Source organism: Equus caballus, chromosome 14 (genome assembly GCF_041296265.1).
Source record: "Equus caballus isolate H_3958 breed thoroughbred chromosome 14, TB-T2T, whole genome shotgun sequence".
Taxonomy (NCBI): domain Eukaryota; kingdom Metazoa; phylum Chordata; class Mammalia; order Perissodactyla; family Equidae; genus Equus; species Equus caballus.
In genome coordinates this window covers 107,370,782-107,492,677 of record NC_091697.1, presented here as the reverse complement: position 1 = coordinate 107,492,677, position 121,896 = coordinate 107,370,782, and the positions used below count along the sequence as shown (strand labels likewise).

The following is a 121,896-nucleotide window of genomic DNA, read 5'->3' as shown; positions in this document are numbered from 1 at the left end:
GGAAAAGCTTCACGTCCTGGTTCTGCTAATTATTGACTGTGAGACTGCAACCCGGATGGATCACCTTCTTCAGAGGTGCTCACTTGCGTTTACTTTTTCAAAATATGTGAAAGCCTGTAGGCTTCTGTGTCAGTCACTTCATAGGTACTCAATAAAAATTTATTGATTTATAGCATATATCAGTTATATCAGATCACTTCAGCTTCAAGAAACGACACCCATCTTTGTTTTCGTAAAACAAATTCCGGCCCCAACATCCCACCTGGGAGGGTCAACATCAGCCCAATATCAGCCCAGTATCTGCCATTTCTCATGTTCTCTCTTTCCTTTGGCTTGCACCTAGACAGCAGCTCTTTATAGATGTCTCCAAAGGTGTGTGTGTGTGTAGGGGACAGAAAAGGCATCTGGTTATCACTTCATACTGGTCACCCTGCACTTCACTGTGCCTTTTGCTGCACACTGCTCTGGCAGCTGGCTGGCCCCTGTTGGTGGGTGAGGCCGCTCTAGACTGGTTCAGCACATCCCCGCCTTTACTAGTGGTCTGGACATAAGGCCCTGCTCTGCTATGAGGGCCAGCTGAGTCATCTGGCATCTGGCCTCTGCAGGCCTCTCCCAGCTCTTGCAGGTTGGACCCTGCCCCATGAGAACCTAGCCTACCTCTCTCCTGGTATCCTGAAAACCAGCGACCCTGGTAAGAAACACTCTCCTCCTTTATCTTCAAAACCCCAAAGGCTTTCTCCGTATAGGGTGATCCCCAGCCCTTTGAAAATAATGCCTTCTTTGGGGTTGTCGGCCAGTGTCTGCAGCTCCCCATCCCTCTCTCTCTCTTCTTCTGTGTGTGTGTGTGTGTGTGAAAAAAAACAAATGAAAAGGCCACAATTAATATAACAATAATTCATCCTGTTACATCTTAATTCATTCCAGACTCAGAATCAGGTCACATCTGGATTCCAAAGCTGAAATAAACATGAGCCAAAAGAAAAGAGTGAACTAGCTGATCTGGTGGCATAGTGGTCAAGTTTGCACGCTCCACTTCAGAGGCCCAGCGTTTGCAGGTTCAGATCCTGGGCCCAGACCTACACACCGCTCATCAAGCCAGGCTGTGAAGGCATCCCACATACAAAATAGAGGAAGACTGGCACAGATGTTAGCTCAGCGACAATCTTCCTCAAGCAAAAAGAGGAAGATTGGCAACAGGTGTTAGCTCAGGGCCAATTTTCCTCAACAACAACAACAAAAAGTATTAAAAGAAAAGAAGGAGGCAGTAGTGGGAAAGAGCATTCATGCTAACAGAAATAAGAGGAGGAGGCAGGCCTACGGCTTGTCTAAATGCCCAGAGATCTGGACTCTTAGATTCTAAAAGGCAGAAGGAATCATTGAAACTGACCTCCCTCCCGATTTAGATATCTGTTTCCCGATACCCCTTGCAGATGACGACCTCATCTCAGACTCCATGCGAACAGTGGGAGAGAGCTGCTTCTTTGGGAGGTGGCTCCTTCCATCGCCAAGTTCTTCTTTATCTTAAATCAAAACCACTCTATGTTTCACCCTGTAGACTTGGTTTTGCTTTTTTGGAGCGACATGGAAGCGGGTGGCAATTGGTAGACCAATTGTCACCCTCACTCACCTGGCTCCCTGCATCCCCATTTCCACAGCTGGAACCACTCACCCTTCACTCACTGCGGGCAGCCAGGGACCCAGGTGAAAGCAGCTTGACTTCAAACCCCCGTGCTTGCCCATCAACAGTATGCCAGGTGGTTCTACTTCACCTGAACACCCTAGTTCTAACGACTCAGGAGCGATGTCAGCTGACGCCCGTGTGCAGAGTCACCATTCGAAGCACTTTGCAAATGTGTTATGTGTGATTTAGTCCTGGAAACCACCCTATGAGGTAGGAACTATTTTTATCCCCATTTTACAGACGAGGAAATGGAGATCACACAGCTGGTTACCCACAGAGCTGGGCCTTAAACCCAGGCGTTCTGGCTCTCAAGACCACGTGCCTACTCACTAAACTTGAGCACGCATTAGAGTCGCAGAGGGCCTGTCCAAACATAGATTGCTGGGCGTTTCTAATGCAGGAGGCCTGGAGCGAGCCTGAGAATCTGCGCTTCCGACTGATGCCTAGTTGACGCTGGTGCTGCTGGTCTGAGACCCACATTCAGAGAACCGCAAGTTGGTGCTAACTGAATCCTTCTCCTGACCCCCATTATTGAGTTGCTTCCTTTGTTGCCTGCCTGGTACCCCAAGTCCTCAGGAACTGGACAGCTCCATCTCAGTACCAGAATATGGCTGGGTCCCCCTCTCTGCTCTCAGATGCCGCTGATGCCACTTGCTCTTCTGGACTTCTGCCTATTGTCATCACAAGACATTCTTGTTCTCCATCCACCTTCCTGGACTTCTAGATGCTAGAAACTTCCCCAATCATAGCCACTCTGTGGTCGATTTATCTGGTCTGTGGATTCTACTCTGTCCTGGCCCACTACTGACTGAGCTCTGGCCAGGACAGGTGTCATCTCTTAAGCCTTCCCTGACCTAGAACAATGAACCTAGCTCCCATGTTGTCAGGTGACATGGTCTTCAAATCTGTCTCTGTTCAGATGACCCTCTTCTGACCTCTCTCTAGGTCATCAATGCCCTGCTTAGTATCTGGAGTACAGAACTAGAGACAGTGCTCCTATGGGATCCCACCATAATTCATTGGAACCATCACTTCCCTTCTCCCAGACTTTTATATCCTGTTAATACTGCTTGTGTTGCATTCATCTACCCATATTGACTTTGAGCCTGAGGCTTCCAAATATTTTTCAAATAAACTGTTCTCAGACCCAGCTTTCCTCCATTTTATGCTTATGTAAAAATTTTTTTACCTTGGCACAGGACTTTAGTTTTTCTTGTTAACTTTCATCTGGTTTGTTTTTGTATTGTTCCAGCCAATGGAATTTTTTCTTTTTAAAAAGTCTCTTTATTATTTTTTCTTATTATGAAAGGAATGCTTGTTCATTACCAAAAAAGTCATAAAATATAAACAAAAAGAACATTAAAAATTTTATTATGCCGTCCACTGAGTTAATCATGAATACCTTGATGCATATCTTTCCAGAAGCTTAATAAACATCTCTCCAAATTATCCAAACATTTCTCTACCTAAATGACCCACAGAGATCACCTGTAGACTCGTTCTTATATCCAATATATTCAGCATTCCTCCTAGCTCTCAGGCAACCACAAAGTGGCTTCTGTGTTTTTGTATAAATTGTTGAAAAAATACTTTGTAGGATGGGTAAGAATAGAATCCTCTAGCATAGCCCATGATGCTGCCCTGCAGACAGCTACTGATCATCATTCGACATTTATTGGACAGCAGCTTTCAACCAGTTAGAAACCCACGTGTTAGGACTCTCAGCCAGTCCAACTTTCCATCTTATGCTGACGGACGGCTGGGGCGCTTCACCTGTGTCAGCTGTGATTGTCACTGCACAGCCCACAGATGTGATCCAAGTCTTGCAATGTCTAAATAACCAGCCTTCACATTAAACTATTTGTAGACTCCAAAACCCAGTATTGTAGTAAATTCATCTGTCCATTTCCAATTTTCAGGCAGCTTTCCATTTTTCTTTGATTTTCCAAAAATCACCGAGAGTAATTGTACAATTACTGCAGTTAGCGCTCTCAGCACCTTGGGTAGAATTCATCCAGGTCTGAAGAGTGAAGTCTGTTACAGAGCCTTGCTCTTCTCTTACTGTCTCGGCTCCTATCTTGGACTTCAGTGACCTCTTAGCCATATTTATTCCACACCTTCAGGTTTGAAGATCTTCCATTTTCATGGAGAAGATGGAAATAAAATAAGGGTTGTGAAGAAGTTCTATTTCTATCCTGTCACCCATCAGCCTTAGAGTGTCAGCCTCAGTGCACGGCCTGGCCATTTTTGCTCTGGTCACACGCAAGAAAAGCCCATTTTGATGCCTCCAGGTTTTCCTATGACCTTTGATTCATTTTTTTTTTCTTGGATTCAGCCTTTCAGAAACGATTTTTACTCTTTTACACCAATATTTGTTTTTCCCCTTAGTAATGGCCTGTGCTCTGATCTTGTGTGGGCATGTGTGTATGGGCGTGTGTGTGTGCGGTGTTTTACAATATGATTTCACTGAAGTGACCCTTTAGCCACTCATTTGCCTCCTCCCATTCCTCTCTCTTTTCCTTCACACTGAGATCATTTCTAAAAATCACATTTTCTGATACATTTTCTGGTAGAGTCTTACGCCTCTTCCCCCTTTATGGGATCTAGCTGTATCAGCAAAACCATCTGTTCTCTGAGTTTTGGAAATATCAGATGGCTGCCTCATTTATGCCCTCTGTTTTCCTCTGGGCTGTCACGGGATGATATGGAGTGTTGTGGTCAACAAAGAATGTAGAGATGTCGTGTTCCACACGGTTATTAGGTTAGTAGCAGCAGAAACAGACTGTGGCTAAATTAAACAAAAATGGAATTTGCTGGGAGGGTTATCAGGAAGCTCACAGACTGATGAGAGGAGTTGGCTCCAGGCTCTGAGCAGACAGAGCCAGGCTGGCTCCAGGGCTCACTGGGCAGGAATTATCCTGTCCCCATGTCAATCTATGTAAGATTAAGAGTCCTAGGAGAGGCAGTGTGTCCGAGTGGCCTGCCTAAGTCTGACCCCCATCCTTCAGCTAGGGAAGGCAAGAAACCTGGATTTACAGGCCCAACAAAACTGCATGCAACGTAGGGGAGAGAATCACTCCAGAAGGGATCGGGGTGCAATTACCCATAATGGGGTGACTACATGACGGAATGCTGAAGAAAAACCAATGTCCACTAGCTACTGTCTCCCAAGGTTCCCCTCTCTCCAACTTTACCAATAGGATTACCTTTATGTCCTCAGAATTAAGCACTGGTCAGCGTTGCCTTTATGGATCCGTCTTCTTCTAAAGAAAGACATTGCTAGCAGGGGGTTAGGAATTTATGAGATGCTCTGTTTCTGGCAGGTGAGTTTCCCACAGGTGTCTGAACAGTGGAAGTCTCAGGAATACCAGGAACCTCTGTGCAAAATTTAACAAGACCACTCAGATTCTACTTACCTTGTGGTCCCAAATCTTTCAGAAAGGAGTGTCAACAAACACACGCGTTTACTTGGTATTAAAATATTGAATTACTTTAATAATCGTAGTTTGGGCTTATTATATAGACATTGGGAATCATAAATGTTGTTCCTGAATCTTTCCCATCATTTTCTCCTGAAAATTATCAATTGCTCACTCAAGAACAACAATAACTCCTTCCATGTGGGCGCTGGCTATGGACCTTCTCATATTCTGTTCTGTCTTTCTTTCATACCTGGTAACCTTCACAATATTTGATGTTACAGTTTTTCTTAAACTTTTTCTCCCTCTCCATCATTTAGAGAATATCATTTATCCTTATCCTATTAAATGTGTTCTTCCAAGCCTTTGTAAGTAGCCCTTGGCTTTTGCCAGGAGCTTATGGCAGCCATGTAGCCAGCTGCTCATTTCTCATAAACATCTTCCTCTAAAGACAGAAAAAAAATAAGTGTGATGCCTAGTTCTTCAATTTCCTATCTAGAATCAGAGATATGTAAGTTTCTTCTAATTTTACCATTTGTTCCGATGTGGTAGTTGACTCAAGGCAGGCTCTGCTTTTCAAACATCTCCAAAAAGATACCTCAGTTCCAAATTGACCAGGACAGGTTAGCTACAGTCCTCTCCTTATCCCTCACTACGAGAAGCTCCACAAAACACACCTTCCACCTGGAAAATCATTGAGCACATGGATATTGGAGGAGTAAGAGCAACCCTCCTAGAATCACTGATTCAAAGACAAAAGTCTCAGGAGGGGGTGACAGCAGTTGGCAGGATGAGATTAAGGGAGCTACGTGCTAATAGAAAAGAACAAGATTCCTTGGTAAGTTTTTCTGTAAATGAGTTGTCTCATGTCATCCTGGATGTCACCCCAGCCTAACAAATCAGAAGGACAGTAGAATGGGGAGACCATTGTTTAAAACCTGCTGACCTGCAGGGACCGTATTTGAAACGGAAGCAGGACACACGCATAGCACATAGCAAATGTTGTTCGCAGGTGTCAGCAACCCCAGAAAGGCTTGGACTTTGTTAGAGAACTTGGTGATTTGAGAAACCACAACTGCCAAGCTCATCTCAAGATGAACAGAGAGCTCAATCAGGAGTTTACGTTGGACTCCGTCATCGGGATGCCCTTTCAGTTTCAGAGACATGCTAATCTGGAAATTTGAAACTTGCCCATGACTCAGTTTTCCTTTCCTTTCTACCGTCTTTAATGAAGTCACAAGATCTGACAATGGCCCAGCAAACAGCCACGGATGGCTCCCAGGCTCTGGCACTTACTGGGCGAAGCGGTTGTCTGGGTACTTGGATGTGCAGGAAGCCGAGGCTGAAACAGCATCCGTCTAAGAGTCAAAGGGGGGAAGTCAAGTCCATGGTCCAGGGATTCAAGAACAACACAAGAAGAGAGGAGAAAAGGCAGGAAAAGGGAAGGCCATTCCGCCCTGAGTGGGGCTGGGAGACCGGAGTTCTCTCTGGTGTACAACTGACTCCCTGGGGCCTGGGTAGGGCTGCCTGTTTAAAGGCGCCGGGCAGACGGAACAAGAACCACTGTTTTCAAAGAAAGAAACATCCTTCGTTCTCTTAACGTGGCAGCAAAGTAAAAATCAAGAGGCTTTCTCCTAGGATGCCAGTCAGCAGCTCCCCTTCGTGAGTAGAAGCTGAAAAATCAAAGGGTTGGTTTGTGGGACAGTGTACCCAAAGCTGTAGCTGCTCCTGAACACCTACGTGGGACAGCCTCCGGGAAGACAGCACTGTTGGGAGAAGAGGCCGGGGGCTCAACAGAAGCTGGATTTAGTTAGGGTACATGTTTATATGGGCGGCAGCTCTAAGGTTGGTGGAGATGGGCGCTGATGGCTATGGAGAGACCTCAGACCACCTCCTGGCACGGTTCCCTCTCACAACCGAATTTGTTTATTCCACCGATGATTCAAGGTGTGAAAGATGCAGAGAAGAACTGTTGGAAAGATGTTTTAGGAAAGCCGTGATGGTGGTAGAAGACAAGACACACAGAGATACCGCTGGACCCCAATAATTTAACATCTACGATGATTGCAGGGGAATACAGTTCAGACTTCAAGCCTATATTTCCATTTTTATCCATGCAAATAGGAAAACAGTAGTGAAGGGGAAAGATACAGTAGGAATGAGATTCTTCAGCTTTATCAAGGAAAAGGGAGAGAAAGCATTCATCGCTGTCCAGTCTAACGGGGACATTGAGTAAATAATGACGAGCATATATTCTCTACGCCTGGGGTAGACACAACACAAGAAAACAGACTGTAGCCACAGCCAGAGGGGACACGGGTGTGGGTACCAGAATTCTCTTAGGAGGCCTGTAGAACAGGGATGGTCTTGTTCCAATACGGCCGTGCAGCCCCGAACCTCACCGTGTTCCCACTGCCTTGGGCACAGCCGGCACAGCCGGTCACCTTGACCTAACACACCCACACTGCAGTCTGGCCTGGTGTGGAGGAGACAGACCAGCCGACAGCTTGACCGCAACCTCGAGAGAGACCACAAGCTGGAACAAGCCGGATCTGCCGTTGCTGAATTGCTGACCTACAGGATAGTAACGCTTATTGTTGTCGTAAGCTGCTAAGTTTCGGCTGATCCGTTACACAGCAATCAATAACCCACACAACCACCCACAGAGCAGAAGGGGAGGAATGGTTTGGGCAAGGGAGCAGTTGAGCCACGAGAACTCTGCTGACCCTGGGAGAGCTTCTGGAGCTGGGACGACTCTCTGGTCACAGTTACTCTTTATTTAAACTATAGCAATTTAAATTTTTTGCCCTACTGATCATCCCATATCAGTAGTATACAAATGGCTTCCTTATTCTTTTCCACAGCTATACAGTACTCCACTGCGTGGAGGAAGGTGTCATTATTTACGCAATCTCCTGTTGAGGGACATTTAGATGATCGTGATGTCTCCAAACATGCTTCAGGGCGCCTGGGTGTGTGATCCTGCTGTGCCCCAGGGCAGGGAAGCACGGAGCAAAGGCCCGGAACTGGCCCTGCTGACACCAGCCTTCCTGCTCCTGGGCTAGCTCTGCTGGAGGAGACACCTGCTCCTCAGGCTTCATGCGCCGCCCCCTCGGGGCTCCCACCAACGTGCTGGGACCTCCCCCTGCTGGGAACTGCCTGGAGACCCCCCTGCACGCGTCACACAGGGGCACTTCATGTGAGCTCACAGAAAATGCCTCAACACCTTATGGTGAGTCACATAAAGACATTCAAAGAGAACGGTCTCGACAAGTCCCCCGCTGTGTCCTGCACAGACTTCCAGGCCAGAGGGAAGTTCTCAAGCACCTAGCATGGTAAGACTCTGTGAGGGGCTAAAAGAAATGATAGGACACTTGGTCCTTACTCTCTAGGAGCTGGAAGTCAAGTCTACCCACAGTTGGGACCCAGAAGAGGTGAATCCAGTCCACTGGCTCTTCTCCCTCCCTGATAGAGCTCCAGTTCCAGGGGAGACACTGCCCGAAGGTCACTGAGGACACCGTCACACTCTGGTGGTCTCCTTCCGCTCCCTCCTCCCTCTCTGTCTCTTTCTCTCTCTCTCTCTCTCTCTCTCTCTCTCTCTCTCTCTCTCTCGCTCACACACACACATTTTGTGATAAAGTAAAATTACACCATTATGAACAGAAGACTCTGGCTGAATGACCTGGGTTTCATTATCTCCATGTAATTCTTTAATCTGGAGTGAGTGTTTTCGTTTGTTTTGATACAATGCACACATGTATTTCCATACATCTAGTATTTCAGTGGTTTTCAAACTATTTTGACCATAACCAACAATAAGAAAAACATTTACCTTACAATCCATCCAACCATCCATCCATCTATATACATCTATATACATCTAAAAAAAAGTATTGCCAGAAGCCTTTAGCCTTATTAGGCATAACCCTCTTGAATATTTTCTATTCTATTTCATTTTATAAAAATGCTGGTCTTGGGGCTGGCCTGCTGGCATAGCGGTTAAGTTTGCATGCTCTGCTTCAATGGGCTGGGGTTCGCTGGTCCGGATCCTGGGTGTGGACATACGCACCGCTCATCAAGCCGCGCTGTGACAGGCATCTCCCATATACAAAATAGAGGAAGATGGGCATGAACGTTAGTTCAGGGTCAATCTTCCTCAGCAAAAAGAGGAGGATTGGCAGCAGATATTACTCAGGGCTACTGCTGGTGATTGGCATCTGAAGTGGGGGTGGGGGCAGTCTTGTGGACCTGAGCCCTTAACCTGTGGGATCTGATGCTGACTCCAGTAGACAGTGTCAGCATTGAGTTGAATTGTAGGACATCCACCTGGTGTCAAGAGAATTGTAGGAAAACCCCCACATCTGGTGTCTGAAGTGTCGTGAGTGGGGTAGTCATGGGAAAGTAAAGGAGAAACCCAGGAGGAGGCTGCTACTGAGAAACCCGCATTCTAGTGTTGACTCGACACGTTTGCCAGGGGAGGGGGTTGAGGGGTGGGTCTCAGATGAATCCTCCCGTCTCTTCCGACAAATGTAAGTTCTTGGACATTTCCCAGCTTCCCAGTGAGCAAACCCAAAACGGGTGAGGGCTTCGAACATTTTCAGTCCAGTATAAACGTAAGACTTGACTCTCCAGAATCCTTCTTAAACCACGTGCCTTATGAGAGAAATGTTACCCTTCGCTGCTTAGATAATAGAAAGAAACCACTGGAGGGCACGACCCGTGTTGCAGGGTTCTTAGAATACGCAGCACTCAAGACCTTCTGCGAGGTTACCTGGTAAAGCCCGGAAGAGGAACTTCCAGTGCCAGGGAGACACTTAAAATTTGGGGGAGGCATCTGGGTTGGCAACCTCGGCTAGTACCACTGAAAGCATTTGGGTGTTGTTTGAATAGCTGTTAATATCGTCCATAGCTAATTTACATGAGTAGGAGTCTAGAATCACGGCCTCAGCAGGAACTGAATTATTCTGCTTACAGTTTGGGAACTTCCTATGTAACTGATGTGTTGTTGCTTATTAGGGAGTCATATTAACGACCTCAAGGTCATCTGGGACAGTGACCATGTCTGTGTCTCCAGAGCTCCCAGCACAGGGCCTGTCTCAGAGCATGTGCTCAACAAACAGTCCTTGAATCAGTAGATGAAGTTGTGGATTCCCCGTTTTTATTGCAAAGAGGAAAATAATGGCTGGCAAATACCACAGACAAATTTTTAACTTTGAGAGTAAGCATTGAGGTTTTGAGGAATGAACAGTACTCCACAGTTTTAGAAGGTCAGTCCAGGCTCTGATCACAAATCAACTTGTGTCAGGACTAAGTCAACCACATTGGCTTTTTATCTACAGACAAACCAACAAACGTCTCATAGAGGTTTAGTGGGTTTTTGTTTGTTTGTTTGGAAGTTTTTACAGTTTACCGTTTGCAACCTTGGACAAAGAGATAGACAGTTCCTGGCAGCGTGAATCCTGGTCGGACATACGCTTTGCCACCTGCATGAGCACGCGTGTTGCCATCGCCCACCCACCCACATGGAAGACACAGGGCTCGCCTACCATTCACAGACAAGTCCCAGGAAAGAGTAAGATCAGAGGCCAAGAGAAGAAAACGGACAGCGTAAACAGAATAAAACAATTGGAGTAAAGACTTCCATTTAAAATCAAGCAGGGTCCTTGTCCTTTGAAGGGTAGGAGGCGCAAAACAACAGCAAGACGGCAGGAATAAACCCACGCAGATCCCCGGGGCATCCAGTTTCCATTCACAAGGAAAAAGCTCTGGTCCATCTTTTATTTTCTCTTTTGATATTCATGAGAAAAAAAAACAGGGGGATTGTAAAACTAAATATGGATCTCAGCATTAACAGTAAAGAAATTTAAATGTTTTATCTTAAAAATTACAATCACAATGAGATAACACTTCACATGCATGAGGATAGCTATTGTCCAAGAAATGGGAAATTGAAAGCATTGGTGAGGATACGGAGAAATTGGAACCTCTGCGCATTGCTGATGGGAATGCAAAATGTGGAAAACAGTTTGGCAGTCCCTCCAAAAGTTAAACCTAATATCACCATAAGACCTAGCAATGCCACTTTTAGGTATACACCCAAAAGAATTGAAAACAGGGACTCAGACAGATATTTCTACAGCCATGTTCACAGCAGCATTATTCACAATAGCCAAAAGGTGGAAACAACCCAAGTAACTGTTCATTACAAGACAGATGAGTGGATAAACAAAATGTGGTGTAGACATACGATGGAATATCACTCAGTCGTAAAAAGGAAGGAAGTACTGATACACCTTACAGCAAGGAAGAACTTTGAAAACATTATGCTGAGTACAGTAAGCCAGACACACAAACAGCACGATTCCACTTCCATGAAGTTATCCAGGGCAGTCAAACTCACGGGGACAGAGAGTAGAACCTAGGTTACTGGGGGCTGGGGAAGGGGAGGGCAGGGAGCTGGTGTCTAGTGGGTGCAGAGTTTCTATTTGGGACGGTGAAAAATCTGTGGAAATGGATAGTGGTGATGGTTATACAACATTCTGAATGTACTTAATGCTGCTGAATTGCATACGTAAAAATGATTAAAATGGTGATTTTATGTTACGTATATTTTACCACAATAAAAAAAGAATATATTGCAAAACCTGTGAACGTGCCAATTACACTCACAATGTGTACAAACAGCACCACCAGCCGCTCCCCCAGAGCAGATCTGCCTTAGCGCAGAGTGAGGGGAAATGCGATCCGCCCGTGTTCACCCGCTGCTCAGCTGGTGGGCTCAGCTGGCCCGGAATAGCTTTGCTACACCAGGAACTGCGGGAGATGGGAGCTGCCACTTGGTTTCCAAACCCAGTGGACTAGCTCTTCCACCACACAGGGCTGTGGGGGAAGCCGGGGCTGCGTTCACCAGCTGCCCACTCACTCAGCTCCTCTTTACTGAGCAGGGGTTTAGGGTGGAGGAACTGGTTCCGCTGCCTGGCTGCCCACCCAGAAGAGGTCATCTGCACGGAGCTGCCACTTGGCTGTCGTGCCCACTGGAATGATCTTCCCCAACATGGATCTGGGTAGGTGGGATGGATACAACCACACCTTCCACTGTTCTAAGGAGTTTATATAGATTTTGTTGAATAACTATTTCTTAAATTGTTGTAAGCCCTTTGGTCAGTCTCTGGAGATTTCGAATGATTGTCTTTGCCGATTTTTACCAGTTTAGTAGATGTCTCTCTGGGGGTGAGAGTTCACTGGAATCCTCACACCACCATTCTGGACGCCCCCTCCTTCTTCGCAGGGTCTTAATGCACCTTAATGGGAAGATGCATATTTTTGAAGAGCAGCATTTTGTACAGGTCCCCTTGAAGGATCTTCCTGGTAAGTTAGTGTATCAATCTTATGCCCTCTCACAGTATCACCAGGAAAAGAGGGGAGAGTGGCCGCAGCCAGTCTCAGGTCTGTGTAAAAACTTGCTGGAGATGGTGCAGTGGTGGCCAAGCCCTTTCTCGGGGATCGAGCAGTCTGAATAAGGTGAAGCATGCGATCAGAGGAACCTGAGATCAAAGGCGTCTCCACAGGAGGGTAAGTGGATTAACAGCGGGGAGGGCACAGAACTTTGGAAAGACAAGCCCTTTGAAATCCACAAAGTCACCTGTGTCTTCAGGTCGGGGCTTCGAGTGACTTCTAGGGGATTAGAGCCGTCAGCAGAGCTAGCTCACAGAGAAGCACCATGCCACTCAACGAACGTTTATCGAATGTCCCCTGGGAGGTGGACACTGGCATTATCTGTTTCTAAGACCCTGCATAACCCTCCTTTGATGTTTGCTTTTTCTTCCTGTAAAGACTTTGCTGTTGCTGGGGATTTCATATTTCTTTTATTTTCAATTGGTTTTTAAAGAGTGAGAAGCGGCGACTGACTTGATGTTGTACGGACAGAGTCTGCGAAACTAGAGCTGAGGACTTTAAAAGTTATTCTGACTCGGATAACCTGCCCCTCTGAGTGAGCTGTTTTCTTCTCTAGACTTGCCGAAGGTGGGGCAGGAAGCCGTCCTTCAACAGTGACAAACAACACCGCTATCGTCTCTGCAAACCCAGAATGATTAATAGGTTTACCTCATTCATCCCCTCATCTGACACAGGTTAGAGACCAGTTTCATTATTACTACTTTCTAGAAGAAACTAAACTATTTGCCAGCGTGCTTAGTATGATGAATTGCTAAACTGAAAGAAGTATTTCATAATCCTTTGCGATGTCTCTTAATGTCTCTCTCGATTTTCCCTCCAAAGATCATTTGCTTATTAAGATCTGCCCTGGGAAAAGCTCGCAGTGCCTATTTCAAATGTCAGCTTAAGATGACTGTTCAGTTGTGATCCAGAACTTTAACGGCCCCTGCACATTGCCTCTCATCTCTGTGTTGTCCTTGAGCTCACCCTCCCTGCCCACGTGCATTCTGAACAGCAAGGATTTCTGGCTGGACTTGTTGTTTGGGTCAAGTTCAGAGAGTGTTCTTGGTTTCTTTCATCATCTAATAAAGACGAGGGCGGAGGTCGGGGGAAGCACGTCTTAGAGATGAAGGGCAAATTGAGATCTTTGGTTCAAAGACTGTGGCTCCATCACTTTCTCTGACTTAGAAATCGTATTCATCCCGCGCTTCCTACTGCAAATCACTCTGGTGCGACGTGACAATGCAGCAGATGCACCAGGACTTTTCCCACATCACACTACAAACACAGCCACCCTCTCTGGGGAACCTAAGAGAAACTTTTGGGCTTCCACTTCCCCTCCATTTGTTTGAAGGATCAAGAGAACACAGTTCCATTTTCAACAAAAATTAAAAAGGAAAATCATGAAAAGAGCCAACCTCCTTTTTTTTCCTCTCTTGATATATTGTTGCACCCAGAGAAGAGGAAACAGTGAGCGCCACTGATACTGGGTCCCCAGAGATCCCATAAGGGTCACTCCCCAGCTGTCACATGAGCGTGCTCTTCCTCCACTTGCAGAGCAGATTCGTAACGGGACTGGAAGTTACTCTTGGCTCAGCTCTGCGGCGTAAAGAAATGAAAAGCCACAATGCTTCAGGGACCTGGGCTGTGCCCACACCTGGGGTTTCACAGGCAGGACAGTTTTCAGCTTTAAGGCTTTGGAGGTTTGGAGAAAGGAGATTTGAAAAACTGAGAGCGATGTTCCTGCTGTCCTCCATAGGCCTGCTAAGAGCTGTGAGCTCCAAAGGGCGGGGACGAACTCCTTCCACACGTTTTTGTTTTTATTTCTTCTTGAGGAGCTGTCTACGGGGCCATAGGCCAATTCACTTGAGGACTCAACATGTGACAGCATGTCGTTTCTTCTGCACTGTTGCAAAATGACATGTGCCCTGAATAAAATTTTCCAGATTACTGGACTGTCCCCCTTTGTGAACCGAATAGCTTAAAATGAAAATGTAGTTGGAGTGCACGTAGTGAATAAGTGTGGCAGAGACGATTAACTGCTCTTTGAGCATGCGACGTCATTATCATGAACATGTATTATTTTCCTGGCTGGATGGAGACGTCCTCAGGGTCTATGGAGATGAAAAGGACTCTTTGCAGCCTCACCTTATGGTCTCGAAGTCCTGGCCTCCTTCCATTGGTTTTCTGATTTCTAACTCTGCGCTCACTTGTCTTCAGTATGCCATTTCTTCCCAGGATCTGTGTCTGAGAAGGTTCATTGTCTTTTCAGTCTCGACTACTTACTTCTTCACCAAGTATCACTCAGAACAAAACTGAGAGAAGCCAGATGGACTTAATTCCACATACATTACTTGGTCAATATGCTCTCTTGCCAGCCGAGTAAGGAGCAGGAGTTTTATGATAGCTGTAAAAATCTAATTTATCCCTTCTGTCATTATGTGAGGAGGTGGACTTCATGGCTCCTCATTTATTTTGTACTTAGAAAAATATGCATTTATCTTATTATTAAAATTTGCCTTCGGTAGAACAAGTTGGTTGGACCTCCAAAACAGAATGTGACCCATCCATTTCTAACTTGTTTGCTGCCTCCTTAACCCGGGCCAATATCATCTCTCACAGACTATTGAAACTGCCTCTTAATGGTCTCCCAGCATCATCCTGGGTTCCTTCCAACCCCTCCTCCACACTCAAGTCAGAACGAGCTTTAGAAAGTGTGAATCTCTTGTTCCACCCATGCTCAGTGGCCTTCCACGTCAGCCACACCTTGCACCACTCCCTCTCCTGCGGCGTTCTGCCGAGTTGTTTTCTCTCCTTGGCCACACTCCCATGGACATCTCTGCCCAGTGTGGCACAACTCTGATGGGCAAACCTTGCCCCCTCAGCTGCCCGTCACGTTGGGTGAGGCGTGGTCAGGCCTGCGTCACAGTTCTGCACCAATCTTCCTTCATCCCCCTTCTCTTCGCTGGCACTAATCCCTAATAAACACCTCACACCTGAATCTGTCTCAGCACCTCCTTCCAGAGAACCCAACCCGCTACAGCCTATACGCTTTGAAGGCACGGGAGGAACTTGCCAGCCAGGTCACTGGAGCAAGTTAGTTCACTCTCCTGAACTCCACTTCCTTGTCAGTGAACAGAGATGAGATTTGCTTCTCAGGGCTGTGTGAGGCTTGACTGGGATCAAGTGTGTACATCGCCTGGCACAGAGCTTGGCATGTAGCAGTGTATCATGTTTAAAAGGAAGCCCCCACAGAAATGGACAATTTCCCACATGGACAGTTTTGTGAGTTCTCTGTTGAGGATAGAGAGCTGAGTGTTCAGTTTTCTGGCCACTTTGTTGATGATAATAACGGCTAATTCATACACAGCATCAACTGTGAGCCAGGCGCATAGGCGTCTTGCATATATTAACTCATTTAACCCACAAACCAATCTGGTGAGGGAGGTACTACTCCTGGTCCCATTTTACAGATGAGGAAACTGAGGCACAGAGAGGTTCACAAACTGGTTTCAGATCCCAAAGATTGGATTTGGGAGAGCTGGACTTTGAATCCAGGACTCTGGCTCCAGGCTCTGTGCTCTTGCCCATGGAGCACACTGCCTCTTGGTGGAACTTTATTCCACGAAGAAGTTGATGCAGAGAAAGGCAGTCCTGCCTCTAACCTCCCACTTCCCCGGGATGCCCTCCCAGAATGAATTTTTCTGAACAGGAAAGAAGAGGATGAGGAAGCTGTCACCTGCCTGGAGGTGGGCTGAGGTCACTAATCCTTTCTGAAGCCTTGAGGGAGGGCCACTCCAACACCTGTGTCTCTCTGCGGCCGAGGCCCAGCTGACGGGAACCACCCGCAGAGGGCGGGAGGGCAGAGTGAGACATGACAAGGGCAGCTGCCTCGCAAAATGCCAGGTGTTTGCAAATAATTAACTCAGCTTTTTCAACGTGTCTTTATTTGCTTAAATTAACAAAATATAGGTTACATGCTCTTTTCAGGTAAACAGGTTTTTCATAGAAGCAGAAAGCAATATTCACAACTTGGGTTGCTACACACTTGGAGTTTTAGTTTTTAAATAGCAAGCCAGAATTCTGTACAAGATCAACATTTGGTGTCACGTTGTCCAAATATGCGAGGATTTTAAATGTTAGCTCTGTTACATTTTGTTCCAGCAAAGCAGACCAAGATCCTAATTCCAATGATGTTAATATTTTATTAAATGCTCTCAGGGCTTAATAAATACAGTATGCACATTGGGCTTCCTCATGCAACCCTGCATATGCAAACGCACCACTACCTTTGCTGAGTCCTGAAAGGCCAGCCTCAGTCTCCTGGCCCGGGGGTGGGGGGTGGGGGGGTCAAACTTTTAAAAAGAGAGAATGAGTTGAAAGGCAACAAGCAGGGATAACCATAGGCCTGAATAAAAAGGATAAAAGAAAAATATGCCACCTGGCCGGTCAGTTGGCTGGTTCAAAGTGACAGTGCTCCAAGGCCTGGAAAGCCTTTGGCAGTGGCCTATTTTCAGAGTGTCACACTGCGATGAACGTCATGCTGTCCTGGCCCTTGGAGTGTGGGCAGCCTTGGATGGCTTCATCCCTCGCTCTCCGAGGATGGCCCCATGGGCCTCCTCCAGCCTTGCATCCTGCTCGTTAGCTCACAGGCAAGGTTGGCCAACCCTCCCCTTAGCTCTGCACGCACGCAGAGCGTGCCATACAACTTATCACCCAAACTGGGACACTTTTGAGAGTTAAAGTGACACTATTGATAATTACCCTGGGACAACAAGTATAAGCCACAGTTGTCCCAGGCAAACCAGGATGTTGGTCACATACGAAACCAAGGTGTTAGCCTCGGCCCTCAGAAGGTCGGTGTATGTCAACCATCAGGTTAGATCTAATTAAGTCTCTCATACCCAGAGTCAAGAAGTAAAAACAGAGTTTCGAACCGCTCCGTAACAGCTTTTTATCACTTTTCCTCGACCTTTTATCCTCCCTCCAAGTGAAATCTTACGTGGAAGGCTAACATACAACACAGATGAAGTGTGGGCTGCTTGGAGTAGAGTGGACATGAGGGCTGGGGGTCTCTCCTTCCCCTGCTGCGCTGGAGGGGCCTACAAGGGCCCTCTGGCCTCTCAACACACAATTGGAAAACCACCTTTCTAGACCATACTCTCTCCATCTCAACGTTAACTTGTTCCTCAAACAGCGTCACGTGATTTGTCTGGGCTGGAAAAGACTAGGGCCTGCTATTCTAGATGTCCTGGTTGCTATTCCAGCGAGGCACACCCAGAACAAACTGGAAGCCTGCAGCCTTGTAGTGGGTCCCGAACACATGGCTCCTGCAGGAATGACTATGTAACGGGACCCCACGAGCTGGCGGCCTCGCAGGCCACTCTGCCAGCTGCCTGGGCCGTTTCATCAGAGGCACTGAGGAGCTTTATTAAGAATGAATTAAGAAGAGTGAGGGGAAGGCAGGCAAGTTGTCCTTCTGAGGACTTGGAGCAGGGTCTTGGCTCAGAGTTGTGCTTGTAACTGCAGGAACCCGCAGTATTGCCTTCCGCATCTGCTCTGCTTGCCCTGACCTCAGGACGGCGTGGCTGCAGGAAACGCACGCAGCCTTGTGCTTTGTGGTGGTGCTGAGGCTGAAAGAGGGCACTTCAGGCCAGGTGGCAGGAGACGTGTGTCAGGACCGACCAAGCGCACGGGGGCACGAGGACAGTGCAGTGAGCTGAGGGAGGAAGCGCGTTGGCCCAGAGAGAAAGCCAGCGTCCAACAGTCAGGGACAGGCCAGGTCTTCCAAAGAAACCCATCGGGCACTCCGGGAGGAGAGGAAGGCAGACAATGAAGAGGCAAGAATTGAAACCACCAACCGAAGGGCAGGTTTTACGTAAACACAAGCACAGAACCAGAGGTGACTGAGTGTGGTCACTCTGTCAACACCGCTTTACTAGGAAGCCGGCCCGCTGGGCTCCCCCACCCACGTCGGTCATCCTCACCCTGGAATCCGGCCGCAAGCACCCAGGAAGACATCGCTAGGAACTGCAGGCAGGCGGTGTATTGTTACACATTCAGGGACCATCCACACCACAGGCATCATCTTCTAGTCCAGCAGATGTGTGTCTACACAATGTGTGTGTGTGTGCACGCGTGTGTGTGTCGTCTCGTGAGGCTTCACAGGACAGGTCCGAGGGCCCAGGTCAGCAGCATGCTTTGAGGTCTCCTGCTCTTTGTCTTAATGAGTCTGAAGCCAGAAACAGAAATATGGACGGAGTCTCCGGGAGGGGTCCTGGAGCCTCTGTCTTAGCTCAGTCTGTTGTTCGCACCCTGGTTGCGTGTAAGAATCATCGGGGGCACTCTGGAAAATGCCAGCGCTGGGGCTCCCCTGCAGACCAATGAAATTGGCGTCTCAGGGCTGAGGCCCGGCACTGCTATTTGTAAAAGGTTCCCCGAGATGATTCTAACGTGCAGGCAGCGTTGAGAACAGGGCCCCGTCCCCCTCCTAGTGACTGGCTGGTGGTTACTCCCATACCCAAAGGAAGTCCCAGCTTAGATTTCAGGGAGCGCTCCTTCCCCACCCCCACTCTTGGGGACACGCTTCCTGCAGCTGCTTCCCCGGGGGCCGGGGGGCCTCAGGGCAAGGTGTCCAGGAGGGAGGTTGCTGGCCTGCAGCCGCAGCACCATCGGGCGGCCGTCTGAAAATCCCCTCCCTGTGCCGCAGCTGATGAAGGCGGCCAAGCGGCCGGAGCAGGACAAGGCAGCCTCAGGTGGGAACCTAAATGTTGCTGGAGTTTCCTTAGTCAAAATCATTCATAGTCTCCCGCAATTTCATCCTGTATCTCTAGCAACTACATGAGAGCATCCTTCTCAATAACTCCCCCTCCTGTGTCATTTCTGGTATTTTTGACCATTTAATAAAGGCAATTGTTATCCATACAACTACTAATATTTTCATCTATCTGGAAAAATATTATAACTTTCGCACATTCAACTAAATAGTCATTAATAAGGTAACATGTCAAGCACCATGTTTTTGCCATGAGAAAGGAATTGACCATGTATGGCATATGAGTCAAAGGAAAACAGGCTTTCTCAGCACCCTCTGCATCAGCTTGCAATTCCAGATCTAGAAGGTTATATACAGTGTATTACGCTGGAAATCCTCAGAACAGTGCTAAAGACACCCCTGCACGTGTGGGGTAAACATCCAGGGCCCAAGGAAGGACCTGAGAGGCATCTGCATCTCTGAAGACAGTCCCTGCTCGGTTAGTTGGAGCCATTTGGGAAGATCAGTGCCCTTCACAGGGCTCCAGCAAATGGCAGCTCAGGCAGAAGGCTACATTTGCACAGCCTGGTTCTCATTTTCCAAATGGAGTTTTAAAACTGTCCTTAGATGCCTAAAAGCACGGCTGGTTTTTCCATTTTCCTCTCCAGTAATTCTTTTAGACTCTCATCTCTGTGCTTGAAGTCCAAGTAATCAGAGAAGGAGGAGCCCCGCCGGGAGCTGAACAGAGCCCCGCGGCTAGGACCCTCCGCCATGAGGCTGCCCCTGCCCATCCCCGGAGGAGTCCCCATGGGCTTGGCCTCCTGCTCCCCGAGGGCCTCCTCCCGCGCCCCGGGGTCTGGCTCGGCCTGGGAGGGCTCCTGGGATGCGCAGCGCCGCCGGCTGCGGGGGGCCAGGCCCGGGCTGCCCCGCTCCCCCTCGAAGCAGGGGTCCTCGTCCTCCTCCTCGTGGCAGGAGCTGCCTCTGGCGCTCTCCCCGTCCGACTGGAACGCCGGCGCCTTGGCCCCGCGCTTCTGGGACAGGTCGAAGGGCTCCTCCTGCTCCAGAGCCCTCAGCATCCCCGCCGTCTGCGCGAGCGCCATCCGGCCCCTGCTGAAACCTGCAGGGGGACAAAGAAGCCGTGAAAAGGGGTCCCCGGGGCCGGGTGGCACAGTGTGAGTCACCTTTTAAACACAGATACATTCCCGAAAGGCTGTGGGGAGATGGACCTTGTCACAGGTGGGGTCACATCAGCACTGCCCCTTCACGGTGGGTTTGGCATTGTGGGCCAAAGCTCAAAGTCAGCCTGTGTCTGACTCAGCACTTACACCACTGAGAACTTGAACGGGAAAACAGGCAGGTAGGTGCCCAAAGTGCAGTGTGAGGATGCTCAGCCCCACATTTTTATACTGGAACTGTGAAAACAGTGTATCTATTTAACGACAGAGGTTTGGTTAAATCAACAATAGTAGATCCACACAAGGAAATACGTGTAAAAGATGCAGAGACACTAATGATCATGAAAGGGTATTCTCTCTACATCTTAAATAAAAAACATATATATTCATAGTGTAGGCCTAGTTTTAGCTATCTATCTCCCTATCTCCCTACCTGTCTCTATCGAAAAATGTCTAGGAGGACGTATGTCAAAATCTCAAGAGTGAGGTGGTCTTGACATTTTTCTTTCCACTTCCAGTGTATTTCTTCTTTTATTATCTTCAATAGCATATACTTTACCATAAGAAAGAATAAAACAATAATAAAGGTATTTTCATCTTGAGAAAAACCCCAAGATTTCATTTGACGCCAAGGAGGTCACCCCATAACCAGGCTCCCTAGGCAGAGGTGGAGTGGGGAGGGCACAGAGGTCCTCTGAGAGGCTCCGACGCCCCTGTGTGTGTCTGTCCCACCACAGGAGTCCCTGTTGTCGGGCACAGAGATGCGAGAGGGTCTCAGTTTTAGTTTCAGTTTGAGGGCCCTGTGGGGACAGGCCTTTGGGCAGCCAGCAGACACGTGGTAGCTTTCTACCTGACATGATCTTGAAGGCCTCTGCCCGTGGTGGGCATGCAGTCAGGCCCTGAGGAACAGGTGGGGGTGACCGAAGAGGAGAAGGAGGAGGGAGGGGTCGGGGCGCAGCCAGAGCCCAGGGCGCTGCAGCAGAACCGGGCTCCTGGGGTGGAGCCGCACGCAGGAAGCTGCTGTCCAGCTCCGCCTGCATTGCTGAAGCCACCTGGAGCTTTGACCTTGTCAGGGGCTCAGGATGGATCTTTTTAATCTGGGTCATGATTTTTGAGCCACTTCAAAAACTAGAGTGAAAAAATGCTAACACCCTTTGCAGGTGAAAACATTAGAATTGCTGAAAGTGTGTTAAAAGCTTTCAAAGCACCTCTCTGATAAATTGTAATGTTCTTTATTTTTCTAGAAGAATGACAGAGTTGTGGTGACCGGGTTAGGCTTTCCGAGGGAGGACTGTCTCCTCATTGCCTTCTAAGTCTCCAGCCCCAGTGACAGAGCAAACTTCATCTATTCTGGAAAAATCCAAGCCTGGCTTGGGAAGCGGCTCAGATAACTCAAGACAGAAAAGAATAATTCAGGGAGAAAATGCTGTCAAGAAAAAACAATTCTTTTGCTTTTTAAACAGAAATTTTCCAGGGCTTTGACACCACTTCCAGGCCTTGTTTTCTGATGACCGCCATTCTCTGTCACCCAGGAGTCACCACAAACTCAGCGAGTGTTGTGAGGAACCCGATCATGCTGCTCCACGCTGTGCCTGCACGTGTGCGTCCTGTTTAGGAATGTGTCTGCCTGTCTCGCCACCACGTTCGTAAAGGGTGGGAGAAGCAGCAAGCGGAAACGAAGCCCGTTTCCCCTAGCGGAGTGAGCACTTGATTTGGAAAGTCTTGAGTTAGAATGCCCGTTCTCCCTTCAGCCCTGCTGTCCGAGCTTGAGCAGTCTGTGTAACACCTCTGGGCCTCGGGCCCCTCTTAAATAAATGAGACTAATCCAGTCTACTGTGTAGAATTGGGGGGTGAACAACAACGCCTCTGAAGTGCCTAGCCCTGTGCTTTGATCGTACTCATGATGAGAGAACAGGAGCTTTTGGACTCACTGCCCTCGAATTGGCCCGGCGCGTGGCGCTGCGTCGGACAGAGCGCACTGACGCCTATTTGTTGAGGGGCGGCTTGCTCAGGTGCCTAAGGAGCAACCTGCTGAATTCAGTGGATCGGGAACAGAAACTCTCATTGCTAAGAGAAGAGAAAGGCGACAAGAAGCTTTCATCAGTTCAGTTAGGACTCAGAGGGGGAGATGGAAGCCTGTGCTCTGCACGCGGGCCCATCAGCCCTACCCAGCAGGAAAATGGTCCTCGGGCGTGTCTGGTGGTGAACGGGAAGAGGAGACTAGGCTGCTACAGACTTGCTTGCTGACAGTGGCGCCTGCAGATCTGTTGTTCAGAAAGGAAAGGACAGTCGCACACCCTTTACCAGCGGGGGGATGAAGTGGATACGATACTGGCTTTAGAGTCAGGAAGGTCTGTGTTCAGATCCTGACTCTGCCACTTTTCAGTTGAGCAACTTTAGACAAATCATATCCCGAAGGCACCCCCAGCGGCTTCCCAGCTGTAACCTAGGCTAACAGCAGTTACTCCAGCCTGGAGATGCTGTGAAGAGGTGAGGAGGCAAGGCCCCCGATGCCGCGTCTGGAACAAAGAGCTAACGATGGTACCAGCTGGCGTCGCTAGCATGTTCCAATTCACTCTCTGTAACTCACCTTCTTACTATCTTCAGGTGTCAGCCTCATATTTGTTATGGTAACATTGTCAGCCTGCACCTGCTACTCTGCTGGGGTCTTGAAAATTATGCTCCCTTTTTCAATAATAAGAATGACTCTCCAAAGTTAAGCCCCTAAAAACAAGTTCAGCTCCCACTTGTTGTCCACTGGCCTCGGCAGCCTGGGGGGCTTCCTGGAAGAGGGATTACCTTGAGAATGGAGGCCCCGCTCCATGACCCCGTGCTTGACCTTCATGTGGCGCGTCAGGTTCCCCTTCAGGGTGAACTTGCTCGGGCAGTAAAGGCACTTGAAGGGTTTGCTGTCGGAGTGCAGGTGCATGTGGCCCATCAGGTTGTGCATGCGGTTGAATTCCTTCCCACACAGCTGCCGGAGAGGGGAGAAGGAGAGCACAGGTTACTGGCGGGTGGGGAACCCGCCCAGGTGGACCCCATCCCGCTGCGTGAGGACAGAAGAGCTGCCACCCACATTGCTTCTGCTTTGTCTGGATCTTGGCATTTCAAGCTGCTTCTGAGGAACGTGTCCCCATGGAAGCCAGGGAGGGGCTGGCCTGTGCCCAGGCTCAGAGGGGGAGCAGGCGTGGATCCTGTCATTCAGGGATTTTAAACTCAAGGTAAAAATTGCAAGGCTTTAAGAAAAGCTTCTTTTGATGCAACCTTTGGAAAAGAACGGAAGCTGATCTGAAAAGCAACTGTTCAAAGTGTGCTTCACTTTAATAATAAGGATACAATGCTTGTTTAATATTTACGGAGCATTTCCACTATGGAAGGTGCTGTCCTACGTCTGCCATGGAACATCTTATTTAATTCCCATACCAGTCCTATGCGATGAGAGTTGTCATCACCCCCATTCTACAGATGGACAAACTGAGGGTTTAAGGCACTTGGCCAGGGCACAGCGAGTGGGTGCTGGAGCTAGGATGACAAACTCAGGTCATCGACACCACACAGTCCGCCACCACACTATACTGTGTCCCCCCAGTGTAACTCTGCTGTCAGACTATGCCAGGCAATGCTTTTCTAATTTTCCACTTTGCTAATTATTAGGATGGATTTCAAAGGTAAAAGGAGCAAAGAGACATGTAAAGGAAGGAGTGTCTTTTCTCTGGGTAGAGATTTAAAGTACTGAAAATACTAGCTTAGGTATACGAAAAGGAAACATGTTTTTCTCATTTCTTTTCATTTCTGTTTCCACCAAAGTGCAAATACACGACGGACCACAACAGCGGTTCTCCAACATCTTTCGGAAGAGTAGAACGGCCTTTTCAAAGGCAATGTGTGCAGATGCAGACGGCATAGAGCAGAAACAGCTGCCCTGGGCACTCACTTGTCCCCACACCTTAGCTGAGCGGGCGGCGGGAAGCCCAGCCCATACTTGGCTGTGCTGGGAGGAGCGCAGAGAAGGATTTTGTGCCTGTGCTTGGATCAGAGTGCAGGGGAGGAACCTTCTCCTTCCTGCCCTACCTCAGAGGCCCACGTCGTGAGGCCCGCGACATGGAGGGAGAGAGACGTGGGGCACGGCATCCTCTGAAGCTGACACCAGTCTTCCTTTCTCACTGAGAGATGTTTTCAGGGCCAGTGTCGGCGATGCTTGGTTGCACCTTTATTCGTGAAAGCCACATCTTCTGCAGGTGGCTGTGGAGGTGGGAGTTGAGCTGGCCTTGGAGGAATGGGTGGACCTAACACACGGTGACCTTGGGAGATGAGCCTGAAAGAAGGCTGGGCTGTAAGAGGAAGCCAGCCTGGGTTTGCAGTCTTCTCACGGATAATGCACGCATGGATCATGAATGGTTGGTTCTGTATTTCTGAATGATTCATATTTGGGGGTTTTAAGTGCTTTTTCCCTCTTTACTTCCCTACCAGCGAGAATGAATTTGGCACACTGGTGTCCCACACTCAGTGCTCAGAGCACCCACACATCACATTCATTTGGAAAAGGTGACCCAAGAGGAAAAAGGCTGAGGGAGTTGGTCTAATTTCAGGAGCAAGCCTCCGTGTGGGACGGCTGCTTGCTTTCTTTTTAGTCTCAACAGAGACAGTCCACTGAGCTCTAGCGACCTGCGCCCGGTTCCGCAGGTGTGGGGAGTTCTGGCAGAGCCCTGCCTCTTGGCTCAGTTTGTCCAGTTCTCCATCTCAGCCAAGGAAAAGAGCTTTGAAGCTCGAGACCCTACACTAGGTATTTCCAGCCGCGGTCATTTCAGGCCAGGTCTTTCACTCTCGTGTGTGGGACGGTCCCTGATTCTCTGCTGTGAGAATTGCTGAGTATGATGAGCTCTTCAGTCAGTATTTGTTTGAGACGTGTTCTCGCTCAGTAGCCGGCAACATCTCTGAAGGCTCTGCCTGCCTGTCTGTCATAATCCCTGCCGGGTACCCAGCTCCACACCCAGTGGGTCCTCAGGGAGCATTTGCTGAGTGAGTGAAGGGGTGGGCACATTGCAGCAGCAGATCTGAAAGCAGCAAAGCTATGGGCAGTTAAGTAGAAGACAAGTAAGAGGAGAGGTTGGAGGCTGGAAGCTCAGTGAGGCTACTGCACTCATCCAAGCCCAGGTGGGTCTCATGGTCCTCTGGGCCCGACAGAGAGAATGGAAGGAAGAAATGGGTGCCTTCTGCTCTTGGCTCCCAGGAAGGGCCTGGGAAGATTCCACTCTTGGTTATTATCTGTGATTGCTGGAGTGTCAGATGCCAGCTGGTCTGAAGGATTCCATGAAGCAGATGGAATTTTAGCCTGGCCTTGAAGTGTGCGGACAGCACCCTTTGCTTTTGTTTTGACACAAGAAGAAAGTCTCTTCATTGACTATTTTCAGACGCTTCAATCAACCATAAACTAGAGGCAAGTAACGAGCACTGCTGTGACCACGACAGCTGCTTGTTGCTGCTGTGACTTTGGGCTTAGAGCAGGTCCCGAGATTCACCTGCCCAGGCTGCCACCACCCCATCCCACCCAAGACACACAGCGGGGTGCACACGTCATGATGGCCGCTGCTGGGGATCCTCCAGATTCTTCCTCGGCCCACAAAAGCAATCTTTTACTATCCTTATCACAGCCCAGTGTCTGCTTTTCTCCTCTAGTGTTTTTCTGGATCAAATCATTCAGTACTGAGCTTCCAGGGACATTTTAGAGGTACGTGGGGACATTAGGACATTAAAACGATATTGTTCCCTGAAGTCAAGGCCTATGGCCTCAGGGAAGGTCGTCTGTGGGACATGACTGGTCAGCTATATTATCTGATGTGTGATTGTGAAAGGAGACTGATTTTTGTGCTGTGGATAAAATTTAATTTTTATATACTAGAGCTATCCTTCGTGGTTTGTGGTAGCCTACTGGTGGCCAGTGGAGAGCTTTCCAAGCCCTGAGTAAAGGTGTGTCAACTCCAAAAAATGTTTGGGACACTGCAAGGTGTCCCAGGCAGTCTTCGGAAATGCAAGGACCTCCTTCTTTTTCTTCGTGGCCAACCTCAGCATCAAACACAGGGTTACACACGTCGTAACACTTGATGACTATCTAGGTATTTGGGTTGGGAGAATAAACAAACAAGTCAGGAAAATATCACTACCCCATGAAAAATCTAAAAGAGTATCTAAAAGAGTTGCCATCACCAACTCTCTTCATTTCCCCCATTAAACCTATACAGGCTCATTTGCAAACTCAACTCCTCAGTGGCAGAAGGATAGAGACAATTAACTCAGGACCTAAAGGACTTGGACATCATTCACGTCTCAGTGGGAGGTGCACTTAGCATCTTCTTCGCAGCCTCTGACGTTCCACAAAATCCTTTGGTCCTAATCCAGAACACGTGGCCTCTTCATCTTCCTCAGAAGATTGTCCTCACAGACAATACACAAGTGTGTAGAGATATTTTGTGTCTGTGAGATTGGGAGGGGGCCCTCTCAGTCACTGTTAGGGAGGAGAGGCCGGAGAAAGAGGACTGGATCAATTGCAGATGGTGCCCTGGGGGATTTGAAATGTGAGCTCCAAGCAGAATCACTGTGGTAGAGAAAGGGAGTTGAACTGGACGGAAGAAGAGGGTTGGGAGGGAGCACGAAACTCTAGCTTCTCTTGGGAAGAGCAGCCATCTAAAAGGCCCCCTTTAATCATGAGATGTGAGGCTAGGAGTTTGCTCAAGTCAAGATTTGCTGGATCATCTCCTGCCAAGGTCTGTGGAGATTAAAATAGGGACGGGTGCTGGTCCAGGAAGCTGCTGGAGTGGTGAGGACTCAGGCGTTATCTTGCAGGTGCTCATCTCAACCAGCCCCACCCCGGGCCCCACCGTGAACTCTCAGATGCTCGATGCATGCGATTACAGGATTAGTGTGCCTCTGACATGAAATCTCAGCTTTCCATCCACACCCACGTCCCTACCTACTTTTAAGAGGAAGGTGGACCTCAAAATGTTATAGAAAATTGGAAGAAATGCTTAAATGGGCTGCAAGGATTATTAGGCTTGGAGATGGCAGAGCAGAGGGTGACGGTGAGACCCCGGAGGGATGGAGAGCTTGCTTCCTTTTCTCTTCAGTAAAACATCGATGATAATCATAGTCTCCTATGAAGGTTGTTGTAAGGATCAGATGAGATAATTCAGGTGAATGGCTTGGCAAATAGTAAGAGCTCAAGAAATACTAACTCTTTTTACTGTTATTCTCATGTCCATAGTCGACTGCTTTACATTCCAGAAATAGAAAGATCTTTGAAGATGAGGGTGCTGTCTTTTTTAAACCAAATTATTTGGAGATGATATTAAAGGATGGACCAAGTGAGGAATCCTTTGGGTAAATAAATACCTGCCAGGTTCCTTGAGGCGCACTAGAAATGGAGACAGGCGTGCCTGATGCAGCACCGGGAGTGTGCATGGAAAGAGAGGATTCGCCCCCAATTGCAGGCTTTGCAAGAGCCCGTTATCTGGCTCCCTGATCATCAGTCAGCCCTTTAAACAGCTGGCAGATGCCCGGTTCCCTCATTCCACAGGAGCTCCTAATTCTGTCCTCCTGGCCCTGCTTCCATCCCTGGTCCACAGCCTAGAGCTGCCCCAGGCAACTTCCCGTGAGCCCCAGCGACCATGCTGACAGCCAGAGTCCTGGAGAAGTCACTGTGTGCTGACAGGGTGATGGCAGTGGGCAGCGGCTGGGCTGGGGCCAGAGGCCCACGAAGCCATGAAGAGGCACGCTACTTCATGCCAACGGGCCAGCTCTGAGCCTGAGGACTGAGATGCACCCGGAAGCCTGCACTTGCCTATTCAGAGGGAAAAGGTCAAAGAGCTGCAGCCCAGCCGAGGAGAATGGCCTTCGCTCAGCCGCCCTTCCCTTCCATTCTTCTCTCTCTCTCTTTTAATAAGAAGGGTGTTCCTTTCCTCAAAGGGAGAGAGAGGGAGGGAGGGAGGGAGGGAGAGAGAGACTGTAAACTGTCCAAAAGGACCGTGAGAAAACAGGAAGCTTTGAAAAGTACAAGAGAAAGCAAGATGAAATCTATTTGCAGGCGGGCCCCTGGGGACATGTGAGGCATTGTTAAGAGGCCGCTCATACAGCTATATCCTTCCTTCTGCTGAGGAGGCTTTGCTGCCAAGAGGCTGCTATCTGGTCACTGCCTTAACCCCCTCAATGCCTGCCAGCCCAAGAGCCCAGATCCCAAGCACTGGGCCCCTAAAAGTCCCCACCTGGTTTCTCCCCTGATAGAGCATCCAGGAGCTGGAGGGGAAAATGGAGCCAGTTTGGCCAAGGTGGGGACCCTTTTCAGGGAGACCTCATCCTCTTCTGTCAGCTCTCCCCTTGGCCCTCGGCCCTCTGCTCAGACCAGGCTGCAGATGACCTGGTGATTCATAACTTAGGCAGCTCCCGGCTTCACCCATCTCAAAGGAGAGTTTGTCCCGGAAATTCTGGATGGCTGCTTTTCCTGGACAGGTTTCCCAAAGACGGCAGCTGGTTCTTTGCTTTTATGGAGTGTGGCCACTACAAGGATATCATCCAAGTCAACCCCCGTGTGCTTACGCAGAATCTGGGAAGCGCACTTCTGAAACCCGGCTTAAGTCTACAGGCACAGGGCTCTGGAGAAACTCCAGCTGGCTCCAAGGAGCAAAGAGCCCAAAGGCGAGCCAACAGCAAAGAGCCCAGAAGGGGAGGAATTTTTTCATACGAATAAAAAAACAGAAACATAGAATGGAAACCTTTCCTCCCCTCTAATTTTCCATCCTATTGTTAAAGTTTGATCCCACAGTGAGCGAACGTTTCTGCCTGCTGTGGACAGCTGTCTCTGCCAAGCACAGAGCCCAGAGAACCAGTTCACGTCACCACAGGGAGCAATGTATGTTAGGAAGGATTTTCAGTGGAGAATCCCAAGAAATTAGAATCTGTTACTGAAAGAATCCCCCTTTTTCACAAGTTTTTGGGTAAAGGAGACAGAGCTAATCCTTGGAGGATGGCTGCAGCGAGGCCTGTCTCTTTTTTCCAGCCACATCAATCACGTGAAGAGAATGACTCTCCCGTTACCACGGTGAAGCTCGGGTTTAGCTGTCCGGTCCTGCTCCCCAGCATCGCCGTGCAGCCAGCCGCCTCTTGTCTCAGGGCTACGAACTGCACAGTGATGAGCAATGGTCCTCCATTCCTCTCCCGACTCCCAAACCCCCAACAACCTCTGCCCAGGGCCAGCTTCCCACGAATCCAGCACAACAGGGATGGGAAGCAAGGTGCACAGGACACCATCTCGAGATGGCCCATCTCACCGTGCAATCTGGAGCGGGTTTACAAAAACCCAGAGCCCCATCACATAATCTGTAAACTCAGATGAGCTCTGAAATTCTTTGTAATGAAGAAGGGTGATGGTACAAAGATGACACCATGTAGGATGACATTTTGCAGGGAGACGGGACAAGTTGAGGAAGAACCTGCTGGTATGCTTCTGGCACTTTCCAGGAGACAGAGAGCTCCTGATGGAGATGGCTGACACCTGTTCTTGTTTCAGAAATGTCTAAGAATGGAGAAGGGCCACCTCAGTTTGACACAAATCCTCTTCAACAGCCAATTCTTTCCATTCTAATGACAGATACACTCTCCTGGGCAGCCCCCTGACCTGTAGTGTGGTCTCCTAGGAGCACCTCCCATCAGGAGGAAGCAGCCTTGCAGGTGACCATCGCAGTTCCTGTGCCAGGCTCGTCTCCCACGGGAGAGTGTAAACTAAGCATCATTTCTAAGCTGACATTCCATGCTATAAGCCCCTCTCGTCAGGGTTCCGTTGGTGTGGACCACACATCCAGAGCCCAATCCACCCTCAGGAAGAAGTCACCTTGAGTTTCTGAACCGTGATGGTGACCGTCAGACACCCTCTGGAGCATGGATGGCACCCTATCGGCAGGATGGTGGAAGAGAGGGAGTCCTGAGACTTCACGCTGGGCTGGCTCACCGCATCGGCGGGCCCAGGCCGCAGTGCTTTGTGCAGTGTTTGCACGCTGGGACTAGAGGGAGCCCTCAAAATCCTCAGATACCACCTGGTCCAAGAAACCCTCCATGTCCCCTGAGGCCTTGGAGGGTGGAGAAGCGGAACTGCCTCTGTGCCCCGAGATCACACCCAGCCTGCAAGCCCCTTCTTGTGTTGGCTCTGCCCCCTGACACATCCCTCCATCTCAGGGACGTTTTCTGCCTGATTTCACCACAACTGCTGGACCTGAACTGACGAGGGAGAGGTCAAGTTGGGTGGATCGGACAGGCATGCATTTTGGGGGGACTGTGAACTCTGCCAATGGCTCCCTTCGTATTCTAACAACCTTATGCGCTCTGCCTCCAGTGTTGACAAGGCAAAAAATACAGTTCGTGCTCAATGCCCAAGAGTAAACTCAACACGAGGAATGAAGACGGTAAAGGGTCCTCGTGCACACCTCCATTACGGGAAACAGCAAACCCCTGGCAGGAGGGAACAGCTCGGTTAAAGGGAAGGGTTCCAGGGTTCAGTGAAGCAGGAAGGAAATCAAAGACGTGCCTAAAGAGAGAGAAGAGGTGGGCCGGGGGGCCCAGGGGCTCACGCAGCCAGGGCTGGCTTTCCAGGGGTGCCATCTGTGCTGTCCCCCAGGGCCCCAGACTAGGAAGGTCTTGAACTTGTTGTAATGCTCTCCTCTCACAGTCTTGAAATTCTTAATAACGTTTGAACAAGGGGCCCCGCATTTTCCTTTTGCACCAGGCCCCGTGAATTATGTAGCCGGTCCTGCACGCAGCTTCCTCCCTGCTTCAGCTCGGAAGACTCAAGATGGACACACAGTGACTTTCGAACCACTGGGAACTTGAAGGAAAGGAGGGGAAACACAAGTGGGCGGCAGGAAAAGGGCTGGAGGGAGGGGGCTCCCTCCCCCGCCTCCGGAGGGGCCCGCACAGGTCGAGGGAAGCTCTGGCTCCTGACCCCTCTCACCCCGTCCAGGAGTGGCCAACACAGGAAAGAAGTCAGCTTCGCAGGGGGTTCCTCCAAGTGGGGACATGCAGCAGAGGGTTACAGCAGGAACGGCCCCGGGGCGCAGGGACCGTCCTATAGAGATGGGGCGGATGGAGCCCATCATTTGGACCCCACGGGACAGGCAGCACCAGACAGAGGGAGACCTTCCATTCCAAGCAGAATCGAGCGACGTGGTTTCCCTCATCTTCCCCTCAGCCCTCTCTTCGTGACCATGACCGGGATGACACTTGCCGGTACATTCCTTGAATTAAATCACCCAATCCTGAGCCAGATTCCTTCTCATTTTAGAAGTGGAGAAGAGAAGGGAAACAAGGCGGGGAGGGGTCAGGAGGGGGCCAGCGTGGGGAGCCAGAGCATTTCTGGGTAAAACCAGTCAGCGCCTTGAGCTTTACAAATCTCCAGCTCCAACGTGATTCCTGGGGACGAAATAAGAGCCCAAACCTTGTGCCCCATGGTACTCAGGAATAAAGAGAAGCACTCAGTTCTGTGCGCTCAGTTCTTCCTCGGCCCAAGCAAGCATGTCTGAGGTTCTCTGAGGGGCTAGTCTCGGAATCTCTTTCATTATCTCTGGGAAACCTGCCCTCGAATTACACTGCTCAGCCCAAGCATCTGGAGGGCAGCTGGGAGCAGAGGAAAGGGCGAGGCACAATGCTGGAAGCTTCTCTGACTGCTCTCTGTGTTCTCCTCATTGGCTTGTGAGGGGAAGAGGAGACGCCCCATGGCTCCCTTCTAGAGCGGGGGCTCCCCACATCACCTTCATCCTTCAGCGGCCTTGCTCCCCAAATGGGCCTCCCCGCTCATACTTCCCACCACCGGCTACCTCACCCCCTGGGCTCTGATTCCACAGTGAGACAAACAGGGCAGCTGCTCAGGGCCGAGCCGAGGGCCGGTGTGAGCACTGGTGTGCATGGGTGTGGTGGAAAGGACAGAGCAGCAGATGGGCCTGGGGTTGGCCGTGAACCCACTCTGAGCCTCAGTGGTCCCATTGGTGAAACACAGTCGAAGGCTCCCCAGAGACCCGGCCCCATGTGGCATTTGCACCACCCCGTGAGCCCTCTCTTTCGGGACTCCTCCCGGGGCCCCTCGCCCACCTTGCATTTGAAAGGCTTCACGTCAGAGTGGACTATCATGTGTGCCTTGAGGGTCTGCTTCTGCACAAAACTCTTGTAACACAGGTGACACTGGTAGGCCCGGATGTTGGTGTGGATCAGCACGTGTCTCTTCATGTTGGCCAGCAGGGTGAACTCCCGCCCGCAGATCCCGCATTTGTGCTCCTTCACGCCCTGGAAGGAGGCGAGATTCAAAAAGCCATGGTTAACAAGTAACACGCTCTCAGCAGGAGTGCAGTCTCCGTGTTTCTCGCCACAGAGGTCCACGGAGAGCTTGGGGATAGATGTTGAGTTCCAAATGGTGTGGCTCTGGCCTTGTTAAATTGCAATTTTCTTGAAAAGTGTTGATTAGACAATCTGTTTTTCCTTCTGAAAACCACTAACTAGCCAGACCTTTAGAGGAAAAGAAAGCCATTGCTTTCGTTGTCCCTGCTGCTGGTGGGGTGAATTCTACAGTGACATTTCTGGGCATTAATAGGATTTTGGTAAGAGCACTGAGGAATGATATGCAAAATGCGCCTGTAATTCGGCTTTCATGATGATGAAAAAATAAAACCTCCTAAACTGATATCACCATTTCCCATATGAAAACCAACGTTCTCTTCAGTTCTCATTAATGGACTTGGAAATCCCAGAAGAACAACTCTTATCCACACTTCAGTAAATCGCAACTTGACAATCACCTCTTGAGATGGCCCCGCCCACCGGGCTCCAACCGGCCACGGTGACCTCTGTGATGGGCCGTGGAGCCTCCTTGAGGCCGGCTTCTGAGAAATTTGGCACAAGAGAGCTCTCTGAATTAGAAAACAGGACAGAAGGAGATTTTCTAGTTTCCTGCTATTTGTGGGGAGTGTTTTGAGTCCTCAAGCCTCGAGGCCTCACCTGACAGCCCGTCCAGGACTCGCAGGAGGAGCAGAGCATTGCCAACCCTCACTCCCCATGCTTCCCCGCCAAGGCCTGTGCCAGAGATCTTGACCCAGAATGACTTTTTGGAAGGAAAACTTAGAGAACTATGGCATTAAAACTAAGGTTATTACAAGTTTAGAACAGCAGCTAAGCTAACAATTGTACCTTAAAAACCCCATATAAGTACCTTCTGTTGCCTGGTGTCCACAGCGATGACCTAAGGTGGGAGGGGGTCCAGGCTGACTCTCTCTGCCTACCTTTCCACTTCTTTAATTTGGGACATGGTGAGAAAGCACCACTCCTCGGTCTGGGCGAGCCCATGGCACCAAAGGGTGAGTTCAGGTCCCTCCCAGCCATTTACTGGCTGCATCACGTCAGACAAGTCGGGTGGCCCCTCCTGGGGAGGGCTCCCTCACCTCAAGATGAAGTGGGCACAGGTCAGGAGGACCTGGGGACCCTCCCCAGCTGGAATACTCTCTAGGCTGGGTGATTGCAGAGGAGCACGGATTTATGCTAAGGAAGAGATCTAAATCGTAATGTCCTCCTAAGAAGACGAGTCTTTAAAATGTGCTGTGTATTCAAACAGTGAGTCTAAAATTATGAAAACAATTTTCTTGATGGGTTTTAAAATTTACTTTAGCATCTTTCTTCTCAAGACTGTCCCTATACTTGGCTATGATTCAGTTGTGCTGGGACCAAGGAGAAGAATCTCCTTTCACTGTTTAGGGAATTCTCTAAAGAGAATTCTGCATCCAAAGCAAAATTCACATGTGGGCTGGCCTAGAACCCAAGTGCATGGGAGCCTGGACACAGCTTTGGGGAACCAAGGAAGCTGCTACGTCTCTAATAGGGTCAGTGAGGTCAGGGAGAGGGAGCCTGCAGGGTTGCTGGGGTGAGGGCAGGAAGGGGGTGCGGAAGGGGAAGTCTTGACAACAGGGTTTGAGCTCAGGCGCTAGAGTCAGAGATTCTGGGTGACACCCCCATGCCTCGGTGTCTTTACCTGCAAATCTGGAGTCAGGATAGCCTAGGCAGCCCTAGAGATGCTGAAGAGGATTCAGTGAGGAGTCAAGCTCCTGGCACACAGCAGGTGTTCGTAAATCCTGCCCCTCTCTGTTTGACTAAATGCATCTTGTTTCCTAATTCAATTGAGGCATTTCAGATACCAGCTGTCTTTCCCATTTTGACTTCATTATCTACTATCTTACAGAATTTTTATAGGCTCCTTTGATTCCACACATGTAGGAGTCCCTGAAACCAGACAACGCTCCCCTTTGTGGCTGAAACTCGGTCTGGGTTCCTCGTGGATGGCTCCTGCACCGGGCAGCTGCCTCCTCCCTGGACGGTCTCTACGGCGCCTTCAGTGGGGCAGGAGCTGTTTGTGCGAGCCCACAAGGCAGCTACACCTTTCATCTCTGCTGCCAGAAGACGCCCCATGTTTTGTCCTAACCTATCAGATGAAACCCACTATGACAGAGCAGAAATGTTACCTTGGCTGGACCAAGTCCTCCACTGACCTTTCAGAATTAAAGCGTGTTTAGAAATTCTGGCTTGCCGGAAGTTTCTCCCGACAAGAAAACCACCTGAGGGGCCAGCCTGGTGGCCCAGTGGTTAAGTTTGCACATTCTGCTTTGGCGGCCCAGGGTTCGCTGGTTCGAATACTGGATACGGACCTACACACCGTTTGTCAGGCCATGCTGTGGCAGGCGTCCCACATAAAATAGAGGAAGATGGGCATGGCTGTTGGCTTAGGGCCAGTCTTCCTCAAAAGAAAAAAAAAATTGAGAAAAAAGAAAAAGAAACAAAAAAAGAGAGAGAGAGAGAAAAGAAAACCACCTGAAGTCAAGGGTGTGAGGGTAGAGGTCAGTGGCGTGAACCTCGCCTTCAGAAGCTCAAAGCTGATCCAAGTCAGCTCGGCTGGGTATGACTGCACGGACACCACCGGGGCCTTGTTTTAGTTCATTCTGAATGACTCCAGGGCTGTGGCTGAACTTAGACCCTGGGCCTGTGTCTCTCCTTGAAGACTTGAGGGCAGGGAAGATCAAACATACCAGAGAAAGATGCTCTCTCGTGCCTCCTACAATACAAACTATGGGGCACTGCGCCCAGCGAGGCAGGGGCTCCCCCAGGGAAGCACAGACCCCCTGGACCCACCCGGGCAGCCTCTGCTCCCCCAGAGCCACCTGCACATGAAGCAGGTCTCACAGGTGAAAAAGGGAGCAAACAACCTAAAAGTCAGCCACTGCTTCAGCAGCAAAAGACAAGGGAATCCTCTAGATTTTTCTAGAAGGCTCTGATTAGTATATCCCAGACACAGAGCTGGTCTTGGGTACGCAGGGCCTGACGACACGTTCGTGCTAGTGCCCTGGATGAAGTTTCCGGAAACGGAATTTTAGGGATCCTAGGAGGCGAAGAAGCCACAGCACAAGGCCAGCTGCTTCCTTCATCCTTGCTGGCCCTCCGCTGCAACCTGTCCGCATCCCTCAGGTCTAGGCCCGCCTTGGACTCCGGACGGCCGGACGGGAAAGGACTCCCCACGCTCCCCGCTTCCGGGGGAGGAAGGACATCAGGGCTCGGGTAAGGGGATCCCCCAGCCGGGTCAGAGGCGGGGAGCAGCGCGGGCGCCGGCCCAGCCCCGGGCCCCGCCCCGTTCCCGCCCGCCCGGAGCAGGGGGCGCCGTACCTTGTGCGTGAGCGAGTGCTGCTTGAGGTGGTGCGGCTGCACGAACTCCATGCCGCACTCGGAGCAGATGTAGGGCCGGATGTCCTTGTGCTTCATCATGTGGTTCTGCAGCTGGCTCGGGTACTGGAAGGTCTTGTCGCACTCGGAGCAGCTGTACTGCACGGGCCCGCGGTGCGTGGTGAGGTGCCGCTTGAGCTGGGCCAGCGTGGGGAAGTCGAGGCCGCACTCCACGCAGATGTTGTCCCGCCCGCTGGCGTGCTTGGCCTCGTGGGCCTTGAGCTCGCTGGGGTAGGCGAAGCCGCGGCCGCACACGCGGCAGTTGTGCGGCTTCACCTCGCTGTGCTGCATCATGTGGCGCTTCAGGTGGCTGGTCTGCGTGAAGGCCTTGTGGCACACCTGGCACTTGTGGGGCCGCGTGCCCTGGTGCGTGAGCATGTGCGTGTGCAGGTGGCTGAGCTGCTTGAAGAGCTTCCCGCAGCGCGTGCACGCGTGCGGCTTGATGCCGCTGTGGCCCAGGATGTGCGTCACCAGGTTGTACTTGGACGTGTAGGACTTGTCGCAGGTGGGGCACTGCCAGCGCTTCTGCGCCCCGCCCACGGCCACGTAGTAGCTGTCGTCCACCTGCACGTTCACGTCCACCCTCTCCACCTTCTGCCGGGCCTCCTCGGGCCCCGGGGGCTCGGCCTTGCGGGGCAGCAGCGGCGCGGGGGGCGGCTTGGGCAGGAAGGCGTGCCGGCCGAAGGGGAAGGGGGCAGCGGAGGGCAGGAAGAAGGGCAGCAGCAGCCCCGGGGGCACCTTGGGGTAGCAGGGGTAGGGCGCGGGCAGGAACGGGGGCGCGGCGGGCTGGGGCCACACGGCGCTCGGCTTCAAGGGCTCCTGCTTCACGGGCCGGCCCCCCAGGGGCTCCAGAGCGCGGTAGAGCTGGAAGCCCACGTTGCACAGGTCGATCATCTGCGAGTCCCGCGCGGGCCGCGGGGGCTGCGCGAACAGCAGCGGGAGGCCCTGGGCGCCGCGGGCCTTGCTCTCCTCGGGGGGCAGCGCCGGGGCCAAGGCGTCCGCCGGCTGGTTGGAGGGCATCTTGGTGGGCATGCTCTTCCGTTTCCGAGACCCTCCTCCTTCAAAGACCCCCGGAAACCCGTCTAGGTCTCCCGGAGGAGGTTCATACCGAAACTGGGGGAAGGGCCCCCGGAGAGCTTCCGGGAAGAGGTGTCTTGGGGGAGCTTTCTCCCGGGAAACCACGGGCTGCAGGCAGTGGGGGAAGGAGGCGGCCCTCTTCACGCCCAAACCGAAATGCACATCCTCATCTTTGATCCTCTTCATTTCCTTCTGCATCCTTGGCGATTCTCCTTTGAAGAGAAGGAAATTGGTTGTTTAAAGAAAAAAATCCCTTCTTCCCTTAAGGGCTTTGGCTAGATGTCAGTACTAATGTATGAAGAGCAATGCTTGTTTAATACTGACGCTCCTTTATCCTAGGACTGTTCAGAATATGTCGTTTCCCCTTGCAAACCCAGTTACTCATGTGGAAAGCAGTGGCCTCCTGGAGCCGGACCTTAGGGCTCCAGTGTAAATCCTCAGCCACAGACCCGTAGCAGTGGGGACAGGAGCGTGGGAGTGCACTAGATTGAGAAGAAACCTGACCACTCATCGGCCATTGTCCCCACTTACGATGAGGGTACGAAGGCCCAGAGAGATGAAATGACAAGCTCAAGTCCCACAGCTACACAGTGCAGGAGCCAGAACTGGGACGCACTCTGCTGCGACTTTGCAGCCCGAGATGGAACTGCATCTGCTAATGTGGCTTAAATGTGTCTTTTAGAGTCGTTTCTTCTCTGAGAGAACCAGTGATTTCCACTGCCTCTTCCTGTCTGGGGGCCTTTGCTGCTGGAGGAATGGGGACAGTGAAAGCTACACAGGAGAAGCGACTTTAATACTTAACTCAGTTCTCAGATTTTCTGGGCATCCATGGGGTTGGGGCTTAGGAATTAAGAGGGAGGGGGAGGTCGCGTGTCCTCCGGTGAAAGGGGGGCCCAGCTGTGTCCCATCCTTTCCCTTCTTCCTAAAATTCCTACTGAAAGGCTAGTCTGCCGCTGCTGCCTCGAGGAGCAGACCCATGTAGGAGATGATGAGAGCAGGGGGACAATGAAATGTGCAGCTTTGTGAGCCTGGGAGGTGTGTGGGAAGAGTACGAAAATGAGGGCGGTGGTGCTGCCGCTGAGGAAGGACCAGGATGCGGATGGAGAGGGTAGAGGCTGAAGGGTGGTCTTTCACGTGTACTGGATCATGTCTTGGCTTGCAATTCAGCAGGTCCTGAGCCCTAAATTCACATGGAGTTATAGAAGGTGTGGCCCTGCTCCAAGAATTTGTTACATCTGTAAAGATAATTGGCTTTCAGACAAGGCTGAGGTGTCCTATCAAAATAGAGGAAAAACAAATGGCAGCTCCTTTCTCTGGAATTTCATTTTGACCACAGTTGGTTTTATACCCCTTTTGGAGCAAAAACGCTGCTCCGACTGGAGAGACCTCTTCCAGGCTCTAAGTGACAAGGGCAAACCACAGCTGAGCCCGTCCAGACAAAACTGGTTCTGTCTGCTTTATTCTGATCTGGTTAAGACTCAGTGACTCCTACTTCAGTTAAAGAGCTTGACTGGAGAATGAGTAAAAAAGAGATGTGTCAGAGCATGGGCCAGAACTTACTGAGTTTTTTGTGTATTTTATTGTTAAGAAAATATTTGAAAATGCACAGCTGATGACATCTGGTGCCTTTATACTGTGTGCTGTATCTTAGACTTACGTGGAAAGGAGTTATCACTAATTTTGAATCGGAAGGTGTTTTGGTTTATACGCATTCTTATTGCCTTTGCTCGATACTTTTGTTTTCAGTTGTGACGTAGTCTCCTAGTTGACTCATTTTAGCATATTAGGAGTGGCATTTCTAATATAATGCTAATTTCAAAAATATATTTCTTTTCAGTGTTTGCAGTTTTATTTTGTCTCTACTGACCTAGTAAAGCAAAGAAACATTACTGAACGGAGGCAATGTGTTTTTTAACATAAATGGCAGAATTATGTACCCCAAATGCACTTACATATGTACATTTTAATTTCCTCCCTCTTTTAATATGATACAAATTTTCCCCCAGTTTCTGACTTCTGCATATATACACTGTACCCCTAAAATAGTAGTCTGCTTGCTCTGGAATAAAATCAGTAACTCAGGAGGTTTAAAACAGCATTGTGATCCATCCATGGACATTTTTTCCAGATCTTTGAAACAGCAGTCTCCTTCTGCGTAAAGATCTGAAGGAGCACTGCCTTTCTCTACAGAGGTCAAGGAGAGCTTGGATCTACTTCCTCTCACCCTTCTCGAGAGAGAAATCAGCTGTAGCTGCTGCTAGTTATTAATATCCCTGTCTTTTGAGCACAGGGTGCTAAGAAGAGGCCCCAGGGGGTAAAAGAAAAACACGCGGAAAATAAATCCATCCCAGGGACGGGTGTGTGGAATGGAGGAGCAGGGAAAAGATGTCTTCCTTGGGAGATCATTTGTCTTGAAATGAGCCAACTTAAAACTCTGAGCAGCCTCTGCAAAAATATTAATAGACTCCTGGAAAACCTCACTGTGTGCCACCCATGAGCTCCTCTCTGTTTCTAAAATAGGTCCACAGGCATCCGTAACAGATACGAGATTCCTATGCAGGAGGTGAGAGAGGCTTGGAGGCAGCGAAAATCTACTCAGCCAAGGCAGGGCAGGGGGCGGGGAGCTGCAGGCCCTCCCCTGGTCAGCAAGCTGCGGCAGCTCCCAGAAAACCAGGAGGTTGTAAGATCGTTGCCCACCAGGACATGCTGAAACAATAAGCAGAAAGAAAGAAGAACTGAAATTGTAGAAGTACACAGCTAGGGGATAGTGGAAAGATCTTTGGTCTGGAGCCTGAGGATCTGGGTTTGAATGCTGGCTTTGTTAGCAGCTGTGGGAAATTGAGCAAGTTAATTTGGGGGTTTGATTTTTCTCATCCGTGAAATGGGGGTTGGGATATCCCCGTAGGGTTGTTGGTGACTTAAAATAGAGTGTGTATGTGAAAGTCTGTTAAACACTAGACAATGTGGTACCCCTGAGGGTTAAGAAAGACCGGACAGGAGAGGAGGGCTGGGGTGGTGACCAATGGATTGATGCCGACTGACATCATCTGTTCTCCAAGCTGAAGATCTTGGTCACCATTGACTGGCATCTGGAGCTCTGCTTTGCAAGTTCAAAACCAAGACTACCCATTTACCCTGAGTTGGTCTTGTTGCGGTGGTGAATGGGGACCACACTCAAAGAGGCCAATAGGTAAGGCCAGGATGAGTTCATTCATTCAGTGTGATGAAGCTTGTAGTTTAAGAATACTCCCCCATCCTTCCTCTATGGCCCTCTTCCTGCTGTGGAGATATCTTCCGACCTACGTTAACAACATGGCGTTGGTGAGTGGGGGCCCAGGGATTGGGTGTCTCGTGAACTATGGGCAGCCAGAGAATTGCCCCAGTCTAACATCAGAGGTCACCTTCCTAGAGACAAGAGGACCTGTTTGTGAAACCCAAAGTCTCAGACCCTGGGACAGTGCTGGGTCAAAACAAGCTCTCGCAATTCCTGCTAGACTGCAGGGGCAAGGACTGGGTCTGTCCACTCACGGCTGCATTTCTACTCCCCAGCATGGCGTTTGGCACGAGGTGGATCCTCAGTGAACTGCTGTGGGGTGAGAGAACGAATGAATCCTTCTTGTTTTTAAAGTCTCCACACAGAACTTTAAAATGTGTAATTTTACGGGCTGGCCCAGTGGTGCAGCAGTTAAGTTCACATGTTCAGCTTTGGAGGCCGGGGGTTTGCCAGTTTGGATCCTGGGTGTGGACCTACATGCCGCTTGGCAAGCCATGCTGTGGCAGCGTCCCACATATGAAGTAGAGGAAGATGGGCACGGATGTTAGCTCAGGGCCAGTCTTCCTCAACAAAAAGAGGAGGATTGGTGGCAGATGTTAGCTCAGGGCCAGTCTTCCTCAGGAAAAAGAGGAGGATTGGCAGTGGATGTTAGCTCAGGGCTAATCTTCCTCAAAAAAAAAAAAAGTGTAATTTTATCTGACATTATTTAGACTGCAGGTGACTTTTGGGTACGTCCCTAATCAGATCATGAGCACACTCATAAACACTCGGGTGGTTATGGGAAGAACTCGATATACACACGTGTGTGTGCTGTTGCTTACCCCCCTCACTGTCCAAGGGCACCTCACTGTCCACCGTTCTCTGAACTGACCCTCACGTTCCAGGTAAGCCCTAAATCCTGGCTACACTGGTGCCAGGGAGCCATCCTTAGAGTGCCACCAGGTTGTGCAACCCAGTCAGAAAACAGATGCACAGAAAGTCCAGCGGGCAGTAGGAGGTAGAAAGAAAGAGCTCTGAACAGAGAATGTGAGCCGGAAACCAAGCGTGGGTGGTCACCCTGCACGCTCCCACCCAAAGGAAAAGTTTGGGAAGTCAGTGGCAGTCCACCCTTTGTACTAATGTGGGGGTGGGGAAGGAGAGGCCTTAGAATAATGGTGCATGCTCATTACTGTGGTCAGAAAATGTTCTAAGCTCCTGGCTTTCTTCCACATAAACTCAAACACCAAACTCAATAGGCTATAAAGCAAATCGTTTGAGGAGGAAAATATTGGGTTGATCTGTGTTAGGGGACTCTGGGACTCGGGATGTGTCTCTAACAGGTATCATCCATGAGAGTTAGTTACGAGGAAATGGGGAATGAATGGATTTTAAAAACAAAAACAAAGTCTCCTTTTTGAACCATGAAGACCAATGAGAAATGCAAGGCCCATCCAAGATGAAACTACATTTAGTTTGGGGGAAAAAAATGCTTCTAATAATGCCCTTTAATTGGGAATTCACCTACTGCACCAAAATATAAATATTCCCCAGATAAAATTACTGGTATTTTGTGGTTCTCATTCGAATCGAAGGTCATTCCAGTAAATGCTATCAGGAGAGTCATGATGAGTCAGCATGCCCAGGGCAGAGCTGTTCGTCTCCACTGCACAACACGGATTCCTCTCCATCCTGGAACTCAGGAAAGAATATACTCTCACATTCTTTGCTCCTTGAAGACTTCCGGTGTTTCATTGGAAAATGTTCCCTTTTACTCTTGGGGACACTGGCTTCCCTTTTGATGTGAGAGAGTGGCGCTTGACTTGCATGGTCTATCCTGGGGCTGTGCTCTCAAGAGAGGGAAGCAGGGCAGAGGGGAGGGTTGCGGAAGAGTCTAAGAATAAGAAACAAAGGGTGGGGGTTGCGGGAGGAAGGCAGGCTGGGACAGAGGTGGACTGACTCTGCCCGCTCTCTGTCCATACAAAGGGATCTTGTTAGCAGGCTCCTCCAAAGTGGGACTTGATTGGATCTCCTGGTTCCTTCTGAATTTGTGATAACAAAAGGAGACTTTTTGCATCTTAGAATTAAATGTTCTAATGACTCAACATAATTGTCTTAATATATGTGGTTGTACATGCTGAGTTCTTCAAGCAATGATCCAGCCCTGCGGGGTGGCAGGGCGGTGATTGGCAGAAACGTACCTATCTGGCCGAGAGAGCGATGCGTTCTCAAAGAAGTGAACGGTCTGCCTTGTCGCTCCCTGGGTTAGTGGTAGAGTGAAGAACTGGTGACCAGATGTCTGGGAGCCAGACCCCAGGCCCTTCTGGATACCCTTCTGGCCCCCATCTAATTTATACACCCAAATTCCTCCGATTTTGTTGTAAAAAGTAACCTGTCAGTCTCTGGCATGGGCTGAGGCCCCTGGGTGGTCTGGAAATATTGATTGGTGATGAGACCTGTTCACGTGTGAAATAGTCAACAGAACTCACATATTTTTTAAAAGTTCCTAAATAGCACCAAGACATAACATAAAGTCAAGTTTAGTTTTCCATTGTTCAAATTGTTCATAATGAGCATGCATATATATTGTTTATATATATGTATATAATATATATATATATATAGGTGGTTGTTTTCAAGAGCCCTTATGAAAACAGCAACAATCGAGCTCCTACCTTGCACAGGTTAAATGGAATGGGGTTTTGTTTAGGAAAGTGCTTATGCCTAGGGCTAGTTTCTGGAAAGCAGGAAAGAATGTACTTTCTTGAGCACTAGAACAGCTGCTCGCGTGTTGGGGTTATCTCTGTCCGCGTGACCCATTTAAAGGAAGGAAACGAATTGGAGATATGACTTAGCAGTTCTCCTTCCCAACCCTCAGAGCTAATGTGCCTCGTGTGGATGGAGCTCCAACTGGAATGTTAGAATTTTTCTGCAACTTTCTTTGGGGGAAATGTCCTTAGAATACATGTCAATTTTGGGTTTTATGTTCATCGTTCAAGAAAACTTGATATCCTCACTCCTAGCTGAGCAAATCTACATCTGCGTGTCAGAAAGCTTCAGTTTGTCCATCTCTGAGAATGGCAGCATATTTGGTCTGGTGGACCTCAGAATTGGTAGATATTGCCAGAAAATATGGCCCTTGCAAGCAAAAGCGATAATTTGAATTAACACTTTTAGTGTTGAATATTTGGGAAATATTCACCAACAGCCAAGGTGACCAGACTTCACCTTCTAATCAACTCACATCCGGGGCATCACCTGGTAATATGCATACATATATAAAGAGGGGAGCTGAGTCATAAGAATTTGATGATATCGATTCCTGCACTTCCTGCTTCCCCAACCAGCGCCTCAGCCGTCTTTGTCAGTGTGTTCTGTACAACAAAGGAAGACTTTGGGGACTTGCCAAGTGGGGCTGACCTTTGACTAACTGCATTAAGAAAGTCAGGTGTATGTAAGTCGAAAATAAACTACATCCGACCTTGAAAGTAAGGATAAAGATGAATCTGATTTGAAGATTCACAGTCATTACGGAATTGCCCACTGCAAATATGACTGATGCCGCTTCTCCCCTCTACCCATCCCTGAGTTTCTCCTTGGCTCCTTCCCAATGCTGAGAAGGAACTCTGGGGTGCTAAGGAGGAGACTCTTGGGTTTTGAGCAATGTCAGGTTCTCCCCCAGGGCCCAAAGGTAGTTAAGTTGCTTCAAAGCTCCTTTCAGGCTAAAATAAACGTTCATTCCTGTTTATGCCGCCGCAGAGTCATAAACTGTCAAAGCACAGAGCGTGCCCCAGCCCTCGGATAGAGTGAGTCCCTCCTTCCTCTCAGCTCCCAGAGTCTGCACCCGCACCCTGAGGCTGCTTCCTCCTGGAGCGTTGCAGAGATCTGCTGCCCACAACGCTGACCCCCTGGAGGTCAGGACCAATTCCGGAACTTTCCTGCGTCTTCACTGCCTTGGACAATGGCTGGTACTTACTAACATTTTTAAGTGATAAATTTTCAAGTTGCAATAATTTTCCAGTCTTAAAATGATTTTATTCTGTTTTTAAACAATAGCTAGTAGATAAAACTACCAAAAAAATCTGTGGAATTCTTTCCTTATACTCTTCCCTTTCTGCTCCCCTTCTAACAAATAGGAGAATGCTTTTTTGGTTTAGGATTAGTCATCAAAAGGGCTATAATTAGTTTTAAGATCTGGTTCAACTTGCTTGTTAAGCGCAAATGTGTCCTACAGGCTATTCTAACGGTCCGCTATGTGTGGTGTTTAGAGATCGGCCCTGGAAGGCAGGGTTCCCATTCCCAAGAAAGAGCACATTCCTTTTAGAATCCTAACTTTGAACCTAACTCATCCCTTTTCTACACCTCAGGTGCTTATTACCTTAAAATGTAATAGCATGGAGCTGGCCCCACGGCCGAGTGGTTAAGTTCGAGTGCTCTGCTTTGGCGGCCCAGGGTTTCGCTGGTTCGGATCCTGGGCATTGCTCATCAGGCCACACTGAGGTGGCGTCCCACATAGCAGAGCCCGAGGCACTCACAACTAGAGTATACAACTATGTACTGGGGGCTTTGGGGAGGAGAAGAAGAAGGAAGAGGGGGAGAGGAAGGGGGAGGGGGAGGAGGAGGAGAAAAAGAAGAATAAGAAAAAGAAAAGATTGGCAACAGATGTTGGCTCAGATGCCAGTCTTTAAAAACAGAAAAAAATGTAGTAGTTCCTCAGGATTTGTTATTCCCTCAACGTGTCTGATTCTGGGAGTTTTCTTTATCAATTTCTCCTTGCTAATAAATTCTCTCCCATCCATCCCAAATGTTAACTTTATGCATAGAAAAAAAATTAAAGGACCAAGAAGTCGTTAGCCAACATCTTGCACCCTGACCATTCATTGTTGGCTGGTTGTGACAAAATCTTGCTCACTCCTCCTTGGAGATGACCGTTAGCTTCTCTCCTTCTTTCCATTTCCAGGTCTAGGACTCTGGTCCAGCGGCCTACCACTTCACTCCTAGATTACTTTGGACACTTTCCATCGCTCTTCCAGACCATTTTTCTCCTCCTTTCCAAATCCCTTGACCTCCAATGCCAAGTCCATCTTCTAAAAAGTCATCACTGTTTCTAAGACAACTCTCTGTTCAGAAACCTACAACGGTAGGGTGTAGAGCTTGCTCCTTGCTGCTCCAATAGCCGTTCTCACTTCTTCCTTAAGCAACAGACTCCTGGTTTTGCTTGTGGCGACAATGTGCCTAGCAAGAACACTAGCCTTCCCAGACGTCCTTTCAGTTAGGGGTCGCCTTGTGCCACGGTTCTGGCCAGTGAGATGGAAGCAGGAGGCTGCGAGGGATTTCTGAGAAATGCAGAAACCACCTCCTGTATCCTCTCGTGTCTTTCTTCTTTCTGCCTGGAATATGGATATGAGACTGGAGGTGGAACAGTCACACTGAAACCGTGAAGCAACAGGGTTAACGGCAATGCTTCCCGCAAAGTGTGGTAGAGGGGAGGGGCGGGGCATCGGTGTGAAACTCCCGTACCTGCCTGGCGCTGCTCTTCTTGTTTTTGAGAAAATGAATCCTTCACTTGGTTAAGAAGATGTGTTCAGAGTTCTGTGGCTTGTAGCTAAACACAACCCCCACCTGATACACAGTGCAAATCGAATGTAAACTCTCTCCCTGACTTTCAAAGTCCGATTCAATTTCCTCTCTCTTAAATCCTCTCAACCCCAGGCAACCGTCTTCTCTGCATGGTGCAATCTCATTCTGACTGTTTTGCCTAGGTTTAGACTGCTCAGCCACCCAGGAATACTCTTTCCATTTATCCCTCCCATTCTTCCAGGCTGATGTTGAGTTCAGCTTCTTCCAGAAGCCTTTCCTCCCTACTCTCAAGGCCAGTGTCTCTCCTTCCTTTCAAATCCAATAGTGTCATCCCGCAGCGTGCTGGGAAAAGCAGGGTTTTCACTGCATTACACTCTGATGATTTCATGGTTACATGTTGTTTTCCCAGCCAGTGCCTGCCTGGGCCCCTTCAGCCTGGGATGTACACACTCTGACTCCCACTGCACTTTGTGTGGTACTGATGGCCAAGAAGATGCCCAGTAGGGTCGTTGTCTGGTTGGGATTCTCTTACTGTGCTTTGCTACATCTGCTTTTTAAAACAGATTTGTCTGTGGCTTTAAGAACAGATGTGCATTTAGGTTGTATTTCCATCCTGTAAGTTAATGTTAGCATTGGCTGCCAGTTCAGAATCAGTATGAGTGAACTTGCCACGTGGAGAATTTGCAGCAGCAAGCAGTGTCACTGTGGGTTCTTTATCGCTGTGAGCATTAGTTGGATTCAAAGGTTGATGGAGCATTTCTTGGGACTGGAGATCAACCTCAGCCCCTTAAATCTACGTTTTCGGCATCCAGAGGATGTGAGATTAGGACTCTTTGGCACCATTTCTCCCTGTCTCAGAAGGACCACAAATGCCACTTAAAAGGCTCGGCTTGGGCATGGGACCACAAATCTGCTCTCAGGCTCCTGCCCTGAGCTGGGGCCAGGTGGCTGCAGCGGGCAGACCCAGCGCAAGGCCCCTTGAATGACAGCGCTCCTCTGTCAGATGCAAAGGAAGAAAGGAGAGGAAAGGGGGAACACGCCACGGTTGATTAAACCTCTGAGGGTTTCATTACTCTTCTAGAAACTGAAATAATCACAGACTTATATCCTAGACAGTGTTGTGTTCTTCCCTTGTCACTTCAACTGTGAAGATCAAAAAGGACATCGGCACAGGGAGGAGGTGTCCAAATTCGGAATGAAAGTGTTGTAACTTCTCAGTTTTTTACATTAATTTGTCTTCAGTGAGCTATCAATTCATTCACATCCTTGCTTTCTTCCTCCCTGCCTCAAACACACACACACATGCACACACATTCACAAGTGTTGCTACATTCTTTGTGTGTGCGTGTAATATAATAATAAAATAGGGGTGCAGATACTGTGGAAAACAGAATGGAGGTTCCTCAAGAAATTAAAAATAGAACTACCACAGGATCCAGAAATCCCACTTCTGGGTCCATATTCAAAGGAATTGAAACTATTATCTCAAAGAGATATCTTCGCTCCCATTTTCATTGCAGCATTATTCACAATAGCCAAGGGATGGAAACATGCTAAGTCTCGGTCAGCGGGTGACCGGATAAAGGAAATGCAGTATATACACAATGGAATATTATTCAGCCTTAAAAAAGAAGAAAATCCTGCCATTTGTGACAACATGGATGGATTTGAGGGCGTTACGCTTGGGGCTGGCCCAGTGGTGCAGTGGTTATCTGCACACGTTCCACTTCTTGGTGGCCCAGGGTTCACCAGTTCAGATCCTGGGTGTGGACATGGCACCACCTGGCACGCCATGCTGTGGTAGGCGTCCCACATATAAAGTAGAGGAAGATGGGCATGGATGTTAGCTCAGGGCCAGGCTTCCTCAGCGGAAAAAAAAAAAAAAGAGGAGGACTGGCTGTAGTTAGCTGAGGGCTAATCTTCCTCAAAAAAAAAAAATAGAGGGGCGCTGCCCCCGTGGCTGAGTGGTTAAGTTCGCGTGCTCCGCTGCAGGCGGCCCAGTGTTTCGTTGGTTTGAATCCTGGGCGCGGACATGGCACTGCTCATCAAACCACGCTGAGGCAGCGTCCCACATGCCACAACTAGAAGGACCCACAACAAAGAATATACAACTATGTACCGGGGGGCTTTGGAGAGAAAAAGGAAAAAATAAAATCTTTAAAAAAAAAAAAAAAAGAATGGAAATTTTGTTTAAAAAAAAAAAATAGAGGGCATTACGCTAAGTGAAATAAGTCAGACAGCAAAAGACAAACGTTCTATGATCTCTCTTACATGTGGAATCTAAAAAAGCTGAACTCAGAGAACAGAGTAGAATGGTGGTTACCATGGGTTGGGAGTGAGGGAAATGGGGAGACATTGGTAAAAGGTACAACCTTTCAGCTCTAAGATGAATAAGATCTGAGGATCTAACGTAGAACATGGTGACTATAGTTGTAACCCTGTATTGTATAACTGAAATTTGCTAAGAGAGTAGAACTTAAATGTTCTCATCAAAAAAAAAAGTGTAAATATGTGGGGTGATGGATGTGTTAATTAACTAGATGAGGGAATCCTTTCACAATGTATATGTGTATCAAATCATCTCGTTGTACACTTTAAATGTCTCACAATTTTGTTTGTCAATTATACCTCAATAAAGCTGAAAAATAAAGGAGATTCTCTTCAAAGATACAGTTCTCCTAATGCCTTAAGATATCAGCACAAGTCTTCCTTATGAATAATGATCCCTAGTCTAGGAATTGCAGTGACTTTGTTATTTGGTGTTTTTTTTTTTTTTTTTTTAAAGATTTTATTTTTTGCTTTTTCTCCCCAAAGCCCCCCGGTACATAGTTGTGCATTCTTCGTTGTGGGTTCTTCTAGTTGTGGCATGTGGGACGCTGCCTCAGCGTGGTCTGATGAGCAGTGCCATGTCCGCGCCCAGGATTCGAACTAACGAAACACTGGGCCGCCTGCAGCGGAGCGCGTGAACTTAACCACTCGGCCACGGGGCCAGCCCCTGTTATTTGGTGTTTTAATCTCAGTTTTAAAAAATTTAATTAGCAAAACAAAAAGCAAAGGGAGCATAAAATAGTAGTTTCTTTTGGATTTTCCATGGGCCAGACCTTGGGGTGAATGCCCACAGGACCCATTTACAAATGTCTTAGCTGTTTTGGGTCCTCTGAGGCGTCTCAGTGTTGCATGGGGAGGAGTCCACCGGGCAGCCCCGAGGGGATGGATGGAGTCTGAGCTTATGATCAGCAACGCTGCGGCCTGCAGACCCGGAAGCTTCCCCGAGCGACGAGGCCAGGCTGCCCCCACAGATTGATCTCTGGTGTATTTATGGGCCACCGCAAGCAAGGCCCGTGGGGAGTGGGAGAGAAGGGACTCTCCTGCAAAGACGTGTTTGATGCAATGCCTTTCCTCAGGGAGCCTGCCCCCTGGTTGAGGAAACGAGCTGGAGATCACAGGACCACAGATTCTCCGAGGTGGCAGGAGTCTAAAGGGTCTGAAGAGGTGAGCCACATGCTGAGTCTCTTCGCCGTTCACCGCCTTGGTTTCCACGCGTGTGAAACGTGGCTGACAACGCCTGCCTTAGCGGGGGGTCGCGGGAGCTAGCCTGTCTTGCAGAGTGCCTACACATGGGAAGTGTGTCCAATCTGCTTTTAGTATTATCATTATTACAGATCAGCAACCTGGGTTCAGTAAATGGTGCTGATGACAGGACATCGCTTCAGAATGGGGTGGCCCACTAACAGTAGGTGAAAGGGAAAGAGGTCGGGCACATTCTGGAAGTAGCCCATGAGGATAAGGCGTGCGCTCTGAAGCGGCTGTCGCATCCATGTCTCCCACTGTCCCTCAGCCTAGAAACTGGGCTCACAGTGACGCCAACTGTCCTAACCAAGGAGCAGACGTCTGTCCACAGCCCTGTCGCTAGCCCTGTGTGCTAACAGAGCTTCCAAGCAAAGAAGCAAAGTAGGACCCCACACGGTGCTGCCCTGACCACTCTACCTGCAGTTGGGTGACCTGAAATTACAAACCTCTTCATGCTCCAGCTCGTTCCTTCACAGCCCCGAGTTTTATTTCCTGGTAGCACTATCAGAAAATATCTTGGCCATTCATTTACAGGTCCTCGGTCTTGCCCCCCCAGACTGCAAGCTCCATGAGACAAGGTGGCTTGCCTATACTATTCACTGTTGTACCCACCTAGAAGACTGCCTGGCACATAGTAGGTTGGCACATTAGAATCATTTGGCACGTTTTAAATATACAGTACGCCCCATGCCTAAAAAAAGGCAATGCCTACACCCCTTCTCAGACCTAAATTACATCAGGATCTCTGGGGGTGGGGCCCAGGTGCTGGTGTATTTTAAGAGCTCTGTAAGTGATTCTTATGACCACCCACAACGTTAAGAACTACTTTAGGGAGGTGCTCCATAAATGGCAGAGTCTATACAAGAACGGAAGGGGGAGTGGACATGGGGTGGTAGCAGAGGGATCCTGATGGAAAAAGCCTTGTGATTTGCAGTCATCCCTGCCTTTCCACCACCCACCCAGGCTACTAGTGATGGAGTGTCGGGGGGAGGAGGAGACTCTCCTGCATGCCAAGGCTGAGCTGATGAAGGACAGCCTATGGCAATGGCCATTTTGGGGTCCAGGTAATCCACAAAGGGAAGCATCCTGGACAAGTCATGCTGTACTGGGGGGTGGTGAGGTACCAGCAATGCACCATTTGTGTGCATATGAGTCTCAGACCGGAGAACCCTCCCCACCCCTTTCCCTCCTCCCAGGTCTCCACCCCACCCAAAGAACCTGCCCAGCCATCTGGTAAGAAGCTGGACTGGAGATTTTGCTCTCCATGGGGATGGCGGTTCTTGGCTCTTTTAACGTACAAATCTTGACAATGAGGAAGAGAGTACAAGAAGGTTTTCTCGCTACATGACTATGATACTTCTGAAAGGTTGAGCTGTGGGATTTTTTTTTTTTTTCACTTCTCTCTTGGAAATCACCTCCATATGCTGATTGGGCTATAGGATAAGACTTCTTCTTTACATTGAGAAAGCATTTCCCGCTATATTTAGGAGGCAAAGTGGGGCTGCTGTTTTTTCAGCTTCCTTAATGGCTTTCAATGCCATTGTCAAAGTTGGTCTTCTTTAAAAAATATATATATATATATATATATATATATATTTATTTATTTATTTATTTTCTAACAATAAGCAACTAAATGTAAAATCGTCCCATGTACTTTGATTGATGGTTCACACCTTGTGGAATATCTAGCTCATATTTTTAGAAAGAGGCAGCTGGTACTCTCGACATTTAATTCCAACCAAACTCCTCCTTCAATTCCTCCTCTCCCAGATAGGGCACACAGACTACTGGAGAATGTCCAATGACACTGATCCAAATGTCTGTGTCAGGGGTGGAGGGAAGGTAGAGCTTGCTTTTAACATCCTGGAGGCTGAGTAATGGCATTGAAATGGCAGATCTTAAGAAAACATGATCGTGGCAGCAAAGAGTGACTGTTTCAGCTGCTGTTGGTACCTGCAGGGAGGACCTTAGAAACTGGGGTGGACAATCAGAGTTTTGTTTCTGGGTCAGAATGAGTGTTTTACCCCACTGTAATCTGTCCCCCACTGGTTTTCTGTAATCAATGGGATGAGCGGTAATACAACAGCTGGCGTTAAGTGAGGACTCACCATGTGCAAGGCCATTACATGGATTGTCTAGTTCAATCTCTATTATTTGTCTTCCTATTTTATAGATAAGGAATTTGAGGCACAATGAGTCTAAATGATTGGTCTAAGATCACATAGCCTAGAAGCAGCTGTTCTTAGCCAGGAGTTGGCAAACTTTGACTGTAAAGGGCCAGAGAGTAAATATTTTGGTTTTGTGAGCCCCACAGTCCCTGTTACAACTACTCACCCTGCTGTTGTGATGAAAACAGCCATACTCATCATGTAAACAAATGGGAGTGGCTGTGTTCCAATAAAACTTTATTTACAAAAACAGGTGGTGGGCTGGATTTGGCCTTGGGGTGTGATTTGCTAACTCCTGCTGTTAGCCATGATGCTAAGCTCTCTCTCGAGCCTGTTGATGGACTGTTTTATTTCAATAACCCTCTTTCAAGATCTCTTACATTCACACGTGAGCTATTGCAAACACTTATCCAGCCGTCTTGTACCACGGCCTATCGGCAAATAATTGAGTTTTTAATGAACCTTCTTCCTCCATGCCAGCAACACTCCAAATGTCATGATGGGAAAGGGCTTTTGGGTGAGTGGGATGATAAACCACACGAGGACCCTTCAGAGGAAAGGCTCCAAGTGCATCTCAGCTTCCGGGAGTTTGTAGGCTGGCATGTTGGAAGAGGACTTGGTCTTGCAGTATCCTCTTTGTGCCAGGCCCTGTGCAGGGGCCCTGCATGCTCTCCCATTTCTTCAGAGTGTCTTTATATAGCACTCCTTCCATGGAAGTTTCAAGGTGGCTCTCAAAAACACACAACAGCACCAAGATCAAAGAATCAAAGAAAATGGATCACTATATGGTTTAGTCCCTGCATCAAAGCTACAAGACAGGCACCATTATTCCATTTTATAGATGAGAAATAGAAGCTCAGAAGGGAAGTTACTTGGCTGAGGTCAAAGAGCACATAAGTGGCTGAGCTGGCGTTTCATCCTGGATGTGCCCAACTCCTTTGCCTGTGCAGCTTCTGTTAGGCCCTTTCTACTGGACTGTGCGCTCACTTGCTTCATAACTCAACTGCTAAGTGAGTTTTGAAAGTCAGTTAAAGTTGAATTTCTGTGTACTTTTTCTCTGCCAAAAGGAGCATAGGAAACCCTGGTGTACCCTGCTTGCTTCACATTGTTGCTATGAGAATCTAACAAGGTGGAGGGTGTGAAAGCTCCTTGCAGGGAGTAAAACGCCCTGCAGATGTGCAGTGGTGGTATGTGTCAGGAACTGGCTGTAGTTGTGGTGAGGCATGCCCTTCCACCTCCTCACCACATCACTGCCCACTGAAAGGGGTACCCTGCGCCCAGGGGCTCCCGTCCACTGAATCATTCGGATCGCCCAAGTCTGGGAAGGAATTGGCCCCCAAAACTCCCCTGAAATCAGCCCAAAGCTCAGGAAAAGGTTACGGAATAGTCATCCAATTTCTAGTCACATAATGACTCTCATAAACACATACACAAGTGTCATCACCATCCCTCCCCACGCCGCCTTCCTCCCGAGAGACTCCTCCTGCTTCTCTTCCTCTAGTTTCAGAGCGGGCTCTTTCTCCTCTGGATGAGCGTGAAGCCATCCCTTCCTCCCAGAGCCGCCCCTGCCCAGGTTTTGACAATGTGGGAGAGAACAAGGCACCCACTTCACTGAAAGCCCGAGGCTCCAGCCCGTGGGTGAGAGGGCTTTCCTGTGCCTTTGCCTTAAACCTGTGACCTTTCAACACCCTTGGCTAAAAGTTAGAATTTAGAAAAGTTGAACAGCTTGATTACATAAAGGAAAAAAAAATTCCTGTATGTCAAAAATCACAAAAAATTAAAAAGGAAATGGCAAACTGGAAAAATATTTGCAACATATGACAAAGAAATAGTATCGTCGGATATCTAAGAGCTTCTACAAATCAATCACAAAAGTGACTGCTTAGAGTGGAAAGTTGGGCAAAACCCATCAAAGGCAACGCCCAAAAACCGCTCTAGAGACAAATGTTAAAAGCCTGTTTTAGCTGGTTTCACCTAACCCCAGACACCCAACTCTCATGGAATCACCGGTAATGGCAACGTTTTACAGAACATCCAGGATCCCGTCTGGCATGTTCAAGTCGTGGATGTGTGCACGGTGTGTGTAATCTCTGTAAACCTGCATCTCTGAGACAGTTTAGATGGCTGGAAAGAGTGACGCTGGGGACAGGGACTGGACTGAATTTCCCACTCAAAATTTATGAAAACAACATATACCAATATAAGCAAGATTTCAACGCTGGGAATTTGTACTAAGGGAGAAAGAAATACATACATATATTTAGGGAGAAGATGGAAGCAGCCTCACAAACTCTGCTTTTGCAACAGGGTCTGAAATGGGGCACACAAGGCCTGGGGCTCACCCAACACAAAGTCACAAAGGGGAGAAATCACCCACTTTCGACAACTGATGCAAATGACAGTTCATGAGCAGAGACCGGAACCAAACATGAAGGACATTTTCCAAATCAGTGTAAAAGCATGCAGAGATAGCTGGATCTAAACTGAACAAGAATTGTGTGATAAATTGATGAGGTGGTGAGGAAGAGCCAGTTAGGGTCCTGACAGGCCTGCTCCGAGTATGAATACTACAAGACTGAATCTAGAAGTTTCCAGGCAAAGAATATTTCCTTGGAATGGTTAGCAGAAGAGTTCTTCTAAGGGCTTTCCCATGTTCTATTTTCTGTTTCTTGGAGCTTTTGACTTTGAGTGGTTGGGAATGGCTTGGTTTGGGTCGATCTCAATCTTTCTCTCTCCCCCATCCCCCAATCTCTTACCAGCAACAGGCTTGTTCTGTCAGATTATTAACCTTCTCTGGCTTTCTTATAAAAAGGGCACATTTGATAACATCATTTAATGGGGCACTTGGGAAATGCTCCCTTCAAGTTTTCATCTTCATTTGTGCTGATTGAAGAAACAGTGAGAGTAACTTAAGATAGAACGAATTTGAATGAGTAAATAATAGAGTGAATAAATGACAGAACACCTTTCGACTGAGCATCTCACTCGGTGAGAGGTAACTCACTTGGATCCATTCATAATAACAAAATATGAGCAAATTCAATCTAGCGTTTAGGGAATTGTCTATAATTTCTAAAACCTTTGGGTTTTCAGAGTAAACAGCTATTCTGTAGGGATTAATGGGAAATTCAACATCAGTGGAGAATGCTCCTGCCTGAGAACTTCTTAAGGAGAATCAAGCAACCACACTTTAAGAATGTTGCTTGGTATGTTTTTATTCTAGAGGAAAGGAGCCCCGGACCAATTCAAGTCTCCTGAACCTCACGTGAAGAAAGAATGTGTGGGATATTCAAGGAAGGAATGAGCACCATATGTGGACGCCCTAAAATTGACAAGTGACTCAGCCATCTGGGTGCCATCTAGGCTGCTGGCAAATGGCAGGCATCACATAAAGCCCACACAGTGTCGTGTTAGCAGAAGAAAGTCGTGAAAGCAGTTGAGATAAACTGGCTATTCATCAAGATGGATTAAAAGGCAGAATGAATTGGCACCAGAATTAGATTAAGGTGAGCAACTCTACACAACTTATTTTTGATGACCTTTAAATAATACAAATTCATTACCATTGTAAAATTTAATACTGAGAGAATTATTTTTTGATTTTGTTGTAACTTACACTGAGATAATTCTCAACTTTTTCAAAAACTTTCATACCCATTATTACATTTAGTCCCCACCCAAAACCCACGAGACGAAGAGAATTCATTGTAGAACGCTTCAAGCGTTGGGGAGGAGCTCAGGCATCATCTTGTTCGGGTTTTATTCATGTCTCCATCTGACCGAGGAACAGCGAGGATCTGAGAGTTGTACTCCTAGAGCCCAGGCGTCTAGAAACTCAGTTCATATGTTACCTGCCCACTGGATGACCTTGACTCTGGGCCGTGTAAGGCTTTGTGTCATTCCCAATTTCTTCCTCCTCCTGCACTGTTTTATCAATCCAGCAGGAAGTATCCCATTCGATCGCTCCGTGTCACAGGGTTTTGCAAATCACTGGAAATCTGGACTCAGACTCATAAGCAGAGACAGAGCAATCTTGAAATGAGCACTTTATCTGTGATGACCTAGAAAAGAGCCCCCCCCCCCCCCAAGAGCCTGTGGATGACAGTGAGCCAGTGGAGTTGAGTGAGTCAGGTCTGAACTTGGGATGAACTTGATAAACTGAAGCGGTCAAGGGAAACTTAGTAAGAACAAGTCTAGGGCTCCAGGCTCAACATGTTTGCTACCAGCCTGTTCTGATCTGGAGGACGGCTGAATGCTGGGGTATGCCGAGACATGGGGGAATTGTACCCACTGGATAATTCTCACCTGCTCATGTGACTTAGGTAGCATAGGTAAGTTCTATCAACACACAGGAGGAATCCTCAAGGAAAACTGTCACGGCTCCTTCCACCCCAAAGAATTGGATATTCTTTGCAGATTCTCCTTTAATTAATGCACTATGGGATTACAGTATCCTGCCTAGAAGCTAAAACAGTGTTCTGCTGATGTTTCACGGTCAACCAAAGGTTCACCACAGCCTCTGGTCAGCTGTTGCCTCGCTTTCCCCCGGGGGTCAAATTTTATTTTATTTAGAAACATCTCAGCAGCATTTCCATTTATTTTGTGTGTGTGTAATTTTAAATTTGGAGAACCCATTTCTTAAAATGCCTGACATTTAAGAAAATCTGGCACAGTATTGCCACGTGTCACGTGTGTAGAAAGTAGCATGGTTAGCATGTTGAGTGTGCCAGATTTTCCTTAAAATTAACATTGGTGCCATATGTTGGTGCCCTAAACTCAGTATTCCTCTGGCTGTTGGAAATGCAAAAGGAAAACTTTCTCAGACTGAGTCCTGTTCTCTTTCTTTGGAGACACTGTCTGCTGTAGACATTAGCACTATCTTCCTTTGGGAGCGGAAATGAGCACATGCTCTGCAATTTTTGGTGAGAGGTCAGGCACCCAGAGGTGTGGAAGCTCGAAGATCTGAGCTTGTCAGGCAAGGGCGCCTGAAGGAATCGGGCCTGCACGGTGGCCCTGTGTCCTCAGTTTACTATTCAGCTCCTCACAGTGCCTTGGGCAGGAACTTGCCCCCAGCCTCCTCGTCCCCCATCATGACGTTTGAAAGGGCAGGTGGACAGGAGGTGGCCAGAAATCTCGTGCTGCATTTAGGGAGAGCATTACACCAGAAGTTTAGAGAATGCCTGGGCAACCCAGGGCGACAGGCAACCTATGCTCATATGGCCCCCTGGTAGGTCCCTAGCTTTTGAGATCACATCCCCTCTGAGTCCCTTCCTCTGCTCCCACCTGTCTTTGTCGCCTGTAGCCTCTGTGCTGAGAGGAAGAAGGAGCTTCTGTGTGTATGGGCCGAGCGCCTGCACCGTTCTGGTTTGCAAGGTGCTTCGTCTGTATGACCCGTCACCATGCTCCCTCGGCCCCTGGGGGGGCTCGTGCAGAGTGTGGGGTTCTCCCTGCCGCAGAGGGCACAGTCTTCTTCTGGTAAATATTGATCCTAAATCTGAACCAAGGAGTAGCGCAAGAGGGCAAAGCCGCGTCACCTCTCAAGTCACCAGAGATTCAAATTACGATGGAACTTTGCGCCCAGGGCTTTGTTCCATGGCAGCATCAAACGAGAATCATGTGCTCTCCACGCGCAGGTGGCTTTTTCATCTGTACCACGAAGCATACGCGGGATTTAAGGGGAACGTTTGAAAAACCTGCCTGTCGTAGAACCTAAGAAAGTTTGGAAATCTACCTTTTTAAGAAACTTTTTATTCTAGAAAAGTTCAAACTATGAAAGTAGAGAGAATGATACAATGAATCCTCATGTCTCACCCCAAGTTTTGATTATGACCAATCTTACTTCATCTGTACCCACCCACTCCCTTTCCTCCCAGTTAGGATGACTTCCAAGTAGGCCCACGACAGCATATTATTTCATCTATAATTTCTGGATGTATCTCTTAAACACAAGGATTTTTTCTTAAAACATAGCAACAATACTATATGTAATAGTGTAATATATGCCTTAATCATTAAATATCCACTCAGTGTTCAAAATTCCCTAGAAAATCCAACGTTTTTGCCTTGGAATGAAAACCGTGGCTGGAATTTTGTCAGTTTACTGTTGAACTAGCCAATTTTCCACCTTTCAGATTTCATAGAAAAGTCTAGAAGGTCGGAAGGAAAGATCTCTTTCTGATAATGAAGATAAAGAGAAGAGAAAACTATCTGAGCTTCCTTAACCTGGACTCGGTGGCTGCTCAGACTGCAGAGGCTGTCTACACTTCCAGCCCCAGCACGCTTCCTTTTTGTAAGCTGAGGCACGGAGGAGAGAACCGACTTCCCGGAATCCACGCAGCTAACTAATGACAAAGAGCTCAATTTTGAAGTTTAAGAGGCTGTATTTAAGATACTGCTTATCTTTTAAACTGCCACAGAGGGACCTATAGTCCAGTGCTTCAGACGTGGACTCAGACCTGTGCGGCTGCTCTGGGCGTTTAGAGCCCTGCTCTCCAGGTCAGTATTCACCAGCCACGTGCAGCTTTTGAGCGCATGAAATTGGGCCAGTCTGAACTGAGACATGGTGTACGTGTGAAAAGCACACTAGATTTCAAAAATTTAGTTTCAAAAAACCCTTAGAATACTTTATTAACAATTATTCTGTTTATGACATTTAAATAATATTTTTATTTATTGGGTTAAGTAAAATAGATTAATTCAAATTAATTTCACCTGCTTCTTTTTTACTTTTTTACCATAGCTACTAGAAAATATCAAATCACATCTGTGGCCTGTATTATATTATATTTCTATTGGACAATGCCGGTTTAGACATGGTGTTTTAAATGCAGGATTCCTCAATTATACAGCCTGGCCGGGGAGCTGGAGAGCGCTGGGAGGGCATCTATCCCACGCCTCTCTTCTCGGTAAGGCTGGACACTAGCTAAACCATCCTACGGTAAACCTTATTTTTAAAGATTTGCAGAAAAAATAAACTTTCAAACTTCCCCTGTGGCTTGGTCTAATCTAAGCAGATGAGTTCTGCAAGTAGGAGAGTTAACATCCACTTGTACGAGCCTTTTAAACAAAGCCCTAGGAATTACTTTTGAACTCTGCCTCTCCATCAACCCTCACTGTCAATCCAAACCCTTTCTAAAGAGCCCTCAGACCTCTACATTTATCCTCACTGTGATCTCCACCACCAGCTCCCTGGTCCACCCCCCGCCCCCTCTCACCTGAGCTGCCGCATTTGTTCCCTAGGCGCTCGTCCGCATCACTCCTTCTCCGCTCCTGTGGTCCCTTCTCCATGAAGCAGCCGTAGTGGGCTTCTCAACAAGCACGTACGACCATGTCATTCGCCCACGTGAAGGCCTCCAGTAGCCTCCCGCTAACTTCAGGATGAAGTTCAAAATCTGAGCATGGCCTGAAAGCCCCACATAGTCCGACCCCTGTCCTTCCTCCGGCTGCCTCTCGCCCGTGCTCCCCCAGCGGTCTGCGTTTTACTTATGTTGGCCTCCTCTCACTTCCTCATCCACACCATGGCCTCTCCTTCAGAACCTCTGAACATCGCCTCGGAACACGCCCTTCCCATTGCCAGGATCACTGTCGCCCTCCAACTCCCCTGTCTGGTTGACACATATTTATTCAGCTCCCAGCTCAAGCGTCCTTTCCTCCTGACCGCCTGCCCAGGGCAGACACACCAGTTTCGGCGCTCAGCGCACATCAGAGTGGTCATTTTACATTCTGTGTGCGATTATTCACTGAAGGTCTGACTCCGCAGACTGTCTGCTGCAGGAGGGCCGCGAGCCCCTCGGTTCACCGCCACTGCGTGTCCTCGCACACTGCCTGGCACACCGCGGGCCATCAGTTCACAGGAAGAAGGCGAGGTGGGTACCATCGAGACTCCTGCCTCTTCTTCCTCACTGCTCTTGAGTGAGAGGGAGCCCCCTCATGACCATTCCTTCCCAGCTCACCAACGTGCTCCGGACAGACCACCTGAGACCCCAGTGGAAGGACCAGCAAATTCTGTGGCCTAAAACTCTCTAGCCATCTTCTATTCCAGAGTAAAAGCCAAGCACACCCTAGGGCCCACAGGCTCCCCACGATTAGTTACCCTCTGCTCTCACACCCACATGCTCTCCCTTGCTTCCTCCACTCCAGCCCCCCTGGCTTCTGCTTGCCCAGGCCATCTCCCACCTCAGGGCCTTTGCACATGCTGCTCTTCCCACCTGGGTAGCTCTTCCTCAGACACCAACATGGCCTCTCTTTTGCTGCCTTCAAGTTTTCGTTCACTGACCCCTTTTAAGTGTGGCCACCCTAACGCTGCCCCAGTGCCCCCATTCTCTCTCCTTCCCTGCTTTGTGTGTCCTCACACCTTCTTACATAATATATAGCTGATTTATGGTATTCACTGTCCATCTCCCTCTACCGGAAGGCCAGCCCCATGAGCACAGGGTGTTTGTCTTCTGTTCCCTGACTCATCCCCAGTGCCTAAAACAGTGTCTGCCAGGAGGTTGTTGCTCGACAAATGTTCATTGGATGAAAGACTAAGGCTCAGCCTGTGCAGCTACGAAATAGGCGGGCTTGAGCAGCCACCCGCGTGATTGTGCAGAGCTGGCCCATGTTGTCAGCCGACACACTTCAGGGTTGTGACTGGAGACCCGGGCACTCCCTAAGCCCAGAGCAGCTGCCCGATCTCCTGGCTCGGTCCTGGTAAGCGTCTGGGAGGCCCGAGGAAGCAGTTTGGTTTCAGAGAGCACCTACGTGGCTCCTGCCAACATCCCCGCACCCCACACCCCACCACACACAAACATACCACACAACCCTCTCCCTTCCCAAGGACACAACTCATGCTATTTCTAAAATAGAGATTCTGGTCCAAAACAGTAGCCAACACATAGTGCATCTCCATGTGCACAGGAAAAGAGAGGGGCCCTCTGAGCAATTTCCTGGCCCTCTATTTTTCCATTCCAGTAAATGAGGCCTCCTTTAGCTCAGGAACCTCTCTCTGAACCAAGCCAATGCCTTAACGGTGCATGCCATTTGTTGCTGCTGGGCTCGTTTCTTTGTTCTTTTATTTTCCATTTTAAGTGATCCATGCCTGGGTCCCTTATGTCATAAAATTGTTGACAACCAGCTCTACCAGGTGTTGACTACTAGTTAAGGCGCAGACAGTGCTAATGGAGAGTTCCCTTCCTAAACAGGCATTTTATTTAGTCATGCATAATACTTAAATTGTACTGTCTGCCTTCAAAGGGTTTTGCAAACTTTACACTCTGTTAGGCCGGGCAGTGCATGTGTCCACGCTTTACGGCTGGAAAGGCAGCACAGATAAACAATTTGCCTAAGGCAATAGCTAGCTCTGCTTCAGACAAAGGACTTTGTCTTTTTTAATAGATAAGGAAAATGTGACCAATAAAAAATATAGTTCTTCAGATTAGCGGTTACCAGTGGGGAAGGGGGTTGAGGGGTGGGCACAAGGGGTAAAGGGGCACATTTACATGATGACTGACAAATAATAATGTACCACTGAAATGTCACAATGTTATAAACTATTATGACTTCAATAAAATAATAATTAAAAATGTAGTTCTTTCTCAGCTGTCTTCGTCCGTAAATTGCAGAAGTTCTGCGTTCTGTCTGTGTGCTTTTCAGGCCACGTGTGTGACTGGCTCCCTTGGCTATCCTGGCCCCTCCTTGTCTCTCACACCACTTCGCAGTCCTCCTCTCTCCCCTCCCCCTCCGGTCCTCGCCTTTATCCTCTCCTGGTTTCTGGGGTACTCCAGCTGCAGGGGGAACCTGAGGGTAACTCTTATCTCTGTCCCTCTGGGACGCACTTCAGGTGATAAGCATTTGTTGCTGATGGATGGGGAAAGCTTGAGGTCAAGTTCCTGGGTGGGGAGAACACCATGGACTGAGTCAGTGTATCTTCCTGGACTATCAATTCTATGTAGTAGTGAGTAATGTAAAACATTTTAAATGAAAATAAATATGGATATGTTATGGGACAGAATGCAAAAAATCAGGACAGGTTAAAGTCTGAAATTCCACCTGTGGCAGACTACTTAAGATTTCCTTTCTAGATTTTTCTCTCCCATTAGGGGTACTTGGACTGCACAAGTCTGAGAAGAACTGACATAACACAGCATTTCCTCTGGGCTCCAGGGAGATGAGGCATTGGGATTGGTTTTCTAAGGGCTAGGAGAATCAGTCTTGCTACTTTAGTTTTCCTTTGAGCAAGGATTTTTTTTTTTTTTTTTTTTTTTTTGGTGAGACCATCTTGGAATTAATGGAGGGAATCTGGGGCATCCTTTCCCCTGGACCTTGAATGTCCACCAGGCAGCAGCCTTTCCAAGCGAAGAAAGAGTGGCCCTTCTCTCAATGTTTAGTAAATAAAAGCAATAAGCAAGGAGACCTATGGCACTTGAGACTACGATTAAAAAGAAAACCTGGAGGGGCTGGCCCCGTGGCCGAGTGGTTAAGTTCGCGCGCTCCGCTGCAGGCGGCCCAGTGTTTCGTCGGTTCGAATCCTGGGCGCGGACATGGCACTGCTCGTCAGACCACGCTGAGGCAGCGTCCCACATGCCACAACTAGAGGAACTCACAGCGAAGAATACACAACTATGTACCGGGGGGCTTTGGGGAGAAAAAGGAAAAAATAAAATCTTTAAAAAAAAAAAAAGAAAACCTGGAAAGATGAAATTTCTAGTACATAATGATTTTACACTGAATGTGTTGAAGACCTTTAAAGAGAACAGAGAAGAGTAAAATAAAATAAAGGCTGAGTGTGGTACCCTTGTTCTGGCTGTCACCCGCCCACCCCCGGGGGCGAGGGCAGACCTCCTTGAGCCCTGAGACACTTTAGCCAGCGTGGCCTTTGGAGAAAGGATGCGAGCATGTAGCCTGCTTGTAGAACGCAGCCGCGATAGGAGCGCAAGGAGCTCAGGAGAGGGAGTCAGAGGGCCTGGCGTTGCATCCTGGCTCCCCACCTGCTGACTGTCCTCAGCCTGTTTTCTCCGCTGTAATCACAGTGTTCATCAATATTTCTAGCCCTCCTGGGGACACAGGTGGATTGCATGTCCCTGTTCCCTTTATATGGAGGCATGGCCATGAGACTTGCTCTGGCCAACAGAAGGGGAGTACAAGTGACATGTGTCATTTCCTTGTGGAATCTTTGAGAAGTCATCCATGATTCCACATAATTTTCTTTCCCTTTGCCATAGCAACCTGAGACATTTCCAATAATAGCTGTTGGGTCAGCCTGGGGCCCAAAGTCGAGATGACCTAGGTCAAAGGTACAGTTGATCCATGTAATGGATATGCAATGGAGGGGAGACACAAACCCTTGTTTTCTTTCTTTCTTTTTTAATTTTTCAATCCTTGGCAATTTGGAGGTTGTTCATTATTAAAGCCAAACCTGGTCTGTCCTGATGGATACACTACTTCACGGATCTGGAGAACGATTAGAAGGAGAGGCTGCGTAGGCAACTGCCCGGCCCACAGCGGGGGCTGTGCGTGCTGCTTCTTCCTCCCCCACCAAGCTCTCCGCTCTGCGCTCCTCCCTGGCCCTTCCTTACCAGTCCTGAGCTATTCTACTCTTCAGAGAGTTGTTTTCAGTACCAGAAGAAGGAAAATGAACTTCAAGACTTAAAATGTTTCCTAATACCCGTTAAAAAAGTGAGAGAGCCCCTGAGCAGAGCAGAGTTGGGAATTCCCATGAAGGGAAGAGAATCTTCTCTCTCCAATTTACAAAAGAGAAAGGAGCCAAGGGTCTTATCAAGGAAATCAGCCAGAAAGTAGAACCAATAAACTTTGAAAATTTCCAACCACAGAGAACTCTCCGCCCTCCAGCCTAATGCTGCTCTCATGGAGCTGGGGTCAGGGCACAGACGTCTCCTGAGGATCCAGTTCAGACTGTCCTTTAACAGGTCATCTGTCCTGGAGAGAGGTGGAGTCCTTGACCTACTTAGTGCCAGCTTTCCTGACATTGCAGCGAGAATGATGAAGATGGTCGGACCTCGAGCTTTTAGCTTTTTCCTCACTGGCTCCCTAAGACGCCTTGCCCCTCCTCCACTGGATCCAGGCTGGAGCTCCATGGGCCTCGGAGGGGAACCCAGCAGGGCCACTGCTGCTGGTTTGGCCAAATCACTTAATCACTTAACAACTCATTCCACTAGGCCATCAAGCTAATCCCTTCTTAGGATGTATAAATCCACTTTGCAGGAAAAAAAGTTCCTACCTGAGATTATTCTACAAGGCCATGTCTTTGAGCTTTATTCAAAGAGTAAATCATAATCGATCAATTTAAATGGCATTCATTAGGGCTGTGAGTCTCCAAATGGTTGAAAATTTTGAGAGGAGGGGAAGGAAATAGGAGGAGAACATAGATGAGACAGCGCTGTTTAAGGCCTCCACCTTGGAAGTCACTTCCAGAAATTAGAAGCGAGCAGGACAGCTCTCTTTCAGAACCTCCAGTGGGAGAAGAGACTTGCAGAGAAATGGGAAAGGCGACAAAGAGAAGCATTCATTCAGAAGATTTGTATTAAGCATCTATGGAGGGACAGGTACTGTGCTGGGCTTGGAGGGACAATGGTGAGAAGACAGTCATGGCCCCATCCTTCTCAAGAGTAGTGGGCGCTACTGCTATTTTGTGTGCGTTCATTGCAGAACTTTAATATCTCTGCCCACCCCCAACCACTAGATGCTAATAGTGCCCCCTAGTCATTCTGATAACCAGAAGGCACCCTCCCTGTTTCCAAATGCCTCCATGGGCGACTGGACTGCCCCCAGTAGAGAACTCCTGAACTGAGTGTGATGGCTGCTGAAGATGATACAATAGAGAGCTCTCAAAGGAACCCCAGTGAGGATGGAAGGCGCCAAGGAGAAGCCCACCCTGAGACCCCCTTCCTCTCCCTGAGATGGCACTTGCTGTCTACATTTTGCCCTAACCTGTGGACTTGGAGGTCCAAAGGGGCAGGACCAGGTCTGAGATGCTGTGGAGCTCTCAACAGACACTGATTTTAATTGGATGGTTTGAGGAGTGAATAGAATTATTTGAAGAAAGAGGAGGAAGCTATAAGGGGTGAGGATTGGTTAGAAGGAACCCCTATACATCCCCTGATGGTCAACCCATCTGCCTAGGAGATATTAGCAGGGGCTCTTTAGACCTGACCACTGCCCCAGGGAAGGGGCTTAGAACACGTCAGAATTCATGCTGTGTGACCACCTCCAGGGTCTGGCACATACTTTTGGCAGCTCAGAGGCCCCTTTCTCGTTTTCAGGTTGAGCGTGATTCCTTGGAGGAAGGGGGAGGAGGCTAAGAGAAAGAGAAACGAGCAGTCATGGGCCCCAGCATGGCCGGCAGAGCACTAGGAACATTCAGGGGAGCGACAGCACGTGGAAGCCGAGTGATGCATGAGCGGGAGCAGGAGCTGGGAAGGTAGGCAGCCCAGAGTTTGAAGTCTAGGCCTCCCACTTACCGACTGTGACAAGTTACTTAATCTCTGAGCCTCAGCTTCCTCATATGGAAAATGGTGATAAAAAAAAGTAATAACCCACTTCACGGGGCTATTATGTGATTTCAATAAAATAAAAAATATAAGCAGCTGATACCAAAAAAAAAAAAAAAAAGCATTCAATAATAGTAACTCTACTAGTATTTGGGCTTCCTAATAGCACTGGTAAGAAGATATCCTCCTGGTTGTGAAGTTGTAAAGAGGAAGGAGGAAGACTGGAGATTACGGCTGGGAGCAAGGAAAACAACAAGGCAAATCGAGAATTCTCACCGCCAGCTCTTTGTTGTCACTCAGGCCCCTTATCTGCACCTTCAGAGGGAGAATCCTGGAAAGGGGCCTCTGATAGCCCAGCTCTAATGTGCACCAGCCAAACAACTGGGACGGGCAGAGAGGGGACATTCTGGGTCCAACCTGACGGATGGGGACAGACCAGAGAGGAAGCAGAAGCCTGCTGGTAAGGAGATGAAACCAGAACCTACTGAGACGGCGGGAGGACCTGGCCTGTTCTGGAGGAGGTGTAAGGGAGACCTGTGGCCTTGAGAGCTTGTGTTTAAATGCTTCAAAGAGCTGACATTAGAAGGACTGGGTTTGTTTCATGTGACCCCAGTGGGCAGAAACAGGGCCAATGGATGGAGGTGACATGGCATAACCATTAATTCACTGGAAACTTCCGGAAGGCTCAACTGGATCCTATTCACTTTAGCGTCCATAGCACCAGCACAGAGCCTCGCCCACATGGGACAGCCAAGGAGCAGCAGCCGCTGGGACTGTTCCTGGCTGGTCTTGGAAAAAGCAGCCGATCCTGAGAAGCTGATTATCTCTGCATTGGCCCGTCTGCTTGAGACCTTGGTTAAAAAAACAGTGCTGTCAGCCAACACTGAAACTCAGGGCAGCTCATCCTTCCAAGTCCAGAAACAGGTTCTTTTCTCCTACCTTCAACCCCTCACTTTGCAAACACTAAAAAAATGAAAAACTGTTTCTTTTAGGCTCAAAGGTTGGGTACGTTTTAAGCTAAATAGCTCTGCATGGGATGATCTGGAAGTGAAATTTGAAGCTGGATAAAAGCTGAGCCTGCTACGAAAGTTCACTCTGACTTCCGCTGACCCTCTCCTAACTGTGGCCCTCAGCATTTTGGTTTGTGGCAAGAAAGCGTTGCTTCTCTCCTCTCCCTGGATGGTCTGCTGGTCTTGTTTCCTCTTACACTTCTCAATGAGGAATCAAGCCTCTGCTTCACTTCAGGTCCATGCCCAAACTCCTGCCACCTGACCGCTTAGACGCGAGTCTTCACGCATCTAACACAGAAAGCCGATAGACTGCTGGTCCAGAAGATGGAGAAACATCATCCTCTCTGGAGCCTGAGCTCACTAAAGCAAGTCCGCTCAAATGCAGCATCTGCACAAAGCCGCTGTCCCCCTGCCTGCCTGTGACTAAGGAATCGGAGGGGAGGAATTGTGTATCTCGACTTGCCCTCGGCTGCTTTTCCCAAGACCAGCCAGGAACAGTCCCAGGGGCTGCTGCTCCTTGGCTGTCCCATGTGGGCGAGGCTCTGTGCTGGTGCTATGGACACTAAAGTGAATAAGGTCCAGTTGAGCCTTCCAGAAGTTTCCAGTGAATTAATGGTTATGCCATGTCACCTCCTATTTCACATTTCCCTTTATTCATTAATTCACTACAAAAATGTCTATCAAGTTCCAAATGTGTGTCAAAAGCAGTGGCATGTGGGGGCCGGCCTGGTGGCACAGTGGTTGGGTTCGCGTGTTCCGCTTCGACGGCCTGGGGTTCGCCGGTTTGGGTCCCAGGTGCAGACATGGCACTGCTTGGCAGTCTGTGCTGTGGTAGGCGTCCCACATATAGAGTGGAGGAAGATGGGCATGGATGTTAGCTCAGGGCCACTCTTCCTCAGCAAAAAGAGCAGGATTGGTGGCAGATGTTAGTTCAGGGCTGATCTTCCTCAAAAAAAAAGCAGTGGCATGTGGTGCCTAACACAACAGCCTGTGCTGAGTGCTTCCTATGTGACAGGAGTGTGTCAAAGACACCACCTGCACTGACTCACGTGACCATCACAACGTCCTATGAGGCAGGGCTAGTCTTTCCCTCATTTTGCCAATGAGGAAACTAGGACACAAATAGGTTAAGCAATTGCCCAAGGTCACATGGATAAAGGAAGGAACCAGGAGCTTTTTTGGAGATAGTTGTTAGATGAAGGAAGACATTAAACAGTAATGATGGACGCTTCCAGACACTTTCTAGACGTCTATCAAATACACAGACTACAGGCAGCAGTTCAAGAATGGAACAGCTCATTGCCACCGGAAGACCCAGACTATTCCAAGCAGCTCTCCACAATTGATCAGCGGAACCCGGCTTTGCTCTCCTGCAGTGTGTCCAGGCTTCTCAGCATGAGGACGCCCTTTGTAAACTGAAAAACTAAACCCATTTTGCAAATCTTCAGTGGGTTAGGAAAAATATAAAATAACCAAAAGCTGTTTTGAATTCAGTAACATCTTTAAATTAATTTATATATTTTTAATGCCCACAGTATAACCAGATTTGAAAAGCAGAGGTACATATACTTTCAAAACATGACTTAGTTTGCAAATATTAGGCACATGACATCTCAGTACGGACTCCCCAACCCCTCGAAATGACTCCACAGACCCTGAGATCCACAAAGCTTTGTAATTTTAGACGAATCGTTTTCTTCTCTGAGCCTCAGTTTCCTCAGCTTTTTCAAAGGATCTCCGAGAGAATTAACATGAGGCCAGCAAGAATTTAGAGGGCTGTAGTCCTAGGGAGTACAAAAATGGTTAAAAACACAGTTCCTGACAAATATGGCTCTAGTGTAGTTAGGAGACCAGACACACAGGAGAGAATTAGTAAGCAGAACGTTCTTCTTCTAGAATGTGATCTGGTAATGCACAAGGCAGGGAGTGAGTGCACAAGGGGTTCCCTCTCGCGTTACATACACACATGGGAAGTCGGTTCTTTATAAGCTGTCACAGGGACCCACGGGCTGCCCCCGCTCAGACATGCTCCTCACTGCGCTGCACTGAGACTGAAGTTGGGGAAATGGGCCGGTGCACATCACGGTGATGGAAGATTTGGGGTTGGGTTGGGTTGCGTTTGGTTTGAAGCTGCAACTCAATTTATTGAATGACTACCATGGAGAGGAGGTTATACAGTGGCCCTGATGTTAATATTTAATGATATTTTGATCCAGGTGTAATTTAAGGCACATTTATCAGGCAAACTGAAACTTGCTGTTTAGCTTAACTAACTCAACCCCCCGCATAATGTCACAATCTTGCAATTTCACAGCCTGCATTCATCACATTTTCAGGATATAACTGACTCCAGGGGATGGAACCTTGGAAGAGGCTTCCCTCAATAAGACTGGCTTGAGAGCAGCAGCAATTACTCCAGTCTCTCCCTTTGGGATGTTGGATTGAAAACACAAACCCCATCCCCCAGCACCCTCAGTTCATGGTGCTGAGCACACAGCTTGATAACTCCGATACCTCTTTCTCCCCCCTCAGGAAAGCTCCAGGTCCCATGAACAGGGCGAGTTCAGATTAATAATGAAAAGGGCTAACTTTTATTGAAACTGACTATGAGGTTGGCACTGTGCTAAGCACTTACATGAAATATCACTCTTAATGGTCACAAGAAACCACAAGGGGGTGGTGCTACTTTATACCTGTCACTCAAGTGAAGACCTCCCGTGGTCACACCACTGGCAAGCAACAGGGCTGGACCTGACCTCTAGCTGCTGCCCCTAGGACATGGTTGTAACCTGGCCTCAGTACCATTTTGCACTCACCCCACACATACACTGGCTTCCTGGGCGGCCTCCTCACCCCGGTCGATACCCATATTTTACATGTTTCCAAAAGGACGGGGACCCAATAATCTGACAGGCAACTGAGTGAGAAAGGACAAAGCTTTTGGTTGTGGCTTTATATGTGGCAATTGGTGACATGCTGGCAGGGAAATGACAAGAGGACTATAGACAGGTGTGATATGATCATCCTTAAAGAAATTCTCAGAACACAGAACTTAAACTCAGAAGCATCCTTAGAGATCAACTGGTCCAAGCCCTTCATTTCACATATGAGGAAACAGCGGTTCAGACGGTTGCCCACGATCACAGAACTGGTGTGGGATTCAAACCTCCTCTCTCTCTCTCTCCCTCTCCCTCGCTCCTCTTATTATTTCTGATTGAGTACAGAAGGATAGACAGTGAAATTTTTCCCTTACACCGCTTTCCCCCACGCCAGCCACCCCACTCACCTGCCGAAGGCAAATTCTATTAGAGGGTCTATTGTATCTTGTAGAGGCATTTGATGCATACCAAAAATATGAACTCCGCGTGTGTGTGTCTGTGTGTTTTATACAAAAATGATAACATTCTAGACACTGGCAGAACCTTGCTGGTTTTACTTAACAATGCAGGTTGGAGATTGCTCCATTATCAGAACATACAGAACTGCCTCATTTTTTTCCCCCCGTTTTTACCAGCTTTATTGAGATGCACCTTACCTAATATAAAATTCATGCATTTTTAAGTGTCAGTGTGATGGGTTTCAGAAAATTTATACAGTTGTGCAATTCCAAAAGCCAATTTTGGAATAATTTCACCACCCCCAAAAAAGGTCCATTATGCTCATTTGCAGTCACTCCAAGCTTCCGCCTCCAGCCGCAGGCAACTGCTAATCTACTTGCTGTCTCTATAGCTTCGTGCTTTTCAAAATTTCACATAAATGAAATCATCCAATATTTACTGTGTAGCTGGATCCTTAAATAATATTTCATCTGGCTTCTTTCACTCAGCGTGGTGTTTCTGAGATTCACTCACACTGTTGCATACAGCACTAGTTCCTTTTCATTGCTGAGTAGTATTCCATTGTGTACACACACACACACACACACACACACACACACACACCCCATCTTCTGTTTATTTACTCACCAACTGATGAACCTTTGATCATTTCCAGTTTGGGGCTATTAGGAATAACGCTGCCGTGAACATTTGTGTACAGTCTTTATGTGGACATCTGATGTCATTTTTAGAAGTCAGAAGTAGAGTTACCGGGTTGCACGGTAAGTATATATTTAACTATCTAAGAAACTGCCATCCTGTTTTCCAAAGTGGCAGTACCCTTCCACATTCCCACCAGCCATGTGCTACAGCCCGTTTCTCCAAATCCTCGCCAACAATTGGTATTTTCAGTCTTTCTGACTTTAGTAGTTTTCACGGTTGTGTAGTGGTATCTCATCATGGTTTTAGTTTGCATTTTCCTAATCTGTTGATATTATGTATCCTTTCATGTGCTTATTTGCCATTTGTCTATCTTCTTTGATTAAGTATCTATAAAATTTTTGCCCAGTTTTTAATTGGGTAGTTTGTCTTATTATTGAGTTGTTAAGAGTTCTTTATATATTCTGGAAATAATTCTTTTATCAAGTCTGTTTTGCAAATATTTTCTCATTTGTGGCTTGTCTTTTCATTTTTATAACGGTGTCCTTTCTTGAAGAGTGGAAGTTTTTAATTCTGATGAAGTTCAATTTATCAATTTTTCCTCTTATTGCTTGTGCCTTTTGCGTCATAACTAAGATACTGCTGACTAACCCAAGATTACAAAAATTTTCTCCTGTTTCTCCTACGTGTTCTCCTATGTTAGAAATTTTATAATTCTAACTCTCACATTTAAGTCTATGTGTACTCCAAGTAAATTTACATGCATGGTGTGAAGTAAGAGCCTAAGTTCATTTTTCCTTTTGCATATAGATATTCAATTGTTCCAATGCCATTTGTTTCAAGGACTTTCCTTCCCTCGTTGCATTACCTGAGAAGCTTTGTCAAAATCGGTTAAGCGTCTACCTCAAGTCCATTCCTGGATTCTGGTCTATTCCTTCACTTCTTTCTCAGGGCTGCCTAATATTCCATTGTATAGACTTACTGTACTTGATTTAACCTATCCCTTATTGATGGACAATTATGCTATTTCTACTCTGGTTTTTTTTTTTTTCCTGTTTCAAATAGTGCTGTGGCAAATATATTGCATTGTAGGTATATCTTTTGGCATCTTATATTTGTAGGATAAATTCCAAGAGGAGTCAATTTTACATTTTGATAGACATTCACAAAACACTCTCTAAAGTTTTATTAATTCACTATTACACAGCAGTGTATAACAGTACTCTCCAGATCCCCAGAAACAAATATGCTAACAAATGTTTCATCTTTTGTTTCATCACGTAAGTAAAAAATGCTAAGAGTTCCAATTTGCATTTTTTATTATGAAGTAGGATGAGTATCTTTTTCCACGTTTAAGAGCCAACTATATTTCATTTTATGAGAAATGGGTTTCATGTCATTTGCCCATTTTCTGATAAGTTTTTTGTGATCCACACTACTTACATTTCTCTCAGTTTTTTGTCTGTCTTTTGATCTTGTTTATTGAGTTTTGGCCTGGTAGAAGCTTTTATTTTAATGTAATGAATGTATAATGAATGTTAAGGCTTCTGGGTAAAACTAGAAAGACTATCCCTACACTGAGATCTAAAAAAGTAAATCTCCCATTTGTTCTAGTATTTTTATGTTTCCATTTTTAACATTTAAGATTTTTGATCTATATGGAATTTATTTTAACTTAAGAAATAAAGTAGGGATATGTTTATTTTTTTCCCAAATAGCTACCTAGTTATCCCAACATCATTCACTACATAATCCAACTTTCTGTTCTGATATGCAATGCTATCTTTATCACTACTCAATTCCCACGTGCACTGGGTTTGCTAATGTGCCATCGATTCATGTGTCAGTAAGCACACTCAAACCTCTATGCTGACTCCAAGCTCAGCCCTCTCTTCTGGTTACTTACATTCTCAAAGCAACATGCAATGAATGAAGCACTTTATGAACTGCGTGCAACAACACCTGGATCTTCTCTCACCTTCTACTCCACTGCCACTAGCTAACACAATTCAAACTCTGTCTAACGTCCGTAAGAACAATGTAATTAGGACAGCAAACCTGTCTGGAAGTACAGATCAGATACTACATTCTTGAGTCAAATAAACAATTTGGTGCTAACCACGATTTCCTTCCAGAAGAGCCAATGAATTTGGACAGGCTGTGTCTGTGTATTTCTACACACGTGTGAAAGGCACATGTGCCACGTACAGATGAGAGAGCACTTTACTAAGTAAACCAACTCCCCCTGCCAATAATCTCATATTAGTTGAACAGCAAACAAATCAGGCACTTTATGTTGTCATCCTTCTGGGGTGGGATTTGCTCTCGGTCCGACGTCCTCCCCAGCTTCACACGTTAGACATGTGACGCCGAAATCCTGTCCTAGGCGGCTCAGAGGGGCGCAGGGAGCCAAGGCAGGCCACAGGGGAGAGGGGGCTGTCGGCACTCAGAGGTGGGGGAGGCACATCACAGGGGACTGTCCTCTGCAGAGCGAAGTGGCATCGGTTGAGCCCTCCACTCCTCCTCCAGCTCCGGGGTCAGACCGGGGCCCAGGCTGCGGCCCGGAGACCCCTGGGGACCCTGAGGCAGGGACGGGGGACCGCGGGCTGGAGGGGCCGCGTGCTGGGCGAGGCGCGGACGTCCCGAGCGTCCAGAGACGACGCTGGGAAGGGCCGGGTGCCCAGTCCCTGCAGAGGCTGGTGAGCTCCGGACACCAACACCGCGCGCACCTTCCCCGCTCCCGCCTGCTCCAGAGCCCGGCGGTGCAGGCTCCCTGTCTTCACGAACCCCGTCCTCAGCACCTTAAACGCGTTCAGCAAGCACAGGTCTCAGGCGGATGCTGGAAGGCCGCTCTTCGCACCTTCTGCTACTGAGAAGGTCCCTGGGCGGGCCGAGGGCAGGCGGCCCACGGCGCGGGCAGGAAACTGCGAGGATCGCGCGGGCCGCTCCCCGGCACAGGGACCACGCCAGGCCCCCGCTGCTCGCCCTCCCCCGCAAGCAGCCGCGCGTAGGCGCAGAAGCCCCACTCCGTCCACCCAGGCCCGGCTGGGCCCGGCTGGGCCCGGCTGGAGCCGACAAGAGGCCCTTCCGGTCCTCTCTCGCTCTCTTCCGGTCGTCCCTCGCTCTCTTCCGGTCCGGCTTCCTTTCCCCGCCCGTCCAACAATAGCCCCCTGTCGATTTCTGTTCCAAGAGAGAACAGCGCGTCCCCGCGCAGGCTCCTGTGCGGGAGGCGGCGATGCGATGCTGGGGACCCGGGCCCTCCCCTCTCCCCGCGGGAGACGCAGGCCGGCAGCGCTCCAGGCTTCGGAGGACAAGCCAGTCCAGTCCCTCTTCTCCCCCGGAGGACTCTGCGGCGCTCTCCCGCGCTGTTGTTTTTACATAGTTTCTCAAGCTGCTGAAAAAGCTGAATACCTTTTTGGGGTGGTGTTACCAAAATACTTGTCACGCCCTTCTTCCTACCGACTTCCTTACCGGGGCCTGAATCTTGTGTGATAGGCAGAGCCTCTGCCCCTCCCCAGATTCGTGGGACCCGGGGAGTCTGATGGTTGTGCTCAGCACACACTTGAAAAACGGTACCCGGACCTTGCCTCTCAGACATCACCAGGATCCCTTGGGATGGAGCTAACTTGCTGCCTGAGACCACCAAATTCATGCCTAATGATGCTCAGAGATGAGTAGAATTGAGACTTGTCCATCACACCACTGCCTCAGAGGGAGTTGTGTTGTCTCGGACAAAGTCAGAGTTAATAAACGGCTTTGTAACTCCTTGGATCAGGGACCTGCACTCTGACATCCATCTGTAGCCAACAGGTCAAAACCTTAAGGCAGCACTGCTCACACTGAACGTGCACCTGAACCATGTGCAGATCTTGTGACAAGGCTGATTCTGACTCAGGAGGTCGGCGGCTCCTGCATTTCTAACAGCTGCATTTCTAACAGCTCCCAGTGATGCTGTGCTCTTGGCTCTTGGACTGCATTTGGGAACAGTGCCTTAAGGGTTACTTAATTTTTAAAAAATGGTCAACTACAGATGACTCTTCCTCCTTAATGAGAAACCTAAAAACAAGCCACATCAATTTAACAACCTTGAGCAAATCACTTACTTTCTCTAGTTTACCTGTTAAACAAGGTGTTTGCCTTTCTTTATTTTAAAATGGGGGGAATAAAGCACCCACTTCTTAGAATGGGATGGTTAAGTGAAATAATGCATTTAAAGTTCTTAGCCAGTCCCAACCATGGTAATGACTCCTCCGTAAGTATTACCATTGGTGATGGCAGTGCTCTTGTGTTATCTCATTCTCCAATTTAATATCAATGGCCACTATGGAATGGGGTCAAAGTGGGTCTCTAAAATATCAAAAGAAAATAGGAAAATGGGTCAAAATTGCCTCTGCGTGCCCTGGCACTCGGCACGAAAAAGAGGGACTTTATCAACGTGAACAGAGAGAGCTTTTTCAGTTTCTACCACAAATAACAGAAACCTTGGACCCCAATGTTGTTAATAAGCGTCATCTAATCCCAACTTGTTATTATATTTACATTTATATTTACCACTTTAAATTGGTCAAATAAGTGCAAAACTGCCTTGATCTAGTATTTGTTCATTTTGGCTGTCTCCGTCGCCTCATTCTGTAAAGGAAAGTGTATTGTGCTCCACAGGGATAACACATTTCCCCCCTGAATTCACCAGTGGTGTTTGTGTAAACTCAGCCCGAGTGGCATCTCTTTAACTTGGATTTACAGCCCTGCCCATAAAAAACCAGAGAGCACGCAGCGTTTCCTACAAGGCTGAATCCTGGCTCACAGCTCTTTTAGTCAGGGAAAAACAAATGACCGTTCTCTCTCTCGCCAAAAACAATTTGCTAACCTATCATCTGCCCAGAAAACAAATGGAAAATAAAATGCAACCAACAGTCTTTTCTGTATATTTGATAAACGTTTATCGCCTACGAGCAAGTGGGTGGGGTCCTTGCCAAGATGACAGGTTGATATACAGGTAGCAGCCCCAAGCACATACCAGTGGAACAAGCGCGTAATTCCAGTAAATTCAGGGGGATAGGGTAGCAAATATGTTAAGCTGGCAGTTTGGCATCGTCCCCCAAAATTTTGACTAACTTTTTTACTTATAACTTCAGCATTTGGCAATATATAAAGATAACATATTTAACTCTACAGCCCACTTGCTTATTGTCATCTGTCTAACACATAGTTATTGCACACCTTTTATATGCCACGTGCTATTCTACGCCCTGGGCATATAGCAGTGAACAAAACAAAGTCCCCGTCCTCGTGGGGCTTACTCTCTAGTGAGCTTGTATATGACACGTAACTTCTGAGGAGGACATATTCCTTTATCTAACTGTCATTGCTTTATCTAAATGTGTTCGGTATTTGAATAGTCTGAAAGAACAGGCTTCATTAGACTAGCTGTTTCTGGGAGTGCACGTCAAAATGGTCGTTTCTCTGCTCCTGTTAGCTGGGAACCTATGTCCATTGCTGCTCGGCTTCATCAGCCATATAAACAGATGAGAGAAGAATGGAATGATGTAGGTAGAAACTAAATCGGGAAAATCAGAGCAACTTTTTCTACAAGTTACACATCTTTCCTTTAATGAAGGCAGATTTAACACATCTTGTGAGTGCTGGATTTTCAAACACTGTGATCAATCTTCTGCCTTTCTGTGCCACCATTAACTTAGGACAAGGCTCTAACTTCTAAAATAGGCTCAGCACAGCACACGTTGTAAAAAGGTCAAACCAAAACAAACCCAAAAATCCTCAGGAGGTTAAATCTACCAATATTTTTTAAAAAGGAACAGAAAAATTTAGTATCTGTGTTCTCCTCGAGTAAAGAAAGAATGTGTGCTTACTATAAGACACAAATAAGTTAGAAATGCGGAAATCAGAAAGTACTATTTATACAGAATTATAATATTTATAGATCTAAGTTATCTATCTTTCTATGATTTATATACGGTTATAGAACATTGATCAGACACCTCGGCTTGCTTGCCTGGCTAGCATATGCCTTTCTCCATAACACTAATAGCTTCTAGAAGAACAATTTCAATATTCAAAACTAATTTCTAGAAAGAACATCCAATGCTGAGTGAGAATTCCACTTAAAAGCATGGTTGGTAGAACATGCATTTATATTTAATGTCAATGCAATCCTAAAGAAGACAGAGCAGGATACTGGCCATCCATTTGAGAGAGTCACACGCTGTCAGCATCAGAATCTCACCGATTATCTGGTGCAGTGGGCAGGCCGGACAGTGTAAGCCAGCCCTCAGGTGAATTGTGAGACACACACAGACCACCTTGAGGATCATTGATTTCGTCCAAGCCCATTCTTTACAGACGAGAAAACTGAGGTCCAAGCAAGTAAAGAAACCTATCAAGTCACACAAAGAGGGTGGCAGAGGTTGGACCGGCGCAGAACAGAAGTGCTGTGACTCCCCGTCTGGTCTTGTTCTCCCGCACTAAGCCACGTTAGAAGACAGCTTTCACACATTCGTGTAGAACAACTCCGCTTCAGTTTGCTCTCCGAAGGTGAAGTTGTCCAGATGAGTCTCTACTGTGTCAGAGCCTCTCGTTCTAACAAAAGAACCTCAAAGCTTTGGGTTACTAGGAGCAGATTTTTGGTTGTTGTTGCAGTTGTGTTTTGCTTTTGGAACGTGGAGAGGGAAGTTTACCAAAGACCTAAATTAAACTGTCATTATTACTTGACAAACTAACCAGTATGTAGGTTTCAAAGTTTAGGATGAGAGAAAACTAGCTGTAAGATCAGCCACACACACACCCCCACACACACTCCCCCACACACGGGGTAGTAATGGTGTTCCCATTCTCCGTGTGAGGGTGAGTGGCTCGCTACTAAACTGTTTGAGGCGAGGGATCCCTGAGTGCACTCAGCCCTCGGTGAGGGGAGAACATGTCACTTCAAGTTCTTTTCTGTCTGGCTGAGTCATGGAACTGCCACAATGGTCTCCAAAAAAAGTGTCCCCAGCCCTCCATGGCCAGGGAAAAGGTCACCAAAGCACAGAGCTGAGAGCTGGGGGAAGTGGGTGAGGGGGAAGGGAGCGTGTGCATTGTGACTGCAGTCTCTTTCCTCCTTCATCCAAGTTTGACCTGCTGTCCCCAGGCAAACTTTCCCCGGCATCGGGCTCCACTGGACACCGCTGGCACTGTAATGAGGCTGAATCTGGTGTGTCTGCCATCAGCAGAGATGAACATTGAAACATCAAACTCTACCTTCCTTTATTTTGCAAGAATTTGGGGTTCAGGACATCTTCACTCAACGTGTGCCCAACTCTAAAGCTATGAGGAATAATTTTGTTCTGATAAACCTTTGGCATGGTACTGATCAAGACTACTGGCACAAGTTATGGGAGATGTATTCTGTTCTCTACATTCAAAAAACACATTACCCTTACGTATTAATACAGGACTCAAAAAAATTACAACTGACATTTTTGGCTCCTACTACTTGCCACACATTACGTTAATGGCTTTTCATAAATAATCTTTAATCCGCACAACAACTCCATGATATTGATGCAATTTTACATCTGGGGAAACTGAGGCTTAGAAAAGTTAATCTCCTGGTCTGTGGAATTAGTCAGGAGTAACAAAGCTGAAATTCAACCCAAATTTGTATTACAACAAAGCCTGTGCTTTTGCCGCTCTGCCTGCCCGAACTTGATTCCCGTCCCGGCACATGGACCTCCAGGACATAGCCCCACAGAATTTAACGTTTACACAACAAATTTGTAATTTCGTTATACGTACAGTTTCCGTACAAATTAATTCATGACATCTGTGTGTCAAATTCTGGATCATTCCAAGCTGGAGTTCCCCTGATGATATCACGAAAGAATCTCTGATGACCCCAAAGAAAAATCACGCCCTGGAAGTTTCCACAAATGCCAACTCACTCCTTGGAGTTGAGCGAAGACAGATGGGCAGCAACTGGACTAACCTCGTCAGTGGCTTTGTCTTTAGGTAGCTGACATTTTTTTCCCCAGTATCCAGCAAATATTCTCATGGCCATGACTTAAAAACCTCAGTGGAAATATTGAATATATATTTTTTCTTCTCAAGGAAAGCATGTCTCCGGGCCCCGAATCTCGGGCTGTGGTGAGCACGCTCGCTAGAAGTGGGGGTGTTGGTGCTATGAGCGCACCCACCTTCACCTCACTCGTCCTTCCTCAGTGTGACTCTTCTGTCGTCTGTTCATATTGTGCTGCATCTGATGCTTTTACCAATAACCAAAACTAGAGAGCGTTCTATGATGTCTTAATCGGGCACAAAATTAAAAACATTTTCAAGGAAAAATGAAACTGAAAGAAGCGAGTCAAATCTCAGCCCTAAGTTTTCTGCTGGGGTCACAATTGCTGATAAAAGATGCGAATGCCCAAGTTGGTCAGCCCAGCTACCTTTTGGCTAAGATCTATGGAATGGGGTGCAAGGGGAGGTGGTGGGGAGGTGGGAACCACTGTTAGCTGTTGTTAGAATAATTTTGCATCCTCAAGCAAGCAAACACTCATAACACCTCTTTTACGTTGCTCATTTTATACTGCTCCTAAGGAAGGTCTCTTGAAAAGAGGAGAAGAAAAAAGAAGTCTAACTAATGGAACAAAACCTATGTAATAGTCCAGTTCTATCATACTTTCTCACTCTTATTAAGATGACGGCTCAGTTTTGAATAAACAGTAATTACTTGATTGTGGTTAATACATAGTCTGGCCAAATTAATTTGTAAATGAGAGCCTAGCTATTTTTATCACACTCTTCACATCCCAGGTGACTTCAGTCAGTAACTTTCATACAAAAGAATATTTAAAAAACTGTATCATTGATGTCTATCACCTATTCCATGCATCTCTGAATTAAACTATTAATATTAGTAAATATACACAGTCTTTCCGGGCGACTTTGCTGGCCTATTTTTGACAATGTTCTTTGCTCCCTCGTGGCTTGCCGTGACGAGTTCCTGGTAACATTATCCTTTTTGACAAATCTGAAGCAAGGCAGACTTTTAAAAACTAGTCATGATGTGTGCAAGCTCAAGTAGTTGGCTGTGTTCTATTTGGTGCTTGGAAACCCAGCACCATGTGAAGATTTTTCGGTTGCACTTATAACTAAGTTTTTCACTCCTACTGACACAAGCGATCAGCCTCAATTGTCCCCTTCTAGTCAAATGTTGTCTTCCAAAACCAAGGCCATATGGCCCAAAATCTTTGCCTTCTTTTGTGTGTCAGATGACATCTTCCACCGACAGTGGATAATAAATTTACATTCAACCCACATGTGGAACCTGAACACCTAAGCACCCCCACACAGAGCGATTCAAACGAGAGTCCCTTCTTTTTCTCCTCCTACCTCAGTGATGCAGAATAACAGTCATCAATTAACATCACTCTTTTGGGGGTGCTGAATGGAAAGAAAAGAACAAGAGAAGGGCACCTCAATCTAGGCAGCGCGTAACAAAAACCCCGGAGCAAACCGCAGTTCTCAGCAGACACCCTGCGAAGGTTCCCAGGACACAGCACTGAGGAGGAGAGAGCTCTCCGGCGAGACACATCACACACTCCAGTGGCTCCTGGCTAACCTGGCCACGTCATCTGTGCCAAAATTCAGACTTAACACAATGTCCTCCTTAGCCCCAACACAATTCTATTTCCAGTTATGCCAGCCTCGGCTCTGCAAAGCCTCGGTATTCTCTTTAAGAAGAAAAAAATGTATAAGCTTAAATTGTGGGCCATCCATCAGTCGTACCCTTTGGTTAAGGAGTACGCCCAGTTAAGTCTTTTCTGTTGAAGATGCCCACGACAGTATCCATCCCGGGGACACTGAAATGGAAGTAGAAACGATTGCGTGGTAACTTACCAGCTCCTGAGTCTGAGTGGCTGCAGCAGCCCAGTGCTTTACCTGGTCCCCTGCTCTCTCTGTCTCTCCCTCTCTCTCCCTCTTTCTCTTGGGTACAGATTGCAGGGAACTTAAAGAACTCGCAGGGACAGTGTTTCAAATGACTTAAGAAAGAGAACAGGAACAATACTTCGTTCTCTTTTTCTCAGATGAGTACCTTCGGGAAGAAGGAAGGAAGGGAGGGGAGAGGGAGGAAGTCAACAACCCTTTGCTTTCCTGAAAAAAAATAAGGAAACAGAAGATAGACATCTCATTTTCTCTTAAACAAAATGTTGGAAGGGGCAAAAAAAAAAAAAAAATCTTTGAAAAGAGAATTCTTCAAATATGCTCTCTGGCCTGGGAGCTCTAAGGAGAGAAAAAGGCTTACTGGCCTGTCCTGTCCAAACAAATAGTGCTCAGAAAGGCTCTCCTGAGCTTGCGGCCTCCGGTATCTGGTTTGCAGAACTGACGCAGCCAAAAGGGAACAAATCATGTCACGTCGATTCTGAGCAAAGGAAAGTGTGTCTGCTGTGCTAACTGAGGCAGACCTGCAGCCTGGGAGCCGTTGGCGCAGCCGGCCGGGACCTCAGGCTCTGCCAGGCTCTCTGACCCGAGTGTAGCTGCCAGTCCCCAGCCTGAGTCTAGAGCCTTGGTTCTCCCAGGATCCAACAGCAGACTCACGTCCTGGTCACTGAGCTTTACGCAATGGACCGTGTCCAGCTTCCATCTTTGCTGAGGGATGAAAATGAAGAAAAAGCGACTTGTCACACTGCTGCTGGACATAGCTGTCTGAGAACTGTTGTTTTTGTTGTCTTCTCCCTGCACATTCCTAATCCTTCTTGGATTTAGTCACCTCTGGAAAAACTGGAAGGCGATTTCTAAGTTGTTTTCAAAATACTGTGAAGCAGCATAGGTCTTAGATAAGCGAGCCACAGTTTCTGAAAAGGGATGGGGAGGCTGAGCAGAAGGAGAGAGAAGATAGGGCCATCTCCTTTACCGGGCTGGGGGCTGGGAGCTCATGGGCAGGCGTGCACTCCATTCGGGTCAGTTGCACTTAGGAATAAACCTGGTTTCAAATTCTCTGGCTTGTGCTGTGTGTCTTGTGTCCTTCATCCACCTGGTTAAGACCATTTTCACCACGAACAGGAACCAACAGTTATGTGGACCTTTGTGGCAGCAAAAGAGAAACCAGCCTTAAGGTACTTCCTTATTTCACCCAATAGTGAAAAATGGGGTGGAGAGTTACACCTGATCACAAGGAGCAATTAAAGAGAATTCGGGGCAAGAGTGGTTCTGACTCAGTTCTCTGTAGGACTGCCACTGGGTCCTGGGGTCTGTAAGGTGCTTCTTTAATCCCAAACAGTTTTCTTCCCTCAGTGTTATCTATCATCTGTCTATCTACCATCTATCTGAATATGTGCGTGTGTGCTCAGAGGGAGCGTAAAGACGTCGTCATCCAGTAGGTTTGCAAGAGCCAGGGCAGAGTCTTATTCTTGGCGCTCCCATTGACACCAATACCAGCACAGCACGCAGGCTCCTGGCGTGGGAGACCTCACCCCGTCTACAGGTGAGACAACTGATGCTCATGAAGAGTCTGAGTGGTTTGCCCAAAGTCACACATCTCAGTGGCAAAACCCAAGTGCTCCTCTGTCTCCAGATTCAGCTCCAGGGCTCTTTGCCCTCTGCTGGCCTCCTCCATATCCTGCCTTTGTAGAAATGGGGAGGAAAATCTAAGAAAGCAAGAGAGGAGCCTGAGAGAATGGAATGGGGGAGGAATAGCAACTCTTTTAAAGGGGCAGCAATTTGGGGGCGCCCCTTTGAGTGGCTGTGAGGTTGAGGAAGCACCCTGCCGAAATGCACAATGAGGAGTGGAAGCAGGTGGGAGGGGGGAGGGGAAAGGAACGGCTGGGCTGGGCTTCTGTGGCATGAGTGGGCACGGGCAACAGGGGAGGCGAAGGGACAGAGCAGCTCAGGCTGCAGAGTCCTGGCAGGACTGCAAGGGTCCCTGCTCACCCGAAGAACCAGTGGCAGCCACATGCTGGCCTTTCCATGTTTTCACTTCCTCCTACAGCCTCAGGGCCAGGCCAGGGCTGAGCCCCAGGAGCCCAGGCAGAATCCAAAGGATTTCCCTTTTAAGTCCGCAGAATGTGGGGACTGTCACGTTGAGCCCCTTTGTTTTCTCCGGGCGGTGGACCCGCCCACAGGCAGCCTGCACGGGGACATGTGCCATCCGAGCTGCCGGCTTTGATGTGATGGAGTGGCATCCACTGGGGACCTGCCCACATCACCTCTGGAAAAACTAGAAGGCAATTTCTAATGTTTTCAAATTGCTGTGGAGCAGCGCGGGTCTTAGCGGTGTCAGCCCAGTTTTCACAGGGGATTCACGGCCTGGCCTGTCACAGGCCTCGTTGTGACCTGCCTGTGAGACTCATAGCGCAGGCAGCGGCCTCTCTCCGCTCTGCCAATCATAGGAAAAGTCTCCTCTACGACTTGTAGAATACCCCCCACCCCGGGCGTCTAGAAGCCGACACTCCTGAGTCCTCCATTAGGTTCCTGGGAGCGGTTTCCCGTCAGGCTGCTCAGGCGGTGGAGCTGGCTCTCCACCTGTCCCCTGGCTGATTCGGGTCTGACTGGAGGTGAGGGAATGGACGTTTGTGCTGTGGACACCTGAGGAAGCGCGTGCGTGGAAGTGGAGTAGGGCATGCCTCTGACCCCGCAGGTGAGCCCCGCATTGGATATTATGAGGATCATTTGAGCAGAGAGAGAGGGCTGCAAGACCCTGGGCTGGTTCAGGGACAAGGAGAACAACCAAGGTGTAAACTTCGGTGAGACCAAAGGAGTGACCCAAAACTCAGAACCAGCACCACAGAAATATGAGCTCCACTCAACCTGGCCTTCTGAAGCCTCCTGATGGACACTTCTCCAGCTTCTGATTATCCAGAACTCCAGGGCTATCTGTTCACCCCAGGACTAACTTGACCCCTGATTGTGAGGGGTGGGCAAGGGAGGGGTGGATTGAAATATCACACATGTTCTGAACAGTGCACAAAAATATAAGTGTACTCCTCAGTGAACTTTGGCAAAATGAACACAGCTGAGTAACAGAAACACAACGGAAGACCCGCTGTGGCCCTCCAGCTAGCACCTCCCCTCCACACGTTGTGTGACACCTGACATAGACACGGAGTTTACACCACAAACGGCATCAGGTTGTACTTCTTGTTTGGGGTTTCTTTGCCTCGGCAGCGTTGTATTTGTGAGGTCCACCCCTATTGTCGAGCGTGGTGGTGGCGCCTTGCCCCTCCTTGCTGGGACCCGACCTCCACGTGGAGATCTGCGTTACTGAAGATGGGCATTGGGGTTGTTTCTAGTTCTGGGGCGTTTTGCATGGGCTGCCAGGTATATTCGTGTCCCCGCCAGATGTCTTTTTAAAAGTCTGATGCAGGACTCACCTCTCTCCAACAAGACTGTCCACTCCAGCAACTCACAAGCCTTGTGTTCGGTTTCTTTTGGCACCAGCATTCTCGCACATGGGACGTCTGGCACAGATCTGTTTAATTCAAATGGATGTCATCTGAGGAGTCGGCGATGCCCTTGAAGAGTTCCGGAGGAGCTTCGGAACAGCTTGGGATCCATGGTTCCCGCTTCCTGCCACAACCCGGAGATGCTGGGCCCCCCGCTCTGAGTCGTGCCCCATCGGCTCTCCTCTCCCTCCAGAGTCTGTGGAAATCGGGCCTCTCCTCCCACCTCTGGGCTTCTCACGGACAGGCTCAGTGTCATCATGCTGCCGTGCGGAATCGATGGCCGAGTCCTGGGCCTGGAACTCTGAAACTTTCTCTGTTTCTTTGATTTATTCCCGTCATCTTGCCAAGCCCCATTGTCCCCCAAGTCCCCACTCTCAAAACATGAGAACATTCATTTCTTTCTTCCTTTTCAGTTTTTTAAGTATAAAAAGATGACACGAAGTATTTATTTAAACAACATATTAAAGAAAGTCTGTTTCGTGCATCTAGTTTCCTCATTTGACAGGTGGGGATAAGACCATAACACTATTTTTCATAGGATTAGGAGTGAAGGAGAAGAGTGACGTCTTTGAAATACTCATCACGCACAGGCCCTCTTCTTGAGACTCTAGTGTCATGACCCACTAAACCGGCACAGTGGCCCCGTGAAGTCATTGCTATGACTATCCTTTACCTCCTCCTCTTTTGATATAGATGGGGAAACTGAGGCACAGAGAAATCATAGTACTTCCCCAATACCATGTGACTAGTAAGATTCCAAACCCAGGGAATTTGGGCTCAGATCCCTCATTTTTAACCATGAAGCTAACCTGCCCTGCCGTTTAAACAAACACTGGCTGTCACATAATCAGAACTCAATGAATGCTCCCTAAAAGTGGAGAACAACACGTGTTATAACGTAAGAGCTAACCACGTATGGCCCAGAGGCTCGTCCTGCCAGCATTTCATGACCATGTGACCGTGTCTTACAGGCGTGGTTAATGTGCTCTGGATTTTTCTGCCTGGGCAAGGAGACACATTGACCAAGCCAAACCCGAAGGTCTAAACAATAACAGCTTCGGCCAGTGCTCTGAAGAGGAAATCTGGGAGTTAGGAGAGCTTGCAGTCAGGTACCAAATCTGCGCACAAGGTCAGGGAAGGTCTTCCTAAGAAAATGAGTCCTGAAGAAGGCGCAGGCAGGCGCCGGGCAAAGATGGGCAGGCGGCAGCCCAAACAAGGGGCAGCCTGGCGGGTCTGAGTTGGGATTCTGAACTTGATCCTAAGATGGACGGGAAATCATTCAAGACTTTACACAGGGAGGGACACGATCAGACTGGAGTTATCAGAAAGCCTATTTTGGTCAGTGCACAAAGAATGGATTGTGGAGGGGCCAGCGTAGAAGCAACGAAGAGCTGTAAAGTCTGGTCTAAATTTGGTCATGCCAGTGGGGCTCTGGGGAGGTGCAGGTGGACGTGTCAGTGCTGCAGAGGCCATGGGATGATAAGGTTCGAGAGCTGCACTGATATGTTGTATGACAAAGGTCTGTTGGAGAATGAACACAGTGCCTGGCACACAAACAGCTGGCTTATGAGATTCTTACTTTTGAATGGCAACACCTTCCACCATGTCCCTACCCCCATCTCCACCTCCAGAGCCTCCAAAGGTGAGGACTTACCTGCCTTTGCTCCACTCCCCCCTCCTGGCCTGCTTGTCTTGCTGTCACTGTCCTAAGGTGCATCCCCATGCCTAAATCTCTTAACATGCACCCTACAGAGTTCCCCTTCCTCCAGCACACTCCCCGGGCTGTTACTGAAAGGCTGGCGGCATCCTCAAAGCTGGCTCAGGGGTAGATAAGGGATGGAGCAGGACTCAGCATTTGAACTCCTAGCACTGGAGAATGTACTCCAGGCATCACCTGAGAACCCAGGCTGACAGTTTGCTAAGGCAAGTCAGCTAGACTTGGTGGATTGGTGGTGGTATCATTTAGTTACAGCATATCGTGGGTCTTAAGGACAGGCCTGTGGACATAATGACTTAGGAACTTGTTGTTTCTACAGGAAAATACATTCTGAGCTCCAAATATCTGATATAAGCAGGTGGGCATTTTCGAGGTGAGGGATGTCAAAAGTTATATTAAAAAGCAACTGTAGATTTATGATCAGACCAGAGGTGAGTGGGCATTCTCCTCCAGGTTCACTTGCGTAATTCAGTAGAGCTCGTCTCTTCATGGTCTTCCTCCAGAGTGGCATAAAGCCCTTCTCTTCTGCTTACAGGCTCTCTCCGTGCATCCTAACATCATGTGTGTCTGTAGCACAAGGGACAAGAAACAACTTTTATTTTAATACATTAAATTAAATGTGATTAGAGTCTCTCGTCCTTGACAAAGTTGGCTAATAGTTCCATATCATTTTTTTTTTCATGGCTCTCACATCCATTCTTAGGTTATACCAGACCCAGGACTAACACAATCCTGGGCAAACAGCACTGAGCCTTGATCTGTGGTGGCTGGTTCATGGTCCCCTCAGAGGCAACCTCGTGAGAGAGCCTGAGCCAAACCCCCCAGCTAAGCTGTTCTGACCTGTTGACCTACAGAAACTGGGAAATAATAAATACCATTTTTTTAAGCCACTAAGTTTTGGGGTAATTTGTTATACGCCAAAAGATAATTAATGCACGTAGCACTGTGGAAGCTGCTAAATTATGACTTTTGGCTTTAACTTTCCAAACCAAAAATCCCAGGTGGGAATACTTGCAGGTGGCAATCAAAGTTCGACTCTGAAACTCAGCAAGGCTGCTAACTGCTCCACCCACCCCCACCCTCCGCCAAGCAAGAGGGTCAGCTTTAGAGTGTTCACAACACCTGTCCCAGCCTCTACAGGACACCCACAAGGAGAATGTGCTGGTGCCCCCGGTGTGGTTGTAACACTGTAAGAGTTCAGCTCGCCATCTATACCATCGGTTTGTTTCTCTCCCACCTTTGTCAGCGAGTGGAGGTGATGCTGTCCGGAAAAGTTCTCTTCGTGGGTGTCTTTTCTTGACAGATTTTAAATGACCAGGCGTTGGAAGATCAGCAGCTAAGCGGCTTTGTGTAGTGGCAAAGTCTCCACTTGGTGTGTGTGCTTGAGGAGTACCAGTTAATGCTTCAAAAGCTAGGTATTGGAAAGATTTTACTGTTTTAAAAATGAAAAGGTGTTACCAGAACCCTTTTACCAAAAAATAGTCTTACTTGGGAACTAATACGGAGCACAGAACATAATTTTCAGGGGAACCCCAACTTCGCCTGTTTGTGGTGGTCTCGCCAGTGTCTGGAGGTCACCTTGCAAGTTACTCAACACACGTTGTTGGATGAACAGGTGAACGAATGAGACCGAAAAGAAGAGGCCCCATCTGGGGGGTGGAGTTCCATCCACGGAACATCCTCTTTCCCCTTCCCTTCCCTTCCCTTTGCCCTCTCAACTGTCACCATCGCCGAGGCACCTTTGAGGAGGCTGACTCCTTGAGAAAAACAGTTTTAAATGCAAGGATGAGGGAGACCCTCTTCAGACTACACACGGGCAGACCTGGCCCCTGTCCTTCCACTTCCTGCTCACATGGCCCTGGGAGTAGACAGTAGGCTCCTCTTTGTCCTGATTTCTTCTGCGAAATGAGATATAGCCTGAATTCCAGAGGTGTCACGAGTCTCGCTAGGCTTTGCCTTCCTTTGACACCCACCCTGAGGGAGGCAAGGCCCCACTTGTGAGGTGCTTTGAAGCCGACAAACCAGAGGCCTCAGAGTGATGTGAGCAGAGGCGCGCAGCTGGGCGGATGAGCTGAGTGACTGGCGTTCGAAGCAGCTGTCAGTGCCGAGAAGGCGGCCTGCACAGAAGGGCCAGCCAAAAATAATGAGGGAGGGGAAAGAACAAAGAGAAGAAAAGAAAAGAAAGAAAAACCAGGCAGGGCAGGGCCAGGGTCACTTGGGTTTCCTCTGGTCTCACCTCCTCCCACTCCTCCTCCACCCAGTCCTCAAACAACCCTCTCCTGCCTCCTCCAAAAGAAAAGTTAAAAGCTTTCTTTTGGAAAGACTACTTTGCTTAGACTGCCACTGTTTACCTTTGGTAGGACAGCCATTGGTGGCGAGTTCAAACACAGGAAAAGGCCTCTGGTTACAGGAAGAGCTGCAGACGCCGGGAGACTTGCTGCGATGCTGCTGGGGTGGCACCGTCCCTTCCCGGTGTGCAGCCCTGGCCTACGACGTGGTGCGGCCCTCGCCTCCAGCCTCCAGCCGCTTCTTGGACCGTGCCTCTGCTCCATCCCTCAGGCCACTGATCCTGAAGCACAAAGGTGGGGAGGGCTGGGGTGGGTGGGCAGGGAAGGGGAACAAAAAGAGGAAAAGGGGCTTACCTCACAAACAAAAACACCAGAACCTTATTTCCAGTCTAGTGTGGAAAATATAATTACAACAAGCCGCAAACTTTGGGTTTATATGTGGGGCTGAGTGGGGAGGGTTCTTATTTGTTTCCAATCATTAAAAGCAGCCTCCGTGAACTACAGAGGCCACATTTGCCAAAATGAGGCCACAACTCTGCTCTGGAAAGCTGCTTTTTCTACAGCTCTCTCCAGCACGGGGTATTTGTGAGAGGGAAGGGAAGAATCATCTTCTTGCTTTTCAAAGCACTCGCTCAGGAGACCTGCCTGCCCTGAGAAGACGCTGGCTGAACCGGGAGAGAAAGGAAGAAAATCATGCCCGGGAAACAAATGCTGTCAAACAACCAGCATCTTCTGGGTCTTCCCCATCCCCCCAATTCCTTTCCTCTAATTCCACTTCAGAAATTCCCCTGGCTTCAAGCAGCGCTCCGCTCTCTGGTCTGGCTGTTCTCAAGTTTACCATGAGCATCTCACTTCTCTCTTTCCCTGATTCTAGGGTTATTTGTGTCAAAATCTTTCTGTCTTCCAGAGAGCCCAGAGCATCCTGTCTCCTCCAGACTCTTGCCCAACCAAAATGGAAATGGGGAGCCGCTAATCTCCTCTCCAGCCACCGGGGCCATCTTACCTGACACTCGCCGTCCGTGAGCTCCTTGACACGGGATGTGCCACGTGGTGAAAAGCTGTGATTTCTTCTCCAGTGAAAATTTCCCCCCAGAACTTGAAGTTCAGCAAATTTTGGCTGCAGTATTTTAGTTGGTGTGGAACAAATCTGTGGCACAACCTTTGGGTTCTTTCAAGATTTTTTTCCTTAACTTTGGTTGTTAGCAGTTTGACTCTGACATGCCTAGGAGTGCATGTGTGTGTGTGTGTGTGTGTGTGTGTGTGTGTGTGTGTTTAAATCTGCTCTGTGTGAAGTTTACTCTGCTTCCTAAATGTGTATATTTATCCCTTTCTCCAAATTTGTAAAATTTTCATCTATTCTTTTTTTCAAATATTCTTTACTGCCCCATTTTTCTCTCTTCTCCTTCAGCAACTCCAATTGCACATATATTAGACCTTTGGATATTGTCCACAGTTCCCTGAGGGTCTGCTCATTTTTTTCAATCTCTCTTCTCTGTTCTTCATATTGGGTCATTTCTATTGAACTATTTTGAAGTTCACTGATTTTTTTCTCCTGTTCTCTCTATTCTCCTATCAAGCTCAATCAGTAAGTTTTTTTAGATATCATAATTTTCATTGGTTCATTTTTTAAAAAACAGTTTTTTAGAATCACTTTCTGATCTATCACTACACCTCATCAGTAAGTTTTTTTAGATATCATAATTTTCATTGGTTCATTTTTTAAAAAACAGTTTTTTAGAATCACTTTCTGATCTATCACTACACCTCATCTATGAAATATCCATATGAAGAAGGGTGGGATGCTTTTCTTAGTCCTATTTTATATCTAGAGGAACCAAGGAGTTGAGGGGGTAAGCAGATTTGTCAAGACCAGAGAGGCAGTAATAAATAGAGCCAAGATATATAATATATAGCATGTAAGATGGTGGAGGATGATGGAGAAAAGAGAAGGACAGGAGGAGATTAAGAAGCATGGGAAGGAGGGGGAGTTTGCAGTTTCAAATAGTGTGTTTAGGGAAAGCCTCATTGAGAAGGTAAGCGTGGAGAAAACATTGAAAAACGCAAGAGAAGGGGAGAGGCTTTCATTCAGTGGGAAGAGCAAGTGCCCCTAGTAGGATGTGATGTTATGTTTGCATGTTATCTATGGATCACTGGATCTGCCATTATATTTTTATGAGTTGGTGGGGCACAAGTTTATCATACTGAATCCCAAAGGTCAAAAGTAGTCATGACTTAAAATTATCTTATGAACTATTGCATGTCATATCAGATTGGGTCCTTTGAAAGGATTTGATAAGTGCTACATAATAAGTTTGGTTCTGTAGGATATAGTCCATCCTTGTCATATGTAAAGTGCTTTACAGAGACTAAGAAATTCATAAACATGAAGTAGAAATAGAAGACTATGAAAAACTTCCTTTCCTCTGATGAATACACAAATTGTAATGTCTACTCCCAGTAAGTGATGACTAGGAAATTTGCACCAACTTTCCCGCCAAGGAAACCTAAAGAACTGGATAAAATATTAAAAATACCTTCTTAAAAGCACCAAAATGTTAACAAGGTCATGAGGAGTTTCAAAGACAAAATATAGAAGAGGAGACCCAGAGAAAAAGACTGATATTCAAATTTGATTTTGCCCCAAGGCCATTTGCCAATCCTAAAGAAACAGCTGCAAAACTGGGCTGTTCTCTTGACAAATGCCTGGGGCTGGATGGGAGGTAACAGGCAAGACCTACAACCCAACAGAGGTGAGGATTCTAATGGACCCCCCACTTTAACTGGGACCCTAAAGACTTGCAGCTTCACGGAAGGTGACTGACGAGTAGATCAATGCCTGGAAAGGATGTCCTTCTAATTCTGTGTCGTCCAGGTGCTCCGGGGAACCTCCAGCCTTTACTTGGTTTGAGATGGATCCAGACAGGAGCCCCTCAGGTGTCTGGCAGAGGCAAAAGAAAATCCTCTCTGGAAGAAGACACTCTCATGCTAAACCTCAAATTATTCTTTAGAGATAATTTTTAAAATACAATGTCCAACACACCGTCAAAAATTGCCAGTCATACAGGGAAACAAACACATAGAGCAAGAACCAGGAGAGACAATAGATAATTTGAATAAGCCCATGGGCACTGGAGATAGTGTCTGTTGGCATTATTAGCCACAGACCAAAAAACCACCTTGCTTCTTCACTTGGTGTGAAGAAGAGAGACGGAGACTCTGTGTTTGAAGAGGAGAGAACCAAAGGCAATGTTTTAAGATATAACAGCTGAGATTATTCAGAACAAATGAAAGACATCAACCCATTGATTCAAGAAGCCTAATAGATTCTATGCAGTATATCCATATAGCACGCCCACACACATCATAGTAAAACCATAGGAAGCCAAGGAAACTGAACTGCGTCTATGCCATATATTAAAAATAAATATATTATATATATATATGTATCAATAATGAAAATGAATAAAGACTTTTTTAAAATGAGAGAGCTTGGGAAATTCTAAAACATGTGTTTCAGGATGAACTAAAATGATCCAAATAGAAAGTCTGAAACGCAGGAAAAATGAAGAGCAGAAAAACAATGTCTTGTGGAACTTAAAAATTAGATAGAGTTTAAAATTTTGACAACTACAGCAAATGAGTTAGAATGTGGCTGAATGGGTTAAAGTGTTCTTATCTTTCCGAATTGTGTAGGCCAATGATAAAGATTAGCATTTATATTAGATCTGGATATGTTAACAATGTAAGGTTAAAAATAAAATAATAAATAGCAAAAACATAGTTTTTAAGCTAACCACTAGAAGAAGAGATAATCAGTGTAAATCTTCCAAAATAGTAAAGGGGAAAAAATAATGATAAGCAAATCTTAGTCAATCCAGAAGAAGTCAGGAAACAAAAGAAAAAGAATCATGCACGAGGTAGGACACGTCGAAATCATGAAATAAGATGACAGATTTGAACTCAAATGTATCGGTAATTACATTAAATAGAAAAGGACCAGCCTGACTATGAGTGGCCAAGTGCACATCGGGGGGCTGCAAGGAATTTTAGAGGGTACTGGGCCGAGGGTGCGAGGCCTGAGTACACGTGCTGTAGTAGTGGTCAGCTAACCATGGACTTCTCAGCAGTTCCCCCAGGAAATGAAGACATTAGGTTGGATAATGAGTGAGCCTCATTCAGCCCTTATAGACACAGAAACTGCTCTCATGACCCCTTCTCAGAGGTCCAGGTCTTAAGATAGCCTCTTGTTGCTAAGGGCTGTCATGTTCCCAGAAGGAAGGGGCGCCCTCTGCTGAGATTTAAATTGAATTCTCTTAGCCTCTGTCGGCTACAGGGCAAGACACGTGAGATGGCACAGGGAAATGGTGTGTGTTAACAGGCGGCCGCCACAGTTAAGGGTAGAGTAGACACCCCATTAAACGACTGCTCATCTTGCAGGATCTCCAACAACGATTGACTTGAGTTGGCAAATGAAAAATGCAACTCATTGGTCTCTAAAGAAGGATGGGCAGAACTTCCAAAGCTATTTAGATTTATCAACATTTAATATACCTCATGACACTGGTGCCCTCACTTAGTCCATACGTAGGATAGTCACAGGTCACAAACAGAGCTGGCGAGATCCTGAGGGAAAACTGGTAATTTCACACCGGGAAATGGTTGACCCTCATTCCTTCACTGGCTTTCAGTGTCTTGTGGCATAATACAGCTTGTATGTTGCCAGCTGACAATTTGGACACTTGGCTTAAAAAGATCCCTGCCAAGAAAATTACAAACTGAATAGAATATTAATAGTGCAAGCTCAAGCAAAGAACAAGAAAATGGCAACACTGACATTTCCCTACTCCTTCAGCCATATCACAAAGTAAAAACGATAGTCTAATCAGATCTGCAAAGAAGCTGCCGGAAATACTAAACACTATCAAGCTTTTTGAAGTATAGATTTGTACTCTGGGTCATCAACGCAAACCTCAGCTGATAGCTGATATCAGTTCATGATAGAATGGGGCCATCATAATTTGCAGGAACCTTAAAATGTTTATTTTAAAAAAGGTTTATTACATTTTTTTCCATCCTTTTAAAATGTCTTTTGTATGTGTTTTATAACGAACTAACACAGCTTGTGTGAATAATTAGTAAACAAACCATCAAATAGACAGACAAACAAGCAAACAAATAAATCTGGAGACCCCAGGCCTAGTTAAAAACCAGATCCCTCAGGTGACCTTGAGGTGACATGAATCCTGGAGCTCCCCAGGAACTGAGCAGCTGCAAGTCCTTGGACCGGAAGGCGTGACCACTGTGGTGTCGTGACTGAGGTCAGACAGACTCCAGTTCCAGTCGGTGCCTCTCCAGGCAAGTGGAACACATCTAGCCGTCGCTGGGTGGTCAGGTGGAGCTATTTCAGTCCCACTTCTCTGGCTGGAGCTGCTGTCCCAGCACCCGTGTCACTCAGGCAAGCTGGTCTGCCGCCATGCATGGAGATCGCTCGGCCCCCATTTCCAAAGGAACTTGACAGAGCCCATCTTCCACGTCCCGTGACTCTACCTTTCCGAACCTTTGCTATTTTTAACTTTAAAAGGAGACTTTTTCTTTAATTTATGAGTATGTGTGATACTGTGATTTATAATAAGAAATGCATATATATTTCGGCTTCATTCACTGTTTCTGACAGAGCTCCTAAAACTCTTGGAATCTCTTAAGTGACGAGAGCACAAGGTTCTTTTGTTATGTTAATGAGATGACTTTTGGATGGCACCTAAGGACTGGACCTGATTGTCACCCCCAGGAGGGGAGAGGGGCTGGAGGTTGAATCAATAGCCAATGGTAAAGGCTTTAGTTAATCATGCCTAGGTAATGGAGCCTCCGTAAAAACCCTGACGGCCTGGCTTCAGAGAGCTCCCGGGAGAGGGGCGCCTGGAGAGGGCCCTTTGCCCAGACCTTGTCCTGTAGCTCTCCCATCCGGCTATTCCAGAGTTAAACCCTGTTACAGTAAACTAGTAATCTGGTGAGTACACTGGTTTCCTGAGTTCTGTGAGCTGCTCTAGCAAATTAGCCAACCCCGAAGAGGGGTGGTGGGCACCTCTGATCTATGGCAGTTTGGTCAGAAGCACAGGTGACAACCTGGACTTGCACCTGGTGCCTGAAAAGGACAGACAGAGCGCAGTCTTGTAGGACTGAGCCCTTGCCCTGTGGGATGTGACGCCATCTCCAGGTAAACAGTGTCAGAACTGAGTTGAATTGTAGGACACCCAGCTGCTGTCCAGAGAATCGCTTGGTGACGTGTAGAAACCCTCCACACAGATTGGAGTTGGGGGCTAAACCCTTTAGTATGACATGGATTTTTTAATGTTTTATGTCCCTTTTGCATCACCATTTCTGTCTTTGCAGTAGAGCAGGGAGAAATATTCCTGTGATTGCTCTGCTATCTCCACTCAAAATCTCTGGACCTTCGTGGGAAAAGTCAACCAGCCGAAGCCTCCACGGGCTCGCTGAGCTTCACGGGCACCACAGCAAGGTGCTGCTGCGCCAGGTCCCCTGCGGAGGACGCGGGGCTCACTCCGCTTCTCCACATCGAGCTCTGGGATTTTATTTGCTTTGTTTGTCTATGTGTGTAAAGTTGCTTGTGTATTTATTAAGCTTATTTATTTATTAAGTCACCTGGGGATACAAATATAATACCATCTCTTCTGTGTTTCAAACGAAGTCAGCTCTGCTGCAATATCGGCGTGTCGTGGTGCCTTCAAGACCCATGCGCTCTCCGTGGACCATCCAAGAACCTCAGGGGTTGTTTGGTGCAAAATAGCCATGCCTCCCTGCATGGTCCTGGTTCTTCTCTCCCCAACAGATGTTTCCCTCCAGATCGCTCCAGCCATCCAGTGTCCGGTTACGCAGCCAATGAGTGGTGAGCATGGGCTACGTGACCCAGTTCTGGCCAATTAGACATGGGATCGGGGCCAACAGGGAGACTTCTGGGAAGGATTTCCTCACTTTAATAAAAGCCCCCTTGTGTTTCCTTGGATGTTGAAGATGTCTGCATGTGACTCTGGGGCTGCCAGAGGTGTACATCCATTCACCTTGAGAGCAGAGTGGGAAGGGAGAAGCGCCAGATCCTCAGGCCACCACCCAGCCAGTGTATCAACACCCCTGCCTCCCAGCCGTGAACTGGTTGCTCTGTGAGATGACACATTTCTTTATTCTTTACACCACTTTGAGTTGAGGTTCCTGTTACTTGAACACTGAAGCATCCTAGCTGGGAACACCTGCTTCCAAACGGCCCAGCAGCGAGGATGGGACATCTAGGCCAGTGCCGGACATGGGAATACAACGCAAGCCACAAGTATGGGCCACATGTGTCATTTAATTGTTTCTTAGTAGCCACATTAAGATGAAATTAATTTCAATAATATATATTTAACCTAATACATGCAAAATATTATCATTTTGACATGTAATCAATGTAAAAATTGCTGAGATATTTTATAATCTTTTTTTAATATGTCTTCAAAATCCAGTGTGCATTTTGCACCTGCAGTGCATATCTCTATTCAGACCAGCCACATTTCAAGAGCTCAAAGCCGTGTGTGGTTAGTGGCTGCTGATCTAGACAGTTCTCTGGCGGGCTGCTTTGGGGCCTGGGTTGCCCGTCTCCCTGCGGCTTTCAGGGTTGGACGTGGGCCAGGTGGGGCCCTCTGCTGGGGCTCCGAAGACAAGCATTTTGGTTGAGCCCCTTATGCCTGGAGAGTTGGGGGTGCACTCAAGCGTTGGCCACATGCTGCACTGGACCAGCTCTCTGCGCAGGGACATCCAGGCCTGGTTTGCAGCCCAGGTCACCAGCCAGGCCCTCACCCCTCCTTGGGGGTTATCCTGAGAGCGTCCTCCATGTCTCTTCCCGCTGGTGTACTTCAATCAGATCCACATTGAACTTGAAAATAGAAGAGATCTTATCTCTCTCTTCCCAGAAGGCATCTTCACCTCCATCCCTACAAATTTTTGACTCTTTATGGATCACCTCTGCATAACAAGGGCCAGTGAGATGAGCAGTAAACATTTTTTTTAAGACCATAAATGCCATTTACCTCCCAAGATGTCAGGTGGCTACTCACCTCCTGTTTGATCGTTGAGAGGGGACACTTAAGACCCAGGCAGGGAAAGAAGTCAGTAGCTACTTTTAAAAGGAAGCTTTTCTGGCTCAAGTTCCATCTAACCAGCTAAAAAAACAAAACCAAAAGACCCCACAAAAACAAACAAACAAAAACTTTCATATTTTCTCTCAGTTAGGGATTTGAAAGAGTGAGTAAGTAGACGTAGTGGGTGCCTGGTGAAGTGTAACTTTATTGTTTTTATAATAGCTGAAAAGCTATTGCTGATTGCTTCCAGAAAGGCACCCCTGTCGTGGCAGTAACAGAGGCAAGGGCAGGGAAAGATGAGGCCTGCTGGAGGAGTGAACAAGTTCCACAGTTCTTTCTCCATGAGATGTTTAGAAGCAAGCCTGGCCCTTTGGGCTGAGTAGGCTCCAGGGGTATTTTTGGACAGTTCCAAGGTCAGAATGAGGGGAGGTCTAGAGAGGGATGTCGGGTATTCTCTGAATTAGCGCTGGTTAGGTTGGGGAGGGGTGAGGTGGGCTCAAATGATTATTCTGAACACTCAAACTGAGTCTTAACCTCGTTTGTACACGTGGTAGACCATAGCAGGTACAGCAGATTAAACACACCAGTTATCGGCGGTCTGGAAGTGCTGACACTGGCTTTAACGGCAACCACAATTTCAGGTCTCCTTCTACGTGGAATGTGCACAACTAGGACGGACTATGACAATGGTTCTCAAATTTTCCAGTTTTTAGAATCACCTGCAAGCTTTTAAAAATCCCAGTGCCCAGGCTGTGGTCCAGACCAACTCAACCAGCATCTCTGCAGAAGGGACCCGGGCACCAGCATTTCCAAAGGTCCCCAGATGATCGCTACGTGCAGTCAGGTTTGAGAACAAGTGGGTTGTGAAATTAATGATGTTCGTTGTTAACAAATACTTTAAAACATGTAATACCTAAGTAGTTTAATGAAGGCTGTCCGGGTGAAGTTGATGTCAACTGTGCTCAACAATCCTTCTCCCGTCTTCTTTTCCAACAGAGCCCTCGTTTTGCTCAGTGTCCTCTGAGTGGCCGTGTGCTTCAAAGAATAAATCACGATTGGCCTTTCCTTTGTGGTCAAGGTGGAAGGTTTGGGGGCTACACGTCGTGAACGAGGATGGTATCCCTCAGTGTACTTGCTGAGGCCTGACGTTTGGAAAAAGCCAGTAATACTCTCGCAGCGGAAGCAGAGGAGAAGGTTGAGAGAAGGAAGTGCCTCCTTGTTCAATGCAGGTGGAAAGATGCCAATAACGAGTGGGTTCTGTCCAGTGTGATGATAATGGACGTAAGAACCAGTCATGACGTTGCACACATGGTTCTGAGAAGGGCATGTGCTCCCAGAGAGTGACTTGTTACTCTGTTAGCTTTGTCCTCTCCTCCCCTAGTCTGCTGTCTGGGGTGGCTAGTAACATTCCTTCAACAGGAGAGCTGCTTGAAATTCCTGCCTCTTAGAGTGAGGCTGGCTGGCTGCTTCTGCCCGCAGGGTGAACCAATTACCAGGCAGCGAAAACGTGCCCAGAGGGGCAGCTTCCTGAGGAGAAGGCACTGAAAGCCCAGCCCAGCACGTAGGACAGGCAGCTCCCGGGGTCTGCGTTTGCCTCTGGGATGCATTTCTAAAGGACTGCAGCTCTGGAAGGCTGGCCTTCCCTGCCCAGCCCGGCCTGCGGGAGGCTTCTGTGGGCATTCTTCCGCAAGCAGGCAAAGAGTCCTGGCAAGGGACAAGTTGTTTAAACATAAGGCAGTCTTTAAAAGATAACAGGGAAAGCCATCCTAGAAACACGTACACATGAGTTATGCCGAGTTATCATGTGATCTGTAAGAGAGCCTGTGATGGGGTCTTTTCTCAGCTCCTCTCTGGATTGCTGTAGGAACCAGACATCTCCCACCAGGACAGGTTCCACTTCCAGCAATGTCTGAGGAGCCCTCCTGCACATAACAGCTACAAGCTAGACAGAAAACTAAAAACCCTGCAAGCACTGAAGAGCAAGTAAAAGCAGGCAGATACTAAGAGGGTGTGAAATCTAGAAGCTGGGCATGGCACTGGGTGAGGGTCCTGTTTTCCTTTTGTTTTACCTCTTTTAGCCTGAGGGCTGACCCGGGCCACACTCTGTAGGTCATAGAAAGCCATACTCTTATTGCTTGAAGATCCTGGGGGCTGAGTTCAGGGCCGTCACAAGAGCTGGAAAAGGAGGGGAGAAATTCCAAAAAGAACAGAGTCAGGGAAGAGGAGCCCCCAGATCTGCTTATAAGCTCTACTCAGGCTTCTGGCTGATCCCGAGCTGTTCACACGCAGGGCAAGCTCCACGCAGCCCAGCGGAGGCTGAACCGCCGAACTGCTGTTTCAGACTTTGGGTCTTCTGCTTTAAAAAAAAATCGATATTCTTTGGAGGAACATGACAAAATCAAGAATATCTATAACATATTGCTCATAACGTCAAGGATACAATAAAAAATTACCTCACGTACAAAGAAACAAGAAAATATGACCCACATTCAAGAGAAAAAGGCAATCGAGGAAGACGAACCCTGAGATAAGGCAGCAGAATAGAGCAGACACGGGCTTTTCAGTAGATCCCGTAACTACGCTCGAAGGCCTAAAGAGAGCTGTGCTCCCACCAGGAGAAGCAGCCAACCTCAGCAGTCCTACGTGCACCACACATTGATGGACCCAGAAAATTCTGAAGATGTTTAAAGCACACAAGAGTTAAAGGGAATCTCACAATTTCTTGTTATAATCCTATTTAGCTCTTGTGTATCAACTTTCGCTTGTATTGAAAAATCTTGTTCCAATCAAGGGAAGACGTTAGATCAGCTGATCTGATGAGTCCGTTTTGAGGGAGACATCAAAATATAGAACAGCTGAACTGCAGCAATGTGCAAGGACTTGTTTTTATTGATCAAGAGCGTAGGACAGATAACCCCGATCTTCACCATATTCTTCACTCCATCCTTCTGAAAGAGGAAGAGGAGGGGGAGGCGGAGGAAGGGAAGGAAAGAAATGGAGAAGGAAGATAAAAACAGTAAGAACAGCAAGGACAGGGTTTCACCTCCACCCCCCTGGTTATTATAATTGTCAACAACGAAGGCATAGACGTCGTAACTATTAACTCAGGAATAGAACCAGAGACAAATGCCGTGAGAAGGTCTATTGTACACGTTACCTGAATTATTTTTAAAGTTGAAAGTGTAATCATTTTCTTTAGGTCATGTCCAAATGTCAGGTGTGCATCCCAACATTAACCACTACTGAGCCCTATTTGCGATATGTGCAGTTCCAATTTTTCTTGATAAAACTATATGCCGCTAATTATTAGAAAGGAAAACAGCTTCTTGGAGTGGGAATAGTGAGAGAATTCCGTCTTTAAACTATCTCCCCTAGAGCCAGCCCCAATGGCCTAGTGGTTAAAAGTTCAGCATGCTCCACTTCAGCGGCCTGGGTTCGGTTCCCGAGTGCAGAACCACAACACTCGTCTGTCAGTAGCCATGCTGTGGCAGCATCCCACATAGAAGAACTAGAAGGACTTACATCTAGAAAATACAACTACGGTCTGTGGCTTTGAGGAGGAAAAAGACAAAGAGAGAGAGAGGAGGATTGGCAACAGATGTTAGCTCAGGGCGAATCTTTCCCAGAAGAAAAAAACAAAAAAAACTATCTCCCCAATTAACACTGGTAAGCCTCAGACATTATGGCAGATTTCGTGGTGTTTTCTGGAGCTATCTTTTGAGGGTGTCTTTTTAGTCAGTTGTGATGGCCATTATTCCGTGTGGTCAGTTCATTCACTTAACTGAGTTGGGATCTAGCTATGAATTTAGCTAGCACTTCTCAAATAAGGGTCCTGCAGAACACTGCTTTGTAAGAGGTAAAGCATAAGTCACAACGAAAGGGTTCAATGATCAAATACTTTGGAGAAATACTGAGTTAAACAGATTTTTTCTTTTTTCTGCAATGCCTTTCAGAGCCTTCAATGTGGGAATGTGCATTGTGAGGGTGACAGGGTCAGGTGGCACAAAGCCTGTCAATCACCTGTGGACCAGGGGGCTGTGGATGGGGTAAGGACTCTGAGGTTCATTCAGAGGCAGAAGCTCGAGCATTCAGTCAACAATCATTAACCATGCAGCTGCTACGTGCTAACCTAGTCACTTATAACCATGGGGTAGATAAGATTTCTATCAGAGAAATTACCAGTTAGCTGGAGAAACAAACACAACCAAGTACATAAACAAGTAATAATAAACAAATAATATAATTACAAGTAGCGTGACGAAGAAAAGAACCTGTAGAGAAGGAAGTGCAGGATGGTGGGCTCATCGACAAGGCTGTCGGGAAAGGTCTCTCGGGGTCTGATCTACAGCCTGGGACCTGAACGAGGAAGACACAGCACATGAGGAGCCAAAGGCAGAGCCTCCAAGGTGGAGGCAGCAACTTGCACGGAGGTCGTCAGGCAGGAAGCCGTTCCCTGTGTTCAAGCCCCTGAGAGGGGACCGTGGGGCTGCACGTGGACCGCCATGTAGAAGATGGAATGCGTTAAAACGAGGAAAATGACCATTACAGTGAGAAGATGAGAGCTGAGTCTCCTTGCCTGCCACGCAGGGGACACGCACCAGTGGAGGGATCCCTCGAGTTTCTGCGGTGGGAATGTAAAACGGCACCACTGCTCGGAAAACTGTTGGACGCTTTCTCGCCAAGGGAAACGTTCACCTGCGGCGTGAGCCAGCCGCTCTGCTCCTCGGCGTTTCCCAAAGAGAAGCTGAGGCGCTTCTGCACACAAAGAACTGTGAACAACGTTCATCGTAGCTTTACACGTAACACCTCGAAACTGAAAACAACCCAAATGTCCACCCACAGGTAAATGGATGAAAAAATGTGGGTACATCCATACAGTAGGATAATACTCGATAATAAAAGGAGCTACTAATACACGGAATAAAAATAAATCAAAGGCAAATAGATTGGAAAGGAAGGAGTAAATCTGTCTTCTTTTGTAGAAAACATAGCTGTATACATAGAAAATCCTAAGAAATCTGCAAACTAATAATAAGTGAATTTAGTAAGGCTACACAATATAAGGTACAAAAACACATCAGTGCTTATATATATTACAATGAAGAATTGGATAATGAAACTTTTAAAATTCAATTTACAAGAGCATCTAAAAACATGCAAGATGTTGGGATAAATTTGACAACATATGTAAAGTGCCTCTACACTGAAACCTAGAAAACATTGCTAGGAGAAATTAAAGTCCTAAATAAACGGAATGATATGCCACACTCAATACTGCAAGACTCTACATGGTTAAGACATGGATTCTCCCAAAATTGATATATACATTCAATGCAATTCCTATCAAACTCCCAGCAGGAGTTTCTTGGGGCTTTTTTTTTTTTTTACTAGAAATTGACAAGCTGATTCTGTAATTTATTTAGGAATACAAAAAATCTAGATGAGTCAAAACGATTTTGAAAAATAACTCAGCTGGAAGATTCGCACTGCCTTATTTCCAGACTCACTATAAAGCCTCAGTGATCAAGGCCGTCAGCGGAACCACAGGCATATGGATCAGTGAGAGTCCAGACAGAGGCCTCACATTGATGGCACACAGATTTTTTTAAAAAGGTACTGTGGCAATTTGATGGGAAAAGGGTAATCTTTTTAACAAATGGTGCTGCAAAAATTGGATGTCTCTAGACAAAAAATGAACCTTGACTCTAACCTCACGTGATACACAAAAATTAACTCAAAACGGATCATAGATGTAAATTTAAGAGCTAAACCTATAAAACACAGGAGTAAGTCTTTGCAACCTTGAGTAAGCAAAGATTTCTTAGATAGGACACAAAAAACAAAGCATAAGAGAAAAATGTATTAAACTGGACTTCATCAAAATTAAAACTGTATGTTCTTTGGGAAATACCAGTAAGAAAGTGGAAAGACAAGTCACAGACTGGGAGAAAACGTTCATGATGCACATACTTGGTGAAGAAGCAGAATTTATAAATAACTACGACAACTCAACAATGAAAAGACAATCAGTTAAAATGGGCAGATCTGAGTAGTCACTTCACAAAAGAAGACCTATGAATGGCAAATGAGCACATGAAAAGATGCTCAACACCACTGATCATCAGGGAAATGCAAATAAAACTACAATGAGATACAATAACCCTCTAGAATGGCTCAAATAAAGAAGACTGAAAATATCGTGTGTCGGTAAGGACCTGGAACAACTAACCCTCTGATATACTGTGGGTGGGTGCATTTTATTATATGCAAATTTGACCTCAATAAAGCTTTAAAAAAAGAGTTAAGCCAATGAATTTTCAAAACAGTGGGAAATGATTTACAAGAACAGTGAAAAAAAAAAAAAAAACCCCAAAGATTAGTAAGGAGTAACTGCTAATGTTTATAGAGGCAGTATGCTAAATCTTTGCTATATATATCTCCTTATTCAGTCTTGACAAAGAGCCTGTGAGGCAGGTATAATTACTGTCCCCATGTTAGAGCTGGGCAAACTGAAGCTTCTCGGGATTCGGTGGGGAAGGTAGGCAGGCTGATGACCGCAGCTAAACTCCCAGGCAGTGAGCAAAAGAAGCTGAGTTGCCACCTTGCAGGCGTCTTTAAGGCTGCTCATAAAATTGGGTGAACAGAAAGAAAACATACCAAATTTCCTTTGAGCCTAGCTCCAGTCTTATACAGAGCACTGCAGGTGGTAAGATCTTTACGGAATTAAGTTGGTTTGAAAGGGCTTAGGCTCTGGCTGCACAACACACCAGCCTCGTAACCGTGCGGAAACGCCTTACCCTTGGTTTCCTCAGCTGGGAATGGAGGTCTAATCCCTGTCTTCTCTATCGCCAGAGTCTACTGTGAGAACGAAACAGCACATTGGAAAGTGCTTTGTAAACACACAGCCCTAAACAGTTGCAAAATCATCTGAATAAGCAAGAAAGTCACATTGCAGTCTTGAGTCCAGAATAAACTCGTGATTCTCTTTGGCTTGGGTTTTGACTATTCATACACATATCCCCATTGACATTCGTCCCACACGCCCAAAGAAAACCCCAGCTCCATGTAAATTGTTCAGAAAGTGAGAAATATTTATCCTAATTAGCCCTTGATGTTTGAGAGTAATCAAAACATGCTCCCATCATACCAGAGTCTGGGTGCAAATACAGGAGGAGTCTGGGTCTCGTTAACCAGAAGACTGTCCCTTTGAGCACAGAAGTTAGTGGCAGCTACAAGGAACCAAGTAGGAGGCAGATTAAGTGGATTCTGCGAAAATTCAAATTCGATCCACTGCTCTCCCCTAATGCAATTCCACCTCCAGTTCTGCCAGGCTCAGCTCTATAAATCTCTGACTTGCTTTGTCTATTCCATCTCTGGATCTGGCTGTCATGTCCTCTGTGTGCCTTAAGGTAGGGACAACAGTCCATTTTCACCACTAAGAGCATCCAGCAATTACATGGACATTTATGGCAGCAAAAGAAAGTCAGCCTTGAGTTAATGTCTTCATTTCATCAAATTTTGAAAAATAAAATGAGGTGTGAGTTACATCTGCCAGCAAGGAGCCACTACAGCGAGTCAGGGCTAAGAAACATTCTGATCCAGCCTCTAGGGTGTGTGTGAGTATGTGTGTGTGTGTGCTCAGAGGGAGCATAATGACATCGTCATCCAGTAGGTTTGCAAGAGCCAGGGCAGAGTCTTATTCTTGGCGCTCCCATTGACACCAATACCAGCACAGCACGCAGGCTCCTGGCGTGGGAGACCTCACCCCGTCTACAGGTGAGACAACTGATGCTCATGAAGAGTCTGAGTGGTTTGCCCAAAGTCACACATCTCAGTGGCAAAACCCAAGTGCTCCTCTGTCTCCAGATTCAGCTCCAGGGCTCTTTGCCCTCTGCTGGCCTCCTCCATATCCTGCCTTTGTAGAAATGGGGAGGAAAATGAAGACGAAAATCTAAGAAAGCAAGAGAGGAGCCTGAGAGAATGGAATGGGGGAGGAATAGCAACTCTTTTAAAGGGGCAGCAATTTGGGGGCGCCCCTTTGAGTGGCTGTGAGGTTGAGGAAGCACCCTGCCGAAATGCACAATGAGGAGTGGAAGCAGGTGGGGGGGAGGGGAAAGGAACGGCTGGGCTGGGCTTCTGTGGCATGAGTGGGCACGGGCAACAGGGGAGGCGAAGGGACAGAGCAGCTCAGGCTGCAGAGTCCTGGCAGGACTGCAAGGGTCCCTGCTCACCCGAAGAACCAGTGGCAGCCACATGCTGGCCTTTCCATGTTTTCACTTCCTCCTACAGCCTCAGGGCCAGGCCAGGGCTGAGCCCCAGGAGCCCAGGCAGAATCCAAAGGATTTCCCTTTTAAGTCCGCAGAATGTGGGGACTGTCACGTTGAGCCCCTTTGTTTTCTCCGGGCGGTGGACCCGCCCACAGGCAGCCTGCACGGGGACATGTGCCATCCGAGCTGCCGGCTTTGATGTGATGGAGTGGCATCCACTGGGGACCTGCCCACATCACCTCTGGAAAAACTAGAAGGCAATTTCTAATGTTTTCAAAATACTGGGACGCAGTGACGTGAGCTCTGCGAGCCGAGAAGACGAAAGAAAGGTTTCCTGGGCTCTCAAGGTCTGGTAGTAACACTCCTTTATTCAGAGAACAGTAGCATGGCGACAGGACCCACGGGCAGTGAAGAGCTGCAAACACGGGCTGAGGGTAGGGCTAAGTTTAAAGCATAGATATGTGAGTTATCTCTTTGCAAGACAAAGGAAAGATTATGTAAAAATCATTAAAATGGTATCAGTGCAGGTGGGGTCTGGTTATTGGGTGGTCCTATATCTTTAGATAAGAATCAGATCGGATCAGGTCAGGCGTCCTATGCTTCCCGGAGGTTGGTATAGATGGGCATGTAGGGCAGGACGCCTTGGGTTCCTCCCTGGGGCAGCCTTGGTCCTCATCAGCAGGTCTTAGTGGTGTCAGCCCAGTTTTCACAGGGGATTCACGGCCGGCCTGTGTGCCTGTCACAGGCCTCGTTGTGACCTGCCTGTGAGACTCAAAGCGCAGGCAGCGGCCTCTCTTCGCTCCGCCAATCATACGAAAAGTCTCCTCTACAACTTGTGGAATCCCCCCCCGGGCACCTAGAAGCTGACACTCCTGAGTCCTCCATTAGGTTCCCGGGAGCGGTTTCCAGACAGGCCACTCAGGCGGTGAAGCTGGCTCTCCAGCTGTCCCCTGGCTGATCTGGGTCTGACTGGAGGTGATGGAATGGATGCCTGTGCTGCGGACACCTGAGGAAGCGCGTGCGTTGAAGTGGAGTAGGGCCACACCTCTGACCCCTTCAGGTGGGCTCCCATCGTGTGCAACTCACAGGCTGAGGAAGAGCCGGCCCTCTGAAGGCCCTGGTGCTGGCATGGAGAGGAGGCGGGGAGGACTGTGGCTTGCAATCGATGGGGTGGACACAGTAACGGCAGCACTCTGAACATGTACCCCGAAATCTTAAACTCTGTGCAGAATGGCTCTCCCCTACGTGAGCATCTTTCTTCCTATTTCTACTTCGGGTTGACAAATAAAAATGGCAAGTAATAGGATATATTGGAATATATGAGGAAGCCATTTGGTGTAAACCTAATTCGGCCTGACCTTGTCTTTCCAAAAGGGCCTGACCAAGGCCGTTGAGCATGCATTGTATATCTGCTTTAGAGATTCCCTATGGCAAGAGCAAAAGGCCCTTGAGATAAAGGTGCAACTTCCCTCCCCCTCCCAACGTTGACGTCTCCTTAAGGATTAAGTATCTTTCCTTAGGCTAGAAACTGATTGCTGCGCTCACCTGTGGCCGCCCAGCTTGAGACAATAGACTTGCCTCCTGCTACGCCCACGAAGATAGCAGACCCACTACCTGCTGTGTCCATCAAGCGCTGTGCCGACAGGGCAATCTTGTGACTATTGTGGGAGGGACATTTCAATCATATGCGAAACACCCTCTTTGAGGGTATATAACCACGCTGTGTACCCCCACTTCTTTGGAGTGCTCTCTTCCTTTGTAGGAAGACTCTCCCGGGTTATAATCCTAAGATTTAAGCTCAGAATAAACTCACCCAAATTTTCATTTATAGATTGGTTATGGATTATTTTCGTCGACAGGGTCCAATTATCCAGACCCGCAGGGCTGTCCACTCAACCCAGGACTAATTTAACACCAGATTCCTGCTGTTTTTCATTTGCTTTTTTATTTTTAATATTTTTTTTTGAAGTGTAACACATATACCTAAAAACGCACACATCAGAAATAGTCATCTTTACACACAGCCGGATCCAGAGACGGAACCCGAGAAGGACCCCCTCAGGTTCCTCCTGCCCCTGCCCCTCAGGTGTGACCATGACCCTGACTTCTAACCAGGACGATTCGTTTGCCTATTTCTGAACTTGTAGAGAAAGTAGAATTGTACAGTGCATACTCTTTTATGTCATTTTTGTTACTCACCCTGATGTTTGTGACATTCGACCACGTTGTGTGTAGTCGTAGTTTGTGGCTCAGGCTCATTGTTGTAAAGTATTCTGCTGCTTATGTCGGAAGTGGGAGCATCCCACCGCCTTTTCCTTAAGGTTCTTACGGCTGGTTAAACAATTCAAAAGGCAGCTTAGCAGGAGAAAATCAAACAAAGTTTAATAGCATGTGTACATGGAGGAACCCAGGAGAAAGTGAGTAACTCAGCCAAATGGCCGAGGCTGCCTGTTTAAGTATCTTCAGCTACAGACAAGGAGGATGTTTGGGGTAGTGACTTGGGGCTTCAAAGAGGAGGAAGGCAGCTCACATGGAAGTAGAAAAGCAGATGTTTGGTAAATAGACCTTTGATAAGAGTGGGCTTAGCCAGGATCCTCTCAGTCTACCAGATACCCAGTTATCTATGATGATGGCCTGTCCTGGGGACAGGCCTTTATTTTAAATTTCTTTTAGGCAGTTAGGGGAAAGGTCGAATGTTCTTCCTGAGTCTGAGCCTTTATTGTCTTCAGCTTGAAATAATCCACATACCAGAGTGGTGCATCTTGGGGCGGCCTGCCTTGAACCCCATCACTTATGACAAGAGATTTTTCACACATTGAGGAATATGGGGTAACTATTCGGGTTCAAAACTGATTCAGCTTGAATTAGAAAGCCTGACTTATGGCCTATCAAACGTACACTGTACATCTGCTTAACCATGAAAGTGAAGAATGCAGTCTCTCTGGATAAGAATGCAGACTTCCCCTCCTACGGTACTGTTGGTCACGCCTGGATTAGTCCCTTTCCTGACAGCAGGGTCACATCGACCTGCAAATTTGCAACTGAATACCTCTTTGAAACTTTGATGAAAACGTATCCTGGGTGTGTTTAATGTATATTCTTTGTTCTAAAAAGATATGGCTGTACTGAAACCCATGCTTCTAGGGCCTGCCCGGCTTATAATCCTCACTCTGGCTCAGGTAAACTCACCTTATTTCTCCTATCTGTAGGATGGTTATTGGCTATTTTGCATTGACACTTAAATATACAGGATTTGTATATCCATTCTCCTGAGGAGGACATTTGAGTCAGTCTCGTTTGTGACCACATGCACACCGTTGCCATGACCATTCTCGCACAAGTCAGATTGTATTTTAAAAGTCAGATGCAGGACTGTCCGTTGTTGGTCTGACCCTCTCCACCAGGAAGATGGTCCTCTCCCAAGACTCACAACACTTTTGGAGTTACGATCCCCTGTGTTTATCCCACTGGGGCAACTACTTCCTCCCTAAGGGATGTATGGCACAGGTTTGTTTTTTAATAAAAACTAACCTGGTTTAAGGACATGGCAATGTCATCAGCATCCACTCACCTCCGCGTGCCCACAGCACCTCGTCCTACATAAGCGAGTGACTGTGGCATTTGTTCACTGGCACTGAATTGCGTGAGAACAACCCCTCCCATTCGCCCTCCACATTTCCCATCTTGCTTCATCTTCTCTAAATAAAGTATCATTTTTCCCCCCTTGACCATTCTTTACAGCAACTGTACTCTATTCTTGGACTCTGATATCCTCACGGTAAAATATTTTTGGAAAACTCTATACCCATTCACACATTTTTAAGCTGGCATCTAAAATTTTTTTATTATTAATTTAAATAAATGCAAAGAGTGGAATTTCTGCCATATTTTAAGTTGTTTAATACTTTAAATATTTTTTTTAAAACTTTGAAATTACAAGCTTAGCTCATACAATCTAGAAAACATCTACCATGTTACACTGTTGGCAAAGCTTTCCTCTTTGAAAATTAAATAGCAAAATCAGACTTACTTCATTCAGACATGGCTCTGTCTTTTATTTTTATCACTTCAAATAAACATTTTAATACATACCCCATGGCAAATATTATATCTAAATTATAATTCTCAGCTACATGGATGGATGGATGGATGGAGGTATGGATGGATGGATAGAGGCACAGATGGATGGGTGGAGGTATGGATGGATGGATAGAGGCACAGATGGATGGGTGGAGGTATGGAGGGATGGATAGAGGCACAGATGGATGGGTGGAGGGATGGATGGATGGATAGAGGCACAGATGGATGGGTGGAGGTATGGATGGATGGATGGAGGCAAGGATAGAGGTGTGGAAACTCACCATGACCTTTTCTTCTGAATGAAAGAGAGTGCCACACCTTTGCTATTTCCTCCCAACGCTTCCTTTGGTTTGCTCTCATGTGACTCTCAGAAGGGATGCCTTCCCGAATTGTTTATTTGTTTGGTGCCCAGAAGTCCTTTACACTTCAGGATAACAATGTTCCACAGTAAGATCCAGAATGGGTGAGAGGTCTGTTTTTCTACTTTTTTAAAGTGGAGAAGGGAAAAGGCAGATAGAAAACTGTGCCCCGAACCAGTGTGCTCCACACTTTCTCACTAAAACCATGCGGAGAAAGTGGTGTTTTAGAGAGGTTGGGCCACGGTATTTTCTCCTGCTATTAGGCCAACCTGTGATCCTCAGTTCCACCTTTATGTCAGATGTAAAAGACCCATAGGAATCCAGAAACTAGACAAAGGATAGCTTTTTCAATCTCTCTGGAAAATGGACTATAAGAGATTTCCTGATAGGATATTTGCTTACCTAGTATTTGGAAAGGTTAAAATTCTCCCTCTGAATTAGCCTATTTTTATGTTTATACTGTGTCCAGGTGTTTTCTAGATAGTGTTCACATCAGCACTATCATCAGTTCTTAATTATCCAACAATATTCATTCTGTTCCTTACGAGGTCAATTTTTAATTCAGGTTGACTTTTTCCCTAAATTTAGCATAACAAACATCTTGGTTCATTTGCCCCCCACAGCTCAACTATTTTGAGCTCATGGAATGCAAACTAATTTTAAAATATGCAAAGGACTCCAAAGGCAAGATTTTGTTGCCAAAAATAAATAATAATAATAATACATTATGAGTCAATTGATATTACACTGACATCTGGCACTCCCTATTCTCCACAACAGCTGCAAACCTGGAAATACCCCCAGATATGGAAACCAGCACTCGGGGACAATTCAAACCTTGAAGGTTACAGAAGGCGCAAGGCACCCAGCTCTTTCTGCAGACAGCACTGCATCCCTCGGTGAGCAGGACCTCGGAAGGTTATAAAAGCCAGCCGTGGAGAATGTCAAGACCCAGGAGCCCAGGAGAATTAAGTGGGAGAGAAACAGACAGAGCACTAAAAAGTGATGAAAAATGAGAGGCAAGTGGCAAGAAAGAGAAGCCAGAGCAAAGTCTAGAAATATTGATGCTTCAGGACGAAATAGACTTTCTGAGAGTGAGGAGAAGGGACCTAAGGAAACCCAGAAGACGCCTAAGGGAAGGAAGTAACAGCCCAAAGAGCAGGGCAGACTGGAGACCTTCTGGGTTGGCCCCCTGCCCTGGACACCCCAGACCTCTGGGGACCCACACACAGTATTCAACAAGGGTCCTTATTCTGTTTCCAGCCTTTGGGCTTTAAGGAAGAGAGACCCACTCCATACCCCAGAAAAAAAGGAAGTTCCTGAAAGAACCCATGTGTATCGGAGCCCAAGTGAGAACTGGGATTCTCTCAGGAGGTAAGATAGCTCAAGCCATCCGCCACTCCTCCTCCTCCGGGATCAGAGGCTCCCCGGAGACCCTGCCTCTCTCTGCACACGGCTCTTCCCTCAGTCGCCTACTTGCTCTGTCGCAGTTACCGCCGCCTCCCAGCTCTGCTTCCTCCCAGACCATCATGGCGTCTTCAGCGCCAACTTGTCAAGGATCAGCCTGCCGAGGATATGTCTGTTCCCATATCTGTTTATCCCAGGAGCTTTTATTATAATTACATAACTTAATTAACTCATAGGTAAACTCAAAGCGTGTGAGTAGAAAAAAAGAAATGTTTCTACAAAAATGAATTTGAATCTTCGAAAAGACACATAAAGGTGAATCTCACACACACAAAATCCTTGCTATCAAATTAGGTGTGACAAAGACAATTCTAAAAGACTAAGGAGAAATATCTGGGAAATCTAGAAGTATCTTGCACTCAGCTTGCTTGAAAATTGTCTTGAAGTTGTTGATTCACTTGAAAGAAACTAAAACTGGAAACAGTCGACGATTCACTGTGGGTGTGACATCCCAGAAAGACGACACGGAACTCCCGTCAGCCAATCCACAACCCAAGCAAAGGTCTTGGCGTTACTTGAAAAGATGGCAAGTGAATTTACATTCATACATATTTATGTGAATTCATGTGTTTACATGTAAATTTGCATGTATGTATGCAATTAAAACAAAGCTCTTAGGTAGTATCATTTCTATTATTCCCCTCAGAGACTGCCAGCCCTCAGTGCAGCCAGATGGGGTAGCAGGCTTCTGCTGCAATTTTTATCCTTCCTGCTGCTCCCCACTCAAGACTTGGCTGGCACTGAGCACAAACCAGCACTAATAAGGCCCTGTTCCCTGACAGCCTCAGAGCAGGTGAACAGGCCAAACAGGTAAGCTAAACCCTGCTCCCAAATTATCTTTTTTTCTTAATGCTTTTTGGTGAGGAAGATTGGCCCTGAGCTAACATCTGTTGCCAATCTTCTTTTTTTTCCTCCCCAACGCCCCAGCACATAGCTGTATAACCCAGTTGTAGGTCATTCTAGTTCTTCCATGTGGGATGCCACCACAGCACGGCTTGATGAGCGGTATGCAGGTCTGTGCCCAGGATCCGAACCAGCACACCCCAGGCCACTGGAGTGGAAGCACGCGAACTTAACCACTTGGCTGTGGGGCCAGCCCCCTAAATTATCTTCACAGTGCAATTCTCCTCAGGCACTAAGCCAACTGTAAGTAGAGTTAACTCAATCCAGTTCACTATTCCCTCCAAGAAATAGAATAATATGGTCTCTTGCTTTGAATTCATCCTTAAAGGATTTGGCATCTTTTAAATATCTCCCTACGCAGCAAGGAATCTGCCCTAAGCACTGCCCAACCCCTAGAGGTGGGGTAGGCAGGACAGCCAGGACCCTGCAAAAGAGGGATGTGGGTTCTTTGCCCCCAGCTGGTGTAATGGGTGAGAGCCCAGCTCTGGAGCCCAAGGCTCCTTGGCTTAACTTGCCTTAAGGCCTTGGCAGCTGCTTATCCTTTCTAGGTCTCAGTTTCCTCTTCTGTAAAATGGGTTGTTGTAAGAACTAAATGCGGTAATGGACGAATGGCAAGATAAGGCTTTCTTTTCCCCTCATCCCTTTTCTTCCTCCATGCACTCATCCATCAAAGGGGCAAGGTGGTAAACACAGTACAGAGAAGAGACATTACTCGGATGAAGCCCGGGCTCATAGGCAGAGCGGTTAACACGAGAAGAAAGGATAGGTTAGTACGTTTGCTGTACTCTGAAGAAACGAAGGGCCTAACTCCACCTCAGCCTCTCCCTGTGAGGCCCACAGCAGGAGCGCCGAGCGACCATTCATTCATTCACCGCCAGCCACGAGCCAGGCCTTGTTTCAGGCACAGCAGTGAATGAAACAAGCTGTCTCTCTCTCTCTCCCGGAGCTTGCAAGACATTCCGGTTGAAGAAAAGCCAGACTAAGAGGTCATGCGTGGAACCTGTGCATAATGCCGGTCGCATATGACAACAGATTTTCACATATCAACTTCTATGGGGTAACTATTCAGGTTCAAAACTGACTCGGCTTCAACTAAAGAAGCCTGACTTGTGGCCTATCAAACACACACTGTACACCTGCTTTAACCATGAAAGTGAAGAATGTGCTGTCTTAAGATAAGAATGCAGACTTCCCCTCCTGCACCCTATTGGTAAGGCCCCCTCGCATTAGTCTCTTTCTCCACATTAGGGTCATGTTGACCTCCCATTTTGTAACCGAATACCCCTTCGAAACTTTGATGAATATGTATCTTGGGCGTGTCTAATGTATGTTCTTTGTTCTAAGAAGATATAAGGCCGTACTGAAACCCATGCTTCTCAGGCATGTGTTCTTCCTTTCTGGAAAGGGCCTTCAGGGGTTATAATCCTCGGTTTGGCTCGAGTAAAACTCATTTATCGCTATAGAATGGTTATTGGTTACTTTGTGTCGAAACATAGCAAGCACTCAATAAACACCAGCAATTTTAATTATCGTTATTATTATTAACCCAATTGAATAATCTAATTCAGGATTATTAGAAAATGTTTCTTGACTTCATTCCATCTACAGCTGTTTCCTGCCCTAAAGCTGGACCCACCTCACATTAGCTTTCTCAGAAGTGAAATTGGCAAAGTTAGCCATTGATGATTACGTATCTAGGAACTAAAGTTTTTTTCCTTCTTGCAATTACTGATTACAGCTTTTAGCTGTTTAACCCACCCATTGTTAACTGCTGCTTAGGCAATATGCTATCTGACCCCCACCAGGCTCCTGTAGATAGCATCTCCGTGGAACCCAGGTCACCACGGTAATGGGTGTGTGAGCTGTTCTTCAGGAATTTGAACCCCTTTGTCCACTTCAGGCCAGTTGAGACCACCAACTCACCAACCAGGCCTGCGCAGATGTCCAGTAGGTGACCTTTTGACATCAAGAGGCTAAAAACTCCACCCTCAGATCATGTTAACGCCGCCATTTTGTGAACATGGGTCCTATGAAGAGGGATGCAGTCTGACTACGCTTGCGCAGCTCATCACTGACCTCACCTCTCCTCACCTCCGGTCACCTCTCTCCGCATTTCAGACCACCTCGCCCCCCTACCCTATAAATATCCCTGAGTCCCCGTTTTCGAGGAAGTGAGTTTGAGACTCATGTTCTCGCTTCCTCACTTGGCTGCCTTGCAATTAAACCGTCTCTCTGCTGCAATATCATCGTCTCAGTGTTTGGCTTTCTGGGCGGTGGGCAAAAATGAACCTGGTTCGGTAACAGAAGCCATCCTCAGGACGCCTGTGTCCACTGAGCACAGAACTTCTTGTGGTTTATGATCTGCCCCCTCCCCCACCTTCCACCCTGTTTTCAGAGATCACGGCCCCTTTCCCAGCTCTCCAGTGGCCAGCAATGGGAGCTGGGACGGCAGCTATAATGCTCTATTAAATATGAATAAGTGATGCTCCACCACACAGCCTATTCTAGAAGTGAAAGACAGGCCCCCTCTTGAAGGGTCTCCAGCTCCATGCAAATCTGTGAACACAAAGGGTCCCCACAGGGCTGTCTAACTCCTGCCTGAGGGATTCCTGTTGTGTGGTCACTGGACCCAGGCCACCCTATTTAAAATTAGAACCCACCACACTTTGATCCTCCTTAGCTGATCTGTTTTTAAATCACCTTCTAACACGCAATTCACTTATGTATCAGATTTGTTCTTTATTTTCTCCTTCCTGCATGGGAAGGTAAGTTCTTCCGAGGGTGAGGATGTCAGCTTCGCTCATTGGAAGGGTGCGTGGCACATATTAGGCACTCAGTAAACGTCTGTGGAATAAAATTTCACAGGAAAAGCCCAGAAGGCAGGGCCGTTAGTGCAGGCTCCAAAAGGCAAAACCAACCAAACCCTGGACGACTGACCGAGAATACTTTTCATGTGAACAGGAAAGTGAAGGCCGGTGGGCCCCAGCGCTTCTTTCCTGCTCCCTGCGGAGGAGCCCGGGGCACCCAGAGGAGGGGTCACCCGTCAGAGCCCCCCCTTCATGGATTTTCCCATTTTTGCCCCAGGACTCACGGTTTTAGAGCTGGATGGGGTACGGGAGAGGGGTGCCGCCGCCTCCCCCTCCTCCTTCCCCTCCTCCTTCCCCTCCTCCCCCTCCTCCCCCTCTCCCCAGCCAGGCTCCCAGGATTGCTTGAGCCCATCCACTTCCCCTGGGTCCTGTTCTGACCACCCCGCCCGCCCATCGTGACTCCCGGCCCCGGAATTTCTGCAGTGCTTTTACAGTCCGCACGGTCTCTCAGCTCTCAGTGCGTTATACGTCTCCCCAGCGAAATTGTAAAACACAAGAAGAACGTATGCTCTTTTTTCTTACGCTTTCTTTTTTCTGATTATAAAGTGCTTCTGTGGTTCCTGCTGTGCTTAACCCAAAACAATGACCCTGACCGGCCAGTAATCACATGACTGCAGGAAAGTCCTGTCTGAACTAGTTTTCTCGTGTGCAAAATGAGATTTCTAAGGTCCCTTCGAGCTTTTAAATTCAGGGGCTTTCCACGGAGAACCAGCGTTGGTTTACTGGATGGAGCTCTTCCGGCTGCAGTGGTTTGGGCTCTAAATGCATCGTTCCTGGGGGTCATGGCTGGGCGGTGACTGAGGAGCCAGCAGAGACCCCTGGTTTCTTCCCTCCTGGACATTCACTGCCTGCCCCAGCTCTTCTAAAACTGGGTTCCCAGGCGGAACACCAGTGACGTCTCTGATCCCGGCTGAGGGGTAGAAAAATCCTTTCTCCTACTTCTTCAACTCTGAAAAGGAAGGAATTTTTCAGAAAGACTTTTTATTGGGAAATTATAAAGTACAAAAACAAAAGCACAGAAGCGTCCAGTCAGACCCCACATCCTTTGAATAACTTCAATAAAAGGCAGATGTTAATTAGCAAGTGTTAGGCAACCTTGAGCCCCAGGTCATTTCCCTCAGCTGAACCGGGAAGCAGAATGCCAAGCGGAAGATTTTCAAACTTCCCCCAGGCAGCGCGGCGGCCCCTTTCCGGGGTCTGCACTGGGGAAAGGGCGTGGCTTAGGGTCATTCACAGGGGAATTGGACTTCCCCCCTCTTTTGGCTGTCTGGCCTTGGGCAAACTTCTTCTCTGATTCTCACTTTCTTTTCCATTAAGTAGGAATCATATCTTCTATCCTGTTGGGTTGAATGAATATTAAACAAGAATATTCAATAAGAATTCAGAGTTTTTCCCTGTAAACCCAGACTTCCCCTGTTGGCTTAAGCACAGCAGCAGTTTATTAAGAGATGCTGAGGGACCACAATCCCTTTGGAAGGCGGGGGCTCAGGCTTGGAGGCAACAAAGCCAAGAAGGCTTCCCAAATTATACCGTCAGATGCTCCCGGGCGGAGCAGCCCCGCGGGCATAAGCCTGTAGCTCACAGCACGAGTCCTAGGCGGGCAGTGCCTCCTGAAGGCTGCTGCACGGCCGCCTCTGAGAGCTAGACTCCTTGGGACACCGCCGTCGCCGCCCCATTGCCTTCCAGACCCGAGTCCTGCTCCACCTGCCAGTTCCCTCTGTTGTCATTGCTGAAGGTCTCTCTGGCCCTGGCAAGGCCCCCTTCTCCGGCCCATTCTCTCCATCTTGTTTGACTTCATTTGAGAGTCGTCTGTTTCTAAGGTCGATTCTACCCGGGGTGAAATTCAGCTTTGTAACTCTTCTTTGGGAACGGAACAGCGTGACCTCGCAGGAAGCATCGGTTCTTCCTGAAACCTCACCCCTTCGCTCCTCACTGCCCCAAGTTCGTCCTTCTCCCGCCCTGTCTTAAAGCCGATGCCGTGCTTAGACCACCCAGCGCGTCCCCACGTCTGGTTTGAGGCCTAGACCAGCGTTCTCAGCCCGGCTGCGCGTTAGAACCCTCCCGCTGGGCTGGGCCGTGGAGAGCCGGATTTAACTGGTCTTGGAGAGCCCGGGGTGGGCCTTTTTAACAGCTCCCTAGTTTATTTTCTCAGGAACTGTCTTCTGAAATCCCATCACTGTTTTGCCTACAACAGCAAAAGGTTGAAGCAAGGTCTAAAAACTGAAAGCATAATATCCAAAAAGAGTGGAAGAGGGTGCTACACCCCAAAACCTGAAAACTGACTGCAGATCCTGACTTTGGAGTGAAGTTTGCAAGTAGGGGTGATGTATTAGCCTTTTTGGGCCATTTCAGCTTCTGGGTGTGAAAGTCGCATGAATACCTCCGAGGGCATTATGCGCCTATTAATATTGAATTTACATAGAAACGTTCAGGGGGAGGAAGGGGTCTTTAAGGCATGTGACACAATGCCTGGTTGTCCAGTCTCTTCACGATAAGTCAGGAATGGTGGATTCTAAACTCGATATGTCCCAAACTTTTGGTTCATTCAGCCGTGTGAGTCATCTGATGACAAAGTGGTTGAGATCACAATATTGACAGCTGTGCGTGTACCAGGGTGTTTATTGCCCATCCCTGACCCCACACGTCTCTTCAGTTTCCCCGTCTGTTCACCATTCTGACTGTCCATTACAGTGCTAAGAAAGGAGCAGAAGGAGGGGATCAATATGCCTTCAGTGATGGAATAGGTAAAATGCTGAAGAGCAATGGAAACGCATGGAAATAACATCTCAACGTGACTCACATTATGCACCCGAATCACCAGCACTGTGAGGGGGTGGTGGGGTAACTGTGAGAACAGTGACGTTCTGCTGCTGCTGCCACCGTGGGAGACTTACCCCAAACTGCCATCTGGTGCACAACCAGTCAGAAATGCAGGGGCTAAGGAACAGAAGGAACCCACCACTGGTGGACCCTGGTCATTCTTTTTTGCCAGTTAACTCTCTGAAGCCCTGTCCTATGGTTAGGAAGGGCCCACGTCCTAAGTGTCGAAGCTGAGTCAGACACTCGCTTTGCCTGCTGCTCTTGTAGCAAGGGCATGGGCACAGCTACCTGACCAGGCTCCATCAATCGCAGGTCGCCTGCAGAGTAGAACCAGAAGCCCGGTGATCAGAAGTGACACATGCTGGCAGCAGGCAGTGGTTCCAGCTAGTGTGTCCAGCATCAGCAGCCTTGGGGTGCAGGGCTGGCAGTGGAGGGGCGTCGCAGGGCGAGTTCCACACCATGGTGGAGCTGACTCTTGGAGCTCTCAGATATTTGATGAGCTAGCCAATGTCTTTTTTTTTTTTTTTTTTTTGAGGAAGATTAGCCCTGAGCTAACATCTGCTGCCAATCCTTCTCTTTTTTGCTGAGGAAGACTGGCCCTGAGCTAACATCCGTGCCCATCTTCCTCTACTTTATATGTGGGACGCCTACCACAGCACAGCTTGTCAAGCGGCGCCGTGTCCGCACCCGGGATCCGAACCGGCAAACCCCAGGCCACCGAAGCAGAATGTGCACACTTAACCACTGCACCACCGGGCCAGCCCCCTGGCCAGTGTCTTTTTATCAAAAGTTTTCTTATCTCCTTACATGACCCTGGATTATTGCAACATTCATGTAATTGTTGCTCAGCCTCAGTCCCCACCCTTCAATAGTCTCTTCTCAATGAAGGGGCTAGATGTTCTTGTGAAAATGTCAATCGCGGCATAACATTTCTCAACCCAGAACCCTCCACTCACATCCCTTCTCACTCAGAGTAACAGCCAAGACTTTTAGAGTGGCCCGCAAGGCCGTACACAGCGCCTCTGACCGCATGGCCATTACCATCTCCCACCTTCAAGCTGCAGCAGCTGCTCAAACACCTACCCTAAAGGCTGTCCACCTGCTGAAGTTCTCCCTGAAAGTCCTTCCCCCAGAAATCCACGTGACTCGTACCCTCCCCTCCTTCAGGCCTTTGCTGAAATGTTCCCTTCTCAGTGGAGGTTCCCTGACGATGCTGTTGAATGCCGCACCCTGTCACCCCCTCGTGGTCCTCATGCCCTTTCCCTGCCTGAGTTTCCTGCACAGAACTTGGCCCCATGGAGCACGCTTTATACTTGACTTGTTGGGTTGTTCATGTCAGTCTCCAAGCCCCCACGGGGCAGGGATCTTTGTTCACATGGCACCTGCAGCGCCCAGAAGAGTGAGTGCCCCACACAGAATAGGGCCTCGGTAAATATGCGCGGAATGCATGGATGGATGGAGAGGATGTTGATGATCTTTTCACTAAAAGTGTACGTTCATCTGACAAAGAGACAGTGGCAGGCACAAAAAGGTGACCTGCAGCTGCACAGTTGAGCTCCAGCTGCCACTGGAGGGTCCTGAGCCGAGAAGTATGGCACCATGATGGACATCCTGGGCGGGACGGTCAAAGACTGCATCTGAGGGTGCTTTGGTTTTGCTTTTTTAAGGAGCAGGCCGATTTTTTGCCAGTTCAAGAGGAAACCAGCAGTCAATCTTGACGGTGTCAGAAATTCTGATCACGGAACAACTGTACAGATTCATCTGAGGAGGAGCTGAGCAGGGGAACAGCAGTGAGAGAAGCAGCGGCCACGTTTGTTGAGTGTTGCCAATGCCAGGTACTTCTGTAAAGGCTGTCCGTGGGTTATCTCCTTGAATCTTCACAACTGATTTATGAGGTAGGCACTATTTTTTTTTTCCATTTTGCAAATAAGAAAATGACAGGTTAAACAATTTGCCAAAAGCCATATATCTATAAAGATTTCATTGAATGATTTGGTTGTGTTTTGAGATAAAACAAGAAAAAATTTTGAGGTTGATCCGGCCACCCTGTGTTCTAAAAATGACCCTGCAGGATTATAGAGAGCAAGTATGATACCGTGGAAGGTGAGCAGGCAGAGGGGCTTGGAACATCAATTCTGCAGCTCACTGTCTGCATGAATTTAGGCTAGTGGCTCGTCTCTCTGAGTTGATTCCCTCATCTGTAAAACGTAAACTCATATGCTCCTTGCAGAGTAATCAAGATTAAATATAATCACACTTGGAAATACCTAATATACGTAAGGTCTGGTCCAGAGAAGGCACTCAAGAAGTGGCATTAGTATTATCATTACCGTTACTGTTATTACTGTTATTGCTGTTATTGAAGCAACTCTGAGTCCAGCCTCTTGGATCCACACTTGTGAATGCCCATGTCTGTGCTTTTCAAACACTAGGACAGCATTTAGAGTCAACCAGACAGCAATCTGAAAATGCAAATTCCTGAGCTCCACCCCTAGAAATTCTAATTTAGTATGTAAGATGAAACCTAGAAATCTTACTCTTCGATGGAAAATTGGCATTCTCCTAAAGAACTCCAGAAAGGGGGAGAACCGCTCCCTCTCCTTTCTAACGCTGTGCAAGCTGAAGTCCTCATGTGAAACTGGCCCCTCGATGCAGTGTGGCCGCGTGGGTGAGGGAGTAGGTTCTGGAGTCCCTCAGCCGGGCCCTTGGGTGGACCTCTCTCTGACTGTCTTTACGTGTAAAACTGGGATAACAATAATTCTTACCTCGCAGACATGAAGCAAGGCTTAAAATGAACATGTAATACAATTAGAAAGAGCCTGGCATGGATTAGGGTCAATAAAAGTGAACTGTTATCATTTGAATCCATTCCCATTCTTTGGGCTCCTATTGTTGGAAAGATTTAAAAAAAAAAAAAAAAAAAAGTGGAGATTTTTTCAGTCCCAGACTTTGCAAAGAAGAAGCCCTGATTGGTCTCCACATTGAAGGAGACAACGTGCTGGGCCCACTTCTGCCCGGTCCTGTGCTGAAGGTCAGGCCTGCCGCATGGTTCACACTCGTCCTAAGGAGCCTTTGCCAACATTCATTCCTGTGAACTAAGGAAGTTTTTCTCCATAGCTAAACTAAATCTCACAAATTAAAATTCTATGTATGTTCACTGCTGGTAGGAATGCAAACTAGTGCAGCACCGTGGAAAACAGTATGGAGATTTCTCAAAAAATCAAAAATAGAACTACCGTATGACCCAGCTCTCCCACTACTGAATATTTATCCAAAGAACTTGAAATCAGGAATTCAAAGAGATCTTTGCACCCTTATGTTCACTACAGCACTATTCACAATAGCCAAGATGTGGAAGCAACCCAAGTGCCCATCAACCGATGAATGGACAAAGAAGATGTGGTATCTACATATACTGGAATACTACTCAGCCATAAAAAAGACAAAACCATGCCATTTGTGATAACACCGGTGGAGCCTGACAGTATTATGCTAAGTGAAATAAGTCAGATAGGGAAAGACAAATACCGTAAGATTTCACTCATATGTGGAAGATAAACACACACATAGATGAGGAGAAGAGATTAGTGGTTACCAGAGGGGAAGGGGTGGGAGGAGGGCAAAGGGATAAAGGGGCACATACATATGGTGACAGATGAAAACCAGATTGTGGGTGGTAAACGCAATGCAGTCTGAACAGAACCTGAGATATAATAGTGTACACCTGAAATTTGCACAATGTTATAAGCCAATATGACCTCTATAAAATAATTTTTTGTAAGTTCCACATATGTCAGTGTGTAGAGAAGAGGTCATGCACCCGTCTTCCCAGCAGCTCTTGGGATCCATCGGTTCCTTCCACTCGTTCTCCTCACCTGCCGGAGGCCTCAGCGCTTCTCCTCCGCCCAGAATCAGGTCTGCACTGTCAGCAGAGCTGCTTCCCCTTGTCACGTTTTGGAGGAAATGCTACCTCTGCTAAGAGACCTCTGGCCACAGGCTCAGAAGAGCTCCCAGGCCCTTCCCGATGCCCAGATGGGCTCATTGTCCCCTGCCTGTCCTCTCGGTCAGCACTTCGTCTCCGCCCCAGCTCTCATCACAGTGCAGAGTTACACAACTTGTGCTCTGCTCCCCTGTCCCCAGGCTGTGTCCCCTCCTCACGCACATGTGTCCCTAAGTACCAAGAAGGCAGGGAGCAGCGTCTACCTGAGCGCTAGCCCTCAACAGCCAGCAGCTCTCCACAAGGTCAGATAAGCAGTGAATGAGTCTAGCATCTTGAATCTGGAAGATGCTGCCTCCAGGCTCTTCTCTCTGGAAGAAGGGGTGAGGGGACGAATAAACAGGAGAGGAATAAAAACGTGAGACACAGCGTCTGTGATTTCCCAGACCGCGGCCATTACGAGCTTCACGCTAACACTTTGACGCTCATTAAATGAAGATCTCTCACCTTAAATGTGGAAACCAGTGGCTGCACAGAGGCTGGCAGAGCACTGAAGTCACTGGAAGGGGTTATGAGTCAAATAAAGTACAGCACAATTTTATTTTGAGAGAAAAGAGAAGAAACTTAGTGAGATCAGTACTAAAACTTCCTGTTCTTCCTGGGAAGAGACAAATGGGCTCCTTTCTTCTCTATCATTTTTGCCATTTTGATTTTTAAACTGCAATTGTCCCGGCTTCCAGCTGGAGCCCTCTCCGGGCCCCGTGTGCCCCACCCCCCACCCCTGATAAGAATGAGCATCAGAGTTGGAGGGACTTTGAAAACCATCTCGTCCAATCTCTTTTTGTTGAAGAGGCAAGAGAAATCCAGGCTGCGCTGTGAGAGGGTCTCCCGGCCCAGCAGAGGTCCCAGGTCTCCTGACTCCCCTGCTAGCCACACTCCTCCTTGTTCAGTTCAGCTCACTTTGACTGGTCCTTGTCCCCTGGCGCTCCCCAGGACCCGACCCACTTTCAGCCCAAGCACAACAGTTCAGGAGGCAGCTGGCCGATAGCCTGTCTGCTCTGAGGACAAGACCACCCCCACGAAGTCAGCTTCTCTTTCTGGCAGCACCAAACGAGGCTTCCTTTCTCCAGTCATCAAGTCCAGCCAGAATATTTCCAACCAGGACGTGTCCCGTCCCTGAAGATGGTCCCTTCTGCTTAAGGTTCTTATCATCAAGAAATCCCAGGGCTGGCTGGGTGGCACAGCAGTTAAGTGCACACATTCC

The 121,896-nt window shown here is 47.7% G+C and overlaps 1 protein-coding gene and 4 long non-coding RNA genes across 10 annotated transcripts; 2 read left to right on the top strand and 3 right to left on the bottom strand.

Annotated features, from left to right (window-relative positions):
* Positions 1–11,816: 11,816 nt before the first annotated feature.
* Positions 11,817–15,535, top strand: LOC111767926 (uncharacterized). 3 transcript variants are annotated; one of them, XR_011425252.1, is made up of 4 exons: positions 11,817–12,164; positions 12,389–12,672; positions 13,112–13,229; positions 13,378–15,535. It is a non-coding gene; the product is annotated as an uncharacterized lncRNA (long non-coding RNA). The 3 variants fall into 3 exon arrangements; XR_002799882.2 differs by having other exon boundaries at positions 11,842–12,164; positions 12,504–12,672; XR_011425253.1 differs by having other exon boundaries at positions 11,853–12,164; positions 12,504–12,672; positions 12,989–13,229.
* A 929-nt stretch (positions 15,536–16,464) lies between these two features.
* Positions 16,465–80,419, bottom strand: ZNF366 (zinc finger protein 366). Of its 2 annotated transcripts, none has more exons than XM_023618220.2 (5): positions 80,257–80,419; positions 36,190–37,535; positions 32,587–32,778; positions 23,263–23,437; positions 16,465–20,405 (listed from the first exon to the last, which is right to left on the bottom strand). In XM_023618220.2, the coding sequence occupies exons 2-5, from the start codon at positions 37,519–37,521 to the stop codon at positions 19,912–19,914; spliced, it is 2,193 nt and encodes a 730-aa protein (XP_023473988.1). In that variant the 5' UTR covers positions 37,522–37,535; positions 80,257–80,419; the 3' UTR covers positions 16,465–19,911. The 2 variants fall into 2 exon arrangements, with proteins under 2 accessions (XP_023473988.1, XP_001918384.3); XM_001918349.5 differs by lacking the exon at positions 80,257–80,419 and adding an exon at positions 59,106–59,246.
* A 2,890-nt stretch (positions 80,420–83,309) lies between these two features.
* On the bottom strand, positions 83,310–88,940 carry LOC138917374 (uncharacterized). Of its 2 annotated transcripts, none has more exons than XR_011425248.1 (3): positions 87,867–88,107; positions 86,753–87,632; positions 83,310–86,082 (listed from the first exon to the last, which is right to left on the bottom strand). It is a non-coding gene; the product is annotated as an uncharacterized lncRNA (long non-coding RNA). The 2 variants fall into 2 exon arrangements; XR_011425249.1 differs by lacking the exon at positions 83,310–86,082 and adding an exon at positions 88,807–88,940 and having other exon boundaries at positions 86,928–87,632.
* Positions 87,959–91,185, top strand: LOC111767925 (uncharacterized). The gene is made up of 2 exons (XR_002799881.2): positions 87,959–88,097; positions 88,711–91,185. It is a non-coding gene; the product is annotated as an uncharacterized lncRNA (long non-coding RNA).
* A 1,252-nt stretch (positions 91,186–92,437) lies between these two features.
* LOC138917375 (uncharacterized) lies at positions 92,438–102,819 on the bottom strand. Of its 2 annotated transcripts, none has more exons than XR_011425251.1 (3): positions 102,730–102,819; positions 98,002–98,107; positions 92,438–92,559 (listed from the first exon to the last, which is right to left on the bottom strand). It is a non-coding gene; the product is annotated as an uncharacterized lncRNA (long non-coding RNA). The 2 variants fall into 2 exon arrangements; XR_011425250.1 differs by lacking the exon at positions 92,438–92,559 and adding an exon at positions 92,821–97,636.
* Between the last annotated feature and the right edge of the window lie 19,077 nt (positions 102,820–121,896).

Coding starts and splice junctions, on each gene's coding strand:
- ZNF366 (XM_001918349.5), bottom strand. CDS start 59,178: ATGGAGAAGGGACCACAGGAGCGGAGAAGGAGTGATGCGGACGAGCGC. Junction 37,536..59,105: donor GAACAAATGCGGCAGCTCAG/GTGAGAGGGGGC, acceptor TTCTCTTCAAAG/GAGAATCGCCAAGGATGCAG. Junction 20,406..23,262: donor GCGGGGCCTCCATTCTCAAG/GTAATCCCTCTT, acceptor GTCCCCCTGCAG/GTTTCAGCAGGGGCCGGATG.